Below are 130,746 nucleotides of genomic sequence, written 5' to 3'. Positions count from 1 at the left end.
GCCCTCCCTTCCAGAGCTGGAATAGCTGATTCATTCATTCTGGCTCAGGGAGGAGCAGGGATGGAGCGCGAATCAGTGCATTTGCAGTGCTCCTAAAGTGCTGGGAAACTGGGGGGCGGAGAAGTAGGAAGTGCGAAGGTCTGGTGACCCAGTGTTGAGAGGCACATGGTGTAGCGGGGAAGCCAGAAGTCCACAGGCTACAGGCAGAGCCCCAGTGGGCTGCAGGCTGTTGCAGTCCATTGAGGTGGAGGAGGACTATTCATGTGGCCTACTCCCATTGTGTGGTATGAACAGAGACTTCAATTACCTCATGCATTACAAGGACTGCTTCCCTTCCTTTGATGCTCATAATTATCTCAGGCAGGATGCTAAACACCCCCCATCCCTCTGTCACCTGCTTCAGTCCCATGTACTTGATTTGTCAGTTTTTATTGCAAAAATAATATATATATTTTTTTGGTCCTCTGTACTTATTGCAGTCTGTCCTGAAAATGAGATTGATCTGATGAAGTGGGTCTGTCCCACAAAAGCTCATCACTGAATAAATCATTTTAGCTGCGTCTACACGTGCACGCTACTTCGAAGTAGCGGCACCAACTTCGAAATAGCGCCCGTCGCGTCTACACGTGTCGGGCGCTATTTCGAAGTTAACTTCGACGTTAGGCGGCGAGACGTTGAAGTCGCTAACCTCATGAGGAGATAGGAATAGCGCCCTACTTCGACGTTCAACGTCGAAGTAGGGACCTTGTAGACGATCCGCATCCCGCAATGTCGAAATTGCTGGGTCCTCCATGGCGGCCATCAGCTGGGGGGTTGAGAGATGCTCTCTCTCCAGCCCCTGCGGGGCTCTATGGTCACCGTGGGCAGCAGCCCTTAGCCCAGGGCTTCTGGCTGCTTCTGCGGCAGCTGGGGATCTATGCTGCAGGCACAGGGTCTGCAACCAGTTGTCAGCTCTGTGTATCTTGTGTTGTTTAGTGCAACTGTGTCTGGGAGGGGCCCTTTAAGGGAGCGGCTGGCTGTTGAGTCTGCCCTGTGACCCTGTCTGCAGCTGTGCCTGGCATCCCTATTTCGATGTGTGCTACTTTGACGTGTAGACGTTCCCTCGCTGCGCCTATTTCGATGTTGGGCTGAGCAACGTCGAAGTTGAACATCGACGTTGCCGGCCCTGGAGGACGTGTAGACGTTATTCATCGAAATAGACTATTTCGATGTCGCAACATCGAAATAAGCTATTTCGATGTTGGCTGCATGTGTAGACGTAGCCTTTGTTAGTCTTTAAAGTGCTACATTTCTGCTGTTTTATTTTGCTGAGTACAGACTAACCAGGCTACCTCTCTGTTACTTTTGGAGGAAGTAGTTTATAACAGACAGGCTATCCAGTCATAAAGCATGAATACCACTGTGTGACCAGTCACACAACTTGAACATTAATTCACAAGTATGCAATACTCAGAGCAAAGCCTGCAAGTAACTGTTGGGTAAAAAAATTCCCATATAAAATTTTTGAACAATTTGAAACAAGTAAACAAATTCATAAAAAAGCTGTGTGCTCTCACAAACCAGGGCTAATTATCTGGAAAATTTTGTTTTATATTGTTCTGAAGTTATAATTGTGTTACTGAGCAACTGTGGCATGTCCCAAAATATAAATGCCATTCTTCCACTCAAAAAGGTAAATAAACTCCAAATTTAAAGTGTATTTTAATAAATTAAGACTGATACTAACTGAAAAATCAGACAGTTTTGTTTGGTTCTACAGAGATCTGTCCCATGTTCCTTTAATGACAAAAACAGAGTAGCACCACGGAAAACTAATGTACAGAAATTATGAGTTATCCCACCAATACAAAGTGACCATATTTCCCTACGCCAAATACAGGACACCAGGGAGTAGAGGGGGACAGTTTCCTGGCTGCAGCTGCAAAGCAAGTGCAGCTTCCTGCCTTCCCCATACCTCAGGACACCAGAACGGGGTTGCCATCCCACAGGGGAGCTCCCTGCTTGCAGGGGTGTTTGCCTGGTGGAAGTGGAGAGGGCTCACCAGCTGCCCCATGCTGCTGGGCTCTGGGAATGCTGTAGGACTGCTCCCTGGCTCAACTGGTGGCTGCTTTATGGGGGCTGCCACCCTGCAGGAGGAGTGTTCCCTGGCTGTGAAGAGGCAACTGTGGTTCCCGGCTGCCCCACACCACTGGGTGCTGGCAATGTGGCTGTGGCCTCTCAGGGGAGCTCCCTGGCTGCCCCACACCTCAGGGAACAGGCAGTGGGGCTGCCGCAGGAGAGCTCCGTGGCTGCCCCATGCCTTGGGGTGCTGGCAATAGTACTGCTGCCCCATGGGAGAGCTCCCGGCTGCAGGGGCTCCCTAGCTGTGGAAGCGGCTGCCTCCCAGGAAGGGAGGAGAGGCAGCTACACAGCAGGCTGCCCTGAAGCAGGGACTGGGCTACCTCCCTGTACAGGTCTCCCTGGCTTCATGGGCAGCTGCCACACAGAGGGGCTGCCCAGCACAGCTGGGGCACCAGGTCCCCCTTAAAATCTTAAAGAGGGGGACAAAACACACTACCCTACCCTACAACACACCCTGCCTTACCTCTAGGGCAGGGCCCCTGGCTCCCTCTGCTGCTGCCTGTACTGGCCAGTCAGTACTATGTGCTGTCCGGCCAGCTCCTGATTGATTTTACCTGCAGCTGCGCTGACTTGGGGAAAGGCCAGCTCAGCAGCGGGAGTGAATATAGGGGACAATTAGCTTTTCTGTTGAGAGAGTTGGGACGCCTGCCTAAAATATGGGAGGGATGGTCACCCTACACCAACTCCATTTCAGTGCTGTATTTTTAGATCATCTGTGCTGATGGACTCCCTGTATAAACCCATTGCACTCATCACCAAGGGTGGCCTAGGGTTTCTGTTATTCTTTTTCAACCTAAATTCTTCTCTTAATGATGTGGGCCATGCACAACTCTCATTGTGTCTGTAAGGGCTGTGTGCCTGGAGCTTCTGGCAGAAGTTGGCCCTGTATTTTTGTGAATATTAAGAAGCATGTTTTAGATTGGAAATAATTTGGGGCCACAGTGCACTTTTGGATCAGACTAGCAGCTAAAGTCATTTCTGCTCTGTGTGGCTATTGAAGATTTCAGAGGCATTTTTCAGGAGAGTGGCGGTTTTGCCCTGGTGTTCTTGACCAAGTTTTTCCCAGATCATTTACAATTGCACAATATATTTTCTACCAGTTAGTTGACACCCTTCACTCTTCCATGCAGCTACATTTTGATGATACTATATCAGATTTAAATCGTGATTTTCCTCCTCACAGAGTCCCACTGATGTCAGTGGAATTTAACTAAGTGAGGACCTCAGGATTTGGGTCAATGTGCACAGATGTAAAGTACTTCAGAACTCATCACAAAGACAGGTGCTAAAAAATATAATATATTATTTAAGTCTCTATACAACATGTTTAGCATAAAAAAAACTATCATGGAGTACATCACTCACCACCAGAGCGGTACCTTCCTCTGGATACTGTAGGGATTAACTAGAGGCTGATACCCTCCCTGCCTACTTTTGGCATATTGTCATTTCATCTTCCTGCAGGCTTCTCCCATAGCCTCAAGAAACACTACAGCCTCATTGTGGCTCAACTACCTGGCTGTATCACTGTCCATTCTCACTCCTCACCTTGACACAGACACCCCTTCTTCAAGGGTTGTTTAACTCCTCAAAAGTGCTGAGCAGTTCTCACTCACTGCCTCTGTACCACTCACTCAGTAGCAGGTGGGGAAAGTTGGAAAGCCTCCTCTCTGCTCCAGGCTCCTTTTTAGAGATTCTCACCTCAGCCTTGCCCTTCTATCTCTGGCCTTCTACCTACTACTGGTTCCCCTTTTCTTTCTGGCCCTACCAATTCACAAAGCCTCTTCACTTTCTCCTAGGAGTACCTGAATTTTCCCAGAAGTCCCTTTTCCTACCAGCTCTTGGGCTTTATAGGTCCCACATACTTCTGCCCAACTAAGCCTCCTTCATCAGCTGCCTAATGGGTTAATTGGCCCATCTGCCCTGTATTTCACTTTGCAGTGTGAGTGTGGGGTACTCACACCACCACAAGGGTAAATAAAAACAACCAGGAACTATTGGTATTTGCCATGTATTTTTATGAAATCTGCAGTTAAATAGAGAGTTATTCAGATGGATAATATTAAGGGAACATGGGGGTCAAGTCACAAGCCTGTTGTATCATTCTTACGACTAAACTACGTTTATTTCCAGTGTGCCTTCTTCATAACAGACTATAGCACTGGAAACCAGTATGCAATTTATGCTTATTGGAAAATTCAGTTTTGCATATCTATCTATCTATCTATCTATCTCTTGGTTCTTCTAACAGAAAACTCCAATATGTGCTCCCTTTGGTCCTGTTTATGCCCACCAGGTACCTAATTATACCTAATTAAGTTGCAAACAACTTTAAATTGAAACTCCATGGCTTTTAAGCTCCCTTAACACGTAAATTATTTGCTTGTCACACTTTCATTAACAACTATCATGCAATCAGGAGTTTTCCTAGAGTTATCCTTACTGCCAAAATTCTCTGACAAACCTTATAAGTCTGATATCTCGGCAGGTTCCTGGTTATCAAATACTGAATATACTGACCACAGAGAGATAGTCAATTATGTAAAACAAGGATAAATCCCCTTTCTGGTGACAAGACTACACGGCAAAGTGGCTTGCTCCAGAACCTGAAGACAGATTATGATTGTGTTGTACTATTGCTTACAGTATGTTATTTTTGTGCATCAGAAGCATAGAAAATTCTGTACATTGATATTTTCTATTTCCCTTAAACACCATACTCCATACAGTATTTAGTTATCCGTTGGATCCACACCAGTAGTATTACAGGGCTGGATCTACCATGACATTTTTAGACTTCCTGTCATCCAGTGGAATCAAGAGTCCTGAGTTAAGAGCCAAGTATCCCAGTACAGTGTGGGAGAAAGATTAGTGATGGGGACCACAAACATGTTTAGGCATCATTTTTAGTTTCCTGTGATCCACAAAACTCCCACTCCGCTGCTGCAGGCAGATATTTAGATTCACTTTCACCTAAATTTTTGCAATAAACATTCTCTGGAGTGGAGAATACTAATGAAGAGCTGCTATGTATGTGCAGCACCTCATTAGGTTAATTCGCTCTGTTGCAAACTTCAAAGTGCTGGCATGCCGTGTAGCTGTGGGCACTTCAAAATTTCTGGGAGTAAGGGCGCTTAGAAGTTGTGCGGCTACTTCAAAGTTGTGTGGGTACTTTGAAGTTGCACGGGTACTTTGAAGTGCCCGTAGCAGCAAGGCACGCCGGCGCTTTGAAGTTGGCAACTTTGAAGTTGCTGCGAGGAGAATTAGCCTAATGAGGTGCTGCATGTTCATCGCAGCACTTCATTCGTATTCTCTACTCAGGCTGATTACCATGCCCCCTTGGAAGAAGGGGGCTAGTGTAGACACAGATTGGGTGTCTATGTTCTGGCCCCTGAGCAAGTGCACTGCTGCCTCACCGGAGGTGTTCATGCCCCAGAGTCAGTGCCTTTTTTGTAAAAAAAAAAAAAAATGGAGCTGGTACTCTGCTGGCTCCCCATCCCCCAGCCAATCCCGTGGCTGGGTCTTCTGAGGTGCCAGTACTCAGCACCAGCAAGTACCAGCACAAAAAACCCATTGCCCAGAGTAATTCACAAACTGAGGAAGATAGGCTTTTGGCCACCTACATAACAAGCAGGGGCCACTTCCAGTAAGCTCAGAGTCTGCTTACATGATTGGGCCTCATTAGGGTGACCATCCATCCCTTACTGGGCAGGATGGTCCCCTGTTTGGGATGCCAAAAAGGCATCATGATTCTTTCTTTTAAAAGGGACCCATTGTCCCATATTTGCTCCACCCCCGACCCTCAGGGAAGCAGGGTCACCATGGGCAGCTGCTGCTTCCCCAGAGCTCCCAGGGAGGCTGGCAGGTGCAGCTTCCCTGGGGCTCCGTATTTGGGACAGGGAGATATGGTCACCCTAGGCCTCAGGCTTGTGTACAAAGCAGGAAAGGGAAATGGGCACCTCCTTTGATATCTTTAGGCTAGTGAACAGGGTACCCACCCATGCTCTGAGACAGCCTTAGTTCAAGGCCCCACTTCTTCTGAGAGGCAGAAGGGGCTTAAAAAGGATTCTGCTACCTCACCAATGAGTGTACTAGGCTATCATTCTCGTGTTTTTCACTAGCCTAATATTTAATTATCTGAGTATGTAATTAATGTGGACCAATGAGAGAGACTGAGAGAACTCCACATGAAAATATTTCACAATCTAGGAATTAGGGCACTCCCCTGTGGTGACTTAGGCCCGTACACATTCCTTCTCCCCTCAGCAGAGGGAGCTGAAGTCAGGGTCTCCTACAGCCAGGGTGAGCACCCTCTCTTCTAGGCTAAAAGTCCCCACCCTGGACTTAGGGTGGGGTTTAGTACACACACTTTTCTTTGGCATCTCCCAGTAGCCATGTTAGGCGGCTCAGTGCTTAGGTGGATTTTTTTATTGTATTGTAGGCTGTCTGTCTCTCTGTATTTATTGTGCAATTCTGGGACCCTCACTGAGGCCTTGTGAATAGTAGTGTGGTTTCTGTGCTTTCCAAGATGTTTATAAGTTGGATGCCACAATGCTCAGCATTGCAATGCCTAAGTCTCTTTGTGAACCTGGGCTCTCATGTCTTAGAATGGGATACACATAAATTAGCATAATGAGTGGGGAGGTTCCTACACTAGCCAGTAGGAAATGCCAAGGAGAGAGGTGTGACCTAAGGCCCATTTTTCCCAAGGAGTTAGGCATCTCTGTCTCGGCTGGATGGAGGTGTCTGTGACAGATATGGCAATTTCCAGCCACATCCTTGAACAACCCTGTTCAGTTAAGTTTAAGTAAATTGGGGTCCATGGTACTGAATGCAAAGTTTATTATTGTGTCCTGGGATTATATGTAACTTCTTTTGGGCTGAATGTGATATACAGCTGTGGATAATCAAAGAACAATATTGAAGTATGTACCATATATGAATGGACTTTGGGGACAATACATGTTAACTGTTTTTCCTGGGAAATATCTAGCGGGAAAATTTGCATTCCCATTCCCCAAGCTAGTCAACCCCACTCCCCAGCATTTTCAAACTATGCTCTGAGGAGCGGGCCTTTGTCTGCTGATCACCTCTTACATGAAGTCAAGATAAAAGACCCACGCTGTTCAAGGGAAAGACTGAACTCTTTGTGGTTCTCGCTCAGCATCTGAGACAGTCATGAACCTGGAAACAAAGGAAAAACCTAGAAAGAACAATGACACTGACCAGCACAATAACTTTCAGAAGTAACCTGTGGGGTACTTTCTTGAGAAGGTAGGTGTGTGATGGGGTTCCCCTGATTACCATTTACAGAAGGAAAAAGGCTAATTAGAGACATGCTCCATACCTGTCGGTGACCAGGTAAAGATAAAGGACAAGCCAGTGCAACGTAGAGGGAGCAATCAAAAGGCGTTTGATATGCAGATAAGTGCAACAACATGTCCTGACTTAAGCATATGCTGTCACCATGAGTAGGAACAGTCACATGCTGTTCAAGTAGTGCACGCATCACTATTTTAAAGGGTATAGTAAAGTATAGTAAGACACAGCTGAGATAGGAAAGGAGACAAGATACAGCATAGCGTGTGTGCGTCCTGTGAGAACATAATCTGAAGTGGCAGATGGTACAGCCTTTTAAAAAGTGTCAGCCTCTGGCCGCTAGAGGCTGCTACATCATGTCTTCTTGCTTAATGCCCCACCACTTATTTAGCCCCACAGTTATCTACCCTCCATGTTCATTTGGAGTCTCCTCCTTTTTATTGTTGAAAATTATTTGCATCAGAAACAAAGACGCATGGAACAGTTATAATAAAAGTCTTATTAAGACTAAAAGAATGAACTGGTGGCATTTTAAGTTTCCTGCAGGAATAATTTTTTGTGTCTGTCATTTAGGATCTTAGTATTGCCCACCCCAAGTGTTAAAAACATCCTGAGTCAGGCCCCAAATATCCTAAGACTGACTTAAAAGTCAAGAGAATGTTTTTTTTAAAACAACAATGTTTGGAAATTTTTTTAAATCTTTTTTCTGGTTCCTGCACCTTTAAGGTACATTCACTTTATGTTTTAAGGCTTTTCTCTAAAACTGTAAGGGCTAAAGTATATATTTTTAAAAAACCAAAGCAGAGGTTCTCACATAATCACTTGCTTCCAGGAGCAGAGGCTTTAAGAAAACTAACAAAATATCACAAGTCTCATTATATAATGGTGGTTTTGTTCCATATTTGGACTTTGCCAGGTTGAGAGGCACTTGATTCTGCAGGATGTGGAGTTAATAGTCTCAGCTCTTTTCCTGTTCTCATCTCACAAAAAACAAACGCCCCAGTCAGCAACTACTAGCACCCTTGTTAGTAGAAGTATTAAAGAGACCACAGACATCCAGTAATCCTTCAAATCGCACAGCTAGTCCTCCCAGATGAGGGTTGTGACACATTAGCGCCCTCTGGTGGAAAAGCCTGCACTGTTGCTGCCCTCGCGGTATCTGATTTATGGACTTCAGACTTCCGATTTGATAATTCAGTGCACTTTGCCAGAACTAAAAATGACTAAAGATGTAAGTATTTATTACAAGTAACAATATCTATACATTCCAGAGTCAGGATGTTCCATTTGGCATTCAATATATCATATGCGCTTTCAACAATTTATTCAATTCAGTTTGTCACACAGGATATGCTCATCAAAACAAAAAAGCAGTCCAGTAGCACTTTAAAGACTAACAAAATAATTTACTAGGTGATGAGCTTTCATGGGACAGACCCACTTCTTCAAACCATAGCCATACCAGAACAGACTCAATATTTAAGGCACAGAGAACGAAAAATTGTAATCAAGGTTGACAAATCAGAAGAATTATTATCAAGGTGAGCAAATCAGAGAGCAGAGGGGCAGAAGGGTGGGGGGAGTTAAGAATTAGATAAAGCAAAATATGTAAAAGAGCCCTATAATGAGCTAGAAAATTGCCATTCTAGTTCAAACCATGTGTTAATATGACAAATTTGAATATAAAAGAGAGCTCAGCAGCCTCTCTTTCCAAACAGTTGTGAAAATGCCTTTTCAGTAAAACACAGACTTTCAGGTCATTAACAGAATGGTCCACTCCATTAAAGTGCTGGCTGACAGGTTTGTGAATCAGGAGCATTTTTATGTCTGTTTTATGCCCATTAATTCTTTGTCTAAGAGAGTTTGAAGTCTGTCTAATATGCAAAGCATGTGGGCATTGTTGGCACATGATGGCATGCCTCTGATGTTAGCTGAGGAAAATGAGAATGTGCCCGTGATTCTGTGAATAAGCTGGTTAGGTCCAGTGATGGTATCTTCAGAATAGATATGCGGACAAAGTTGGCAATGGGTCTTGTTGCAAGGAAAAGGTCCAGGATTGGTATTCCTGCGGTATAGACTGTGCTTGTTGGTGAGAATCCTCATAAGATTGGGAGTTTGTCTGTAGGAGAGAACAGGCCTGTCACCTAGAGCCTTCTGGAGTGTGGCATCCTGATAGGTTGTAGGCCTTTAATAATGCGCTACAGTGGTTTAAGTTGGGGGCTGTAGGTAATGACCAGTGGTGTTCTGTTCTTGGCTTTTTGGGCCTATCTTGGAGTAGCTGGTCTCTGGGTATTCGTCTGGCCCTGTCGATTTGTTTTTTTTATTTCTCCTGGTGGGTAATTCAGGTTTCTGAATATTTGGTAGAGATCTTGTAGTTTTTGGTCTCTGTCAGAGCAAATGCATTTGTACCTAAGGGCTTGACTGTAAACAATGGGATCTAGTTGTGTGTGCAGGATGGAAGCTAGAAGCGTGTAGGTAAGGATAGCGATCAGTGGGTTTCCGGTAGAGTGTGGTACTGATCAGGCCATCCTTGATTTGTACTGTAGTGTCCAGGAAATGTATCTCTCACATGGCGCAGTTGAGGCATAAGTTGATGGTGGGTGCAGATAGTTAAAGTCTCTGTGGAAATTCTTCTAGAGACTCTATTCCATGGGTCCAAATATAAAGATGTCATCCATATATCATAAGCAGAGGAGGGATAATAGGGGACGAGAGCTGAGGAATCATTGTTCCAGGTCAGCTGTAAATATATTAGCATATTGTGGGACCATGCAGGTGCCCATAGCAGTTCCACTAATCTCCAGGTATAAATTGTCCCCAAATTGGAAATAATTGTGGGTGAGAACAAAGTTACAGAGGTCAGACACCAAACTGGCTGTGGTGAAATCAGGGATGGTATTCCTGATCACTTATAATCCGTCTTAGTGTGGAATATTAGTGTATAGAGCCTCTACATCCATGGTGGCAAGGATGGTGTTGTCAGGAACTTTTCCAATGTTTTTTGATTTCCTCAGGAAGTCAGTGGTATCTCGGAGATAGCTGGGAATGTTGGTGGCATAGGGTTTGAAGAGGGAATCCACATAACTGGATAGTCCAGTGGTAAGGGTGCCAATATTTGAAGTGATAGGGCGTCCAGGGTTTCCAGGTTTTTGGCTTTTGGGAAGTAAATAGAATAATCCAGGTTGGGGCTCAGATGGTGTGGGTGAGTGAATAAGGTCCCAAGTAGCAGCAGGGAGTTCCTTAAGTAGTTGTTGTAGTTTCTTTTGGAATTCCAAAGTGGGATCAGAGGAGAAAGTTCTGTAAAAATTGGTGTTGGAGAGTTGTCTGGTTGCCTCCTGTTCATAGTCTGACTTACTCATGATGACAACAGCACCCCCTTTGTCAGCTGGTTTGATTATAATATCTGGGTTATTTTTTGAGACTCTGGACAGCATAGCATTCAGATAGTTGAGATTGCGTCGCATTTGGTATTGTTTGCCTATAATGTCAATCTGAGCATGGTTGTGGAAGCATTGTATGTAGAAATCCAGACTTTCACTACGACTGCCAGGGGGAGTCCACATAGAGTTCTTCTTCTTTTGGTGTTGGTGGGGGGGTCGAGAGAGTCAGACTGTTGTTCATAGGTGTCTTGGAAGAATTCCTTTAGACAGAGGCTGTGAAAGAAGGCTTCAAGGTCACCACAGAATTGTATTAAGTTTGTAGAGGAAGTGGGCAGAAAGAAAGACTCTTCTGCTGGGCTGAGTTGATAGCTGGAAAGGTTAACAATATTGTTAGTTGAGCTGTCATTGTTGTAGTTGTAGTATCCTGAGGTAAAAAGTAATTTAGAAAATTAACTGTCTTTTCTTTTTTGTAGGAAGTGGAAATGTGGTTTATAGATTTCTTGTCTAGTATAAGTAAAGCCTCGTTCTGGGGGGTCTTGCATGGATGCCTGATTGTTGATGAGAATTTCAAGTTCAGAGAGTTCATTTTTAATCATGTTTTGTTTATTGTAAAGGATTTTGATATGCTTATCTTACTAAGGATATTCTGAACTAGAATCACAGGTGCTTTTTGATTTGTTTTCCCTAAACAGTATTTTTCTCCTTATGGTACACCAGCCAAAGTTTGATTTGATTAGACAAGAACAGTGAGGGCATTAGGACCAAGAGAAAGACATACATATTGCTCTGTGTTATGTCTGGCAAAAGGTTCCCCGACTGAGTGCTGTAGTTATGTGTGAAAGAAAGTCAGCGACTGCCTAGTTCTCATCTGTTGATCACAGTTAACTTGAAGCGTCAAAACAGGGGAAGCTCTCAGCTTTGCTTGCAAAGATAATATCACTGCAGCCCAGGCAGCAATTGGAAACTTAGGAGTGGCAGGAAATATTCTGAAAGGAAACTATCAAAAATGGAATTTATTTTTACTTTTTCTCAGAATTAGAAATGAAAGTCAAAACTTAAGCCACCTTTTAATAAGCTCTTTGCTCAGCTAAATACTTTCTTTCATAGATTCTTTCTGGAATATTGTATAATAAAGGATCTCCTTTACCTGACTGGATCTATGTTATCCCTTATAAGTAGGTATTTTTGATTTTATCTACAAATAAAGGGGAAAGCATGAAACATCAGTTTAATGAGGGGGAGGATCCTCTCAGCATATAGTAATAACCAGTTTTTTTTGCTGCAAAGAAACCGGAGAGCTGGGCTGTACGAAATCTCCAACTGATATTTAACATGACTGTCTCTATTGTTTTGTCACCAACAGTATGTTCTTAAGGAAGAGGTGCAGATATGGATCACGTAAGATTCAGTTTCTTTTGTTGCTGCTGATGCTGGGTTTTTTGCTGTTGATGGTCACAATCCTGAATCCTCCCTCCCAAGACCTGAACAAAGAGGGGGCACCTCAGCTGTTAAAGCTCAGCCCCAGAGAAGGGAATCAGCTGGACTTTCTGGAAACCCAAGAAATGTTGGAGACACAGGAGGCGAGCCGGCAGTACTACCCCATGGAGGGGTTATCCCATGTCATCTCCCTCCAGGAAGATGAGCTGCTTGTGGCCGTTGTGTCACCCACAGCCAGGAGAAACCACAGCAAGACTAGGAAAGGATACAGAATGGTGAAGCAGAAGAGCAAAAGGAAGAAGGAAAAGACTGATGTCAAGCTAGGAGGGAAGAAAGAGTCCCAGCCCACGTCCTTTCCCCTGCAGCAGGCAGAAGAGACTGATGGGCGTGAGCAATTCGCAATCTTTGGCCTGGAAACTCATGGCTTTAATGAAGCGCTCAGTGAGCGGATTTCTCTGCACAGGGAGCTGCCTGAGGTACGGCATCCTTTGTAAGTAAAACATCCTAATTAATTCCTGTGAGAAACCTGACCCTCCCAGTTGCCCCCTAAAAACATCTTTCCCTTGACTCCTGAGAAACCCGTCTCCTTTCTACCACACGATCCCCCTCAACTAGAGCACCAGCACTCCTCCCCTAAGGAAATGTATCCTTTACACCAAAACCACCTCTCTTTTCCAAATTCTGTGCCACAGGTTGGGAACCTGAAACACAAATCAGAAATTGGAGCACAAACTAACAAGATTCATTCGAATCAGACATATCACCCTCTTCTTCTCAGCTCCTGAAATAACAGGGCACAACAGCTTTCCCTACATTTTATATCATCCCCTGAGGATGTTGACAGCCAAGCAAATACTATTACAGGACCAGCGACAGACACTTGTCTCATTTTCTCCCTTTCTTGAATTCTCTAATTGTGGGGATTTCTGTTTTCTTATAACTATACTCTCAGACTCAAAGTGAGAATTCCAAGTGACTTTGGGGCTCTTAAGGATCGTATATCAGGTAAAAGAAGTGCAGATAATTATAGATATTATTGGGGGGGGGTGTGGAAGGAAGAATGATTGCAATGTACCAGAGAGATAAGGTGGATGAGGTAATATCTTTCATTGGACCAATGCACCAGTCACTTTGGGTTCTCCAGTCCCAGCAGAGAGGGAAGAACAAGTGCACAATGAATAGCGTGCAAGGCAATGTTTGTAAAACCATTTGCTCCTTGTTTTGTGCCTCTCCTGCCCTTTTTCTTCAACTGGCAGAGGCTGTCACCTCACTTCTCCCAGGTAGAACACAGGTTTGACTTTTCAACCTGCGAGCATGCTTATTTATTAGCCTGCTCATATCATGAGGAGTGTGGCGGCCTCTGCTGGCACATATGAGAATGGAAAAATGTTGCAGCTGGCTGGGTTATTTAACAGGTGTCTGGGCCCGTGGGTGCTAGTTAGCCATGTATTGGTATCTGAGAACTACAGGGCTGATTGGTCTGTTGTGTATGGGAACCACAAGGATGACCTTTGCTAGCTGTAAGATACCCTGATAAAAATCTGATTTATGCTTGTTTGCATGTCTTTTGTTAAATAGTTATGTATGCTTAGACTTATTTTACTGAATTATATTCAGCTGATGTCATCTTTTGTTCTCAGAGTGCGTCATATGTGAGCAATGACCCAGATTCTGCAACAAGCTTCACTAGTGTGAGACCACTGGCAGCTTGGGGACCGAATGGCCCAGCCCCCCGACTCGAGGGGGAGGGGTTCTCTGCATGTGGGAGAGGACCCCTGCCCCTTTGAGGAGCAGACACACATCCTACCCCCTGGGGGGAGCCGCTGGGAGGTGTCACTGGTGTCCTTTGTGCTCCACCCATCCCTCAGCTAACCACCCCATGCACCTGCTCACCACTTCCACTCCGCTGTGATTGTTTTCTATTCTGAATAAAAGTGATCTGTCCCCAGAAGGGGGTCAAAAAAAAAACTTGGGAGGAAGTCAGCACTGAGTTACACATGTATAGAGTATTGTGGGCTTGCACAGGTTTCACTCTGGACAGAATGTTGGTCCAAAAATGACTTAGTTTCTTAACTGCTGAATATTTTGCACTGTACTTGATGTGAAGACAATGCCGGGATGTTTGATACATGTCCAAAACACTAAAAAGTGTTGATTTGTTAGGTATTCATTGCCACTGAGTGAAATGATACAATTATTTTCTAGTATATTCTGTTTTCTCAAGAGGGCAGTTTTGTGTGTCCCCTGAGGGAGCTGATGTCATTAGCATTGGAAGGAGGACAGAGAATACTAGAAAATCTCTGGGTCTCCTATGCTTCATCTTGCTTGTTCAGATTGTAATCTCCTCTTTTTGTCAGGGTACTCAATATAACCCTTGTCACCTTAGTACTTGGATACCTTACGGTCATTCATTAATTTTATCTCACAACCCTGGGAAGTTAGAGAAGGACTATTCCCATGCTACATGATAAACTGAGGCACAGGATAGATTACAAGGCTATGGCCAGTTAAAAAAAATCTAATGAGAAATTCACCTGCATCAGTTGGTCTTGATTGGTGAGGTTCAACCTGGTACCTAGCCAGGTAAGCAGTGGAGCTGATAGCAAATTGCTGCATTGTCTATTGCATTAAAGCAGAGCACTGGAACTCCACTGTTTTAATTTAAAGATGACCTAGCTCAAACACAACAGAAATTGATGCCTGCTCTTCACTGCAGCCAGCCTCTCATGAAAGTGGAGTATGGCCCCTTTCACCCCTATGGCTATATTCCACCACTTAACTGTAACCCGGCTGAGGGTGGCACTTCACCCAGCATGGCTCAGAGAAAGCCTCTTCGCCCTCTGGGTCAGTGGATGGCCGCTCCACATGTCAACTCAGTCACAGGAGCCGAATTAGCTAAGGCAGATGTCATGGGGCCCAGACCTGTGGTCAGGCCGAGCACAAAGTCAAATAAGCCCAGACCCTCACTCGGGGAGACCAGCAACAGCTCCAAAGCTCAGGCCTGCAATCTGGCCGAGCGCACAGTCACATAAGCCCAGCCCATCACTCAGGGCAGGTGGCAGTGGCTGCAAAGCACAGACCTGCCATCAGGCCAAATTCACAGTCAAACAAGCCCAAGCCCAGGGTCTCACTCAGAGTGGGGTAACAGTCAGGTCTCCTAACTCTGGCAGAGAGCAGATAAGCACAGGCAATTGCTCAGAGAAGTGGGGTGGGGTGGGGAGGAGACTGCTACCCACAGACTGGGTGGTGGAGTGCGCCACTGCATACCAGTCCAGCGCCCCAACAGTGTCAGAGCCACCTGCCACTGGGTCAGTGAGGATCCAGACTGCAACACGCTGACAGAACCAAGCCAGCCATCTGTCAGCTATTTCCAAGCTCCCCTCGCTCGGGCATACTGACTGCAGAGGCTGTTGTAGCCCTCTGTGTGATATGCAGATGGGACCTCCGTGAGAGCTTTCATCTCCTTGGCATCAAAGTCTATATGTACACCCAGCGCTCTTGGCCAGTCTTCTATTTCTGTGAGGTCCACCACAGACTTCCAGCTCCACAGGTCAGGACAGGTGTCTGGCTCCTACCCCAGCTAGGCTCCAGCTGAGCTTCTGGGTCTATCTTTTACACTTCCTGTCTCACCTCCTGACTTTCCAGACAGATGATAGGCAGGTCTGGGGCTCTGCCCCCCAGAACTCAGAGGCTCTTTCCCCTCTTGGTCAGCGGACAGCCACTCCACCCCTCTACACCGACACATCAAAGGCTCCTCCACGGGACCACTGTGCTCTACTCATTCCTGGTGGATGTGTGTGGCACTTTTCAAAACATATATGAATAGAAGTTCTGGGTCTCTGCCAACACACCCTCCACCTTCTCACTAAAACTAACTAATAGAACAAAGTCATACCTCCTCTTATCCCATTTACTTCTCTGGCTAGGGCGGGAACATGGCCAGGGTGTCAAGATGACCTTTCATAGCTCCTGGGATTCTTCCAGCAGTGGAGCGAGTTATGCTTTAATTCTGTTCTCATTTGTCAGGACCCTGAAGATGCAAATGCTCAACACACACACCTCGCCCATCATCCCCCAGGGGTACATTTGCCACCTTTGAGAACTCCTGCTCTCAGCTTGCCCAGGTACAGTTTGCATCTCCCTGCACTGGGGAGGTGAGTTAAGTCTGTCATCTTGACTTTCTGACCAGGGCCTGTCCACGGACAGCTGTTTTTCTCCCTTGGGATTAAGTATCCAATATTATGTACCTGGACAAATGCAAACATATAACATTTCTAAGAGTTTTAAATTACCTCACAATCCTATAGCTATCACGCAACTGCTGCTGGAACTTGAATCTCAATTAGACATTTTTCTGGGGCAGAATGGGAGTCTCCTCTGGCAGTGCCTTTGCCTTGCTGAATTCATGTAGGGTTGACCTGAATTCAGTATTATTCAACGGTCAGATTCGACCCCTCTGCCCTTATCAGTCATGACCTTTGCTTGTTTGAAATGTTCAGCCAGTGATGGGCCTCTTCTTACCACTCTGTGCAGCTGGCCTAAAGTATAGAAAAGAGTTTCATGAGCCAACAGCCCCTCTCATTTAGCTGAAGTCTAGTTATCTATATTTGTACTACTTTCCAGTCACCATGACAACTGAATGCCTTGCCACCGAGGCTTCAGTCTAGCACAGTATTTTTCAATTCCTTTCCAGTAAAGATCCCAAAAATAGTATCAACTTTCTTGGCATGAGAACACTACTAGCAGTAAAGTATTGTGGGATTGTGGTAGTACTTGTTAGTCCTGGTTCAGAGGCTTCATCAGTTCCTTGTTTTCTCTTCCCTGTCTCTGGATATACCTGTTAAATCAGATTCTTTCCCTCTCCCCTAGACACTGGTGTTAGCCCTTTTCTCCTGGCTTGAATGACATTGGAAATTTTTTTTTAAAAAATGATAGACCATATGGATCCCATTGCCTTTAATGCATTTACAGCAGAGATTAATTTGGCCCAACAACTAACCTTGGGTAATTTGCAAAGCTATAGAACTATATAATTTCCATGTAATTCTTATGTAATGTCATGGTACTTCCAATGAGAATTTCTTTCGGTTAGCAATTAAATTGCCTAGACAAATTAAAGTGAGTCTATAAGGAAAACTCAATATTTTAGCTCAGAATTTCACATTTAGGTACACACACAACATTTGTGCACACACATTGTACCTATAAACTATGTATCTGTGAACCTATGTTGGACAACTGTGGACACTGCTACCGGTTAGAATGTGCAAACACCCACTTTCAATGAGCCCAAATCAGCCTACGTGTGCAATAGATGCAGGAGCACTTTTGTCCATTCAAGTGTTGCATCCATTTAAGAGTTCTTTAAAATGTGATCCCTAAATACTCTGAACTGGGTGAGGATGTAACCCCCTAATTTCCATTAATTATGTGGCTTCCAAGAGTGAAGTTCTGTCCTCACTGCAGTCAATGGAAAACCTCCCACTGACTTCAGTGCGTCCAGGAATACGCTCCAGGTCACTCCTGGGAATGCTGTACCAGATCAGAACACTGAGCCTTCTGGTCACACTTGCTGTCTCTGAAGTGGCCGGTACCAAAACCCTTAAAGGAAGGAGCAAAATATCTTGCAGCAGACAGTTATGAAATGATGTGCATACTCAGGAAGTTTCTGCCTAACCCGTGCCGAAGGCTGGCTTACACCCCCAAACCATAACCCTTTTTGAATATATATGATTTTTAGAAAAATATTTGTATTTGACCTATTTAATGTAACTGTAAGTGCTTTCACTGTCCATATAAATGTCTGATCTTTCTTTGATCATGCTAAGATACAATAATATCACGTGGCAATGAATTACACAGGCTGACTATGCATTGCATAAACAAGTACTTTCTTCCAGCCATTTAAATGTTGCTGCTTTTCAATTTCTTGGCTGTTCCTGTGTCCTTGTATCGTGAAAATAGAAAAACAGAAGCATCTGACTGACCTCCTCTATAACACTCATAAATTTCCATATTATTTCTTACTTGCCACATCTTTAATTTAAACAGTCCAATACTTTCACTCTCTCATCATATAGACATCTTCCCATGCTTGTTTTCTGTCTGGACCCTCTCTATTTCAGCTGCCTTTTTCAAAGTAGGAAAGCAGAATGCACAAAGTTCCCACTTAAAGAAAACCATTGGTTTCTACAATGCCATATCATATTTTCAGCATCCCATTCATTAGCATCCTAACATTTTGCTTGCTTTTTTAACCATTGCTTCACCCTCTGCAACAATTTCAAGCTGTCTGCAATGAAGTAAGGGTAGATCATGACTTTCAGCCTCAGAAAAATGGTGTGTTCATAATAAGCTTAAAAAAAGGCATTACAACTAATTTTCCCTCTAATTTTTCCATCCATGTGTAGATGGCTGTGGGTGCTTTGCTAACCAGCTGGGTGATACCTGAACCTCTCACGAGCAGCCACCGAACCACTCAGCTTTCAGGGAACACCGATTACAACCTTCCATATCAGGCCTCTCTCATTCTATCACATACAGATGTCTGCAGCAGGACTATGACCACAACCTACCTACCGCTAGTGTCATCATCTGTTTCCATGACGAAGCCTGGTCTACTCTCTTGAGAACTGTGCACAGTGTTATGGACACAGCCCCAAAGGCTTCTCTGAAGGAAATTATCCTTGTCGATGACCTCAGTCAGCAAGGTAGCTAGCTCCCTTTTTTCAGTCCCTAAACTCTATTGTCAAGCTCTAGGAAGGAGGTTATAATACTGCATGGCAGATTTGGGGAGAATGGAACAAAAGGGATCCTCCAAAAGTGAGCTAAATACAGAAAAAAAATTGGTTGCCAAATTTTACTTTTCCTCTCCTAAAGTTCAGCTTCACCCTACATTTAAAAGTGTTGATTTTTTTCCCTGTAATTTCCAGTAGCTGTAAAGCCTTTATTATGGCATCCAGATTTAGACCTTAGCTGAAGCCTGGAATGGAAAACTTAAAATTGCTGAAGTAATCCCAGGTGCTTGGAAGAGATGTGGCTTTAGTGAACATCTGCAGTTACTCTCTCCGACAATGACTCAGAGGCTGCGTCTACATGACTGCGATCTGTCGACGGACATTACTGTTACTTTTATCAGAATTTTCCAGATCTGAAGAAATGGGTCTGTCCCATGAAAGCTCATCACCTAATAAATTATTTTATTAGCCTTTCGAGTGCTGCAGCGCTGCTTTTGTGTTTTGTGTCGGAAGACATCTTCTGACAAAACTTCTGTCAACAGATTGTGGCCACACACGAAAGTGGATTGTTCTGTTGATAGAGAGTGGACAGACTGCCTGACCACTCTCTTTACAGAATGGTCAGCTGGAAGCACAGTAGACAGGGCTGCCTAATATCCCAGAAGCCCTGTCTGTTGACTGAGGGGCCCCCCAGAGCATCCACACTGGCTGTCTGTTGACAGATTCTGTCCAGAAAGGCATTCTGCCTTCTGGGAGAATGGCAGAATGCTGCCAACAGAAGTGCCATGTTCTGTCAATTTATGGTGATGTGTCTGTGTCATGTGTCATTTACTGTAATGTGGAGGCTCCGCGAGTCTTGTCCACAAAACACCAGTTTTGTGGACAAGACACTCTGGTGTAGACGTAGCCTGAGTGTTGTTGAGCATCCCCTTGCAAGGTGCTGAGTGTGAGAAGCTGTCACTGAAACCAAGGGGAAAGGAGCTTACTTTCTGCTTCTGACAGGAATAAGTCAGCATCTTACATGACTGGTCGCTATGATATCCACTCTACCTTGCACTATTATGGGAGTCACTGAGAATATTTTCCTTTTATTACTGAGTTTCGCAGACAGCTTTGTAAACATGGAGATATGAGGACATTCCAAAGGCTTCTGTTTCTTGTGGCATTTCAGTGACTAAACACTGAAATCAGAGGGCAGAAAGGTGCTTATCAAATGATTAACAACCATATTCTTTTTCACACACATTCACACACTCTGTCTTCTTTTATAACATACATTCTGGCTATCTGAAGGGAAGGATTGCAGCAATGAAACAGAATCAAGAAACCTCCAATAATCTAGATGGGATTTATTTATTTATGTTGTGCACATCATTAGCGCCTAGTTATTCCTTCCACCTAACAGGTATAAAAACTGAATAAGCAGGTTACTTTTTCTTCAGCATTTGACAACTGCCTGATTTTTATACTACAGATTGCATTCTACTTGGAAGGACTTGTGGGGCTCCTGGCTTCAGTGGGAGTCAATATACTGAGCATTTTAACTTTCTCACAGGAGGGCATTTTCTGCAGCCCTCAAACCATTTTTGTGACTCTTTGCTGCAGGCTCGTCCATTTTTTCAACTTCCTTTTTAAAAATGTAAACAGCCAGACCAGCACACAGTTTTCTCGTATCAGTCTCATCATAGTTATTTACTGGGGTAAAATCACCCCTCGGCTCCTACTCATTAGTCTGCTCTCCAAATAACCCTGGATTGCATTGGTCCTTTTTGCCACAGCATCACACTAACAGCTCATGTTCAATTGCTTTTCTGCTACAACCCCCTAAATGGAGGACCTTGCATTTGGCTGTTTCAAAACACATTTTGTTTGCATATGACCAAAGATTGCTGTGCACAACCATCCTGTCCCCGTCATTGTGTCCCATGCCACCAATCTTTGTGTCACTCTGTCACAAATTTTAATCACCAGCAGAAAGGGCAAAGGGGACGTTGCCTCAGGGCAAACCTATTTTAAGGGGTCTGGGGTTCTGGGCTGCCACCACTAGCACAGCAACAGCAATGGCTAGAGCCTCAGGGCTGTTAAATCAATGCCAGAGCCCCATAGGGTGCTGTCCAGGCAACACTGAGGGCTGGCTCCCCCTAGCCCTGCCCCTTCTACCCAAGGCCAGCTCCCTTTGCGGTGGCCTGGAGCTGAGCCCCACCTCCCAGCCCCCCACTGTCCAGGGCCCTGCAAAATCTGTCACTAGCCCTGATTGCCAGTGATTTTATATTTTTTTTTTCAGATCAGTGATAAAGTTGCTCAAACTAATCTCTTCAGTGGTGGAAACATCCCTGTTTTATGATGATTCCCCATTTACAAGTACTTTTTGAAATGTCTCAGTCCATTTAATGTGTACTTTTAAAATATTGGCTAGTGCTAATTTTTTTAAAAATGAGAATGGTGTGTGGTACTACAGGTCTCTTCAGTATATTACATCCATGCAGTTACTTTTATTAACCCAGTCTGTAGTCTCAAAGGATGAAATCAAGTTAATTTGACAGAACCTACTTTTCAAACAAAAATACTGATTGGTAAAAAATGGAAACATGACAAATGCTGATCAGCTTTTCCATTATTTCCCCTAGGACTGATATCAAGACTAACGGGCCTTTAGTTAGTTGTGACATTTTGTTTGCCATTTCTGAATAGTTGCACAATCTTAACATTTTTCCAGTCTCCTGGGATTTTCCCAATAACCCAAAAATTATTAGAAATTAGTACCATTTATCTCCTCAACCAGCTCTTTTAAGATTCAAGGTGTGCAAGTATTCCAGGCCTGCTGAGTTAAAGCATGTTTATCCCTGCAGATTCTGTATAAGGCCTCCTGAGTGACTAATGAACTGGAAAGGACCTCCTCATCCTCTGTGACACCAAGTACATCATTGAGCTTCTTTCCAAAGGCAGAACAATTTTTTTACAATGAAAGCTGAGATTCTTGCAGAATTCCAGGAGCTGCAACTTTAAGAAAAAGAGTAAAAGTCATGAGACTTTTGATAAATTTGTGGAAGCTGATAACACTCAGAGATGACCCATTCCTGCTGATGGCTGGGAGAGCAAGAGTTGTGGGTTTTAGCAGATGTTACTGAGCAAGCTCAGTCCATTTGAACATGCTCAGCACAAGCTAAGTAGCAAATGAGGGGGCGGGGAGGAGGATGTATCCCCACACACAAGTTCTCTCTGTTAACATGGGATAGCACCCTTCTTCATGCATGGACATTTTCCTCCATAGATGTATCCTGAGACAACTTGAATTCTTCTCTACCAGCAAACTATACTCTCTCCTCAGTGTTTGTTCAGCCCATCTGTAGTTGAAGGGCACAGAAGTAGGGAAATGTAAGGGAAAGTCACATTACTCCTGGCTTGTCCCTAATGCAAACAGAGGATTTCAGACTCAGTCTCCCCAGCTGTCTCAGAGTGGCAGCCATGATAGTTTGTAGTGTTGCAAAAAACAGGCAGTCCTGTAACACCTTAAAAACTAACAGATTTATTTATTGGGTGATGAGCTTTTGTGGGTAAGACCCACTTCTTCAGACATCATTAACTAATGAATAAATTTGTTAGCCTTTAAGGTGCTGCAGGATTGCTTGTTTTTGTGTCTCCACAGCTGTGTTAGTCCAGCATCTGTTACAAGTTCTAAATTCGCTTCACTTTGCTTCTGTTTTAAACCAGCACCATGTTAAAAAAAATGCTCAAGTGTGTCCTTGGGCTCAGCTCATTGTACAAATTGGTGGCAAGCTCCACCACCACCCAAGGAGTACCTCAAGAGTAACTGTGCGCCTGTCCCACGACAGCTCATCACCGAATAAATCATTTTGTTAGTCTTTAAAGTGCTATGTTTCTGCTGCTTTGTTTTGTTGGAGTACAGACTCACACAGCTACCTCTCTGTTACTCTGACTGAGAAAGTCACCTTTCTGTCCAAGCTCTCCCCTTTCACGATGATGTGATGGGAAGGGAGTGGTTTACTGCACTCCATTCCAGGGGCCAGCACACTCCTTCCAGTATGCCCACCCAGATCCACTGGCTGACTTGTGGAGAGGCAAAAACCATGGTTCTCTCATTCGCTACCCAATTTCCTCACAGCTGGGGGAGGAAATGGACACAACACAGTCCCCGTGTCCAGACGTGCAGCCTAGGAAGGTCTGACATAGCTGAATAGAAGTTGGAGGTGAGCCTTTGCTCTTCCTGACTCCCTGCGTCGCTGGGGAGGACAAATGCAAAGTGAACACAGAAACTATTTTACTATCTGGGGAGCACCATTTTTACCAGAAACTGTTGTGGGCTTGTTGTGATGGATTGAATCAGTGCTGAAATCTGAATGATTATTATGTTTATTGTAGGGCATCTGAAGTCAGCCCTGAGTGAGTACATCTCCAAGCTGGATGGTGTGAAATTGATCAGGAGCAACAAGAGGCTAGGGGTCATCCGGGGTCGCATGTTGGGAGCTGCAAGGGCAACAGGGGATGTGCTGGTCTTCATGGACTCCCACTGTGAGTGTCACACAGGCTGGTTAGAACCGCTGCTGAGCAGATTAGCCACTGACAGGTAAATATCCCTTTGGGCTTAGCATGCAAAACGTTTAGAGGTTTATTGGAAGGGAATGCGTCACCATGAAGAACTATGATCTTTGAACTATTTAGATAGTTCACAATGCACACCCTTATTCTAATACCGGACTAAAGGACGATACTCATAACCTTTTAAAACTCGGGTCTCTTCATCCCTACTGTTCTGTCACTCTCACTCCATGTGCATTAACCTGCAATTTAGATGACAAGGTAGATGAGGCAATTAAGAAAGCACAATAGCAAACCTTTTCCCTCTAGGACTGTCTAGAGAGGAATCCACTGAAGCCTGCCGCTGCAGTGTCTGAAATGCATTAGCATTCGTGCATATGATGGCCAACATGATCCTAGCCATTTGGTGATCCTAGACAGCAAGCATCAGATGACAAGCATCTGTGAGAGCAAACTCCAGATAACTAGCATCTGTCAGAGAAACTCCTTCAACAGTTGGCACTAAATGCAGCACTTGCTGGCTGACTTGGTGTATGTCTATACTTACCCATTCAGGATCAATCTCCTGGTGTTCGATTTCACACACCTGGTAAAGATGCATAAAATCAATCTCTCTGGGGTTGGCAGTCAACCCCCTGTACTCCTCCTCTCATGAGGAGTAAAGGAGGTTGACCTCCCTCAGTGAGGACAGACCTTACAGTCAACTGCAGATACGTCAATTCTAGGCATGCCATTGCCATAGCTCAAATTGTGTAACGGCAATCAACTGTAAGGTCTAGTGTAGCCCAACCCTTAGCGATGTGGCCAAGAGTTGAACTGGCACAGCAGCTGAGTTATCTTCTCCTGTGAGCTGCTCCTGTGTGAGGTCCCAGCTGATGCACACTGACAGGGCAGGATGGGAAGGGCTGCACTGCTTTACAGCTGCCTAACTCCTAGTTATTTCATAGAATCATGGAATTCTAGGGCTGGAAAGGCCCTCAGAAGTCGTCTAGTCCAGCCCCCTGCCTAAAGCAGGATCAACCCCAACTAAATTATCCCAGCCATGACTATGTCAACATGGGACTTAAAAACCTCCGGTGATAGAAATTCCACCACCTCTCTCAGTAACACATTCCAGTGCTTCACCACCCTCCTGGTGAAATAATTTCTCCAACACAAAGACCAAAGAGAGATAATGCATGACTGTGCTCAGCATTCAGCAATCACCAAGCACTACAAAGAGGTTAGGTTACTGAAGGGTTTCATGCAGTAAGTACGTACTCTTAAATAATAAGAATTCTGAAGCCACTGAAAATGAAATGTTTGAACATCAAATTCCATAACATTAACAGTAAAACAAGCCTGTTTGTAATACAGTGAATTGCTAAGAGGGTGAGCGTGTGTTTTGAAAAGAACCTCCTCTAAAACACTTACTGGCTCATTAAGTGACCATAGTAAGAAGCTGCAAACAAGGTTATTACCAGGCAATGAAATGGCATGTTTTTAACCACTGACAATGACTGCTTTTAAATTTGTCCATGTTAGCTTTTCGACATGATTGCATTGTTCAAATGCAGAATGAAAGATGCTGCAAATATGTGGAATATATGATACTCTCATATTCTCTGTCTGCCGATTTCTAAAAAGGTCTCCCCATGGAAGCAGATTACTTTGTCTTCCGCTGGGTTATTTGTGGCCCATGCTGCTGAAGCTTCATAATGTAGATCTACCCTAAAATCACAACAGAAAGCCTTAAAGGAAAGTCAGTGATGCAGGGATGCTTGTTACATGCCACTTCACCCAGGGATTACAAGCTTAGGAGAGGAGGCATGGCTGGTGACTCCAAAGACACAAATTCATGCCACATTGATTCACTGGCTGAAACTCTGCAAGGTGAGAGACAACGAGAAGTCTTGTGGCACCTTATAGACTAACATATTCTTGGAGCCTCTGACAAAGTGGGTCCGTGCCCATGAAAGCTTATGCTCCAATGAATCTGTTTAGTGTATACAGTGCTACAGGACTTCTCTTTGTTTTTGCACATACAGATTAACATGGCTACTCCTCTGATACACGGCAAGAAAGCAGGCCCACAGGTGGGAGGAGGTGGGGGAAAAGGGGAGAAGTTGCCTCAGGGCCTGGCATTTCAAAGGGGCCCAGAGCTTTAGCCACTGCTACTTTGACACCAGCGGCAGCTGGATCTTGGGGCCCCTTTGAAATACCACAGCAGCGCCGCTCTGCCGTGTTGTGTGGCTGTGGTGGGGGGGTGCAGCGCCACGGTCTGAACTGCACTGAAGGCTGGCTGCCTGGCTGCCTTTGGCTATGCCCCTTCCAGGGCACAGAGCCGACCCACCCAGTACCTTGCCCTGCGGTCTGTGGTGTCTGTCAGCACCACTGCAAGAGATCGAAGAAACCACCAATGCTGCTGTCACCATGAGGCTTCCACAGTGGTCAGGGAGGAGCTTCACTGGTGCCTTTTGACCCAGGGTAAAGGATTCTGATCCCAGCAGCGCACACCAACAACCCTCGTGCAGATCCCATGTGCTGAAAGTTTACCCCACGTTTGCACAGGGAGCCAAGATTTAGTCCGGAGTAAAAGCTTCAGGATTTCCAGCCCCTGAATAGAAGTGTGGCCTTATTTGGAAAACGGTGTAGCCTGACATCGTCCCTTTCTAAATACCATAGCAGAAGCATTCCTCAGGCAAGCAAGGGAGTGTGGTCTAGTAGTTAAGACACAGAGCTGTCACTCAAGAGAACTGGGTTATAGTTTTGCCATCTGTTAAATGGTGCTAACACTATGGGGGGTTACTTACTGTTTTTCATGAAGTGTTTTGAGATGCTTGGATGGAAGTGCAAGGCATTAGTATAATACACTTGAATTAATTAATAAGGAGAGAAGCTGTGAAATTGAATCCAGAGTCACCTCTTTGTACAAAAGCAGTGAAGTAGAAAACAAGGTTTCACTGACTCATGAATCACCCACCTCTCTACTCAACTGTGTGCTAATTACGTTGTCACTCAGTCACTCATTTTGGCTGTAGAAGAAAGCGTGTTAGCGTAGGAGAGCACTTCATTAGCTACGGAAGGTGACTCAGCAACTGCCTAGGTTATACAGTCTTTCTAATGCCTAAACCTTTGCAGTACTTCCAACCAGTAACAACCCAATGCTCTCCCAGATCTGATGATAAAAAAGGAAAGAAAGAACAAATCAAATTATGTAAATATAATATACATAATATATAAAAATCCAAGCTAAGTTACTAGAAGGAGACAAATATATTAGTGTGATGTACAACACGAAGGCAAAATGCAGTACTTTATCTACATAGCTAGCTAAATTCTAGTTAAATTATTCCTTTTTGAAGTACAAAATACAGGCTTATGGCAACAGCCATAAGCTTTTTGTCTTCCATTTCTGATAGCAATGAAATAGCCATAAGCAAACAATTTCAGATGTCTGTGAAAATCAGTAGAGTCCCCATTCAAAACACATTCGTAAATCAACCCAGGCTTTGCGAATCATAGTGTGGTTTCCGTGGTTTTTCCTAAGTGCGTATATGTTAGGTGTGCCAATGCTGAGATTTTGTGCACCTGAGCCCAAAGACTTAGAACTCATTACGTTAATCTGTCTTCTAATCCATCATGATGCCTTCACTTGGTTCTACAATACAGATCACCAATTATTTCAAAATTGTTGTGAAATCTAATTAAGAATTACTACAGTACCTGAAAGCTGCCGTGCTGGATGTTTTCTGTTGTTGCAATTCAATGTGAGTTTTACCAGTGGGTACAGGATAAGGTGAAAAAAGAGAGAGAGAGAGAGTTTTATGCTGATTTATTATGAAGGATGTAAATATTTTCTGCAAAAGTCAAACAATATCTTCACCTCTTCTTGAAAATTCCCTTCCATACGGCCTGCAAATTCCAGCTTTCCAGATTTCAAAATTCACAGAAAACTGCTGCCTGCCCTCTCGTGAGCACAAAGCATGAATTCCTCAATCCAGTACTCTCACAGTGCCACTAGCTCGGCATTCATTTCAGAATACTAGTCAACACTGACCTTGCTTTCAAAACCTTCCTCATACTTAGTCATCTGAAGCTATGTAGCTAACCTCACAGGTTTTTGTCGTTCTTCCGGGTCTTCTTCTTATGCCCTTCATGTGGCTAGAATAATACTCAACAATATGTGTTGCACTTACATAGTGTAATAAGGAACAGAGAGGTAGCCATGTTAGTCTGTAGTCTAACAAAACAAAACAGCAGGCATGTAGCACTTTGAAGACTAATGAAATGATTTATTGTCTTACGTAACATGTTAGTCTGAAGCTCTCACTGCCCTTTACAAAAGTGGAAAAGTATTTCTTCCATTTTACAGGTGGGAAAATTGTAGGTGAGATGTTAAGATCAAAAGTCAAGAGTTTCCGCTATCAGTGGCTAAAGTTAGGAATAATTCCTGAAAAAGATGACAGGTTCTTTAAGTACAGAGCACTCAAGCAGCTCCCATCAGGCCTCAGCACCTCTGAACATCAGTACCAGAGAGAAAGCCGCGCTAGTCTACATACTATCAAAACAAAAAAGCAGTAAAGTAGCACTTTAAAGGCTAACAAAATACTTTGTTAGGTAAGCTTTTGTGGGACAGACCCACTTCTTCAGACCATAGGCATACCAGAACAGACTCAATATCTAAGGCACAGAGAACCAAAAATAGTAATCAATGTTGACAAATCAGAAAAAAATTACCAAGGTGAGCAAATCAGAGAGTAGAGGGGCGGGGGGAGGGGAAGGGAGTCAAGAATTAGATTATGCCAAGTTTTCAAAAGAGCTCCTTTAATGACCCAGAAAATTGGCATCCCGGTTCAAACCACGTGTTAGTGTGTCGAATTTGAATATAAAAGAGAGTTCAGCAGCCTCTCTTTCCAAAGTAGTGTGAAAATTCCTCTTCAGTAACATGGAAACTCGTAAGTCATTAACAGAATGGTCCATTCCATTAAAATGTCAGCTGACCAGTTTTTGGATCAAGAGTGTTTTTATGTCTGTTTTGTGCCCATTAACTCTTTGTCTAAGAGAGTTTGAAGTCTGTCCAATATACAAAGCATGTGGGCATTGTTGGTACATGATGTCATATATGATGTTAGCTGAGGAACATGAGAATGTGCCCGTGATTCTGTGACTAACCTGGTTAGGTCCAGTGATGGTATCTCCAGAATAGATATGTAGACAAAGCTGGCAGCAGGCTTTGTTGCAAGGAAAAGTCTCAGGACTGGTGTTCCTGTGGTATAGACTGTGGCTGTTGGTGAGAATCCTCAAGTGATGATATTTAGTACCCGGATTTGAAAATGTTGATGTAAGAGGCTTGTAGTCCACAGTGGGAATAGATTTTCCCAAATGTTTAAAAACAAATATTGATTTAGGACTCAATCTAGCAAAGCACTTAAACACATTTAACATTAAGCATGAGAGTAGAACCATTGACTTCAAAGGCTTAGAAGCTAAACTCATGCTTAAGAGGAATTTTTACAACAGTCTGAAAAGAGAAGCTTCTGAACTCTCTTTTATATTCAAATTCAACACATTAATGCATGGTTTGAACCGAGATGTGAATTTTCCGGGTCATTATAGGGGCTCTTTTGCATACTTGGCTTAATCTAATTCTTGACTCCCCCCACCCCTTCTGCCCCTCTGCTCTCTGATTTGCTCACCTTGATAGTTTTTTTCTGATTTGTAACCTTGATTACTTTTTTGGTTTTCTGTGCCTTAAATATTGAGTCTGTTCTGGTATGGCTATGGTCTGAAGAAGTGGGTCTGTCCCACGAAAGCTCACCACCTAATAAATTATTTTGTTAGTCTTTAAAGTGCTACTTGACTGCTCTTTTGTTTTCATGATTAAGTGCTTGCTAAACCACAACCTTAGCTACTTCTGCTTGCTCAAGTTTCCTTTTAATCCCATTAGCTCCACTCCCTCCCTTAAACTTTTTTTTCTCTTTTTGGTAGTATTTTTCTTCTTTAGAGCTTATCCTGCAAGGTGATTTCAGTGGAAATGCAGGTGGTCAGACAGGGCCCAAAGACTGATGCTTGCCCCAAATTTGGGCCTGAGAAAGGGACCACATAGAGCCTGATTACTAAGCCGCCTCCTTTTTGTAGGCAAAGTTCCACTGGGAGAGTGAACTGAGGGGGAAAAGGGACATTTTTACAGTTGTTTTTATTACTTGTGTTCATTTAAACAATGCATTCCTTTCCCAGCAAAGCGTGGTACATACCATTACAAAGCCCTTCTGAAAGCATCCTGTATCCAACTTAAAAGCATATGGGTTTAATGAATTCTTTCTTCTCTCTTTTTATTCCTATTCTACAAGAAAAGAACACAGTGTCCATAACTTACATAAAGCATAATGGGGAAACATTTCATTTGCAACTCTATTTGGGTTAGAAATCCCCAGACAGGAAGTTATGTTTGTTTGGTTTTTTGGTAGGTTTCATGTGCTCCAGGCATTTGAAATATTCCCAAATTAATAATAGCCCACTCTCATTGGACAAAGGATCGCTGCCAGTTGGTGGGGATTTTTGCATTTCCTTCCTCTCCCTTCCTCCCCTTCTTCTTCAGATTCCAGGGAGTAAAATTAGCAGCAGTCTGCCAGCGTGAGCATTTCATCTCAAAGTTCCGAGGCAGTTCTGACTGTCTGCCAGCTACTGAATTAAGAACAAAACAAAATATTTCAATTGTTAATGGTCTTTGGCTGAAAATGTGATTTTTCTAACCATGCAAACACTAAATCCACCACTTAATATTCAGAAAACAGATGTTTTAAAAGGATACTCTTAATAGCACAAGAAAGAAAAGGCAACACTTGATTAAACTATGGATTTTATATTGATTAATTTTACTAAAATTAAAGCTGCTAGAATCTGTATTTATGATCAGAAAGACTTTCTAATAATTTGATGTTCAAAAGACCAGTCCTAAACTGGTGTAAATCACCACAGCGCCACTGATTTCAACAGAGCTACACTTATGCCATCTAAGGATATGATTCTTACATGGTGTACACTGTGTTATTGCTCACCACTGAAATCGTACTTTGTTAACTGGTATTAAAGTTATATGCTGATATTCTTAATGTTTTGAATTTTGGTCATGCAAAAGCTTCATCTGCCTATTTCTGAGGGTAGGTCTACATAAGGTCTTAAAGATGATTATAGATACGCAAACCCAGCTACGGCAATTGGGTACCTGGAAATGATTAATTTACAATCGACTTACCTGGCCGTTCTCACTAAGGGAGGTCAACAGGAGAAACTCACGAGATTGAGGAGCACAGGGGTTGGCTGTTAACCTCTGCTAGCTCGATTTCACATGTCCCGTCTAGGTGTGTGAAATAGAATCATGGAATGTACCTTTAGTAAAAAGAAAACAGACAGAAAAAAAAAAAAGAGGCATGACTGAACCAAGTAAGGTGAGTGGAACACAATCCTCCTGAATACAGGGAAATTTCTCAGGATATCAAGGGGTCCAGTGCAATTTGGATCATTATTATTTATATTGTGGTATAAAATCCTCACTAGGGGAATTACAGCTATAATAGAAAAATGGGTTGAATCCCTCTCTACTTTCACTGAAAACCATCAATACAATGATTGTAAATGCAGCAAAAATAGGCCAAGGTTATACAAACATCATGCAGAGTTGCCAGCTGCCAAAGCAGTTGACAATCTCTCTTTCAATTGTCATGACAAACAGTGAGCAGGTAACAGGATATCAAAAACTATGGAGTTGAAGCTCTTTTATCGGCTTGACTGTGTTTAAACTCAGCTTCTCAAGAATGGTTTCAGACCAACAGTCCAAAAACTTTTTAAAAGGATTCCTTTCGCATCTCTTTGGCAATACATCCTGTTTGCTGCAGAGAGGGGGTCAGATTCATCCCTCTCTTGGGGCTTGTCTAGATGCAGCATTATTTTGGATTATGTGGACACAGTGCAGAATGGAGTTCCCTTTCCTGGTTTACTTTCATCCACAATAGTCATTCCCACCATTTATACATACCCTACCTTATTCTGCAATAGCTTCCCTATGTACGCAAGCCCTTATACTGAAGTCAGTGAATAGCTCTTATATAATAGAGCGAACAAGGGTTATTCAGGACTTTCAAACAACTTTTTCTTGCAGCTTGCAGATCTGTAATGCTGTAGCAGTTGAATTGTTAAGGTGGTTTCCAAACATCATGCATCACTGATGAGGAAACAGAGGTATTGATGCTGCTGAATGTGTTTTCAGAATTACTGATAATTGCAGGAAGTCACAAGGTGCATTGTTAAGCATGAAGAGACATCTGACATGGAACAAAACAGAATATTCAAGATAAATTCCAACTTAATTCAAGACAAATTCCAACTTAATTAACGTACAAAACAAACTAAAGGATATATGTTCGTGCGGGGTCAGGCTCTATCCTGGCTGTTACAGACAGATAACATATGGGGACACTGCAATGACAAAAAAGTCACAAGTATACAGTAAGAAGGAGTTATAATGGAAATAACTATACAGGCTGTTACAAAGCAACCACTATAATACAGTACAGAAAAAGAATAAGTATCCTATATCGTGAACACTTGTGTTTTCGGTTTGACCTTATCAGATGAAATACAGATCTCTTCCAATGACCAATCTGTGTAAAATTTTAAGCAAAATTCACCCCCTAAATTCCATTATTCAGGAGTAGTTTGGCCCTTAGCCATGAAACCCTATTGAAGCCAGTCAGGCTGCGAGGGCAGAATTTGCCCCTTTGTCTATGCAGTTGAGATATTAGAAGCCAGAGCAGTGGGCAGAAGGTGCCAGATGTGTAGAAGATCCAGTCCAAAATCCAGGGCTTGTAAGCTTTTTGGCACAAGGGTCAGCTCTTACTTCTGTGTTTGCACAATGCCTAGCACAAGGGATTGCTGCTGGTCTACAACTGGGGCTCCTTCTTGCTCTTACCCCATTTGCTCTGTACAAGGCTGCTTCTACACTCTCACTCGCCTGTCAGAGGTGGCATGATAATGAGGCAATTTGAAGCAGGCTAATGTGCATATTCAGCACCTCATTAGCATACTGGTGGCCGCACAAATTTCAAAGTGCAGACTTTGAATTGCAGATTGACAGTGTGCATGGGGCAGCTTCGAAATAAGCGTCCCACTTCGACATTCCCTTACTACCACAAAACTAGAATGTCAAAGTGGGACGCTTATTTCAAAGCTGCCCCCATCTACACTGTCAATCTGCAATTCAAAGTCTGAAGTGCGAAATTCATGCAGCCGCCATTATGCTAATGAGGTGCTGAATATTAGTACCTCATTAACCTGCTTCCAATTGTCTTTTTACCATGCCACCTCTGATGGGAGAGTGAGAGTGCAGAAGCAGCCTAAGTGTACATTTTGATGGTACACCCAAAGTAAGACTCAAATTAACAGTGAAGTGGCTGTGGTTTGTACATTCTTAATAAATTACTGTTCCCTAGTTCACAGGCCCATTCTTCCAATAGGCCGAGCATACAGCTCCTATCAGCAGAGGAACTGAGGGCAATCAGTACCTCACAGGAGTGCTCAGCACCTTGCAGGGTCAAACCGTACAAGAGAGGGCTTAGTAACACTGTCAACTCGTTCCCCAACTTGCTCTTGACAAGAAAATAAATTCTTTTCAGAAATCGAATCGTCTCCCCCATCATTGATGAGATTGACTGGAAGACTCTTCAGTATTATCGCTCTGTGGAGCTGCAACGAGGAGGTTTTGATTGGAATTTAGATTTCCATTGGGAGGCACTGCCAGAGCATGAAGAGAAGGTACGCCAGTCTCCCATCAGCCCCATCAGGTAACAGTTTATCAGCCAATATGGTTACGCTCACTTCAGCAGCACCATCACAAAAATCTTACACACACTCTAGCTGACTGAGAAGAGACAGGACTACATTCACAAGGTTTTTCGGGCTTGTAATGTTGAAGAGGACAGGGTTATTGGTTTACATTAAGTTGACACGATCTGTAGGTTTTAGCTAATTAACAACATTAACAGACTGCAGTAAGGTCTATGTTATGGTACATGGTTTCCAAACACAGACATTGATGCAAGCAGTGTACAGTCTGATTGAGGTGCTGGAACAATTTGTATAGCAGAGGCAGCTGACAGCTATTGCACCAAATTGTAAACCTTTTATGTAATGGAAACCACTTCAAGTCAGAGCTGCAGCAGCACGTCCAGCACCTCTACTTCCAGAAATTATACAAAGTGAAAAGACGAGGAATGGAGAAAGAGGGGAGATACCACATGTAAAGTTGTTAGGATAATAACAGACAAATGGCTTAATAGCCATATGTTGATGTATAGTGTGTTTGTGTCTGTGAAGTTAAAAACAAGCTAAATCCCCCATCCTTTGACCCTCACTCAACAATGACGCTCTTTTCTTTCTCTTGTGACAATTTCTAGCTTCATTCCTTATTTCCTTCCCTCCATAGAGAAAAATAAGTCAGTCATGAAATAAAGGAAATAGATGTACCTCAAGGATATTTAGGCACTAAACTCCAAAATGAAAGTAAAAGGTTTACATATGAAGTGGAAGAAATCAAAATTGCTGTAAGAGAAGCAGGTGACTGAGACTGAGCAGGGGAGCAGGGATGACAAAAGACAAGCAGGGAAAAGTAGGTATGACAGAGTTATGCTGAGCTTTCAAAGCAGCCACAAGAAGTTTGAGCTTACTGCAGGTAGACAACGGGGAGCTGGAGGAAACGTCATCAGATCAAGAGGTGAGGGTCATCTTGTCTGCTTTATACTTCTGACCTGGAGGAGGTGACGAGGATGTCTGAAGTCACTGAGATGAGATTCTGAGGGAGATTTTAGCTGGATGCAAAGATCCAGCATCTTAAAATAGTGTGGAAAAAAAGTTGTCAGATTCAGAGATCACTTAGAAGTGACAGGAGAGATAGGAGCTGAAGCTGAGATGTAGTTTACTGAGTGACAAGGAAGATGATGGAGAATGGGGCGGGGAGGGTGCAGCGGGATGCAGTGAAGGTGGCGGTGTAGTGCTGAATTGGCAAGAAAAATGCCAAAGTGTATAGGGAGTGAGAACTAAGCTGCAACAATGAGAATTATTCCTGGGGCACTCAATGGCACACAGTAAACCAGATGAATTCGATGTTGAGATGAGTCAGGGTTGGGGGTTAATAGGGCAGAGTTTACAATGGGAAATAAGAGGAGAAAAGAGTCAGTGGTGGAGCAGAGAAATGAAGGGACTCAGCAAGAGTCAGTGGAGAAAGAAGGTGGCTGAGCTGAGGGAAAAGGGTGGTGGACTGAGTGTAGAAGGGAAGTCATGGACATGAATGGACCGGAGGTCACACAGGGCTGGGAATGTTGGAAAGATGAGGCAATAATCTGAGACCAAACTCAGCTACTGAAAGATCAAAGAAGCAGCAGCCTTTAGTAATGCCACAGTTTAGATGACCCAATGCCAGCCACATCTCTTGGCTGGTTCACTCTGACCGAAAATTTATGGCCAACATCAGGTCAGCTGAGGTTTTCATAGCCACGTTCAAACATGATAAAAACGTAGTTAAGCCCTAGAAACTAGGCTGCAGTGTACCCTTGGTTGAAAGACTTGGGGGCAGGACTCAAAAACAGAGAGGGTGCTGAAAGCAAGAGGATCAGAGGGAAGAAAGTAGCTTTTAATCAGCATAGCCTTGCACAATGGAATCTGACCTGTGGTCTCTGCATGTGGAGATAACTGTATGTAGTTTTGTCTGTCCCTGTTTAAAGTAAACAGCAGTTGTACACACTTGTAAAATAAACAAATTACAGTGGGAAATTCTCCAAGCCCCTTCTGTTTCCCAACAGAAAAGTCACTCAATGCAAAGTACAGAAATCTGCCACCACCACTCAGCAACAGGAAAGCAATGCAATGATACCCCCCTCCCAGATACCTTTTTAAACAAGAAACAGTTGTCCCTTTAAAATTCCCCTGCCAACTTCTCATCGATTGTAAGGCCCACCACGGGATCATGTATTACTTTATAGTAACCTCTCCATGACCAGATTAAATCTCAATCTCTGTCTAACTTTCCATCCTAAATTGCAGCAAGACTTACTATTAAACTGTACTCTGTTTAGAAGTCCTGTGGTGCCTGGTGGAGTAGTGGCAATGGACCGACATTACTTCCAAAATATTGGTGCTTATGATGCCGACATGACTCTGTGGGGGTCAGAAAACCTAGAATTATCTATAAGGGTAAGAAACTGAAGAGAAACATCAGGTAACTATTGTGTGTTGAATAGAGCATATTTAAGAGCTCAGAGGAAACTTAGAAAACAAAAACGGAGTACAAAACAGCATAAGGTGGAGAGAAATTTCTGTTTTCTTACAGAAATCTACCCACAGATTTCTCCAGCAAGACATTAGGGGTATGTCTGCACTACAGAGTTAGTGATTTCAAAATAACTTTGTGAGCGTCTATACTATGCACACTCTATTTGGAAATAAATAATATTAGAATAATAAATATTTGAAATAGTGGGTGTGCATCACAGTTGCAGCAGGAATCACACCTATTTTGAAATAGCTATATTGAAGTAGGCTCTGTTGAGACTTGGACTAGAGCTGTTTCACAAAAAGCCATAATGGCATCCAAGAGCACTATTGTGAGTTAGCATTATGTGTCCAGAAATGCTATTTTGAAATACATTTTGTGTAGCTATGTTATTTCAAAATAGCTCTTTAGAAATATTTTGAAATAACTCTGTAGTGTAGACATAGCCTAAGCAACAACACACAGAACTGCTATGTTAGAAGCAGTGTGTTATCAGAACAGTTTCATTCACTCATCCTGGCCTGATGAAAGGATGTTATTTTTGGCAGCTTCTGAAAGCTGCATTTTGATACTTTCACATATGTAGTATTTGGAAAGTGTTAGCTACGGTATCTTGATGACTGGAATGGACAAGGTGGTGTGCCTTTAAAGTGTCAAACTTCTTGAGTAAATCAACAAGTAAGTTAAACACAGGTTGAGGACACCCTGCCCGGTCTACAGAAGGCTGTTAAGGCATGTTAGCTAACACCTTCTAAAGCCTAGTCTAGATGTCGCCTCAGAACACAAACAGCCAAATGATGGCTGCCTTCTTGATGGGTTTACTGGGAAAACTCCTCCTTCTGATGTCCTTATTTGAGCACCCGTTTGGCCCCATCATTGTTGCTATCAGAAGGCTCAGAACAGACTCACATCAGTGACTGTTTCACCTTGACTTGCACACCAAAGGTACTTGCCATTTGCTGAATGGTTTTGCTAGTGATGTGTTGCCTACATTGTGGATACACCATGCTCTCTTCATCTACTTTACAGGCCTGGCTCTGTGGTGGTTCTGTTGAAATCCTGCCATGCTCACGGGTGGGGCACCTCTACCGAAATCGTATCGTGCACACATTTCCCAAGGAAGAGGCTGCAGTGAGGAACAAAATCCGAATAGCTGAGACCTGGCTGGATTCTTTCAAAGAGATTTTCTACAAGCATGACACAGTGGCATTCGTAATCAGTAAAGTAAAAACATAAGTGATGGTCCATCTCAGCAGGGAGCAACGTAAATCCTTATCAAGGGGAGGATGGGAGAAGAAAGTGAGGTGGAGGGGGGGTTTCCCCACAGGTTAATGCTTCCTGTAAACACCCCACCTAATGTCTAGCTCCACTTTGAGAGGAAAAAGTATACTAGGCTTAGAAAAGTATTTACTGAGGTATAACATTCACAAGAAAAGCTAAGATCCTATTTAGCTCATGTTTGCCCAGAAGAAATTGCCTGTATTCTCACAAAACCAGAGTCAAGCACACAAGAAGATAACAGGAAGGTCAGGTTCAAAGAGTAACAAATATCCCAACCACTATACACCAATTAGATTTTCCTTTGACAGTCACAAGGGTGCATTAAAAAGGAGGTTGGATACTCTCTGCCATTCTGTCTTGCAGTTCCGGTGTATTACCATAATGGCAAAGCATCACTATCCACAATCCCTATTGGACTGACTCAGAGTGCTCCAAAACCTCTGTTTAGATGGTGTCAGGATTCAGCACAGAGAGCAAAATATGTCATATACCCAAATGTTTCTTAATATCTAAACTGCAGAGCTGTTGACAATGTGGCTTCAAGCCCTGTTCCTTTTCTTTGGCTCTGTTATGTTTCATTATACCAGCAATCCTTTCCACCCACTGGCACAGCAGAAGTTTGAGCCGTTTTAGAAAGCAGGTGAAAAAGAAGCGGTTAAGGAGAGATGTCGTTAATTAAAAGTGCTGTGCTTACAAAACTGAAATACTGATGAGACTGCTACAGCTAGGCTGTGCGTGGGTTGGCACTTAGCACTGTATGAGTTTCCTCAAGCAATTTTGGCACTGCATTTCAATCCTGACCTGCCATATCCTATTGCCGCAGTCTTTAGTTGCCCAATCGTGCTAAATTGTATGACAAGTTTGAGACTATCAAACCAATATTTTTATCTTCTTTCCAACTGAATTTTCTCTTGTTATTTATATTGCAGGATGTGAACTTCATTGGGCCAATTGCCCTCTAATTTATACCCCTGCAATCTCTTTGATACAATAGGCTAGCAATGTAACTGAGAGGAGAATGTGATCTCAGATCTTCAGAGATCAATGGTTTCTCATTTCAATTAATAATTAACTTAAGATGCTTCTTGTTAACATGGTAATAACCTTATCCTGCACTAATAAACCCTTCCACCTTCAGTGTTGGATTTTATTTGCTATCAAAACCTTTGCTTTTAGCTTCTGAGTTGATTTTGTCCAGGTTTCTGTTATTACCTCACAAATGTGAAGTACTCTCAAAATGATGTTCAGCTGACATAATATTAATCCATTTCCTTCTTCCACATCCAGTATTTTTGAATCAGCTATGAATGAAATTGCAGTGCACTTATCTGCAGTCAACAAATCACTGAGGGACAAGATTTGTTGAATTAATAGCATAAATAGGGCCATCTACTGGCCACTGAAAAATCCAGGCAATATTAGCTGAGCCTTGATTTCTATTGAGTGACTTAAAAATGTAACTTCACTTTAGATTGCTTTATAAATTTTTCCCTTCAGAATTTATTATTTTCTGAGACTAAACTGTATCCTGCCCAGGAGAGCTAAGGTGTGAATATTAATATTGATGAATATACCTTTTCACTTTCAGTTTTTTAGCTTTTTTGTTTGTTTAAACCAGTTTAAACTTGTAACCACAATTACATATCAGCTTGTTTTGGCAATAAGTCGACCTGCTTCACAGCATATTCCAGAGTCCTGCATCCAGCACCAAATCTAAACTATAATTAATATGACAAAAATGACACTGGTTGACGCTGCTTCCTAGCCCCCAGTAATTCTGAATCTGTAGTGTCCCCTTGGAGGTGATCACCAAATCAATTCTACTCCCAGTTGATTTCTGTGAGCTAATGGAGATCTCCTGAGTGGTGGATCGGAATGATGCAGATACTTTTGAGTTAGTGATTTGAGTTGCTGGACTGGTATTAATGAGAAAAATCCCCTCTGGTTTACTGCTAGAGATGAGCTTAGCAGAGACACTCAGGCTGAAGTGCCCTCAATATAAATGACAGGGAGCTGCTCTCAGTACACTGTCCATAAGGGACCCTTGGTTTTGCCTCTTATTCCTTCACTCGGTCTGCCAAAGTCCAGTCTCAGAAGCTTTCTGGACTCACTGGAACACCTGCAATTTTCTCTCTTCTTGAAGGCTACTGAGGAATGGACAACCTGAGCAAGATACATTTATGGGCAGGCCTTTGTTTATATTGCATTTCTAATGTATGACCTAGGGCTGCAAAGCAACAGGTGGGTGCCTAGAGCAGCATTTTAAAAATATGAAGAAATAAGTAAATCACTCGTGAGAAGGGAGCAATAGACTGCTAAGAGCTGTGGGTGGGCGGGGAGAAGGGCACACTTGAAATTGTATTTAGGCACCTCAAGTGCCTAAATATGCAGAGAGGTGCCTCCTGGGGTTTTCAAACAGGTCTCTGCACCTATCTCTCAGTGCGTCAGATGCTTAGACACTTCTGAAAACCCGAGTCAGAGCCTATCTGCATATTTAGGCACTTAACTACCATTAAAAAGCTGGCACCCAGTCCTTAGAAGTAGTGAGTGCACTCAACTTCCATTGGCTTCAATGAGAGCTGAAACTGCCTCACTGCTCTCAGGATGTGCTTACTTCATGATAGGCTCAGAGCTGAAATAGTTAATGTGATAGAAGAAAATACCATATCGTATAGATATTAGACAAACATTAATTGCTACCTATTTATTGCCAGTATTACCATATTGACTAGAAGCCCCAGTCATGGACCAGGATATCATACATATAAATGTGCTTAATTTTGTGTGTGTGTGTGTGTGTGAAAGAGAGTGAGAGAGAGAGAAATCAAATTCTAAATACAGTTATCCAGATTGAAAAGAGGATGTAACTGACAGTAGAGTATATTTCAGTCTGTGAAAGCCAGGACATTAAATGGCAATCAATAAACCAAATTTTTACAGTCTTTGCAACCACCCTGATTTTAGTGCATTTAGTGCAGAATTTGTTTTTTGTTAAAAAGTGTTACCAATTTGGCAAGATAATTATACTTGTTAGGGATGATGAAAAGCCTTATTCCCACTTCCTGTCTTCTCTTTGAGTCACTCACTCTCCTTCCCCTGTCTGGTGCAGACTAAGCATTGTTATAGTATAAATTTACAGGAGGGTATAGAAATGGTCTTTCTCCATTGTGTAACATGTGGGAGACAGAATACTAATTGCAACTAGCTATACATTAGGGCTACATCTACACTACAGTGATCTGTCGACAGAAGTTACTGTCAGTAGATATTTTCCAACAAAACTTCTGTCAACAGATCGTGGCCACACATGAAAGTGGATTGCTCTGTTGATCCACTCTGTTGACAGAGAGTGGCTGGACTACCTGGCCAGTCTCTGGACAGAACAGCCAACCAGAAGCACAGCAGACAGGGCTTCTAGGTCACTGGGCAGCCTTATACAGAATGGCCAAACAGAAGCACAGCAGACAGGACTTCTAGGTCACCGGGCAGCCTTATCTGTTGACAGAGGGCCCCCCCAGAGAGTCCACACTGCTTTTTTTTCAACAGATCCTCTCAAGAAAGTGGTGTGCAGCATGGGGGAGAGGCAGAAGGCTGTCGACAAAAGCGCCAAGTTCTGTTGACATACAGTGTGCATTTTTAGTGTGGATGCTCTGAGAATTTTGTCAACAAAACTCTCTAGTACAGACATTGCTGAGGAGTGGCAGAACTGAGCCCTCCCAGGACGCTATTTTTTTTTACCAGCTTTTCACAAACAAGTATATTAGCACTTGTTTACTGTGCATTCAATTGCCCTATTCTTTCTCATACAAGGCTGAGAAGCCAGACTGCAATGACCGCCTTCAGCTGCAAAAGAGACTGGGCTGTAGAAAATTTCAGTGGTTTATATCAAACGTATATCCGGAACTCCACACACCAGAGTATAGACCAAGATTCTCTGGCAAGGTAAGAGGGACATTGTTATTATTATCACTTGTATTATAAGAGTACCTAGAGAATCCAGCTAAGATCAGAGCCCCATTGTGTTAGGTGCTATACAAACATATCGTAAGAGACTTTTCCTGGCCTAGACAGCTTACAATCTAAATAGACAAAGCAGATAAAGAATCAGAGGGAAAACAAAGGCACATAAAAGATAAGTGACTTACCCAATATCAGATAACAAGGACTAACTCATGAAGTGAATCAAATTCTCCTGACTCCCAGTCCAGTGCCCAGTTTGTTAGCATATGCTGCCTCCCCAAAAGGTATAGGATTTCATATGTAATAAGCTATAAGTATTAAAATCCTATAACTCTTATTGTAACAGTGATTTAATAAAACTGCTTTACTGGCCTAATGGTAAGGCCCTTACTCATGCTGTTTCCACACTAGCATTATTTCCACCCTTTTAATTCAAACTTGGTGTTACTCTGACTCACACGGTCAGTGTAAGAATGTCGACCTTAGTGCTCTCTAAAATCAACCGCATGGTATTTGCAGTGAGGACAGTGACATTGTAAAATTGATCTAATTGCCTTAAAATCAACTTTATGCTGTAGTGTAGACATAGCCTCAGTTTCTATTCAGTCCTTTCTCAGGAAAGTTCCTATTGATTTTAATGAGAGTTTGCCCAAGAAAAGACTAAGCACTGTGTAAGGATCACAGAATTTGGCACAAACTGAAAAGGTAAAGTAGGTTATAGTTACCCTACTGATGAGGGATATGATTCCCCTGCTTGTGCACACACAGTTGTGCTGGCTCCCATAAAACAAATGCAAGTGTAACTACTAGCCTACAGCTGCAGTGGCACAGGTAGCGACAACAGAGGTATGACTCTGCTGCAGCTTGGAGTGAGTGAAAGTGAGTATGTTTACGCAAGGAGATCACATCCTGCACTCACAGACATAGCCTTAACCGTGTGGAGTCCTGTGGCACCTTAAAAACTAACACATTCATCTGAGCATAAGCTTTTGTGGGTTAGAGCCCCAAAGCTAATAAATTTGTTAGTCTATAAGGTGCTACAGGACTTATTATTATTTATAGATAATGTTATTTAATTACACGTTTGCCATAACATACTAGTAGTGGTGACTATATTAAAACAGTCTTGGGACTATTATATTAAATTCAGTACCGTATATACAAACAGGGCAGTTAATGGTGCTCACCAGAAAATAGTATTTTTCTTGTGAAAAACTGACATTTTGTCAAAAACTGAAAACCCCAAAATGTTGCGATTCTTGGTCAAAAACATTTCGGTTTGGGGGTGTTCAATTTCACTGACAAAAACATATTCAGGGAGCACTGACAGTTTCTGCAAAAGAGTTATTGTTGTCAAAAACCCAATTGTCCATTAAAAATGTATTGGAAAAGGTTCAACCAGACCAAGTTAGTATAAATAGGATATATTATCTTTTACTCAACCAGATAGCAATAGGCCAAGCTGATCTCTCATGTCACTCCACTGACTCCACTCAGTTAGGCTCAATATGAGAGAATATTTGATCTTACCTATGAATGAAAGAACAGCTGAACAGTTAGCCAAAACGACTACAATAAAAGAGATTCGACCCAAGCTTCATTAAAACTTAATTAAAAGACATTTCTTTTTAACTGATTGTGCTTTATTTCAATATAAATATTTATTTATTTACAGCTGTACAATACTGGTGTTGGTTTCTGTGCAGATTACAGAGCTGCTTGGGTCGCTGTGGCTGGTCCTATTGAGCTATCTCCTTGTAGTGACAATATTAACCAGGTATTGTATATTTAAGGCTTATGTGTCATACCATTAAATTTAATGCCCAGATTTAGGAAAGTATTGAAGTTGATGACTAACTAACTTTGAGCATTCGCTTCAATGAGGACATGCTTATGTACATTCTTCAGATGGGGCAAATGCTGAACCATTGAATTACAGCAACCATATGTCTTGTTGATTTAGTGTCATCAAAAATATATATTTTCCCATTTGGGAATCAACATGTTTGGTTTGGACACCATAACAATGTTGAGCTTCAGCATACAATAGCCCCATGATATTTGCAGTATTCCCGATCCTAAAAATGAGAAATGGGTATGACTGGACTGAAATATAACACTAGTGCTGTGTATTGAATTAATGAAAATGCCAAATGTCAAGATTTAAATGGCATTGGTAGTTATTTTTCAATCAGTTTTCGGAAACTTGAAAAAGGGAAAATCATATGTTAGGTAAAACAACAGAATGGTTATTTGGCGCGCGGTTTCAAATTATTGTACTGTAAAGCAATGATTACAATACAATTAAAACAGTAATTCATTCAAATAAAATCCCAATATGCAATATGAAAATATAACCAGTATTATTACAGCCTTAGTGTCCTCTGACCTTTCTTTTTTCAAAAAAAAAATCCCCTTCAGCCAGCTATATGCAAAGTGTAATTTAACTAACAAAACACCTAAGATACATCTTGCAAATAACAAGCAGTCCTGTGGCACTGCAGTGAGTGGATGTGGCTGCTCATTGGCCAAGAGGGAGAAGAACCTAAGCCCTGGTGGGAAGGGCCTAGCCTCACCCCCTTACCTGACCAGAAACCAGGGATTGGGACTACCTGTTTAAAGCCCTGGCCAGAAACCCAGCTGGGACCCCATCCCTGAAGGAGGCAGGAGCTGATTATGAGCTATCAGGTCAGAAACCCCCACTCTACTCAGGCACAGAGGAACCTAACCTGCTGCCCCGTCAGATATGATCTAGAGGGGAAGTCTGGAAGTTATCCAGGGATACCTGAGTCAGCCTATTGCAGTTTCAATCCCTGCTGACCTCAATGGCAGACTGCTCTGGCAGTAGTGGGGCCCTGGGCTGGGGTGGAGTGTGTGATCATACATGCCCCCTGCCACCCGTAATCTGTGGCTGGCAGTCTCCCCTCCTCCTGCTGTTCTAGGCACACACCTGAGTTCATTGTCTCTCCACCTTGCAAGGAGGCCCATGCTGCTGGTGTTTGGTTCCCTGCCCTGATCCAGGGCCTGGGCCTACTGACACCTGTTGGAACTGCTACCCTGTGTCTACACGAGCCCCTTCCTTTCAGAAGGGGCATGTTAAGGAGCGGGTTTCAAAGATGCTAATGAGGTGCTGCCATGACTATGCAGTGCCTCATCAGCATAAGGGTGGCCGCGGCAATTCGGAAGTGCAGCTTTCAAATCGCACGCCACCCATGGAGACAGGGACCTTCTGAAAGGGCGCCCCAGTTTTTGAAAGCCCCTTCTTCCTAACACCAGATAGGAAGAAGGGGCTTTTGAAAACTGAGGGAATTCTCCACAGGCGGCACGCAATTCATGGCAGCACCTCATTAGCATCTTTTGAACCTGGTCCTTAACATGCCCCTTCCAAAAGGAAGGGGTTCGTGTGGATCCAGCCCTAGTGTTTGGTGCCCCACCCTGAACCACAAGATTATAGAGGGAGATATCTGAGTTGGAATTCATTTGCAAATTTGACACATTTAAATTAGATCTTAACGGGAGATCTCAACTATCTTATGCCTTACAAGGGCAATTTCCCCACCTTTGATGTTCTGAGAAATTGAACACATCCTACTTAACTTAATTTGCATCATCTGCTAGTGACAGGTAACCCCTGGCTATATAAACCATGGATTCTAAGTGTGTACTCCAATCATCTGAAAAAGTGAGTCTCACCAACAAAAACTCATGACCTAGTAAGTTCGTTAGTCTTCCAGGTGCTACAGTTTGTGAAGCTACAGACTAAAAATGGCTACCCTTCTGAGACTACGATATATCTGTTCATTTGCAAATCTGTTCATTTGTCTAAAGCTGGCTTCTGTTTTTTACCTGAAAATATTTGTTTATACATTATAGGTCATTTAGAAATGTTAAGTATCTTGTCTGTAGGAACATTCAGATACCTACACTAACTAAAGTGTTTCTGTCCAGAGATCTGTAGATGCCAAAATTAAAGCCTGGTTTACATCAAGCTAAAAATGAAGTCTTTACTTTTTGCCTCCATAGAGAGTGGTCAAAAGTTCCGAGTTCTAGAATAACGTTAAACAATTAGAACATGTATGCTCTGATCCATATAAATCCAAAACTCCCATTAAAGATAACAGAAGCTCAGGAAGCTCAAGAAATATAAGACCAGGACCCGAGACTGTATGTGCAAATATTTGCATCCAGATTGGTTTGCAGAAGTTCTGCTTTCTGATTGACTCAAAGAGAGATGTTTTCTCCTTAACTTTTGATTTCCTCTCTCTTTTTGAACACTGAGAATGATCTCAGTGGGAGTGGAAACTGTCCAGCACATGCAGGACTAGACCTTTTAGCACAAAGTGATTATTATTTTCAATAGCATCTGGGGAAATTGAAGACTAGGAAGTTTAGGGCACAAATATATCAACTCTAGAAAAACAGAGCTGGATTTCCCCCATATTCTGATGTCTGGGAATGTCACACCAGCCAAAGTACCCTTAAAAAAACCCCTAAAACACTGCCTACAAATGTTATGCTCTGCATCCTCTTTATACATATTAGCCAATCCTAAAAACATTTATTTTTTGAAATAGTCCCAGGAAAGTAGCTGTGAAAGGACTATTTGTCAGAGGTTAGCTATGCAGGAGCATGTCCAGGGCTTCTCCTTCCTTCATCTTGCAACTGTATGTTGCAAGACAGGAAATTACTTTGCGAACTAGCAAGTAAAAATGAATTGGAATGTTCTTCATCTTTATTAATGCAAACAAACATTTCCTTTTGTAGCATTTTGAATATAACAGTAAGAAGGAAATCCGGTTTGGTTCCACACTGCAATTTTGCTTTGATGTCAGACATGAGAAAGTTATCCTCCAAAACTGTACACAAGAGGCAGAAAATAGCCTACAGCAATGGGATGTCCAGGAGGTGTGTAACAATTTTGTCACAAAGAGCTGCTAACTAAAAACAGTCCAAAAGTTGGTGGGAGAGGGTTACCAGAAGTTTGACTGTAATTTCAGTGCATCAGAGATGGCTTCACAGTACCTTGGATGCAATCTGTCTACTCACACCGATTTCCTTCTACAAATTTGGTTAAGAATAAGCAGTGGGATTTTTTCCCCCTAGAAAAAAAGGTGGAAAAATTCAAGCTCCATCCCCCCACTAGAACTCAAGCCCCTACCCACCTTGTCAGAACTCAGTCCCCATACTGTCCCTGCCACCACAGCCAGGCATCCCCAGTCCCCCCTCTAACCCACCCCTCCCACAGAGCCAGGAACCCCCAGCCCTGTGCTCTAACCCCATCCTCCTCCCCTTTCCCCAGAGCCAGGCGCACCCAGCCCCCTCCACCCCAAACCCCAGGATCCTGCTCTAATCCCAGCTCCCTCCCACCCCCAGAGCCAGGCACCCCCAGCTCCTCTCTCTTACCCCATCCCCTTCCCATCCCCAAGAGCAAGGTGCCTCCAGCCCCCTACTCTTACCCCCTCCCCCAGAGGGAGGTACTCCCAGCCCCCTGCTCTTACCCCTTCCCCTCCCATCCCCCAGAGCCAAGCATCCCCAGCTCCCCCTTTAGCACCCCTAGCTCGCCCTGCAACCCAAAACCACCCTCCCCCCAACACTGTCTCACCTTTGCAGGAAGGAGCTCCACATGGCTCTCCGCCGGCTGCCTGCTTTTTATAGCTGCTGCACCAGCTTCCCCCACACAAAACAGCAGGGGCAGCTCACAGCGTCCTGATGTCCTGAAGCAAGGATTCAGCTGAATTGGTTTAACAGCTAGCCGTTAAACCAATTAAGGTGAGTCCTTACTTCAGCACACCAGGGCGCTGTGCGATGGATGCAGGCGGAGCCAGCGGCAGCAGCAGCCACAGGATCCCCAAGCCGCATATCAGCTCCTTAAAGAGCCACACGTGGCTTGGAGCACTTTAAAAATGGTGGTGCTGGAGCCCCCGGAAAAGGTGGTGAAACGCCGTTCCATGGTGTTCCGCCAGAAAAAAACCCCTGAGCATAAGTCTTAAAACAACTATGCTGTAAAACCACATGCTCTAGATTTTTGCTGTACTAAACTAGCCCACTTATTTTACAGGGGATCCTGGAATCATGAACCAGTATTTACAAAATTAACCTAAAGACAAAACACCCCCCATCCCTTCACACTTCTGTAGGCACAAAGGGCCCTTACACTAAAGAAACATAGAGGCCATGTCTACACTAGGGGAAAACTTCAAAATGGCCATGCTAATGGCCAAATTGAAGAATACTAATGAGGTGCTGAAATGAATGTTCGGTGACTCATTAGCATGCTGCTGGCAGTGGCACTTCGAAAGTCCCATGTTTCGCTCTTGCCTGGCTCATCTACACAGGGGTCCTTTTGGAAAGGACCCTGCAAACATTGAAATCTCCTGATTCCTATCAGGTGAATATTAGTATTTGGTAATGATTAGTATTCTTCAATTTGGCCATTAGCACTTCCATTTCAAAGTTTTTCCTAAGTGTAGACATAGCCATACTGTCCTGCTGTGCAGGCTGGGAGAGAATCCAGATTCTGGAAGCACATGATATAGACAGAACCCTTTGAATGATTTGAATTGTCTCTTTTGGAAGTAGGGTAGGGCCTTAACATTTCCCCTCTACTGCAGTATATGAGTATCTTCCTATACAAAGTCAGTTTTACTCAGTGGAATTCATCTAGCAAGACAGGAAATTATCAGCAGCATGGGAATTGTTAGGGCATCGTGACACTATGGAACATAGTGTTGAAAGAGAGCTGGACAGATTTAAGAGTGGGATTGTAGGAAGGGTTGCTTGTAATGGTAGAGGGCAGAGCTGCTTTATGTCTTACATTCCTAAAAGCTCATGCTTCAAGACTTCAGATAGCTACCCTCCAGGGTGAGGAGGGGATTCCTCTACTGTTACCAACATATTCTGTTTTCACCTCTTTGTCTCCTTCCTGTGAAGTATCAGAGATGCCTATGGCTGGAGACTGAACAGGGTGGGCAAGGTCTCTGATGGGGCATTAAGCACTCTCTCTATTGCTTGGCTGTCTGGTTCTCTCTCTCCTGTGCTCAGGGTCTAACTGATTGCCATGCGTGGAGTCAGGAAGCAATTTTCTCCCTGCTCAGATTAGTGGTGACCTTGGAGTTTTTTCACCTTCTTCAGCATGTGGGTGAGAGTCACCTGGGGACAACATTTACTCTCAAGAAAACAGAAGGCACTCTCGGGGTGGGAGGGGGTCACTGATTTTAAAAGGTGCTGAGTACATACAACTCCCAGGTTGTGTCTACACTAGACAGTTTTGTCAACAGAAGGGGCCTTGTGGCAACAAAACCCAGGGAACGTCTACGCACATAAAGCATGCTGTCGACAGTCTCAACAGAACTCTGCATTTGTCTCAACAGTGTTATCTCAAAAATTTGAGGAATAATGCTTCTGTTGACAGAAGTGCCATGTAGGCACTTCTGTTGACAGAGGGAGCTTCTGGTCACCTGTTCTATTGACAGAGGGCAGGGCAGTCTGGCTGCTGTCTGCTGGCAGAGCAGCTTGCTCTGTCGATCTGCTTTTGTGGGTAGATGCACTCCATCAACAGAGTTTCTGTCGACACAACTCTGGTTCTTCTGGTGTAGACATAGCCCCAGTGGCTCAATAGGAATTATGGATATTCACCACCTTTCAAGATCAATCCTGAAAGTCAGTGAATACCCATAGAGTGAGTAAATCATTACATTTCAGTAATCATTAAATTTAGAATTCTGTTCCAAACAGTCACTAAACCCTGCAGATTGCATTTCTTTGTTACAAGTTTAAAATACAATTCTTGATCTTCATTGAAAGTCCCTCACCTTTTCACCATTCCGTCTGTCCCATTATTGTCTTTTTGTAGAATGGAACGATTGTCCACATCCTTTCGGGCAAATGTCTAGAGGCAGTGAAGAGCGAAACTGAGAAGGGCTTGTCCTTATACATATGTAACAAGAACAAGAATCAGCTGTGGCAATTTGATCACTCACTTGTTCTAGATGAGAGATGACCAACAGGTCTATATGAAGACTGTCTTCAAACCTTATGATCACTCTCATTGTGGATTCAAGACACACAGATTCCTGCATGCAGAAGAAAAGTGTGTGTGCCTGCTGAAGTCTTCAGGAGAAGACAGAAAGATCTTGTTTGAAAGGTCTTTCTCAAGGAATTGCAACAGGCTCCTGCTTTAGCCCACTCAAGCTAAATATTACAATTTGTTCTCTTCATGGAGAACAGCAGTAGCGACTGCAGCTCTACTGCTGCAGGGATAAGAAGTTTGCCATTTTAAGGAAATTGGGAGACAAATAGACAAAGTAACTCTCTTTAGCACATTCTAAAACTTCTAAGAAGACAGGAAGATGAATTTTTGTGAAGCTTTAGAAACTCTCTTAAAGGAAGTCCATCTTGTTCAGATGAGAGTGTGACCAAGCTGTACTGTGCACTCAACCCAGAGAAAACAAAGTAGGTTTTGTATTCATCAAAGCAGAATATAAGTACTTGCTTAACAGTTAATATATTTCTTTCCAAATACACCGAGCCAAATACTTCACTCTTGCTGAGATTGCACAGTGTGGGTGAATTAGCACAGAACTGGGCTATATCATTCTTGTCAAAATTTCTCAGTGGGAGTACAATCTGTGTCTTGAGCCCTTTATTTCTTTCCACCTAATCCATATTCTAAATTGGATGGGGGAAAATGACACTAAAGAAATGGATAGAGGTACAATATTAACCCTTCAGTTTCCCATGAATTTTAAGAACTCTTTCTCAGCAAACTTCCCATTGGTAAGCTTCAGAGCACCCAATAAGAACAGAGTATGAAAGATATAGGAGACAAAAACTCCAAAACAATGTGCATTTTGACATGGAATTTATTGGAGGCATTCCATTTTGGCTCATCAAACATTGCAGGTGAATTAACATACTACTAAGGCAAAGTATCACTCAGGTTGTAAAACTTCCAGTTGAAGGCAGAAAATGGGAGGATTATGGCTACACAAGACTTTATAGCAACACAAGAGGAATATATTAGTGTCTGATTCTTTTCTCTGCATCTGCTGCCAGCTACTATATAGAATAAGAGCGTGGACATGGTTGACTTGAGACTGATTCTTAAAAGTACTTCATCAAAGTTCTTTTACTGGGAGCATACTCATGCAGCCATTTTAACTTCAAGTCTCTTACCTAAGTTAATGGCAATTATCATAATGTAACGAATACAGTGTCAAGTTTTCTGTGTGAGGAAGACTGACTTGTATGAACACTTTATCTGGAGTCTTTGAATGAGAAAGAAATCAAATTGGATTGACGGCATCAGGTGCTTCCAAAATAGGATGGGGAGAAGCTAGGCAAGACAGAGAAATGACTGCAGCTGGAGTCTTTTCCTAACCTGGCTTTCCTTTAGAGCTACACAACAATTCATTTCCATATCCATCAATCACAGCTTTCATACATACAGTCATTAAAGGTGATGTGCATCACTATTGAAACTTAATTTGTTGCTGACTTTTTTAAAGAGACAGAAAGATACTTTTACTGAGATTTAGAGCACATTGACTTTGTGGTAGGGTACAATAGAAATCAGTCACAACAGAAGAATTGCACATCATTGAGCATTGTGTCATCCACAAAAGGACCATGGTATGGATCCTGTTTGGTTTCAATGCCGCAGATACTACCTCTTGTGCAGGCTTTACTCCATCCGCCATAATCACCAAAGCTACCGCCTGTTCGTTCTATGATAGCACCACTGCTACAGCGGAATTTGACATTGTTAGCAGATGTATCATCTGCAATTCCTTGTGGCCTTTCAACTCTCAGCTGAAAAGAAATTAGGAACCCTGTTGGACACCATGTGATCCCTGACCACTGCCCAAACCTAAGGGGGAGAAAAGAGAATTTCAATAGCTTTTTCTCTACTTGTTGCATACTAACCAGTGAAATGTCATTTTAATCAGATCTGATCAATTTTTAAAATGGAAAGTATGCCTGATTTTTCTGAATGATTTTGCAAATATTATTCATTATGTGTTGAACACCCCCCAGGTACATGGAGTCTACAGAATACACATCAGATACCTTTCCTTTGATCCAGAACTCACATTCCCAAACTAAAGTGACCGCACGGTAACAGCAGGTTACAACAAGCTGAACTTTTCACAAAGCAGCAGGGAGCATTTTTCGTTTGAAAGCAGGAAAAAGTTGGAACAAAATGGAAGAAATGTGAATGTTCTGTTCAGAGTATATGGGTCAAACTCAAGGAAACCCAAGAAAATAAGACTCTTTGTAGATACAGACACACCAGAAAAAATCATTAAAGTAAATCCAGCCATATCAGCAGAAATAAGAGAAGAGTATGTTTCTCAATATCATTTTAAAATATCTTGGAGTTTACTCTTTATTGCCTGCAATAATAGTTTTGGCTGGAAAATAATTATATCCACAATTATACTTCAAAATCTGCAGTCCTCTGGCACTTTAGGGATTACAAATTTATTAGGTCGTGAGCCTTCACGAGTAAAATCCACTTCATCAGATGGATTAGAGTGGAAATTACAGAATCCAGGATATATACAGCAGAAAAAAAAAGACAAAGTAAGGAAAAAGAAGTTATCTGTCATTAGTAGGACCAGTTAATGAAGCAAATTAAGCTGGATGTGTCTCATTCATCGCATGTGATGTAAAAATGCAACTATCAAAGGCAGGGAAATTGTGCTTGTGTTGTGTTAGCCAGTTAAGATCTTTATTCAACTCTAAGTTAATAGTGTTAAATTTGCAAATGAATTCCAGTTCAGCTGTCTCCCTCCCTCAGATTGCTTGTTTTTTTTGAAGTTACAGGCTAATGTTGCTACCCCATGATACTTCAAAATCTGGAGTGCTATGAACTAACGGAGGGTGAGGCATTCAAAGTTGAAACTGATAACTTAGCCCTTAAGCGGCCATCATCAACTTAATAATAATAATCATCACATTTCTGTTTGAACATTTATTGTTACAATTACTGCCAAGGACTATTATAACTGAAAAAATTAAGGGGAAATATTTCTTTTTTTTTCCCCATTTTTTTTCCTTTGTGCATTAGTCACTTTCACTGTTTCCCCTCTGTAATTAACTAGGCCCCAGTTCTGAAATCAGACCTGTTAGCTGGACCTCTCCATTTAATCAGTGTCCCTTTGGGGTTGAAGGGCTTACGTTAGTAGTTCAGAAGAGTCAGGGCTTAGTTACTGTTTCCACTGTTTGGGCAGAACTTTTAAATAGCCAGAGGGAGGGGAGATAAAAAATATTTAAAAACAGGGAAATGTGATTGCCAAAAAATTGGCCTGAGGCACAGGTGTAGTACTTAAAATTACTTTTAAGTTGTTCTTTTTAAAGTGACTAGATTCCAGGTCGGCAGTGTCACTGTAACACAAATAGTTATAAGGAAATTGTAAAGGTCAAATATTTAAGTAAGGATGAGGAATCAATTTTAACTTTAAAAACTAAGAAAAAGCTAACAGGCAAAAGCTGAGAAATTCAAACACAATACAAGCAACAGCTTCTATTTAAATTATAATCTTTCTTCTGTGCATTTTGCAAATCATGCATAATTAACACAGTGAGCCAAGTTCATGGGGTTTTACTAGTGTAACATAGACCATAACGTGGTGGTCAAAAATTACATTCTCAGTATAAAAAATGAAAAAGAACAACCTGGAGTCAACAACAGGTTACCCTCTGATTGACAGTGCTACAAGTTCTTAGGTCCTGGTTTTCTCTAGATCAAACAAAATATAAGTGGTTGAAGGTCCATTAAACTTACTTTCCAGAATCAGATTCAACAGTGTAGACAGTACTACTTGAACTGTTGATTTTTATGCAAAATAAACGGATCCCATTTAGTGCAGTGTCATCACTAGCTCCTCCATACTCCTCCACCTAAAATATACAGAAATACAGTAAGATCGTTAACATAAGAACCAATGGATGTATGGGCAAAGAAATCAGGTGCCTTACCTTTATACTAAATCCCATAGCATAGTAATGTTCTGGGCACATATCAAGCCACGTCCAAGTGCCCCACGGTCCTCCATTAGAGACATTTATTGCATTGTAATAATATCTGTTTGCAAAAGTGCCATTAGCGCTGATTTCTTTTCCACCAGAGACTTGGGAGATACAGGCTAAGCCAATCAAAAAGAGTACAGAAAAGGGCTGCATTTTATAACAGCAGGATGAAGTAGGGACAACCACAGCACTAGTTTCTTCACTCTGCCCTTTATACCCTATTTTATCTCTGCCAATTTGATTAAAATGATAAATGGGTTCAAGATTGTCACATGGGAAAGGAGACAAACAGCATGTTTTGCAATAGTAATTTGCTGGCTTGTGCTCTTAAATCTGGCAAGTCTGCAGTCCTCAGGTTCTGCCCTGAATTTCACTGCACAGTGAAATTTTTTTTTCTTTGTAGGGATTATTTATTACATGATTTAGCTAGTTATTTAGTCTCAGGAGATAGCCATGTTAGTCTGCAGCTGTCTGTATAACAAGCTGTCCTGTGGTACCTTAGGGTAGGTCCACACAGCAAAGTTATTTTTACACAGCTGTTATTTCAACATAACTTTGCCAGCATTTACATGACACAACCACTATTTCTAAATAATTTTGAAAGAGCAGTTGGCTTTTCTTGAAATTGGTAAACCTCATTCTATGAGGAACAGCGCTTATTTCCAAATAGCTATTTTGAAATAGGTGCTGTTAAGACAGGGAATAGAGCCTATTTAGAAATAAGCCATGGTGCCTCCAATGGCTTTTTTTCAAAATAGACTGTATGGCTACGTCTACACTAGCATTCCTCTTTTGAAAGAGGCATGCAGATGAAAGAAACAAAATGCAAACAAGGCACAGATTTACATGTTTGGCACCTTATTTGCATATTCTCCTTTAGAAAGAATGAAAGCAATGTAGGTGGGGCTCTTTCAAAAGTAATCCCCATCTTCAAAAGAACCCTTCTTCCTAATTTTTTTTAGGAAGAAGCGTTCTTTCAAAGATGGGGATTACCTTTGAAAGAGCCGTGTCTACACTGCTTTTCTTCTTTCCAAAGACGAAGATGCAAATGAGGTGCCAGATATGTCAATCTGCACCTCATTTGCATTTTCAATTTCCCTCATTTGCATGCCCCTTTCAAAAGAAGAATGCCAGTGTAGACATAGCCTATGTGTGTAGATGCTGTATTTCAAAATAGCTACACGCTATTTCAAAATGCATTTTTGTGTGTAGCAGCGTTATTTCAAAATAAGCTATTCTGGAACAGCTCTTCCAGAATAGGTTATTTTGAAATAAGGCTGCTGTGTGTAGATATGCCCTTAGGCCACATCTGCACTACAGTGATCTTTTGAAAGAAGATATTGTGGAAGATCTTTCGAAAGAGCACATCCACACACAAAAACATGCATCAAAAGAGCAATCTGCTCTTTCGACAGAGATTGTCAATTTAGCCCCCACTCCTTTGAAAGAACAGGCCAGGGGTCAAAATATCTGGCATCATGAGGACTGCTCTTTCAAACAAAGGGCGCCTGGAGCATCTACATATGCTTTTTTCCGAAAGCATCTTTTGGAAAAAGGCAATCTTCCTCATTTGGAAGAGGAAGGTAATGAGCTTTTGTGGATAAAACCAGTAGGTTTTTACCCACGAAATCTAACACGATTTAATAAATGTGTTAGTCTCTAAGGTGCCACAGGACTGCTAGTTATTTAGGTTCAGATTCTGCCACGTTGACTCATATTGATTGTATATTGTTCTGTCAATACTCCCAATGGAAAGTTCCTAACAGAAAGCATCAACCTGCTCACTGATTAGCAGCTTCATGGGGACATACAGGAGATTTCTATTCCCTTTGGCTGTGGCCACATTTGGCCAAACCTTCGAAATGGCCGTGCTAATGGCCAAATTGAAGAATACAAACGAGGCACTGAATTGAATATTCAGCGCCTCATTAGCATTCGCACACTTCCAGCCGACATTCTTCGAAAGCGCCACTTTCAAATGCATGCGGCTCAGCGCGGCTGCACGGGGGTGCTTTTGAAAAGGACCGCCTCGTGTAGCCGTGCCGAGCTGCATGCGTTTGAAAGCGGCATTTTCGAAGTACGTGGCTGGAAGCGTGCGAATGCTAATGAGGCACTGAATATTCAATTCAGTGCCTCATTAGTATTCTTCGATTTGGCCATTAGCATGGCCATTTCGAAGGTTAGGCCTAGTGTGGCCACGGCCTTTATGTCACCTTAACATGACAGCAACTCCTGCGGTCCTTTAACATACCTTCCATTGAAGTCAATAGAAGGTTTGTCTGAGTAGGCACCTGTGAGGATTTAGCAATCTGTGTATAGCTTATGAATTCTATTTGATATTCTGTACTCGGTATATGGTTACCTTCATTGCCAGCCTCAGTGATTTAAACTTGAAAATCATGATTCAGACTCCAAAAAGTCTTGAGATTGGCTCAAACAATCATGAGATGTTTAATCAGATTATATTCGTCTTCTGACTATTGACTGTATTAGGTAAGATGATTTGGGGCTCTAGTCAGATGCTCTGTCCCCAGCCTCTGGCCATCTTCTCACCAGCAGTTACTCCTGTCCCCAGTCCTTCTATCAATTCTGCCTCCATACAGCCCCCACACAATGAAGCATTCATTAATTCAGCCTCCTTTCTCCTATTAGTGTTTAACGTGCTACATTTCTGCTGTTTTGTTTTGTTAGTCTCCCCCCACCAAGTATGCTCGACTCCTCCAAGGGTTCTTCATCCTCTCCCAGGCCTGGGTTGACTGCAAAGACTATGAGGGGTAAACTCCAGGCATTTTTCACCTCCTTCTGCCCCTTCTTGGACAGGGTACTGCAAGATAAGGAGCGGCTGAAATGGCCCCTGTCCATTTTTCTCATAGGAAGAGGTGTGGAGTGGAGGAGGGAGACCTAATCTGTTGAGCTCTTTGCTCCCTGCTTCCCCTGTGAGCATGGCAAGTGCAGAGGAGAGAAGTGGCTTCTGGCTTCTGGTGTGGCTGAGCTTTTTGAAGGAGCTGGATTTTCTCGCATTATTGTGAGACGAACTCCAGACACCTCTGAAATGCTGTCACTTGCACAAAAATCACAGGTGGAGGCAATACTGTGTTAGGCCCTTATTGTGGTCTTTACCTTATTCTTCCATCACATTTGTTGTGCTAATGACAGGGGGAGTGGGATCTGGTTATCTACCTCCAAACATGATAGTCACTAAAAAAACATCAGCAACAGAATCAACCTTACCTAAGCAGAGTAGTAATGGGGTCACAAGCTAACTAAAACCAGTACTGCCTGGATTATCTATGGAAGAAAAGAGAATGGAAAATTTGAAAAGGTGAACCAGTAGACCTGAGTTTTAGTGCAGGCCTTTGAAAACACAGAGGCTGAGGAGACCAAGGGTGGAGACAAAGGGGCCTGGCTTTCTGGGCATGAAGGAACCTTTTGATTGGCACACCAGTCAAAGCTGATGCAAGAGTCAGTGAGTGGACTCCATAATCTGAAGGAGAAACTTGGGTTTGAGGAGTGAAGCCCAGGAGTTGGATTTTGGAATTAGGAAATGACTGTGGCCAAATCCTAAGGAATACTCAAAAGTGATAAGGAAACAAAGGTTTGGACTGATTTACAGATCATTTACTATTCTGCCTACATCTGTATATCTTTTGTGCTGTCTATGAATACAGCGTGTTTTATTTTAGAAATCCATCTGCAAAGATTGTGTCTGTTTGCGTCAACCATTACATAAGCATGGAACTCAGCGGAGGGTAGGCTTAAGCTACTGCAGGGACGGATTCAAACCTGCCTTTGAGCTAGGACAGCTGAACCACTAGGTCCCATTTACAAGAAGAGGGAGCAGGCAGAGTCTATGCCCAGAAAGTGATCCCAGTGGACAAAGAAAGACTGGAGCCTACCTACACCCAAAAGAACTTAAAAGCAAACAGATCCAGTGCATGGATCCAGATACAGTAGCTTGGTGAGTACCCTGCAAGGGGAACTTGGACAGGTCTGTGACACCACTGGAGAACACAATCTGTAAATCAGCCCCAGTGGCCACCTCAGAGACTTTGACTTTAATGAATGACCCAATATCTTAGACACTTATAGTGCAGAACCCATTTCCTGACATACCATCTGTAGAGTAGAGGGATACAGATACTGCATATAGCAGTTGCCTCTCTGTAAAGCAGTAGATTTCAGGCCTTGCAGGTCAGCTTCCCTATGGAGGAGAAATCAGGGGTGTGGAGTATGAGTATACAAACATACATTGGCCCTGTGAGAGCAGTACCCTCTTCCAAGGCTCTCAGCCAACACATCAATGCCCAGTCTCAGCAAGCAACTCTGCCTCAAGAATGGCCTGTAGTTGGAGATTAAAGCTAAGAGAAAACACACTTGCTGCTTGCCACATCTGCACAAAAGAAACCCATGCCCCAAAACCAACACCGTGTCGTCTTTTAGCATTTCTTCATAAAGAATATTTGTAAGATTATGTGCAACAGCACCATCTAGTGACCCCTGCCATAACAATATGCAATTTCAAACATGTAATCTCTAATTATTTTTAAAAAGTGATCTCTAATTTATATTAGTCACCAGAAACCTGCTTTATGCTCATTTTCTGGAAGAGATAGAAAATTACCCAGTAACTTTGATAGCACAGGACAGATCTGAAGTTTCACCATTGCTGTTCAGTTCTATTCTGTAGCGTGAACCTCGTTAGCATGTGCTACAGGTAGGACCTCCCTGGTCTGGCACCCTTGGGACCAGACCAGTCCCAAATGAGGGAATTTGCCAGACCGGGGTGGTCCCCTGCTGCCAGCCGCTTAGAATGCCTGGCTCCCATTCCAGCTGGCCAGCACTGTACTGCTGGTTGCACCCAGCCAGGCTGCTGCTCCCTAGTCATGGGTCCCAAGCTCACCAGCTGCACTTCCCAGCTGCTGCCAGGTCACCATTCCTCAGCTCTAGCAGTGGGTCTCAGACCAATACAGGGCCACTGTTCTCCAGTCCCAGCAGTGGTTAGGTTGCTCCTTAGCCTTGCTGGCAGCTCCCCCACCACTAACTGGCTGCTGCTTCCCAGCCCCACTGGTGACTCTCTGACACCAGCTGTGGCTCTCTGACTGCAGCTGGACTCCACTGCCAGCTAGCCCCTTCTCCGGGACCACCAGACTCTCAGGTCCAGCAATGGCTATGGTTCTGCCGGACCACGGATGTAGCCAGACAATAAAGGACCAAATTGCAGGGGTGCAACCTGTACAACCTGAAAGCTGAATAACTCAATCTCTTTACGAAGAGCTGCAATATTTCTTTCTATGGGCTTTGATGTGTATTCTCATGGGCCACATCTACACTAGCCCCCTCCTTTCAGAAAGGGCATGGTAATGAGCGAGTTGGGAAGATGCTAATGAGGTGCTACCATGAATATGCAGTGTCTCATTAACATAATGGCAGCTGCGCAAGATTCGAAAGCGCTGCTTTCGAATTGCATGTTGTCCGTGTAGATGGGGGCTTCGAAAGGACCCCCAGACTTCCAAAGGCCCTTCTTCCTCAAACCAAATAGGAATAAGGGGATTTCAAAGTTGGCGGGGTCCTTTCGAAAAGGACCCCCGTCTGGATGAGCCACACGACAGCAAGCCGCAGCAATTTTGAAGTGCCGTGGCTGCTGGCATGCTAAAGAAGTGCTGAATATGTATTTCAGGGCCTCATTAGTAATCTTCATAATGGCCATTTGCATGGCTGTTTCGAAGATTTGGGCTTATGTAGACGTAGCCATAGTCTCATAAAAATAATTAATGGCTTTAATCTCTCCAGCTTACTTACTAGCTCTTGCTTCTTGAAAGTTCTGGGATTTCAATTTCTGTTTCTCAGCAGACTAAAAAGTAACATGGAAAGAAAAATACTAGCTGTATAGGATGATTTTTCTCTGTGTCTATGTGGTGGTGGATCTTGGCCAAGCATGGCAGAGGACTTAGTTAGCTTTTCCAGAGCTTATCCATCAACTTCAAACTGACTCTTGCTTTCACTATTCTAGTCACTATTTCCTTCTTACAGTCTAGATTATATGTTATGTTGCTTCCCAGATACATGAACTTCTCTACATTCTCTAGTTTGATCCCCACTACACTGATCTTCCTTCCTATTCCTTTATCTCCAAATACCACGGTTTTGTTTTATCAATGTTCATAATCAGTCCATACCACTTTCCTTCCTTGCTTAGCACCTGCACAGTTCTTGCTGGCTTCTCTTCATCTTCCTTAATGATAACTATATCATCTGTGAACCTCAAGTTGTTGATTCACATCCTGTGCACAGATACCCCTTCTACCTTTTCCTAGGTTTTCTCCATCGCTCTTTCTAGGTGCATGATGAAGATACTCAGTGATATCGGATCTCTACGTCTTGTACCTCTACTTGTTCTAAACCTACTTTCCATCTCTCCACACATTCTCACTGCTATCTCCGCATTGTCGTTGATATCCTTCAACAACTGTATCAGTCTGCAATTCATGCCATACGACTCCAACACTGCCCAAGTCACTTTCTGACCTATATTGTCAAATTCTTTCTGAAAATTGATGAAGCATTTGTAGATGTTCTTTCATTGAGCTTTCTCTGCTATAAATCTTAGTGCCAATATCAGCTGTGTGGTGCTTCTATCTTTCCTGAATCCCACTTGCTCATCTGCTACATGTTCTTCTATCTGTGATCTCAGGCTCAGTCAGTATCATCACCACCTTGCCTAGATGACTCATTAGGGCAATCGTTCAGTAGTTCTTGTACTCCAATGTACTTTCTTTCTTGTGTATTATCACTAGCACAGATCTTGTCCATTCCTTAGGTGCCTTCCCTTCTTTCCATGCTATATTACATAGTCGGTGTATTTCCTGAATCATATTTTCTCCACCATATTTGATCCTCTCTCCTGTGGTGTGATCATTTCCAGGGCTTTTGTTGATTTTGTTGATTTAAATGGTCTTGATTGAAATCAATCCACCCTGATTTTCATTCTGCGTCCTTCATGATGTGCGGATGGTGATTTGTTGCAGTGAGCTAGAGCAATGGTTTTCTCACTGGTGTGCTGAGAGATCTGTACAAGTGTGCAGTGAATTTTTGCCATTTCTCCCCCTGCAGTAGACCTTTTCAGATCCACTGGGAGGAGAAATGCAGACCCCACAGCACCCCATTTATGCTGGGAGGCACCTGAAATGCTGCTTCCAGGCCTGAACAATCTGGCAGGGAGCCCACCCCGCACTCCCTGCTGTGGCAAGGGGCAAAAAGGGAGGGCAGGAGCCTGTTGGAATGGGACATGGTTTAAATGCCATGTCCTGGCTCCAGCAGACTGGCAGGGAGGGGAGCCTGCTTTCAGTGGTTACTTGTTTATTCAACATCCCTCGCGTGGCGTTGAGCAGATTTTGAAAATGTGTCTGTGCTCACTGTCTAAGAAGGTGTATTCTGTGGTGGATTTGAAACATTAATGCATTTGATCTGTGTTTAGCTTGCTGTATGGGCTTCCAAGTTGCAAACCTCTCTAGTAAAACTGTAACCGTAGTAAAGTAAATGTGACATATGAGAGCAATTGATTCAGCAGAAAATCGTGGGTGTGCCATGGCATTGTTTGTTTCTTGAAGTGTGCCATGTTACCGAAAACCACTGAGCTAGAGCACCTCTCCTATTAGATCTCCTTTTTCTCTTCCACAAGGCTTAAGTGAAGAGGAGTCCAGAACACTGCACAAGTTGATATGCAGAAACACTACAGATCCCTGCCACAGCAGCCCACTCTCTTAGTTTTGGGCTGGCTTGCATTGGCCTGCTAGGTCATGAAAAAAATGATGGGCTTTCCAAGAGCAATATACAGGTGAATTGTGTGTGTGTGTGAGGATAGGAGGTGTGACTTTCATCTGAGGCATCAGGTACTGACCACTCCAATAGAGGCCAATAGTCTGATCCATTATGCTAAGTTGTTATAAATAATGGTGATCCTAGTCAAAAGAACTGGCACTTGGAGGTTATTGTCAGTCACAATTGAATGATAGCTAAACAAAATGGTGCGATGTACCACTCTGCAATGACTCATTGCACTATCAAGCCATCATACTGATGGCCTTCAGAGAGCCTTAAGGCATTCAGTGAGAACAATGTTGCTCTGTTATAAAGCACAGACTTCTCGCTGCAAATGTGACTTGAAATCTGAACCCTTCTTTCTCCACAGATGAATGTCACAGGGATCCCATATAGCCAACCTTTCAGCTGACACATGGGAAGCTATATTCAGATTCATTCTAGGAATAGTTATTATTGGCAAGGAGCTCAGAATATTCCTATTTGCTGCTGCTGCCCTTCATTCTCTGACCCTGGATAGCTACTGTAACTGGCTGTAAACATCTAAGAGCAATGCTGAGGAATCAGCTAATTGTGCAGTTTGGGGGATTAATATTTCTAGGTGGGAAACTGTGCCAGTTTCAAATACAGACGAAGAACATCACTCCACTCTTATTTTCCAGGGCATAAATCTGGAGTAATGTAATAAAAATAGCTTGTCTTACTCCAGGCTTAGTTAACAAGGATTTATGCAGATGTATCTGCTGAACTTGGCCCAAAGCATCACTTATTGTGTATTTTATATGTACTGTAACTCAGAAGGCTTTATATGCCTAGAGCACACAATAACCCTGGCTGTTTAATCTTAAACTGCCTTTGCAATGCAAGTTAGAAAGCTGTTTATAATTCTAACATAACTTATGGTTCTTTAGGATGACTAATCCATCAAACCTGAGCCTCTTTCTCCAGAATATTTTATTTTTGCAGGTGCTCCTGATACAACTGCCTAAGATGTACAAGCACGAATTAGACAAAATGCAGACACTGTAGTTGGCGTAGAAAGAAAGCAAGCCCTGCTACCGTTGCAAAAATCAACTTGGCCTTCTAAGTGGAAATTCTGTATTTGGGTGGCCTTGCTGCAATCTGTGTGGGACTGGCAGTCATTGTCGCTGAATGAAGAGCTTGACTTCGCCTGGCAGGCAGTCAAATTATCCCTTTGCAAGAGCTTGCACTTGGCAAATATACCACCAGAATTTCTTTGGCTGAGAAAGCACTATCAAAGCCTGTTATACATAATATCTTGAAAGTGGGCCTCTTAGTTTAAAACAGAGTCAGACGAGGGCGTTCATGTTTTCTTCAATTGCTGGTTTCTTTGAATTGTACTTTAGCTAGGAAACTCCCAGGCTTGAATAATTCACAGGAAAGCAAACAAAAAGGACTTAAAAGGATCAAGGAACATTTTGTAGGGGAACACATTACATTATTCTAATGCTCTCTCTTAACCAAAATGAAATGTCAGTGTGCACCCATACATATAGCATTTCTTATTTTCAACCCTGAAAAGATGGAATGGCAGCTTTCAAGATAAGGCTGAACATGAGGAAATCACCCACATATTATTTCTAATGAAGGAGAACGGTATCATGAAAAGACAATCAATGCATTGCACATCTATGCTCCTTCTGTTTCTGGGGTAGGTATACAACACAGTATATTAAACTGCCCACTAGGCTTTACTAATTAACGAGCAAATACTGGGCCCAATTCCCAGCATGAATAGCTAAGATGGAGTAGTCCCCAGGGAACAAAGGACCTTATATCAGCATACCTTCCTGATCTGCCTCTGCCACCAGTTGTTCTGCTACCACATCATGGAGATTCTACATTATGGAGCTGTGCACCAACTCCCATCATCAAGGCCCCTTCCATGCATGGCAGAACCACATAGATTCTACTGCTAAGCATCCTTCTGTGGTTGTGGAGATGGGGTTTCATTTGTCCCAGGAAGTCTTGTGGCACCTTATAGACTAACAGATATTTTGGAGCATAAGCTTTTGTGGTCAAAGACCCACTTCATCAGACGCATGAGTGTGGTGGGGGTGGTGGTTTCAGAGGGGTATTTAAAGAGTGGGGTCCCCGTAAGAGGGAGGGCCAGAGCTGACAAGGTCTATTCAGCAAGATGGAAATGGCCACATGTGAGCAAGTGAATAGTGCCCTCACCCCCAACAATATGGACCATTACTGGAGACCAGGACCAGCGTTAAGCTTCCCAAACTGCAAAACAAGGGCCATTTGTCCATGCCTTTTGGGGCACAAGAGAATACAGGAACACCCTCCCTCTCAACACTGCTGATAGTAGTCATCCTTGGCTTGTAGATTTTGAGTTCAGCGCTGATGCCTGCCATCCAAACCACCTGTATGCTAGGGAAACTACAGTTGAGGGACCCAGAAGTCACCACAAAGGTGGAGTAATTAAGCTGGTATAACGAGTTAGGGAGGCAGACAGGATATGCAATGACTCATACATTGTTAGGCTGATGTAAAGAAGCTTCCATCAACCTAAGTTTGTGGTATAGGCCAGGCTTAAGATAGCCTGGTCTCTGCCCTAGAGCATACTGTATCTATAGACTGAAAGGCCCCTAGCCTAAACGATTGTAGCAGCAAGAAATAATACGGTAAGGGAGAGTTTAAAGGAAGAGAGTATGAATGGCTTTTATTTTATATACCACTATTAAAACCTTAATTTGTGTTCTTTGCTAAACAGCAGCCAGGGAGTATTGCAGACCCTATAATAAAATCCTTATTTGCTCTAGCACCCAAGGAAAAAATAAACACTCAAGAATTCTGTGCCAGGGTCGGCTCTGAATTTCCTTATTTATGGGAGTTGTGTGTCTGTCTTACATTAAACTCAGACTTTTAAATAATGTTCAATCTGGTTATCAACACTATGGAAGTTGTGCTCCATAATCCAAGATGACATTTAAATTAAATAAAAAAAAATTCTAGACATTTAAGTGGGAGGATAAACTTCCTAACATAAGAGTACAAACCAGTGCTGCAAATGTCTGCTAGTCTATGAACAGCTGGAAATAAAACCTCAACTCCTTTCAAGCCACGTTAACTTTGAAATCTAATTGTGTAAATATCAGTGTCAGCTGTTTTAAGTATTGTTAACTATTTTACTTGTAATCATATTAACTAGAAGCTAATATGCTTACACACAAAACCCAGAATGCTTCCCCTATCTCCCACACTCACAAGGCCTCAGCTGTCCAACACTTTTCAAGCAGGTTCCCCAAACAATTTCTATACCACCATATCAATACAAAATTCTACAATGTATTAAAAAAGAAGGTGCAGAGTAACTAGATGTCAAGTTTGTATTATTTATTTTTGTATTTCAAAAAACACATACCTCCATTTTAAGCTTATCAGAATCTGCCCTATTAGCCTGAACAGTGTAGACTCCATATCCAACTGGCTCCGTGTTGGTAAAGGATTCCCCTATGCAGGACCAGGGCCTAAAACATGTCCAAAATATCCCAACTGCTTAGGTTTTTGGTGGACAGCGTAAGTTAGGTGTGGAATATGTCAAAAAACTGTTTGCAGGCTTGCCAAAAATACTAAGCGTGAATTGCAGGCTGTTCATGGCCTCAGCAGAAATTGCATCATTGGCTTTTAGTCCATTCACCAACGTAAATGGCTAGCTTTTTTTAAGCAACAGTTTAGACTATAAGAGGTAGATTCTACAACAGATTCCACAGACTGATAATTTAATTTCTGACCTTAATTTAAAACAGACATACACAATTTCTCATAAATAAGGGGATTCAGAGCCAAGGCTGGCAGATAACAGAGGGAATCTACCAAAATCCCTCATATATCAGACGGTCTACTGCTTCCAGCTCTGCATTTATCATCTCTTGGAAGATAAAGTATTTATAATTCCTTAGTTTGCTCCTAGTAAAAACACAAAATAAGTCACTCTCAAGGCAACTGTGATTATTGCACCTAAGCTCAATTGTGTGAAGTACATGAAATTTCACAAAATGTAAAAGCTACCTTAAGACATCTTGCCCGCCTAGGAATTAACCACAGAAAACAGGTGCAGTTGTCAATAAATAAATGTTACAGACAGGGGCACAATAACTAAACAGAAAAACTGAATTGAGTCCAAACAAAAATGGTCTACTGATAAGAGCTGAGCTCTTAGGTAGTAAATAAGAAAATGTGGAACATAGTTAATTATGCCATGTTTGGCTTTACAAAAATAAATTTAATTGGTGTACAAGACAATAGGATAAAATGCATCACCTGCTGTCCATCCCCCTCCCCCCCCCACCAGCTCATGTCCCAGCTTTCCAGTATCACAATTCATCTCCGTTTCCTCAATCTCAAGTCAGATAGGCTATGTCTATGCTAGAGTTATCTGCCAACAGAAGTCTGACAAAACTTCTGTCAACAGAATGCGGCCAGATCACAAAGTGGATGGAAAGAGCAATTTGCTCTGTCGACAGAGAGTGGCCAGACTGCTAAGCTGTTCTCTCCACAAATGGCCAACTGGAAGCACAGTAGACAGGGCTGCCTGGTGTCCCAAAAGCCCTGTCTGTTGATAGAAAACACCCCAGAACATCCAGACTGGCTTTCAGTGGACAGACCTCCGTCAACAGAGGCATTCTGCCTCATGAGGGAGTGGTAGAAGGCTGTCGACAAAAGTGTCACATTCTGTCGATTAACTTGACAGAATGTCTTGGGAATGTGAACGCTCTGGGTTTTGTCGACAAAATGCCAGTTTTGTTGACAAAACTTTCTAGTGTAGATGAGGCTAAGAGACTTTTTTCTTCAAGAGGAGACCAGCCGCCTTTGTTCTTGTTAAGCTGTGGCTGGTGAGTCTTTGCATCATCATGACATCCAGTCCTCACTCCCCAACCAGGGTAATATCTAATTGCCCTTTGAAAACATAAGAACACAACAACAGCCATACCGGGTCAGACCAAAGGTCCATCCATCCCAGTATCCTGTCTGCTGACACTGGGCAATACCAGATGCCCCAGATGTAGAGGACTGAACAGGTAACGAACAAACAATCTCTCTCCTGTCATCCACCTCAGTGTCTGACAAACAGAGGCTAGGGACACCATTCCTTACCCATTCTGGCCAATAGCCATTAATAGACCTAACCTCCATGAATTTATCTAGCTCTTTTTTAAACCCTGATATAGTCTTAGCCTTCACAGCCTCCTCTGGCAAGGAGTTCCACAGGTTGACAGCCTTGTGTGTAGAACTTCCTTTTATTTGTTTTAAACCTGCTGCACATTACTTTATTTTGGTGTCCCCTAGTTCTTATATTATGGGAACATGTAAATAATTTTCCTTGTTCATTTTCTCCACACCACTCAATTTGATATACCTCTATCATATCCCCCCATTAGTCTCCTCTTTTCCCTTGTTTTGTTTTTAATCACCCTTTTTTTTGCTTCTCTCTCATTCTTTGGGCTTTTCACTGAATCCTGAAATCAACTCTAATGCATTCGTCCTTCTTTGTCTTAGGAGAAAGGATCCCGTCAGATGATGTCCCTGACCAGAGCCTTGAACCATCTGTTGTAATGAACCAACCAGTCTTCCAACACATATCAACTAAATACATGTTTCACTCATTTTTTTTCTGTCCTGTTTCTCTGCTATCTTGTATCAGTCTGTTTGTTAAGCCATAAGTGAACGACCGTCACACATCAGAAGTGAATATAAAATTAACTTTTCCCTTGAAATCAACAATTAATTATGTCTTTACTCTGAAAGGAGAAAGTGATAAGGTCTTAATTTGTTTGGTATAATCACTCAACCAGAATTTCAATACAAATGCTTTTTTAAACTCCTTGTTCTCTTTTGTTTTAGCAATAAACTGTCAACCTGAAGGCATGCTTTTAGCGTCTGCCAAGTAACTAAGTAAATTCAAGGTTTCTGTAAAAAAAAAAAAGTAACTCTGAGCCTATCACCATTTAATATTGGACAGTGAAAGAGTTTACATAGACCTTTAATTGCCTAGGCCTTTAAAAATCAATCAATAGAAGAGGGGCCCCCTTGTTTTAGGGGCTATGAAATAAGAATAAATTATGGTTCCTTACAATTAGTGATCATTTTAAAAATTTATTTAAATAAAATAAATATTTGTTAAAATATATTTCAAATACATCAATATCAAAGCAATTTTTTAAATACAGGAATCCAGTAGTGTGAGCACCACCTTGTGGCCAACGAATGAAACAACTGTTGAAATTATCATACTGTATCATCCCGCTCAGATTCAGAACTTGTAGTTAGTGGATACCTTTTGGGACCAGCTATGTTTTGCAGTAACAAGATTTTACTAAGCTTCCAAACAATTTTTTTCCATGATTTTGTTTGGCTTTGGTTATTCCTTTCCATCACATACAACTCACTTATTGCAGGATTTGGTTAAAACTTGGAAGATAGAAATAGTGATAAAGACTTTTATATTCAATGGCCAAACTAAGTGGCACGAGTAGTAAATAAACCACAGAGGTGTTATGAAGTATAAATCTGTAAAGGAGCCCAAGAAGAGAAGTACCTTGGAGTGTATTCTTTCAAGGTTTTCTCTGTTTTAAGATCACCACCATTTAGTCTTGTGCACACTTGCACTCATGAAAATATTCCAGCTGGGAAAGTACTTATTGGAACAAAGTCTAAATTGGTAAAGGCTAATAGAAATATTGAGAAGTACAATGGAAACACAGCTATACTTTTCATACCCTGACAAACTGCACTGAGGCTTTCACATCCTATTTACTATTCGATGTTAGTAGGGTCAGATGAGTTTATCGAGAATGTTCAGAAAAAAATGGATCAAATGCTGCTCTCAGTTACATTATTCACCACTGGGAATGAAGCTGCATGAGAATTTACCAGGACTACATGAGTATTACTGAATGTGGCTCACCAGGTCTCACTTCACACAATCTAAACAAGAAAATCTGAAGTTATTTAGTTTAAGTAAGTTTAGCTTGGTAGCCACTCAGGGTGATTGCTTCAGACTCTAGAACTAAAAATATTTTCTTTGATGCAGCAAGCAACAGATCTGACGGCTGCAACATGCAAGTTGTATTTACTGAAGACTAAAACCCCAGCTGTGTTTGTTTCTAACCGTGACACTTTTTTATTGCCCAAACAAAAAAAAAAAAATCTTCTAACAGTCTAACAACAGTGACACTTTTTCCACATGGTAAATCATTTTGTAATGGATAGCATTAATAAAGCCAACATTTTCTTAAGCCTCCAGTGGCCAATGATTCAAATATTTCATTTTGTGCGGCACCAATGAGTCTTTGCTGGGCCAGATGCTGAAAAACAACTATTCCCTAGCTAAATTTAGCTTATACATTTCACAACCTTTCACTCAATGGACTGGAAAAAACGTTTGTTGATTTGCTTCCTAGCCTCAAGAACTTCTCAAAGTCTTAAAACATTGTACAATAATTTAAGAATTGTACGCTTTCAGGCACAAACCCATTTATATTTTGCATTATTTCATACTATCAAAGGGGGCTGATTGATAGTAGACAGTCACTGTAATGGCACCTGACAGCAAACACCTCAGGAAGTACAGAACTCTGCGAGTCTTTTTCACGTTGACATCTGCACATTTTGTTGTTCAAGCAGAGAAGAATCTGCATAGCATTCATCAGCATTTAACTAATTCCTTGCTTGCTGGTGCTGAGACTACTTCACCACACACAAACTGTTCCTAAAAAAAAAAAAAAAAAAAGGAAACAAATATTGTTATAACTAATTTCCACTACTGCCCCAAACAAGCCGTGCAAAGTAAGCTAGTTCTGTTTATTATAGGTATGGATGCAGTTGAAGCCTGAAATTAAAACTGATAACAAAAGTATGTTTAAACAGGCTTCTTACTTGGCCAACTAACAAACACCACTGCTAATACTTATTACAGACTTGCTGCAATTAAGGTTGTAACTAGCTTCTTATTACTGAAACAATTTTACTTACTCTTCGGCTGTGGCCGCACCAGTAAGTAATTTCAAAGGCGATTTTGAAATGAGGGACGATTTCGTAACGAGCAGCAGAGTGACTACACACAAATTGCTTGTTTCGAAATCAATATCAGGATAAAAAGCCAGTTATTTTGAAAGCGCTGTTCCACTCCCGTTGTGGGAGCAACACCCCATTTCGATGTCGATTTCAAGGAAAGGTGTGTAGCCACTCCCCAGCCACCATTTCAAAAATCACAAGTCCTCCACAGAGTCAGCCCCGCCCCAGAGCACAGAGACACTATGGCTGTCAGCTCCAGTTGCCTTAAAGCTGCAGGGACACAGAAATCCCATGCAAGAAGTTGAGTGTGTGCCAGCAGCCACAAGAACACGTGCTCACAGCAGCATACTCTCCAGCACCACCCCCCAGCACGGCAAAAAGGAATCCAGCTGGAGCCAAAGCCAGCAGGCAAGACCCCTGGGAACACCAGGGATCTCAAGGCATCGGGCAGCAGGGCTCCCAGGACCCTGGGCAGCCCCTGGAAAGGAGGGGATGCCCTGTGGCTGAGGTCTGGGACATGCTGGCCATCTAGGGGGGGATGAGGACGTCCTGCTGACGGAGGGTCGGAAGCAGAAGGCAGCTGCCTTAGCCCGGCTGTCTGAGACCCTGGCCCCAAGGGGCCATCCCCAGCCCAGACCCCGACCAGGTGCAGATGCTCCACAGCACCAATGACCCCAGGCCCAGAGCTGCCAGCCAGCAACATGGACAGTGACAGGAAGGGGACCCTATACATCGCTGTGCCACCGGAGGGCATGAGCCAGGCCACCTCTGCCTGGGCCACCCTGAACCCCCCCGTGGCACCTTCAGGGAGGACTGGGCGTGGGGCACCCATGGCATATGGAACCCTGGGCATGCGGGGGTGGGAGGGCAGTCCCCACTGCTGCTGGCATGGGCCCAGGCACACGGCCAGTGGTCATGGGGACAGCCATGGTCGCCATGGAGGGGCCTGTGCACACAGGGGGTCCCTGCACGGGGCCATAGACAGCCACGTGGGGCACATGCCTGAGGAGGGCAGATGAACCAGTCCTGCCAATGGCCCAGTGTGGATGGACCCCACAACAGCTGGGCCACTCCAGGACCTCCCACGGGCGGGGAGGGACAAAGACATGGCCCCTGGCCCATGGTAGTCAGCTGCATGACTGACAGTGTGCTTCCCTTTCCTGTCATGTCTTCACAGACTTGATGTCTGTGGGCCATCCCAACCCTCTTGACGTGCCAGGGAGCCCTGCAGCAGCCAGCAAGGGGGAAGGAGCGACATCCCCCAGAACTGGGAACCACGCTGGGCAGGCCTGCTGCCGCAGCCGGCCTGATGACTTAGTGGCAGCCCACACAGCTGCATGGCGGGAACACCACCACCTGCTGCAGGAATGGCTCGCAATGGAGCAGGTGGGCTGGGACCGGGTCTCAGGGTACCTCGACACCCTGACCCAGGCCATTGCCAACTGCCTGACCTAGCTGCTTGCTCCATGGATGGCCTTTCCCGCAATCCCTGCCCCTGCCCCTGCCCCGCCCCCCTGCTCCCACCCAGCATGACAGAGGCCGAGATGGAAAAGTGCGGGCAGGCAGGCGCGCCTGACCACGGGTCCATCGGCTCCCCCCACCCACCCTCATGAGTCTGAGGCCATCACACCCCCAGTGCATCCCTACCTACCTGTGCTCCCAGCCCCACAGGGGGCCCCGGACCCAAGGTGGTCACAGCTCTGGGGCTGCCATGGCTCCCATCCCCCTACCCCTAGGGATGAGTGAGGCCCCCCGCCCCCCCATAAATTGTTCACGCCCCCCCCCCCCCCGGTAATAGTTGGAGACTTGTTTAGTTTTGACCAATTAACGGTGAACTTTATTGGACAGTGTCTGTGTTGTGATCAGGTAGGGATGGTGAGGGATGTGCACATGGGCAGGGGTGCTGGTGGGGCAGAGGTGGGGGCTACACAGGGCAGGCCAGGGCCAGGTCACGGGGGCCTCCGAGCAAAGGCCTCCTGGAGGGCTTCCCACACACACCCCCCATCCTGGTGCCCCTGGTGGCATGGGACCACACGTGGCTGGTCATACCATGACACAGCCTCAGCCACCCAGTGCACCACAAAGAGCTCGTGCTTGCTCTTCACAAGGCTGTGGAGAACACAGCATACACCCATGACCGCAGACATGCTGGGGAGGCCCACCTCCAGGCACGTCAGCCAGCACCTAACGCATGCCTTCAGATGCCCGAACGCTCACTCCGCCATGTTCCTGGCTTGGTCAAACCGGGCGTTGTAGCATTCCTAGCTCTCGTTGGCGTGGCCTGTTTAGTGGCATATTAGCTAGTCCTAAAGGGGGTAGGCTGCATCGGTGACAATGCATGGGGGCATGGTCATGTCCCCCAGTGGGAGCTCCTGTGGGGGGATGTAGGTGCCCTTGGCCATTCTGTGCCTGAGTCATGAGTTCTGCCGAACACAGACATCATGGGCCCTGCCGAGCCAGCCATGCAAATGTGTAAACTGTCTTCAGGCATCCACAAGGGCCTGGAAAACAACAGAATGGTAACTCTTCCGATTTACGTATCGTCCGCAGCTGCGTGGGGCGGTGCTGTCTAATGTGCCAATACATTTGGGGAATCCAAGCTGCTGGAACCCAGCCATGGGGGCATCCACATTGCCCAGCCAGATAAGCAGGTGCAGGAGGATCTGGTTGATGGCATTGACAACCTGCACAGGGTGGAGAGCATGGGTGCCCGTCAGTGTGCAGTGGCATGCAGTGGGACCTCCACCCTGGGCCCACCATGGGTGCATGACCCTGGCTGCCTTACTTCTAGAAGGATGACCCCGATGGAGGCCTTCCCCACCCTGAACTGGTGGCCGACCGAGCAGTTGCTGTCCAGGGTGGCCAGCTTCCACATGGCGATGGCCACCATTTTCTCCAGGGAGAACACAGGCTGCATGGGGGTGTCCTGGAGGCAAATTGCTGGTGCCAGCCACTGGCACAGCTCCATGAAGGTGGCCCGGATCATCCTAAAATTGCGGAACCACCACTTGTTGTCCCAGTCCTCCAGGATGACGTTGTCTCACCATTCCCTGTTGGTGGGGTAATGCCAGAGGCCAATGCGGGCCTGGGGAAGGGGGTGCTCCAGATGTACTGTAGGGAGAGCCTGCAGGAGGCTGGCCACATGGGAGGCAGCAGGGAGCCTGAAGTGGCATGCTGTCAGGATGGCCATCAGGCTGCCCATGGTGTCCAGGACGTCCCTATCCGTGAAGTGCTGCAGGGCCACGTCAGGCTGCAGTGTCGGTGCCGAGCAAGGCTCCGCCGGTGCCGAGATGGAGGTTGTGTGCTGCAAGCAGCCCAAGTGAGCAGCATGTGCAAGGGGGAGGGTGTTTAGGAGGGGCCCCTTAAGGGGGTGGCTGGCCTACGCTCCAGGAAGTGCTTGCCACCCACTTGACCCTTCCCTTGCCGTTTCCTTCCCTGTTATTTAGAAAGGAGGCTCTGGGCTGTGTAACCACTCCCTTTCGAAAGGACGTGGGGGAGGTCTCTTTGATGTTGCGGATTGCAATGTTGATCTGCACTGTGTGTGTAGTCACTTCGTTTCAAAGTGACGAATTGGGATTACCCCTTTCAACGTCACTTGCTAGTTTGGGCACAGCCTTCACTGAAACTACCCTCATTTCCAAAGGAGATTTTTAAGGCAGGGATGGGTCCCCGAATAGTGGCTGGGCCACGAGCAGTCCTCCTTTACCTCAGTGGACTGCAGAAGCCCGTGGCCCACTCAGCACCACCCCAGATGTGCTCCTCCCCCATGTGCCTCTCTTGCACTGGAGCACCAGAGCCCTGTACTTACCTGCTCCTCCCCTTCCCACCCAGCATTTGTGGAGCGTGGTGATTTGCGCTCCATCCCCACTCTTCCAACTCTGTCCCTGAACTGGAATGTCACAGGTTACCCAGACTGTTTTAAGGTACCTACGGACTGTGGAGCTGAGGAAATTGGGGGGAAACCCCCCCCGTGAATTTTAGAAAAAAATTCACATTCCATATGTATTTTAAATGTTTGAAAAATAGTAAAACAAAATATCTCATTCCTGTACACGACATAGAAGCTTCATATTTGATTTATCTGAGATCCTGGACATGATCTAGTCAGCCTACAGGATTATTTCGGCTAAGTTAAAAACTTCCTTCGCTCTGGGTTTTTGAACATATGGATATACCATTAGATTTCAAATTATCTTTACAAACCTCAAAGCTCTGCTGATGGACTGCTCGGGCAGCAAAATGGGCAACACGTAACAGCATAAAACTCATTTACAATATGTGACTTTATCCTTTGACCCCCAGGCTTGGCCCCATTCTCACCTGGTCATAGATCACTCTTACAATCAAAGAGCAGCTGGGGCAGGTGGCCACATCTTCCCCATTCTCCAAATCCTCCTGCAACAGAGCCAGGGACACAGTGAGGTCTCTGCAGTGTGATGCACTGCTGGTGTAAGGTTACTTTCCACTCCCCCACCATTCCTCCACAGCCATTCACACATTTCACCTGCTGTTTTGATTACTTGAATTATACTGCCTTTTTCTACATTTACAGTGGATTATAAATTTCACTTCTCTAAATTATTTCCTTTTAAGAAAAGTTACTTTATTACTGTTAGTATATCATTTATCTTCATTAACATTGCATAGATGGATGCTACTGTGTTACTTATTTGTTATTTAAAATAAAAACTAAATGAAAATATTAATAGTTGCTGGTAGTTTCAGCAATCTGCTCATAGCATTTTTAGTACTGTGATATTAGTTTTTAATTCTAAATTTGCATTTTTCATATTTTCTTATTATACAATTTTATTCTTTGTGGTTGTATGACTGCAAGGCTGACTGATTTTCTGTGTTTGTCAAAACTTCAGTTTCTCTTGATCTGCCAGCAGGAACTGTCTTTGTCAACTGCTATTTAAAATCCTTCTTACAGGTAAATTTCTACTGTAATTTTTATACAAATATACAACTCCAAGACAGAATGAAAACCAAAAAATACACCCATCACTTGTTATACACCCAAAACTCATGAAGTAAAAAATACATATTTCTTGCAATTTGCCTTTTTGTTTCTAAGCTTTTGGGTGCACTAGCTTCATACACTTACTGTTACCACTCCCAAATAATCCATATACGTCTAAAATTATTGTACATACTTATATAACATTAAATAAGATTTTGGACCTCCAGTAAGGTAAGCCCTTCTCTCCCACCTTTGTAACAGAAAAATGTATTTAAAAGACATCTTAATTCATGTAAGTAATTCTCCATCCTCCAAACACCACACTGCACAATTTACTTTATTACTTCATTTCTTGCATACATGGATGTTGTCTTTTCTACTAGATTATTTACACTATGAATTGTGTATTTTAATTTTACAGCCTTTTACTTACGCTACATATTTTGTTATGATACATTTCAGTGATGTTCTGCATTTAGTGTTCTTTAATGCCAAAAATCAACATTTTTTTCTGTAATATAAAAGAATGGTCTTGTTACTCCTTTGTATTAGTTGGGTGTGGAATGATGGGAGCATAATGCCGATTTCGTCTAGTTTGCCTTTTTGTGAAACTACAGTAACTCGTCAGAATCTACCCTATATTTTTAGGGAAAGACAGAGCACGAATACATTTTAGTTACCCCACGAGAAAAAAAAACAAGTTTTCTTAGCACTGAGGACAGGGTTGCAATGCTGATGCAGGTGTTAATGAATGGGTATTATTCACAGTTGAGGACTAACACTGATTGTGTGGCTAACGTTGCTCCTAAGACATGAGAAGTATTTGCTCCTGAAAGTCAGCAGCCCACCTCCATTTGTACAAGTGTCAGAGTTAAAACTGAGGAGATAAAAATTGACCATGAAGAGGTATGAAAAACTCTCTTAAATACAAACAGAGGTTATGATCATACATTTGTGCTGAAGTACAGAAATGCAAGTTCAATGTTGTAGCCAGACATGAACCCCCCATTTCACCTTTTCTTTCTCCCTCTGTCTCTCCCAGTGGGGAGGGAGAAGAACAAGCAAGGGAGACAGGCAGCCTTTGATGTCCTGGGAACGCAGGTGTGCTGTCTCGCCCAGCCTCTCTACTATACACAAAAACCAGACAGTGAATGGGCTAGCTAATGGCCGCCCTTCTGGCTGATCTCGGTGATTGACACACCTGATCACTACCCCAGGAAGAACGGGGAATCTCCGCCCATCACCTCCAAAGGTGCCCAATTGTCCACAATTCACAGGTGCAAATTGAGCCTTGCACCTTCCCTGGGAAACCTGGGGTTCAAACACATTCCTCCCGATTGGCCACTTGAGACCAGGAAGAAGCCTACGTGACAAAAGGGGTATAAGAGGGGTTTGGCAGCCCACCTCCCCCTTTGAGTTTCAATCACCTACACCTGCTGGCCAGGTCTGGAATTAACTCCCGAGACCAAGGACGCCTGGTTCGTATCTACTTCTTCCCGAGGGATTGAGAGAAAGATTCTGGGTCACACCGGATCTAGGAGGCAGGGGTAAGAATTACACCTGTATTACACTTCTTTCCTATAGGAATTGAGGGAAAGACTCTGGTTCCACCAGGTCTAAGAGGCGGGGGTGAAAATCACATCTGCAACATGCCTTTCTTGTGTACATATTAATTGTATTAGTTTAAGCTAGCTAGTTTGTCTAAAACTTTTCTAAAAAGTTAAATTGTGTTGTTTCCCCTTTAAAAACCACGAGTACTAACTTGTACTTTAATCATTTGTCTTAGTTAAATTGTTTCTATCTTTGTATAAATAAAAAGTAACTGTTAAAGCTTCTCTAAGTGTAATTTTCCTCTTGCTGCTGTACCCGAACTAAACACAAACCAAAGAACCCAGCCTGCCCTGGCTGCTTAGCATAGCTGCTGGTGTGGCATCACCCCCTTTGCCCCACCAGACCCTTAGCCGGCACCTGGGCATCGGCTCACAAATGTGTGTAACAGTGACAACAGAGCTGCTAGGGGGAGGCTAGATAACTAACCACAACATGTTTTTGGCCTAGCAGCATGTGTTTAAAAGGCAGTCATAAGTATTTCCAGTACTGTCAACAATGCTTTAGGGTATTTTCAGTCTGTTTGGTATGTAAAGGCCGTGTTTACATGCATAGGAAGACTGGTGCTCCACAGGTCAAAAAGGGACATGTTAAATCGACCACTGAGGTGTCCCTGTTGATCCTGGTACTCTTTACAGTCATGAGAAATAGAGGTACATCTAGACAGAGTTTAATTTCACACACATGATACAGATGAGCAAAATTCAAATACCTGGGTTCAGCACTCAACCTCTGTACTCCTTGATATTGCAAGGAGTGAGAGAGGTTGACTAGAGAGTTTCTCCCGCTGACCTCTCTCTTTGAGGATGGCCAGGTAAGTCAATTGTAGATAAGTCAATTCTAGCTATGCAATCAACTTACCTGCCTAGTGTAGACAAAGCCTAAGAGAAGTCAATGGGAGACTTTCTCCAGTTAACCTCCTTCTGTGAGGTCAGTGGAGAAAGTTGACCTAAGGTATGTCAACTCCAGTTTTGCTATTCTTGTAGTTAAGAGTTGTGTATCTTAGACCAAGTCTACACTTGAGGGGAAGGTTAAATTAAAATACATAATTAATATAACCAGAGCTGTGCATATGAAATTGATGTACTTTTAATCAATCTTCCATGCCATTTCCACTGTGGGAGGTCAAGGGGAGCAAATGCGACTTCCCGTAATCCTGAAGAGGAGCAGGAGTACTAGCACTGACAGAGGTTGCTCAATGAGTTCAATTCAGCGTGTCACTACCAGATGCACTAAATCAAACTCTGGAAGACTGAGCATGGCAGCATTGATCTTCCCTGTAGCACAGGCACACCCTGAAGTCAATTTCTTTCCTAGTGTCAGTGCTTTTTCTGTTTAACAAAACCACAAAGAGAAGCCGGTACTCAGCCAGCCCCATGCTTCCCCTCAACCGCGGGGGGAACCCCAGCAGGGCTGCAGGCAGGGCTCTATACCCACCCCAGCCACCTCCCAGCCGACGGGCAGGGGGTCCCCCAGAACCTGGGCAGAGATCCTGCAGCTTGGGCTGCCAAGGTGACGTTACTCCAATATCAGCAAAAAAAAAAAAAAAAAACCTGCCTCGTGCAGACCTGCCCAGAGCGTTCTTTAGCCGCAGACCCAGTGCCCAGCCTGCGGCGGGAAGAGGCGGAGAGAGACAGACGCTAACTTCCTGCCGGGTGTCGCTACACCAGCCCGCGGGTAACGCCGCTGAACGCCCTCCCCAGTCACGAGAATACCCGGTTGTTCTGCTTGGCCGAGTGTAAGACCCATCACGTCACCCAGCCACCCAGGGGAGCAGGGCTGCCGCGGCGCAGTTGGGGACGTTTCCCCGGCAGCGCGGTGGCTGCGCATACCATCGGGAGAGAGGCCGGCCCGTGTGCACCGCGCTCGCGCTCCGTACCCGGGTGATGAGGAAGCGGTCCCCGCACGGACACGGGTAGCTGTAGGTCTCAGTCTCCTCATCGTACTCGAAGTCCTCGATCTCTACCTCATCGTGAAACACGGACATCCTTTCCCTTACGCCGCCGGCTCCTAACGGCGCATGCGCTCCCTCTTCCCCTTACCCAGGATACTTCCGGCCCGGCTCGTGTGCGCGCGCCAATAGTCTGTCGCGCTGGGAGGCCGACCGCGCACTGCGCGTGCGCCCGAATCCGTTTCCGGCGGACTCTCGCACGCGCGCCGTTCACGCTGGAGGAGGGGGAGACGTTTCTATGATGGGCTCTGCCAAATGCGTCACAGTCCGCGAGCAGCCAATGGGGGCAAAGTACTGCTTGCCTCAGACCCAGTGAGTGAGGAAATAGGGCGGACGGTTACTTAGCAGCGCAGTTCTGCCGGTGGTTACAGTTGTTTTTCCCAGTCCCTGCCATGGAGATGGGCTCGTGACAGAACAGGCGCTAGTGCGCTTGCGCCTCAAGCTGCGCTGCGTAGGTACCTGGGCAGGCGGCGACGGAAGGCTGTCAGCAAACGCGTGGTCTTTATCACGTGATTATGGCCCTGGCTTCGCGCTAGCCGGGCGCCCTGTCACATGATGCGGATGCGGCGCCGGTAGGCCGGCGAGGGAGCCGGGTGAGGTGCGGGTGGGACGGGAACTTGAGCGTGTTGCGCCTGTGTGTTGGCGCAACAGGCATGTAGCGGGCGCATGGAGAGGCAAGTTCCGCCCCCCCTTGTCTCCGTTCGGGGGCGGCGGCGGCGGCCTGGCTGGGTCCCTCTTCGCCTTCCCCGGCGGAGCAGCGGGGCTGGGCCCTGCCTGAGCATGGGAGAAGAGCGGCTGTGCCACATTCAGCGCCCCGAGCAGGTCGAGGGCCTGGCCCGGCACTTCCACACCGCCTCCCCTCCGCAGAACCCGGGCGCGTACCCGGCGCCGTACGGCGTTTCCGGGCCCGGGAGTCCGCCGGCGCGGGGAGGTGGGAAGGGGTGCGCGCCCGGGGTGGTGGCAGAGATCGTTGTATTTGACCTTGGGTTTGGGCTGATCTCTAACACCAGCATTTTCGGACCAGAAGTGATGTTCATAGGTGGACGTGAGTATCTGGAAACAAATATTTCCAGGTAGTGCTACAATCTAATCCAGAGGTGGTGATCCCATGCAATTTGTTGCACAGATTTACCTGAAACCTGTTGTCGCGTTAATAGTGGCAGCATCCGTTTTTACCGGCCATTCAAAATAAAGTGTGCAACTGTGAAACTTCTGTCGAAGTAAGAATATATATTTGAGGCCCTCTTGTTAGTTTTTTTCTTTGCATCCGAGTGTTTCTTGTAGTTACAGTAGAACCTCAATTATGAACATCTTGTCAATAGAGGTTTTATATATATCTGAAGGGTTCAAAATTTTCTTTTTAAAGTTTACATCTGAACACTGACTTAATAGTGTGTGGCAACTCTACAAAAGAAAAATGCTGCTTTTATCTTAATTTAAATTAAACACCTTTTCATCTTTTTTTTTGTAGTTTACATTTAACAGTATTATACTGTGCTTGTTTTGTCTCTGTTGTTGGTTTTTTGCCTTCTTGTGGTTCATTAGTCGATTAAAACATTAATGGATTGAAATTTATGGTAGTACACTGCAAACATGTTTTATTGTTGTTTTCTAAAATGGCTTTTTATTTTGGAGAAACATAGGTACCATTTGGAAAGATCATCCTTACCACAGTCAAATAGAATTTTACTCCCAAGTACAGGCTAGGAGCAGAGTATCTCCACAGTGTTACCTGTAAACTGAGTACTTGGCCTGCCACACAGGTGATGTTTAAATGCCATCTAGCTGATCAGCACAGCACCCACAGCCAGCAACATGTTTCTTCTGGGGGCGCACATCCACACATGCTTCAGTGCACATAACAGAATTTATTCCCCATATGGATGGAAAAAATTAGTGGGAGTGCTGCTCCTGAGTTATTTGAGTTCTTGGAGAGAGAGCGGAAAACCTGGCTCTACTGTAGTATTGTCTTGTGTGGAAGGAGAAGAACAAGGAATGGAGGAGGAAAGGGAAGAATAGAGTGTCTGGAACTGCTGCTGTTCTTGGAGGGAAGGCAGAGAAGAAATGGGAATAAATAATGGAGCACGTCACATGAAGAGGTGTGCTTGTGCATGTATAGGAGGGCAAAAAGTCTGAGTGGTATTAAGTCTCTAAGGTGCCACAGGAGGGGAGGACTGCTTGTTATGCAGGAGGGCAGTAGCACCCCAGATAATGTCTGTTTATATAGCGCTTAGTATCAGTGAGTTTCGTAATCTTTTTGTAAAAGAGGCTCTGCAGAGAGAGAGGGCCTAGCTTTTATTAATAGGTGAGTTTGTCACTAATGGGAACAGAAAATATCCAAAAGTCATTTTTAGGGCAAAGTGGGAGATAGTACAGAATTCATACATTTAGAGAGAGCGGCTCAGAATTCTTTTATATGAAAGCTTGGAATTTCTTAATTTAAAGTGCAGTGTGTTCGAATTGATTTTGTTGGCAGTCAAAAGTGATGACATGGCAAGGTAAATTGTACTGGGGTAGCTTTGAGGGAGCATGGAACAGATTTATTTCACTAACTGGTAGGCTTAGCCCTGGTCTGCACTACTAGCTTATATCCATATAACTGCAGTAAACTCTTTCATATCCAACATTTTAGGATCTGGAACTCTCAAATAACTGGCATTTTAACCATAAGTCAATTTGAGTTATGTTTTCCATAAGTACAGTGTAGTGAAATTAAATACATATAAAGACACTATAATTTTACAGTGTGCAATACTACTGCTGGTAAATAAAGTACTCTGCATCCATTTTTGTTAATATCCGATCTTGATTTTCTTTAGTGTTACGCAGTACCTCTCTGTTTTTCAGAACACTTGAATATCCACCAACCTCCCAGTCCCAAGGCTGCCAGATATGAAAGTTTACTGTATGTTGCTGAAAGGGGTGAAAAATCCTTATCCTGTGCCATGTTGGTATACTGACCTAACAGTGGGTTTAGATAGCACTATGTTGGTAGGAGAACTGCTTTTAGTTTTCAAGTAGTAGCTATGCTAATCGGGGGAGCTTCACTGTCAGTAGAGATAGCATAAACATGACTTTAGGGCTTGTCTACCTTACGGCACTGCTGAAGTATCTTCAAAAAGTGCTATCAGGAGTGTGAAATAAATTTTGCCAGCATAAGTGGTAGCATGCATAGTTTTCTCATTTGAAGTGATTTATTTTATTGACAGAAGAGCTTTCTCCCTTCAACATAGAGCAGCAGCTGCACAAGGGGTCTTACCAGGTGATGTAGCTGCATCAGTACAGCTGTACTGCTATAAACTTGCCAGTGTACACTTGGCCTTAGTCTTTAGATGGCTATTGTGTGTTAAGGGAAACTTTCCAGCTCTGACTTTGAGTACTGGAGCTATTACAATAAAACTCAGTCTTTTTCTTTGTGTCTAGTACAATGACTTTTATTATTGATCTCAGATTGTGGCCTTGTCCTCCCTCATTTTTAAAGAGAAAACACTCCCTTTCTGAAAGAAATTACCTTGACAAATAAAGGAGAAAAAGTAGGTTAGCTTCAACTTTATCAAATTGCCGAGGGGAAGCAAACACATTCAAAACAACGGTTTAAAAAAAAAACAAAAAAAAAAAACTGAATCCCTAAAAGTAAGTTGTACTGGGATTTTACTGGTGGGCTTTTTACCAGCAGATGTCACTATGGTTAGTAGAACTGGTTTTTGCGGATGAGAAAGATTAAACAAGAAGTGTCGCTGAAAAGAATAGTGATAATGGTTGTAAAGTTTTGTAATGTTTTTGATACAGGTGACTTTTTTTTGGAAAAGTACTTTATTATTGTAGTGCTATCACATGATGTTAATTATCTGCCGGGAGCAGAGTTTGAAGTTAAGGAAAAAAAGCTACCTGCTCTTGTTATAAGTATTTTTTAAAAATAACCATCTAATCCAGTCTTTTCCTATGCATTTTAAATCGTGTCCCACAACCAGCCGCAACACTGTGTGACAAAGCCTTCATAGAATTAGGAAGAAATCCCTTGAACTGTAAAATATACAGTAAACTTCATATCCAGTTGCTAGAGATTCAGATATTCTGGATAATAGAGAGTTATAGCTAGCAATGCATAACACTAAAGATAAACAGCAGACAGTAAGACACAAACAAATGTATGCAGAGTACTTAATTTACCAGCAACACTAGTAGCATGCACTATAATCTTACAATGTATTTGTTGTATTTAGTTGTATTTACTTTCACTATACTGTAATTTGTGGAAAACGTAACTCAAATTTACTTATGGTTAAAATGCCGGTTATTTGAAAGTTCTGGGTGATAGAATGCAGTTGAGAGAGTATAGGGTATAAATAAAATACTTGTTTTATGTTATTCTCACTGCTTTTTGTCAGTTCTAATTTTTGGGGAAAAATGTTTGTGTCTTTATTGTCTGGATTTTGTCAGTTCATTTGACATGGAACGTGACTGCTAATCAGCAGCTTCAAAAACTGTTTACTATAAAGTACTAGCAATTTCAAACAAGTTTTTTTAATTTTTTTTTTTTATAAATTTTTGTTTAGTCTTTGTGTCTTATGACAGGACACCACAGGCTCCTATGTTAAATTACAGCGTACTGTGGATAAACGCAACAAAGGAAGACTAAAGGAGACTTGTAAAAAGTATCAACATCATAAATTTCTTAATTCTGAAAGTGAGCATTATAAATAAAGAATGCATTTAATTTCTGAGGAGTCTACTTAGGAAAGCTCTGCCTTCCATTTTCACAACATTATAAACAGGAGACTATTTGGTAACCAGCCAATGCGGTTCTTAGTGAAAACTAGGAACACCTAATGTAATCAGGCAGGCATGCTGGATCATTGCCATTTTAAAGAATTCACAGTGGAAAAAAATCCCTTCTGAAATCAACACAGAAACCAAGTGTATGTCAATATAAGATCTTTAAGAATATACTTGAATCTCTTTAATCTGGCAGCTCTGGGAAACAGTATGCCGAATTAAGGAATTTTGTAGACTATGGATGATCAGAGGGTACCTGAGGGAGATTGGGGTGGAGTACTTATCTGGTGCCACACACTCAGGGCACATGTGGTTCCATGGCACACCCCTTCCCTCCCACAACTCCCAGACACTGCTCCCTGCTTCTATGGGAGCAGTGAGAAGAAGCCTCCAGAGTAGCGCATCAATGTGCTGCCATTCCTGGAGCTAGAGGGAGAGGGGAGCAGTAGTATTCAGTTCCTTCCTTCTTCCTCTGCCAGGGTCTGTACCAAGGTGTTGCTGGATTAGTGTACTTGTAGAAATGCTAAGAGTCTGACATGAGTAAACTACACTCTAAAAATGTGATCAAGAATTATGGTAATCCAATCTCAAGGAAATATCAGGCATTTGTATTAGGGATGTTCAAATTTAACTGGTTAATCAGTAAACCTTTTCCTAAACAGATGAGGCTTCCTGGTTACCGTTTACCAACATGGGCTGGAGCAGCCCTGCAGGATGAGTGGAGGCACTCCAGCTGGGTTGGAGTAGCTTTGTCCAGAACAGAGGGTGGCTGGGGAGGCTGCTCCCACTGGGCATGAGTGGTCTGCCTGCTGTAGACTGGGACTGCTCTAGCTTGACTGGAGTGCCCCCACTCTGTGGCACTCCCAGGCAGGGCTGCTATGGATGGGGGACTGTTCCAGCCTGACTGCAGTTGCTCCCTCCCCTACCCATGGTGATGCTGTGAACAGGGATGCTGCAGCTGCACCAGAGCAGCCCCGATTCCCAGCCATAACGGGGGGCACTCCAGCCTGGCCAGAGCATATCATACTGGGAATTGAGGCTGCTCCAACCACCTCCCCAGCCCTCTCCCCCACCTGTTTAGTTGGTTAACTGGTGAAATCTAGCATTTAACCAGTTCAATGGGATTTAACATCAGTGTTATGCTTATTGTATCATGCTATACATTTATTGTTGTTAAAGGTAGTTATTTGAATAGTGAGGAAAGCTCAGGGTATGCACAAGTGTCTAAGGAAGTTTTTATACAAGCTTTTCCATGCTGTCCAATTAGTATGTGTTGGTGAGGGCATGGAGGAATGTTTTATGGGGCTGAGAAGATAGTTGTCTCCATGACTTTTCGATTCCTGGCTATCTTGATGAGATTGCAATTGTGGTTTTAGTTTTTATGAGGGTATCATCCCTTTTATGAGTGAACTGTGACCAACCCATTTCACGTGGACCACTTAATTAAAAAAAGGTGTCTTGAGATAAAGTGACCAGTATTTGATAGAAATATGTGTAATCAAAATGAGCTGTTTTATAGCAGGGGTGGGAATTTCTGGCCTGTGGGCCACATGCAGTTCGTCAGGGTTTAGCCCCTGGAGGGCCACCAGATGCTAACCCCCAGGGGGAGATGTTCATTGGATATTGAAAGTTTTGAACTGTGTTCAAACCTGATGCCTTACAAGTTACAGATGAAGACAATCAAGTTTAACAGTAAGAAGTTGCTGAACAATTATTTTAAATTGAATTTTCAGGAGCTGGCGACTTTGATCAGGAAATACCATGGCCCACACTATATCTGCTGGTTTTGTTATTCCTCCGTTACTGAGAGGTATTGCTCGAATTTTCCACACTCATTCTGCATTGTTACAGTTGAAGTACTCTGCTTTGTGTTACTGCACAGTGAATGGGTAGGTTATCAGTCTACAAACTTGACTGAATATTTTGTTTTTTGAGAGATTGTGATGAGTATCATGTGTCAGAGGTTGAACACACTTTGAAGTAGAAATATTCTATCAATCACTTGGATATAATTTAGAGACAGTAGGGCTGAGTGGCACATAAGTATTTTGATTAACAAAAAATTTTTTTGTAATCTTTCAACAATTTTTGTATTAAAAATGTGAGAAGGAGACTAGAAAAACCCAGTGCTTAGTGCACTTACCTGAGTTGTGTAAACCCTGGTTCAAGTTCCTGCTCTGCCTGACTTGGATAAGTGCCCTAACCACTTGCTATATAGAGTTATTCTCTCTCATTCTCTCTCTACCATTAGAGTTGTTCCATTTTGTATAACTTTATAGGAAAGTGGTTTTACAGCCCAGTGTTTCTCTGCCAGATGTACACATATCACCTCAAGGGTCCTCCAAAGGGTACATCAACTGAGCAGATAGTTGCTTAGTTTTACAACAGTTGATTAAAAGCACTAGCAAAGTCAATACAAACTACAATTTCATATAGACCCCCACCCTTTTTTTTTTTTAACTGCTCTATTCTTTGTACTCTGAAAAGTGAGTATAATATTGTTTGTTTCTTTTATGTGGCCAAAATGAAGTAGTGTGCTGTGACACTTCTGTACTTTGAGTTTGTAAGCGAGTAGTTTTTAAAGTGACTTGATACTTGGGGTATGTTTATCAAATCAGACACCTGGAAGAGGCACAATAAGTTTGGAAATGTCGAGAGCCTCTGCTTTATCTTCGTGGTTAGGGCGCTCACCTGGGATGCAGGAGGTTCAAGTTTAAGTGTAATCAGCAGAGCGTGGATTTGATTTTGGGTCTCCTAATCATGTATGAGTGAGTTAATCACCATGTTTGTTGTACAGTGGGGTTATTTCTCTTTCTCTGGTTTCAACCAGAATTTCTACCCTGGACCAGAGAAACACGTGTGATGACAGTTTTTGGCCAACATGAGTGTGTTTTTGTGAACAGTTTTGGCAAATTTGTATTTCCTGTTTGGGGAAAAAACTGCCACCAGCTCTAGTATTAATCTCAGAATGCTAAGTATGAGGTGAAAGAGTTCTTCATTTAGTTTTCTTGTTTAATCGATTTGCCACTCTAGACCACTTTAAAGTGGTCAAATTGTCTTATCAGTAGACATTCCTATTATTAAGCAAAGCACTGATGCTTTGCAAATGTAGTAATTATATTAATCTTGATTTGCTTTTTTGTTGAAGCACAATGAAATCCGAAAGGAAAGCGGATCATCTGGAAAGAACGGCAAATAACTTTCGACAGGAGGTTAGTGTTCTGTTCTACAGAACTGAAATGTTTGTTTGTGTTGTGAGACTAGGGTATTTGATATTTGGGATTCTAAGAAGCCAAAGAAACCATATAAATATTATGGGATTTTTGTTTGTTTTTTTAATTGTCTGGGGATTTAAAGTTTACCTGGAAAAGATGAAGAATAGTCCTTGCCTTTTTATTTTAAGTATAAAGGAGGTCTGAAATGTTCAGAGATCTTTTAGTCAAGCAAATTGGTTTTTTAAAATAGGATTCTTCTTTGCTCATGTTAGGTTACAAATACACTCATCCCTCACTCTATGAGCAAACTTGGTTCCCCACTTTGTGCTCATAGCCAAAAACTCGTAAGAGGGACACTAAATTCTCATTAAAATACTGGTAAAAGTCTGATTGGTTCCTAGAGCTTGGCAAAGGAGCGGCAGCAGGCGGTGCTGCTTTTGGAAGGTAAGTGAACCTTGGATTTGGGGGTTGGAAAAGGATAAAGGCTGGGGGCAATTTAGGGCCATGAGTGGGAGGGAGGTTTAAAACCTGGTGGCCATTTGGGTCCGTGGGGTGGGGTTGGGGGGGGGGTTGCAGCAAGTTAGGTCTACTGGGCTGGTGGGGAGGGGAGCCGGGAGGGTGGGGAGTTAAGGCTGCCATGGGTTGGGGCCATGGGACTGGCACAGGGGTCAGCCTGCTACAGGGCCAGTCTGCGGGGCTGGCAGCTGGGGAGGAGGTCAGGCTGCTGCAGGTAGGAACTGCAGGGGGCATTAGGCTGTTGCAGGCCCGACAGAGGTGCGGGGCTCAGGCTGCTGCGGATAGGGGCTGTGGGGTCGGCAGGGGGAGGGGGGCCAAGTTGGAGCCGTGGGGAGGGCATTAGCCTCATATTAGCAGGAGAGAGTTCACTTGTAGTGTGAACTAAGGTAAGTAAATGTGTCCCTCTTTTAGGCGAGTACTCATAAGTGAAGTACTTGTTTAACGAGAGATGAGTGTATAAGGAATGTCAAATTTTGTCCATCAAAACCAGAGTACATTTACTAGAGGTATCCAATATGTACTGTGAATTTCCCTACTTTTTGATTTTAAGGGGTTAAATTGCGGCAAATTTAACATCGGATTTTTCTTCTGTTAAGCTGTGTCTACACATGCACAAAACATTGAAATATGTGGCCCTCTTTCGAAAGAATGGGAGGAGCAGCATCTACAAGTGCAACACCTTCTTTCGAAAGAAAATTGGAAGAATGGGGCACAGATGTCAAAATCTGAACCCCGATCCCGTATCAGGAAGATCATCCCTTTTCGAAAAACTGAATTGAAAGAGTACACATGTAGATGCTCCATAACCAACTTTTTCAAAATCGTGTGCTCTTGTGAGGGCATGGTGGGCTGCCCCCCTCCCCCACTGCTCCCGCCCCCCTCCCACAGGTGAGGGTTTCCCTTGCCCCGGCCCTCCCCATCCACATGTGGTGGGACATATGACCCAGGCCTGACTTACCTCCATGAGTACAGCCCCAATGGTGGCCTTGCCTACCCCGAACTGTTGTCCTATGGAGCGGTAGGAGTCCAGGGTTGCCAGTTACCAGATGGTGATCGTGACCTCCTTCTCCAGTGTGAGGGCAGGCTGCATGCAGGTGTCTTGGTGCTGGAGTGTGGGGACGAGCCAGTGGCAGATCTCGTTGAAGGTCTGGCTTGACATGCGGAAGTTCCGCAGCCACTGTTCGTCATCTGAGTCCCCCAGCACCAGGCTGTTGATTTTTGCCCTTTCAAAGGGGTGCTCATGTGTAGGCCCAGCTGTAATGAATTAATTTAAATAAATTAAAGTAGTTATAAATATTTTAAATATAAATAACTTCTTTACTCCACTAACAAGGTTGTAATGGTAAAGTGATTTTTACATCTTTTGAACGTCAGTACAGGTGGAAGTGAAAGTGTGTTAAGGGATGGGATAGCTTGAAGAGGGTATGGTTAGCTATTCAGGGCAAGTAAAAGGAGGAGGGTTCAGTTCAGCTACCTCAACTTTCTGTACCATCTGGTAACTTATATTCTATTTTTCCCCCATGCTACTTTATTTTTTGTGGTTACAAGTTACCACTTTATTTCTGACCAGTTATAAACTGAACAAAACAGAAGAAATGTAGCACTTTAAAGACTAAGAAATGATTTATTTGGTGATGAGCTTTCGTGGGACAGACACTTCATCAGATCAATCTCATTTCCAGTGCAAACTGGGTTTTATAAGTGCAGAGGTCCAAAAAAAAAATTGCAATAAAAACTAAAGTCAAGCACATAGGAAGGAGGGAGGTGAGAAGTGGGTGATGTGAAGTGTCCTGCCTGAGGTAATTATGAGCATCAAAGGAAGGGAAGCAGTCCTTGTAAAGCATGAGGTAATTGGTGTGTCTGTTCATACCAAGTGTTAGCCTGTCGAATTTTAACATGAATTCCAATTCAGAACTTTCTCTATGTAGTTTGTTTTTAAAGTTTCTTTGTTCTAAGACAAATTCTAGTCTGTGTCTTGTCAGTACAAGTCACTGATGGCCACATTGACACCACTCTGTACTGGAAACACTGACTGCTACACTTACTTACATGCCTCCAGCTTCCATCCAGCACATACCACACGATCAGTTGTTTATAGTCAAGCCCTTAGGCACAGTCACATCTGCTCTGATCCTACTGACAGACTGAAAACATCAGGACCTCCACCAAGCATTTATAAAACTGAATTACCCACCAGGAGCAGTAAAAAAACAAATTGACACGGCCAGACAAATACCCAGAAACCAGCTACTTCAAGATAGGCCCATGAAGTTCAAAAACAACACCACTTGTCATTACCTATAGCCCCCGACTCAAACCCCTGAAATGCGTAATTAAAAACCTACAACCTATTCTAGGTCATGATGCTACATTTTGGAAGGCCCTAGGTGACAGGCCTGTCTTCTCCTATAGACAACCTCCTAACCTAAGAGATTCTCACTAGCAATCACAAGCGAAATCATAGTAATACTAATCCTGGAACTTTTCCTTTCAACAAACCCTGCTGCCAACTTTGTCCACGTTTATTCTGGGAATACCACCACTGGACCTAACCATGTTAGTTACATGATCAAGGGCATATTCTCATGTACTTTGACCAATATTATATATGCCATTATGTCCCTACAACGTATGTTGGACAGACTGGGCAAGATTTTTGCCAAAGAATAAAGGGACACAAAGCAGACATAAGGAATCTCAATACACCTAAGCCGGTCAGTGAACACTTCAATGGAGTGGGCCATTCTGTTAAAGACCTGAGAATTTGTGTCTTAGGACAAAGAGACTGTAAAAACAGATTATATAAAGTTCTGAACTGGAATTCATGTTCAAATTTGACACATTAACACTTGGTAAGAACAGACACACCAATTACCTCATGCATTACAAGGACTGCTTCCCTTCTTTTGATGCTTGTGATTATCTCAGGCAAGATACTTAACATCCCCCACCCCTCATCCTCCTTCTGCAGTCCTGTGTATTTGATTTGTCAGGTTTTATTGCAATTTTTTTGGACCTCTGTACTTATAAATGTCAGTCTGTATTGAAAATGAGATTGAAGTGGGTCTGTCCGACAAAAGCTCATCACCCGAGTAAATCATTTTGTTAGTCTTTAAAGTGCGACATTTCTGCTGTTTTGTTGGAGCACAAACTAACACAGCTACCTCTGTTAGTTATGAACTGGTCAGTCTAAATCTGCTTAGCTGTAAATCCTGTATAATTAATTGGCTTCCCTCTTTGACATTATCTTGCTTTTTTGTAATTTTTTGAAAAGAATAGTGAAGAATATTTGTGTTGCAGTTATGTGGCTGGGTACGCTAACCCATATCACATGCTCAAGGATGTAGTATAAATAGGAAATGCAAGAAAGAGGAGCTGCAACTTTGTTATTCCACAATTAAATCTAGATTAAAAGGCTGAGGTGTGTTTTTTCTTTTAAATGTCAAATCTTCATCTGGGCCAACTGGTTACTCTTATGAGTGGTCAGAGCTAGTGTTCTCCTTTTTTTGCCATCCATGGGCAGAGTACATTTTGGCATGTGCACTGCCAACAGATCCTCATAATGCTACAGTAGGTGGCTCTGGGCACTGTGCTAATCAGCTGGGCAGCACTTGACTGTCTCCTTGACAGTTGCCCAAGCATTCAGCATACAGGGACCACTGCTCAGAACCTTCTTTGAAGGTCTTGGATCACCCTATATCAAATTCAGTGCAGACAACTAACTTTCAACTAAGTGACAAGCAGTCCTGTAGCATCTTAAAGACTAACAAATATTTTTATTAGGTAATGAGCTTTCATGGTTCAGACCCACTGTCTCAGATTGGATTTACTCACAAAAGCTTATTACCTATTAAATAAATTAGTTTTTTTTTTAAATTAAAAAATTTAAAATTTAATTTAATTTAGGTAGTCTAAGATGCAGCAGGACTGCTTTTTTTTGTGAAGCTACACAGTAACATGTCTGCCCCGAGAGCCTCTACTAAGTCATAATTAAAATTCCAGTGTTTTTTCAAAAATGTAGGACAAAGAGCCACTGGGGTGGGGAGGGCTGTTAAGGAGGGGAAGGGGAAAAAAGATGTCAAAACTACATACACATTTCTTGCAGATCAAGAGAAACATTTAAATAGCCTACTTTCACTTGTCTCGTTAAACAGTATAAATGCATTTCCTGTTCAATATTGTCTATTAAAGTGGAAAAGAAAAATGTGCTACTTTAACTTTGTTTTAAGTTGGCAAGTATTCTGTTTTACTGGATGGTAGACATGTTCAGATGTTGTTTTATGGAGAAATTTCCTGCCATGTGTGATAAATTAGAGCAGAGCTGGTTAAAGTTTCATTTGTTAAACTATTTGATCTTGTGCAGACGAGAAGTAGCACAATCCTGTTTTATAGGAAATACCAGTCTGGACAAATTAATGTAAGTAGATATTAAACATTTTAAATGCTTTAGCAAGGGGTGGGGATCCCTTTTCAGTTCAGGGGCCATTGACCCATGGACAGATCATTTAGGGACCCAAAAGTGAGAAGTGCAAAAAAACCCCACCCTTCCTGATGTTTTCCCCTCCTGCTCTCACATATCAGCCTCAGAGACTGGGGGGGACGGGGGCAGGGCTAGTATATTTTGTGGGCCCCTCTAGGCTCTGAGGCTGGTATGGGAGGGGGCTGCCAGGAAGTGGGCTTAGGGTATGGGATCTGGCTGGTAGAGGGTGCAGGAGAGTTTTCATCTGGAACGGTGGGGGCGGGGGGAGGGAGTCAGGGTGGAGTGAAGGGGCAGGAGCAGGGTTTGGGTGAGGATTCAGGGTGGCAGGGATGGTGAAGGAGAGGGGGATGGGTGTGAGGGTCTTGGCAGAAGGGGGGGTGCAGGAGTGGTCAAGGGGTACAGGGCCTGGGCACTGGGGTGCAGATTATCTTGCAGCATCGCCCCAGATGCGCACAGATCTGCGCTCCACCCACTGCTGGACAATTAGAGCAGTGGAATGAAGCTTCTGGGCTGTTGACAAAGGCTGCTGCTCCTCTGCCCTCACTGCAGAGCCTACATTCTGGATCTGGCCCTTGCTTGCCTGATGCCACTGTGGGCCCAGATGTTGGGGAGGGGAGACCTGAGCCTCCATGTCTGGATCTAGGCTGTGGGCCAGGGGCTGCCCACCTGTGGCTTGCAGCCTAGGACATAGCCTGTTTACAAAACTAGTTATAAGTAATTCTGTTTTGCTGATTCTCCCCCCTGCCACCCCAACAATAACTAGAGAGTCGACAGGGCAGGAGGAAGGAAGATGGACAAGTATCATACAAGTTAGCTGTTATAAAACATAAGGTCCTTGTTTTGGTACATATTGCTGATGGTTTATATCTCCATAATTTTGAGCATTCATTAATATGATTGTTCTGTAGACAAATTCTTTACAATATGTATATATCTGCTACCTAGTCAACCAAATGCTCCCCTGAATTGCATCCTTGCAGCCCTATTAAAGACCACGTTGTTGCATAAATGTAACTGAGGCAGAATTTGGCATAGTCTGTTTGTGGAGACAGTATTTATGATCCTTCATCAGGATACACTGGCATGGATCTCTGCCATTTAAAGTCAACTGATGGAGGGTTGAGCTTACTGCAGCCCCATGGGAAGATCTGACCCTTATTTAATGTGTTCTTTGTAGTTCTTGTTGTTAGCTGTAATATTTAGTAAGTGAAAACTATGGGTTTCAGGTACCCACTCAGAGCCAGCGTAATTGCTTCCTGTCAGCAAGAAAAATATGCATGTATAAAAGCCTCCCTCCATTTTCAGTGACGTGTTAGGCTGTGGGAGATATTGTGGCAGCTGAAATATAAACATATCCCAAGAATAATGTTAGTTTCTGCTAGAACCAGGTATGGATGATAATTTGGATACACTGAGGCAAGATATAGTACAGTAAACTCTTTCATATACGGCATTCTACTATCAAGAACACTCAAATACCTAGCATTTTAACTATAAGTAAATTTCGATTACATGTTCTACATGTACAGTATAATGAAAATAAATACAAAAATACAGCATATGTTTACAGTGTACAGTACTACTGTTGTTGGTAAATAAAGTACTCTGCATACATTTGTTTCTTAATATCCAATCTTGTTTTTCTTTAGGGTTATGCATTTCAAGGTATACCTCTCTATTTGCCAGATATTCAAATATTATGGGTATCTCCTGGTCGTGGGGCTGCCAGATGTGAAAGATTTTACCATAAATTAAACATTTGCAGCTGGCTGGCTTGTGTTCATTAAGAGGGAAAAAAAGGTGAAAAAATAAACTGAGGTGTAAAATAAGGAAGCACAGCATGAAAACAAGTTAGTGTTATTGGTCATTGAGCAACATTTTTAACTGCAGCTTTTCTCCCTCCAAGCCTCAGATACAGGGCTCAAGATTTCCAAAATATTTTACTACTGATCATATAATCATCTCTTAGCTTCTTAGGTAGTAGATCCACATTATATTTATATGTTCCATAATGTAAATGTGCAAATTTGTGGCTAAATGCAGGTTGAACTGGATCTTGTATAATAAGGGGCCCTGTAACATGAGCCAAGGAGAAAGGTATGCGACGAATATAGTGTTTAGTGGTCATTGTGTTTGTCTTAAATGGAAACAAATAAATATATTAATTTAGAAGTGAAAAGTGTGTGTTTCATTTAGAGCTACTGAAAACAGATTTAATTAAATGATGTGGCAAGTTTAAGTTTGGGTTTAATTTATTTTTAGTCATCTTATGTATGCTGATGAAGAGTAAATATTAACTCCAAATGTTTTCCAGTCAGTTACTGGACTTCTTTTGAAGACAGCCTTTATCAACAGTTTCTCTCTGAAGATTTTCTACCAACTTGTTTTGATGACTTTTTGCTTTCAAAACCAAAAATAAACTAGTCTTTGCTTAGTTTTGGTCAAAAGATGTTTACACAGCCATGCCAAGATTTTCAAAAATGATTAGTGATTCTGGGTGCCCATTTGACATGTTAAAGGGATCTGCTTTCCAGGATGCTCAGTGCCTTCTTCACGCAACTAATACCCCTTTAAGTATCTTGAATTGGACACCCAGAATTTCTAGTCACATTTCCCTTACCCTGGTGCTGACAAGGTCTGTGACTTAAATAAGGTTTTATACCTTTTTGGTAAGATCACTTGTACAGTTAGGAACTTAGTTTGTAACTTTATGAAGTAGTAAGACTTCATGGGTAAGGAATAGGGAACAAGCAATATGTCAAGATCACATTGTCAAGTGCACTCGACTGAGTGGAAAAAGTTTATCTGCGAACAACCTCATGACTCTTATTGGAAGATCCTTCCTTGAGAGATACCATTTTCAACAGATCTTAAGTATATTTCTGGTCACTTTTTGTACGTATGTGATGAAGTGAGTTTAAATGACAAAAGCTTACGCCCAAATAAATCTGTTAGTCTTTAAGGTGCCCCAAGGCTCCTTGTTGTCTTTGCAGATACAGACTAACATGGCTACCCCTCTGAAACTTCTTGTGTCTGTTAGTGAAATAATTTTACATAACTAGGGTAACCTAGCAGTTTTTGAACTGACCACAAGTGGGTCAAAGTAATACTGAGTGTGGGGAAAATGTCACTATCACTGTACAAAATAGCACAGTATGTCCTTGCAAGTGCCTTTTGTGCAAGTACACACTGTATGGAGGCGGCCATGTTATCATGCAAAATGGCATCTTGAATGTGGCATGACCTCAGACTATGTCCTCTGTCCTTTCTGGAGTCATGGGAAGCAATACACAGTCTGCATGACCCTATTTTCAGATGATGGTTTGTCGTTGTTGGAAGCATCATTTAGTAATTCTTAATCCAGATCCTTCTGCTCTACCAGGCTCAAGGACTTGTGAGGGTTCAGCACCAAGGAGACACCTTTACAAATGCTCTCCGAGGGACCTTTTCTGCCACCCATTCTGTTATCCAGTTTTTGCTCTCTGTTAGAAAAAGGTACTAGCTGCAGTTTGTCTGAGTCGAGCAGATTCCTCATCTCTGAAAGTTCTGTAGTACCCCTCTTCAGGAGCTGGTAGGGCAGACCTTTTCCTGCCTTGTAAAGCCCTTTCTGAGCTGTAAGTAGCAGAGAGGTAGCCTTGTTAGTCTGTATTGTAACAAAACAAAACAGCAGTCCTGTAGCATTTTAAAGACTAACAAAATGATTGATTAGCTGTTTGGCTTCCTTTTAAGCTCCCTTTCAAAGTGGAGCATGCTCTGCAGATGCAGCTGGACAGGGTCAGCAGAGTACAGAATTGCTCTTTAACCACATCATCAGTTCTAATGTGAGGTTTCCCAATGCACAGAAAAAAAATCGTGGGAACTGGTGATAGCCCCAAAGATTACCTAAGGTGCCGTGTAACTGACAGAACAAGTACCTCACTGAGTCAGAGTTGTAGTGCCTATAGTACTTCCATTTTTAGAGTTTTTTGGAAATTTGAAGAGAGTCTTTGTTTTGAAGAATCCTTTAGTTTAACAGTTCCAATATCATTCAGTTCAGATTGTTTTGGTGTGAATGTTACACATTGTGGAAGTTCAGTGCAACTAGCCACATAGGAATGACGACTCTTTCCTTTTTAAAAAGTGATAGGCAGAATGTCTGATTTAATCTGGATGAATAAAGTTTAAGTTTATACCCAGTTTTAGATTATCCATGACTAAAACTATCAAAGGTGTTGGAGTTGTAGTATACAGTTAATAAGTTTTGGTGTGATTCAGTTTTTTTATTTTCTCATTGCATTGGATACTTAATGTTTTAAGTTTATGCAGTTCTGTAGGCAGAGGTGGAAAGTAAGTAGAAATACTTACACTACTCAAGTATGTTTTTTCAGCATTTGTACTTTACTAAAGTCATTTATTTTTGACTAGTAACAGAGAGAAAGCCGTGCTAGTCTGTATACTATGAAAACAGAAAAACAGTCCAGTAGCACTTCAAAGACTAAAAATAATTTATTAGGTGATGAGCTTTCGTGGGACAGACCCTGTCTGTTCTGGTATGGCTATGATCTGAAGAAGTGGGTCTGTGCCACGAAAGCTCATCACCTAATAAATTATTGTTAGTCTTTAAAGTGCTACTGGACTGCTTTTTTGTTTTCATTTATTTTTGTGATGCTTTGACTTATAATCAAGTAGTTCTAAAAGAAAACATTGTATTTTTCACTCTACCACCATTTCCAGAAGTGCTCCATTACTTGCTACTGAACTTGCACAAACCAGCATTCTGATTGGTTATTTTCTTTAAAAAAAAAAAAAAATCAGTGCATTGGATGCTTTGTGCATGTGGCTGTGCTTCAACCAATCAGCAAGTACAGTGGCCCTGCCAATGATGTAGCTTTTAAAAGCCTTCAACACACTTTCATTCAAAACCAGTATCTACACGTGGGTGGGTCCAGCATGCAGGGGAGAAGAAGAGTGGCACTTAGTACTGCTGCCAACCCTCCCCCTGGCTGGGTGAATGCCGTTCTGGAAACTGCTCATGGGAGGGTTTCCCTACTACTCCTATAGGACAGATTTTGGCCAGTAGGAGTAGCGGAGTGTGGTACCTGGGAATGGCAGGAAGTATGGAGCCAGGCAAGCACCAGTCCCAGCACCCCCACCTAGTTCTGTCAGCCCAGGCCAGCTCCTGCCCTCTGCTCCCGCCCAGCTCTCCCACTCCAAGCCTGTTCCTGCACTCTCCCCTACTCTTGCAGCTTCCCCCCTGGACAGACACGCCACCCTCAGCTCACTCCTTCACCTTCACAGACACCTCACTCCAAGCCTGCTACAGCACCCTACCTCCCACCCAGGCTAGGGCTGGAAAATCACGTTTAATTGGTTAACCTGTTAAATTTTAACTAGTTTAACTGCTGAAATGAGTTGGGTGAGGCCAGGGTTGAGGTGCCCCTGCTTGTGTTGTGCTGGGTACTGATTCTGCTCATGTTTGTGTATATAATGTCTGTGGGTGCATAACTGGTTGGATAATTGTTCACAGAGAGCAGTTATTAATGGTTCATAGTCATGCCGGAAAGGCATAAGTTGAGGATCCACTAGGCTCAATTTTGGGGCTAGTTCTGTTCAATATTTTCGTCAGTGATTTAGATAATGGCATAGAGAATATGTTTATCCAGTTTGCAAATGGTACCAGGTTGGGAGGGGTTAAAAGTGCTTTTAAGGGTAGGGCCAGAATTCAGAATGATCTGGGCAAACTGGAGAAATGGTCTGATGAAAATAGTTCAATAAGGACAAACCCAGAATACCCCACCTAGGCTGCATCTATACTAGCAAGTTCTTTTGAAAGATGTTTTTTGAAAAAAGGGGGCTCTTTCGGAAGATCCCATGGAGCATCTACACACACAAAGCATCCTTTTGAAAGTAAGCTGAGAATGTGGTGCTCATTTTGAAAGTGCTCTGCCACTCCCATTTCAAGAACAGCACCTTCTTTCAGAAGTTTTTTTTCCAACAGAATGTATGTGGAGATGGTCCGCACGGCCCTTCTTTCGAAAGAGGAGTTCTTATGGCATTGGATTTTTTTATCCTTGGCCTATTCTTTTGAGAGAGCAGGGGCTGTGTGGATGTTCTATCGAAAGAGCAGTTTGATCCTCTTTTTTGTGTATGGATGCACTTTTGAAAAGCGTATTTTTGTGGGATGTTATCTTCCAGAAGAATTTCTTCTGAAGGATCTCTGTAGTGTAGATGTAGCTTTAGGGAGGAACAATCACTTTCATACACACAAAATGTGAAGGGACCGTACTGCATAAAAGGTTCTCTGCATCATAGTGGAGTCAACAGTGAGAGACTATTGCAAAAACAAAAAAAAACAACAAAAAAAACACACACAACCAAGCAAGATTCTGGGATCCATTAACAGGAGTGTTGTGATCAAGACATAAATAATCTTCTGCTCTGCACTGATTAAGCCTCAGTTGGAGGGTTCTGTCCAGTTCTGTGCACCACACTTTAGGAAAGATGTGGAGAAGTTGGAGAGAGCCCAGGGAAGAGCAGCTAAAATGATTACAGGTCTAGAAAATATGACCTGTGAGAGAAGATTAAAAGAATTGGGTTTATTTAGTTCAGAAAAGAGAAAGCTGCTATCATGTCTCTTCTCTCAGCCATCTAAAAGGGTCTTTAAAAGGAGGTAAACAATTCTCCTTTGCCTCTGAAGATAAGAAGCAATGGGTTTTAAATTGAAGTAAGGGAGGTTTAGGTTGGACATTAGGAAAAATTTCCTATCTGTCAAGGTGACTAAGTACTAAAATAAATAGTCTACAGTGGTTGTAGAATCTCCATCATTGTAGATGTTTAAGAACAGGTGGGATGAGATGATCTAGATGGTGCTTGGTTTTGTCATGCAGGCAGGAGACTAGATAACATCTTGAGGTCCTTTCCATTTCTAGTGTTCTGTGAGACACGTGTGTAAGTAAAAAATAAATATATAGTGACAAAGCCAGTCCAATTCCTGGGCCTCTGTCCTCTGGTCAGTCCATTAAGACCCCTTAAGGGCCCTGTTGCCCTCACTGGGGCAAGGGGTGGCCTGGGGGAACCCAGCCCCCACCCACTCATGCTAGGTTCAAGCCCAGGAACCCTGTGCAGCTGCCAGTGGGAGGAGCTGACTCCCTTGGCACAGCAACTCTCCTCCCTAGGCCACTTCCCCAGACAATTCCCCCAGTACCTTCTCCAGGCTGTAGCAGTTACAGGTCCTCACTCTTGATCTTGTAGAAGCTTCTGATCTCCAGTGTCCCTACTGTTCTCTCTCTGCTCCTGTCTCTTTGCATGTCTCTGTTCACCCCCTCACTCTTCCTCCTGACCTTCCCACTGTGGAGGGTTTTAAAGGCCTCTTATTGTCCCAGTGTTTGGAGCCACCTGGCTTTAATTAGGCTGAGCCATCTCCCACCCAGCTGCCTCTGATTGCCTTGCGGGCCCTTCTGCTTGTTTGGGCTTCCTTCACCCTGGTCCTACCACAATGTGAAAAGCAGTGGTTCCCTATAATTACTCAGATTATCATAGGACACCTGCTTTTTACATCTGGATACTAAAGTACAATTAATCAGCAACAGATTTGTACTTTTACTCAAGTAGTTTTAGAGAATGATACTTTCACTTTTACTTAGTTAAATTTTTTTTCAACGTAGGAGTCATTTTATTCAAGTGACTTTTTGGGGTACTTTTTTCCACAATCTGTAGGTAATGACAGTGTCAAGCTCATTTGCTGAAAAGAAAAGCAATCTAATATAATTAATTTTCCTTTCTCTAGGTTATTTCCCCAGCAAAAGTGTGTGGCATCACCAATGAATCTGAAACAGTTAAAAGACTTCGCTTGGCTATCACAAATAAGGATTTTGCTTTTAAAGCAGGACAGTGGTAAGACTTTTCTTTGAATTTGCACAGAAAAATTGCTAAAAGAAATTGGGGTATAGGTGCCATAGTGGGCCCACCTCTGGGCCCACGCAGCAGCTGAGAAGTAAGGATGGCAATACCATACCTTGCCATCCTTCCTTCTGCACAGCTGCTGCTGGCTTGTGGCTTTGCCTTCAAAGCTAGGCTCCTAGCCAGCAGCCAGGGCTTTTTAGCTGCCCAGCTCTGGAGGCAGTGCAGCTGCCAGCAGCAGACCAGAATTAAGAATAGCAATATCAGAACTCACCCTTCATGGTTACCTTGCAAACCCTATCCTCTCTCCTCCTTGAGCTTCTTTTTTGGTCAAGGCCCTTACATTTACAACACCAAGAAGCTTCAGATTTAAATATTTGAAATAATGAAATTAACAATTTTTAAAATCCTGTGACCATGAAATTGATCAAAATGGGCTGAGAATTTGATAGGACCCTATATATAGATACTAACTTATTCCTATATGAATACCTTAACATGCTATTGGATTCCTTTTCTCTGATAGTTACCTGCATAGTGGAGCAGAGATGGAGTGCTGCAAATTTGAAAATTAATTTTAATGTTATATTGGGTTTTTTTTCCTCCCTAAAAATTCCCTGTAAAAAATTAGACCGGCTGGGTAAATTTAGATATGTGTGTACTTGAAAACAGTCCCAAATCACTGCTTAACCACAAGATTAACTGCTTTGATGCTTAACAGGGATATGCAGCGGTTTAAGGTTCTTTGTTACCACCTGTTTTTAGAGCCAAGAAGCCTCATCTGTGCCTTTTGGGAGTCAGCTCCTCTATTCTTCTGGCTATGAGCAATGCAAGCACTACCTTCTAAGCTTTGCAAGTCTTGAGTCGTGTCTACACTTAGAGAAAACTTTGAAATAGCCATGTTCATGGCCATTTTGCAGAATGCTAATGAGGTGCTGAAATGCGCATTCAGCACCTCATTAGCATGCCTCTGGTCGTGGCACTTTGAAATTGCTGCTTTTCTCTCCCGTGCGGCTCATCCACACGGGGGTCCTTTTCGAAAGGACCCGCATGTGGACGAGCCGCTCAGGAGCGAAAAGCAGCAATGTTGAAATGTTGCGGCCAGCGACATGTTAATGAGAGGCTGAATGTGCATTTCAGTGCCTCATTAATATTCTTTGAAATGACCATTAGCATGGCTATTTTGAAGGTTTCTCTAAGTGTAGACACAGCCTTGCTGTTACTCCGTGGGAAGGAATTGGCCCAGCCCAGTCCTCTAGTCTTCCAGTCATCTTACTGGAGTGTGCAGCTCCAGGTGAGCTGGATGCTTGTCATGTTCACAGATTTGCTCCTTCAAATGAAATAGTACAGCTTGAACCTCTCTTATCTGACACCCCTGGAACCTGACAGGTCAGACGAGAGAATTTGCTGGACCATGAGAGGTCATATTGTCTAGCAGCATTATCAACGCTTTCACTGCTTACTGAGCTCTTAGAAAGCATTTAGGGGTAAATTACAGCTAAATAACAGCACATAACACTGAGAGCCAAGACTAGTGGGTGGAAACGAACATTATAGGGTTATGGGAAACATGGGCACACCCAAGATAAATGGTCATCCACCTAACTAAAATCATGCCAGATTATGGAGTTTGCCAGACAAGAGAGTTCCTTATTAGGGAGGTTCAACCTGTACATCCCAGTTTATCAATTCTACCTCAGCTTGCTGTTCTACTTGACATGGAGAGCTTAGATAATTTATGGTAAAATCAAGAAGCTGAGAAATGAATTTTCTTGAACAAAGAGTGTCAAAGTAATAGCAAATAGAAGTATTAGTAACAAACATGATTATGTATACAGTAAAATCAACACGAGTGCTAGACCCTAAACTTAATTAACATGGTAGTCTCATGTCTGATAAGTTCTGTTCACTCAAAAATCCTTGCAGTGGTTTGCAGCTAGGCTGGTTACAGTCCTCATATGCTGTCAGCTCAGCTTCTCAGTGAAGGACCAGGGAGTTTGCTTTCATCCCAAGGTATTCCAGAGCAATCCTCTCTATTTATTCATAAAATAGTGTGTGCACTTGTGCCCATACGCACATCTCATCCAGGTATTTGTTTCATCCAGGGTGTTTCCTTTCTCAAAGATTTTGCAGCTTCTTAGTTAGCCTGTGTCTAAATAAGCATCCATTGTGAGACCTATGCAGATGACAAGGTGGGGATATAGGGGTCTGTAGCCCTGCTTGAATGGGACATTTCTCTGGTATGTCACTTCTTAGTGACCTGTCTTAAATCAGACCTCAAGAACATAATTATTAGTATAAACACACACACACATTAAATATTATCTGTGTACATTTCATCGTGAGTATGATGACTAGTGGGCTATCGATTATTGATAGGGACCTCATGTGCCACCCTTAGGTGTACTATTATGCGTATGTCTGACAGATACCTGTTTAAAAAAAAAAAACTGTGTACCCTCTGGCAGTTGGTACCAAGAAGTCCCTAGAACACAACTGAACGCAGGAACAACCATGCTGCATCAGACCAAAGGTCTATCCAACCCAGTTTCCTGTTTGCCGACAGTGGGCAATGCCAGGTGCTCCAGAGGGAGCGAACCAGACAGGTAATGATCAAGCCATCTCTCCTGCCATCCATCTCCAGCCTCTGACAAAAAGAGGCTAAGGACACCATTCCTTGCCCATCTTCATTAGTAGCCATTAATGGACCTAACCTCCATGAATTTGTGTAGCTCTTTTTTAAAAAGCTGTTAACAATGGTAGTTTGAGGAGTGTTAGAATTTTCAGAATCAGGAGGAATTTCATGTTTCAATTCAAATAGTATTTTGTAGGATAATTTATAATCTGGACCTCGCTCCTGACATTGGGAGACCATATGGGTAGGTAATATCTTGAATTGGACTGACTTCTGTTGGTGACAAAGGCAAGGATTTTAACCTGTACAGAGTTTTTTTCTTCATTTCCCAGATCTGAAGAAGAGCTCTATGTAAGCTGGAAAGACGTTGGTCTAATAAAACATATTGCCTTGGGCACTTTATGTCTCATGTCCTGGGACCAGCACTGCAGACAACCCTTCACAGTGGTCCTTTAACTTCTTTTAATCTTTCTGTTGGCTTAGTCCGGCTGGAAACTACTTTTGCTGGAATTAAAGTTCAACTGCCTGGGGGCTAACAGAACGTGTTACCACTGTAGTCTTCATAGCCAAACTCTTAAATTTAGAACAAGAAAAACAAGACGTTGATTGCAATAATTTTTGTTTGTGGAGCAATTTGTTGCAGTTTTTGCATGTGTGGAGTGATGCATACTAAATTCTTGCTTGTCAGTTCTTTGAAAAACACATTTTTCTGTCAAATGTTTTAGCAATTATCGCTCTAAAAATGAAAGCTTTAATTATAATTACTCTTTTCATATTCTTTTTCCTTCAAAGTATTCTAAGGCTATTTTTCTGGCATGGCAGCTTCTCTGTAGTTGAAGATACCACTGGTCACGTTGTCTGAGGAACACTGCCAAGAATCAAGTAAAATTTCCTGAATAGAAAAGCCTAACATCAGTCAGATGCTATAGCACACTGTTTCCCAATTTTAATTGGCCATGGAACTCTTAAACTTGAAAGAATTTTGTGGAACCCCATTCCCAGGCTCTGTGCCCTTAAGCCTCCAAACCTGCCTCCCATCTCCAGTCTTTACCTGCTTCGGCCCCCAGATCTGTCCCCATATCCTTAAGCTTTATTCCACATCCTGCAAACTGTGCCCCCATCTTCAGGCTTAACTGCTCTCAGCCTCTAATCCACCCCCAGGATTAACCTGCCTCAGCCCCAAACCAGCCCCTATCTGTGGTGCTGGCTGGGGAGCCTACGCTGGGTGGCCACGTGAGCCCAGCAGAAGGAAGGCTGGCTTGGAGGTGTTCTGATAGCAGGGGTGAGCTGAGCCATGCCCACTGGAGGGCTGTGGCCACTTGAGTAACAGAGTGAGTGAGAGGGTCTCTGCAGCTCCCTGCTCTGCCGCTACTGAAATAATAGAACTAAATTCAGTTGGTTTAATGGCTGGATCCCTCCTGCCCCTCGGCCAGCCATTAAACCTATTAAATTTAGTTCTGCTTTTTCAGTGGTGGCAGGGCAGGAAGCCACACAGGAATTTTCTCGTGGACCCCTTATTTTCACTTTGCGGAACACCATTTGGGCAACACTGCTATAGTGAGATGCCAAAGCTAACATTTGTCTTCTGAGTATAAACACAAAAAACGCAGCTTTTGTAATCTTGGTTTACATTAGCAACAAATAGGTTTCTGTTATCTATTGTGTTGTTAGTAATAATTAAAACGGGTCAAGGAGAGATTTGTTGCTTTAATAAAGCATTTTAAATGTGACAGATTGTATATACCTATGCTTGATTGTAAGTACAGTGGAGCGTTCAAAGACAAAGGACCAATAACTAAGTTCTTCTTAATATTTAAGCTTTTATTCTAGCAAATGTCAGATAGATCTTTCTTAAATCTTTGTCTTTAAAAATTTTAACAAAGGAGGTATGTGACCAAGACATACCTATAAGTTTACAAATTCTCTTTGCACTTTTTAAATGCAGCATCTTCCCTTATCTTGGCCTCCTCTTGTTGAACATATATATTTTTTTCTAGGATCACTTCACTATAGTCTCCAATAGTATTACTTTGGAAATCCTTCCATGTCTTCTCAACCTAGTTAAAGTAAGGCAAGATTCCAGAAGCAGCTGTCTGTCCAAAATAGTGTACTACAGGATAGTAGATAGCCCATTAAAGCTTTTGCTGTCTGTACTGCTCGGAGTTTAAAACAGTGTGTGTGTGAGAGAGAGAGAGAGAGAGAGAGAGAGAGAGAAAAATAAAACACCCCGACGTAAGTAGTACTTCAGGAGACAAAATCTTTACTTAAAATTCATGTTTTTTAATAACTTTATGTGAATTTTGTTTGATTTCTTACAGGGTTCTAAGGAATGTATAATTTCCCTCGTCTACAATCAGAACATTTACTTTGGCATGATTGTGGAGCATGATTTGTGGTTTAAGTGCCCTGCAATCTAATCTGAGCATTTCAGTTTCTTTCCTTTCCTGCAGTGTGTGATCCAGAGCTTTATTAGCCTCACTTGAGGTATTCTATGGTACAGTGAGTACTGCAGTGCAGAACTAGATCATCTTTACTCAGCTGCCCAGTCTAACTACTGAATGTCTGTTTTACTAGAGGTGCTGAGTACTGGCAGGTTCGTTAGAAGGGAATGGGAGCTGCAGGTGCTGAAATATCAAGCTCTTAATTTCTCTGTATTAGGCAATCTCCTCAGGCTTTCTGTCCTGTCAAGCAGTGTTTCTCAGCCTTTTCAGATTGGCAACTCAAAAATGTCATGATCAATTTACTATAAATGAGTAAAAAATGTATTAATGATAAACCTATGTGATGTATGTGTGTGTGTTTTGAGAGACTTATGCAGAATACTTCTTTCTGAATGGTAAGGGTATGTTGAAAGTGGAACAATTTCTGTGCTTTAGATAATAAAGTTGCCTTGCCCCATAACCTCATCCCCATCTGCCTTTCATGACGTCTTTTGGGATCACAACCCACTAATAGAAAACACCTCTCAAAAGCATCCATGTTATAGAAGCAAAACCACGCTCTTCCTTCCATGCTCATTTAACTAGCCAATTTAGTGACTCACTGTGGGTTGTCTGAGGCTATTAGATTAGCAGACAGACACATTTTTCATCCGAACTGAATTTTTTACTTTACAGAATATTTTGCGGGGTGTCATCTCATGACTTAATTGTCTAATCAGTCGTTCTTCCATGTTTATCAGTCTTTAACATTGTGCTTGGTTCACAAAGGGGGTAGCCTAATTGGCTTTAACATAAAATTTATAATGAGAATTTTGGTGTTTGCAGTAGAGAAGTGTTCTGCAATATGATGACTAAGTCTTCAATTTTTTTTTTAGTATTCATCTCGTTGACTAAGTCTTCAATTTTTTTTTTAGTATTCATCTCGTATTTTATGATATTTTGCTTTTTTTATAGCTTTACAAGCACTAGCTTCATTTGGGAATGATCCACGTGCACAGAGAGAGTCCCTGATGACAAAGGCTTGTCTTGTAACTTGTCAGCCACTGTTGTACCTAGTTTTTACAGCATGTAAATTTCTGACCTTTAAATTCTTAAGCGTCTGTTCTAAATTTAGTTTGGATCAACACAAAGTATACAAATGCTGCTTGTATATTTTCAAAGTGTTGTATGTCACTAGAGGGTGCTGCAGTTTAGAATATAAAGCAGTGTCACTTATTTTAGTGGCTTTGATTTTCCAACCTATATAAATAAATAGGTATGTAAAGAATTTGTCATATTTCTTACCCCCAAAAGAGTGAATAGCTATGCAATTTAAAATCTGTTTTCCAATCCTTTTTCCAATAAGGTAAAGTAGTTCAAAAATCAAAGAAGTAGCGGGTGTTGAAAATGGTAAGAACTGAGTCCTCCAGCTGGACAATATTGACTTTTTAAGTACATAATTAGATTTAAGTACATGACAAATAATGGAAGAGCGTGGTGCTCCTTTTTTTAATACATTAAGCCTTAAGAAAAACCTAGAAATTGTGGCAGTATAGTAAAGATGCATTTTACTTCTTGGTGATCTGGAAATAAAAAAGAAATAGTCCTGTCCCTTTACAATCATAGGTAAAAAGAATTCTGGTTTGATGGCATTACTTAAGCTCTGTGTTCAGATACCAAATGCTTCTTATTGTTAAGCTTCTAAAAATATGGTTATACAGCTTTCTTTTTAAAAAAAAAAAAAAAAAAAAAAAAAAAAAGTGGTGGTGTTCAGGGGTTTCTTTTTTTTTTTTTTCCCTTATCAAGACATACAAATACAAAAACTGCTCATGTGTTATTTCTATTGGGTTCTGAACTATATAGAAATCAAAATACATGCTTTGATAAATTGATTAGCTGAGATCAAGCCAGCTACTTTGTGTTGAAGGAAATTTGAACATTCTTCGCCTTGTTCTTATGGTTTCTTTTGTTTAACTGTTTGTTAGGGTAGATTTTTTTATTCCCGAAGTTGCTGTAGTTGGTGGATTCTCGATATGTTCAAGCCCTGGTCTACTGGAAAAAGAGGGAGTCTTGGAACTGGCAGTAAAATATACTCCCCATCCTCCTGCTCACTGGATTCACACTCAGGTAAACAACATTTGCACATGATCACAAACTGAATACCTCATTTTTCACTTAGAACTTGAAGTCAGTCTTACATGCAGCGCTGTTATGTTACATAGCTAACATCTATCATCTTGTGTCTATGAAACATTCCAGCAATAAGGTTTACTTAAACAGACAGTACGTTTAAATGTTTACAAAATTGTAAAATGGTTGACGGACAAAAATCATGTTATGAATGGGAGCCTTATGTCAGTAATGCTTAAAAAACAAAATTCTCAAAAGATGGCAAAGGAATCCTTTAAATGACAAGATCCCAATACTCTGGATTACACTTTGAGACAATTTAAGGCCTTTTTTGTCATGCTACGAATAGCCTGATTTCCCCACTACTGTTTTGTGAAGGTAACTTCTTGAGGCTGTGGAACATTTTTATCAGACAGTCTCCTGATGATTTACCCCAGTTTACCCCAGTTTAATTGGGGTTACAAGATTTCCTTCCATGCTGCTGTTGTTTTGGTCAGATATTATGCTTCATACCTACTTTCCCTATGCCTGTTGTCCATTGGTCTCATAAGAATGGCCGCAAAGTCTAGGCCAGAGATTGGCAACGTTTCAAAGAGGAAAAAGCCTTTTTTTTTTTTTTAATTTTTTCTTTGACGAAAATATTTTGAGAGCGTATCACATGCAAAACTCTGGGCTGCTGCAGGAATGGATGGTTGGACCACGGGAGAGAGTATGGTTGCAGAAGGGAGCTCCTGGTTTGCGCAGTTTTGGGGTGCAGGAGAGGATGAGGTATGTGGGCTCTGGGAGGGAGTTTGGGTGAAGGAGGAGGTTCTGACTTAGAGCAGGGGGTTTGGGTGCAGGCAGAGGTACGAGGTACAAGTGGCAGCTGGGGGAGGAACTTACCACAGACAGTTTCTGGCCAGTGGAGCAGATAGACTCAGGCAGGCTGCCTGCATGTTATGGCTGCACACTGCTCCTGGAAGCATTTGACTGTTGGCATATCTGTGTCCGAATAAGAGTACAGCAAGTATCTATGTGTTGCCTGTGCCTAGAATCACTGTACCCACAGTTCCCATTGTCCAGGAACCAATAAGGATGGCACTGGGGGTGGGGACAGCATGCCAAGCCACTCTATCTCCAACCCTCACACACACTTTGTGTGGCTGAAAGGGACCTTGAGAGGTCATAAAGACCAGTAGCCTGTACACATAGCAGGACCTATCACCATCCCTGACTTTTTTTTTTTTTTTAAATCTAACCTGTCCCATGCTCTTGGAAGGCCCCTTCAAGGATTGAGCTCACAACCCTGGATTTACAGGGTCAGTGCTCTGCCCACTGAGCAATTCCAAACACATTAACAGACACTTACTTCCAGGAATGGCACGGGGCCACAGTGCGTAGGCAGCTTGCTTGAACTGGGCTTTTAGCTTGTTAAGAAATTCAGGTTTGTTTCCCCATCAAATGGCTGCCTGCAAGGGGGCAGCCAGAGAGCTGCATGCACCTCCAGAGCTGTAGGTTACCAATGTTTGATTTAGGTAGTGGTGTTTGTTGTTTTTTTTCTAAAAAAAAAAAAAAAAAAAAAAAAAAAAGAGGCAGTACTCAGCCTCCCGCGCACCCCACCCCCAAGTCAGTCCCGTTGCTGAGGTGCCGATACTCAGTTACCAGTGCAAAAAAAACATTGGGTCTAGAATAACAACAGATTCTTCCAAGGTTACAGCTACTGCTGCTCTGTTTATTGACTAGAAGATTCACAATAAAAATCAAGCAGTGAGAATTTCCAGGTTGATTGTAATTCAGCAGTTACCATGTGACCTGGCACTGCACTTCTGCTGCTAAGTTGGGTTTGTCTCATGCATCACTGGACTTCAAATGAAATTACTTGTTTTGAAAGGCTTTGTAGAAAACGTTGGGCCAATGTCACTGGGCTGTGCACTTAATGCGAGTACACATGGAGGTTTCTTATTTCTTTGTTGCTCAGTACATATTACTGAAAGCCTAACTTAATCTTCTATCTTTGAGGTGTCTCTGAGGATTTTTGATAGCTCCCTCGTTAATGCTGCTGTTGAATTTTCTAGATGAAAATACTCAGTTCACATGTAAACTATTTCAAAAGCTGAGTGTTCAGAGGAATCCTCAGGATATAAGCCAAGTGTTCTGTTAAGTGTTTTGTTTCTGTAATGAAGAAGAGGGAAGGAAAAAATGTAGTGACCTCTTTAAATCCTTATTTGGTAGGGAGGCTGAGAGACTTAATTGATGAAAGGTAATTTATAATCCATTTTGAGTATGCTGGATAACATACGCTTTAGAAATACTATTACTTATTTCCTTACTGCGCATGATTAATTTTTAAATAGATTTTTCATATTTAATTAATACATTATTTAAAATAACATTTTCATCCTGATCCCTAATTTTAACAATTTCAAGGAGATGTTCTTCTGTGGATATAGTTGTAGTGTACTTTTTATTTTGTTGAATCCCCCTTTTTCTCTCTGCCTAAGCCATTTCAGTACAATTCTTACAATTTAATTTTAGTGGGTGCTAATTCTGTGCTGCAGGGTGGTGATTCCCCGCCAAGTCACCCAAGAATTAATAGTCTTCACTGGCTTGGTGACTCTTGGAAATTACATTAGAGATTTTTATTTCATCAGCATGGGTGTGTCATCCTTATCTATCATTCTGATTAGTCCACTAGTCCCTGCCCAGGGGGCAGCAGGTGTCAGTCATGAGTGTCTAGCTCAAAGTGATCCACACCCAAGCATTCCGCAAGAGGCCAAGGCTGTGAGGAGTACAAAGTGGGCTGGGAGGGCACTTTTGTAACTTCCTGGTTTTTTTGTTTTGTACTTCAGTTTTCTTGGAGAAAGTTGTCTTCCCCGTTCCAGGTGCTTCTTGACCTGGTTCTGAAAGAAGGTGCCTCAGGGAGGAATGGAAAATGGAGAAGCTGCACATGTGCTGGAAAAACAGGGCTCAGAAGGCACTCACACAGTTTGCCTAATTTTACCCGACAAGCAGATGGGGCTGTTCATATTTGTCTGCATTACATATTTCAGTTAGCAAGGGAATAAACGTTTTGGGTTTTAAGGGACAATACTAGTCAGTTTGTGGGCTTGTGGTTTCCTTACAATCCCAGTTGTATGTTAACACTCTGCTTCAAAAGATATTTTTTCCTCGTCTTCCTACAGATCGTCTTTTGGGGCTTGGATCATTCCATAATAAATGCCTGAAGCTGGTGGAAATCTGTTCTTTGTGGTAGACCTGGTTGAGGCATTGTCACTTAATTTTGAGCTCAAGAGTTGCTTTACTTATTGTTTTGTAAAGCACTCAAGACAGTAATTTCTTGGTCTGCCAGACCTTGCCAAGTGGCAGCTTAGCCTTCAAGTTCATTTCATAAATGGTTTTGTGTAGTAGCATCCTACCAAAATGCCATGTGACATTGAAAGACCAAGAGTTCTGCCTCAACATTTTCTGTTTTGTTTTTTGTCAGTGTAAAGTGAAGTGATTTGACCAGGTCTGTTTCAACTGCTATCTTCTGATAATAGAAGAGATTTTGTAGGAGCAGCACTTTTTGTCTATGACTGATGGATTGTTCTTCTGGTGGATTTTTTTTTCCCTTACGGTTTTTACCCTTCCTCCTTTGTTTTGTTTATCTCTGTTTCCTGTTTGTTCTGCCCTCTCTCTGTGGTTGAGAGTGAGGACATACTGATCAGGAGTTCTGTCTTTTGTTCTTGGTTCTTCCACTAACATATGACCTCAGTTCTTTCTTTATGCAAGTGTGTCAGTCTGGAACTGAAAAAGTTTTCTCATAGTCCAAGAAGACATTACCCCAGTGTGATATATTCAGGTAGTTTCATTTTTCCATGTATTAAACTTTCGTTGCAGGATTGTTCTGTGAAACTAACTCTATTTACATATGACTGGCATTTTGATTTTGAGAGGATATAATAGGACAGGGTTTCAGGGCACAGGAGGAAAAAATCAATCCAGGTCAGGGTACCTTTGCTTAAAAAACGGGCTCCTTACGAATTCCAGACTGGGAATTCCTTCTCTCTAAGGCAAATCCAACCAACCAGCCAGAAGCCACACAAGCAAACCCACTGACTTCCCAACTGCTATACCAGCCCAGACCAACAATCCCCAGATTCAGCTGAGAGGCTGTTAAGCCTGTTTCCCCCAACACCAGCCAGATTCTTCTGGGCCCCAAAGGGTCCAGCCCCAGTTCCTGGTCAATTTATACTTGGATCTTACCCAAATCACCATTCTCACCGATCCTTTAGATCTAAGTATCTACAGATTTATTTAAAAAAAAAAGTGTTAAAGCAACATGTAACATGCATTAAGTGCAGTTATTAATGTAGGCCAGCGATGTTATTTGCCAATTCTTGAAAGTCTCTGAAAGCCCATTTTAGGTCACGCAGTTTCAGTTACGGGAGCGTAGTAGATCCAGCCCACTGGGGTCTGCATGCTGGGACATGGACACTTGAAGACAGGCACAGATACCAAAAGACAAAAGTTCCAAAATCAACACTGCTGAATTCACATCATCCTTTCTGTCCAGGGACAAAGCCTTTTCTTCTTCCCATAGTCCCTTGAAGGTCTGCCCCCACCTGACTCAGATGAGCTGTTGTGGCAAACTGCCATTGGGTGAATCTCAGGAGACAGTCTCAAATTTCTGAAAAGGGCCTGTTCCTTTGTCTCAGATCAGGTCACCTGACCAGTGGGTTGCATTTCATTTACAAGTCCCAAGCATCTGGGATGTGACTTCAGTGCCTGAGCACCAGATTTCCATCTTACTGTTTAGCTCAATGTCCTGGATGGGGCCGAGTTCATGCCTATTGTGAAGCTTAGCACTAAAACATGATATAGCTACATAACTGAAGTATGTAACATTACCTACATACATGATACAGACATATAAGTAGCATACATAGATTCAGGGTATCATCAGCTTTTATTAGACACCTCACACTGCCCCTCTAGCTCAATATTTGAAGCAATAGCCACACTGGCCATTAAAATGGCTTCCAGACCCAATAGAAAATCCAATTACTTGACAGAGGGAAAGAGTGACTTTTCCCCCCATGGCTTTGTAGTAGTTTTAGAAAGCAATATCATTGCTTCTATTAGTACAGGGATGAGCCAGCTTTTTACATCTGGAGCCCCCCAACCTGTCTCATGAAATCCAAACCAAAGGATATTTCTGTTCATATAGAAAAACAAAGCCCTTTTGGTATGCGCCAGTCTATGTGAGGTAGCAACATAAACTGCAATGGTGCAGTTGGAGAGAGGATATTCACTATACAAATGGAAGCAAAGCATGTTTGAGGATCTACCTTACCTAGGGTGACTATTGCTCCCTACCCCAAATTTGATACAGAGAGATATGCAGGGGGGCAGCTCCACCAAGCCTCAGGGAGCCGGGAAGCAGGTGGCAGTTGTTGGTGCTCCTTCCGGCTTCCCAGAGGCACGGGGAACCGGAAAGGAGACGGCAGTCACTCTCCCCACCCACCGGGTCCCAGCTTACCCTTAATTTTGCAGGGCCCCCTGCTGGCTCCTTCTGGTGTGGGCATAGAGCATGTGCGTGCATGCTCTCTGGCCAGCAGCTGCACCAGCGCGCCAGCAGGGTGCCAAATGTGGGTCAGTTAGCCCATTTTGAAAAATAAATTGGGTCGCCTTCTTGGAGCCCAGTATAACAGGGCTGTCCTGCCCAAAATGGGATGGCGGGTCATCCTAACCGTTCCCAGCCCTCTCAGCAAGAAATGACAAAAACAAAAAATTCACTCAGTTTAAAGAGCCCTCCCCATTTCAACTGTCCCACGTAGTTGTCAGCTGTAACAACAGCTTTCTGCTATTTAAAGAGCCCCCTACCCTCTTTTTCAACTCTCCTGGACAGCCTTTTTAAGTAAACAAAAGGTCAACATACTATATTTGCACTTTAAAAAACAAAGCCTGGACTCTCCTGGGGAAACTGAAACCAGGGGCTGTGCTGGTAAAAGCTTACGCCAGCTCAGCTGCCTCTGCAAAATGTGATGGGGGATGGGGGCAGAAACAACGGCAGAGTCAGAGAGGCTGCAGGGATGAAATGGAGGGCCCCCACCAGGGTGGGGCAGGGGGATGGGAGATAAAGTCAGCCCTCTGCCGGTAGGGAAGCGGGCAGCACATGAACACAGCACAGCTATGCACAGAAGCTATAGGGAGGCGGCGGCAGGCTCCCCACCAGGCTGGGGAGAAGCTGATTGTGCTGTGCCCCCCGTTTTGAAATTTCATGCACACACCTGGGGGAGCACACTCCCCCACTTTGCACATGCCTGTACTTTTGGGTTCTCTCGTTTTTGAAGTGGCGGGGAGAAGACAGTCCTCTGAGGTCCACATAATTGCGGTCTGACTTACTCCAGTGGCCTGACCTCTTTTCTCGTAGTGGAGCCTTTCTGAGAGTAAGGGCCCTGGACTTAGTCAGAATCTCAGACTTTAAACTTGAGTCTTCACAGCAACACACATTTTCATTGTGTAAAGATCCTAGCATGGATCACTCTTTAACTGAAATATCCTGACTCAGCCCACATGGGGAAATGTCATCAGTCCTCTTTTGTTACTGCTTGTCTTGCCCTGAAGGCAAAAAATGGGCCGCTTCAGGGCACACAACTCACTTCAATTAACTAGGTTAATTGTGTGTGTGCGTTCTGGAATACTTGAGTTTCCCCTCACTGGTAAAACATGTAAAGATTACCAATGGTTATCTTATTCTGAAGCCCAGCTTGGCTTATGACTTAGCAATATCAGATGACTTTTTTATTTTGTCTGTTCCTTTTAGTTAAAATTCTTTATTTTCTGTTCCTAGTGTAGTCTTGACTCAGAAGTGGCTCTGCGAGTTGGAGGCAATTTCTTCTTTGATCCTCAGCCTGCTGACTCCCCTGTAAACCTTGTGCTAATAGCAGGGGGAGTAGGAATCAACCCCTTGTTTTCCATACTGCTACATGCAGCAGATTTTCATAGGAATCAAGACAGTGAAGGAAATGGATATAAAATGGGAACAGTGAAGCTCTGCTATAGTGCAAAAAGCATTGATGAACTCTTATTTAAGGTAAGTTTAAAAAAACAAACAAACCTAGATTTTTCTTGAATTTTTCGTTCTTTGCCAAAGGCTTGTTGTTCAGTTTGCTTGTATTAATGTAGTGAGTAGGAGTGTTACTCAAAGACCAGGCCCCTCAGTGCTAAGTGATCTATAAACATAGAACAAAAAGACTGTCCCCACTTCACGAAGCTTACATATCTTTTTTCCTGCTCCCATTGATTTCTGCGGTGCAGAATCAGGCTCTATATGAAAATATTGCCAAAATTATCTGCTCCCCCCTCCCCATTACCATTCTACTGAATTTAACTACCCTAGATTTGCTTTCTGTTTGGGAACATCTGACCTACTGATCCAGTGTAATGTTGCCAAAGAGACAGGTCATCAAGTCAGTATGTAAAACTAGTTCTAGTGGAAGATGTCTCCTGACACGTTTTTGCTAAAATTGCAGGCCCATATTACATTGTTATGCACCATCAAGGTGCTCACATTTGCAAAGATTGCATAATCAGGAAGCAGCATCAGTACATGAGGCGGACTTCTAAATAGTACTGTGGCATTAACCACAGCTACCATTAAAGCACAAACATTTCCAAAATAAGCCTTCCACATTTCTACTCAAAAAGCTACGATTCTTGTACAAATCTAGACAAATTATCTTCTCAAAGATAAAGGGACAATTTTTCAAAACTTGCATCTAAATTGTGATGCATTTATTTCAGGATACTCCTCTTAAGACACTGCTTTTTCTGTTTCAGGCATACTCATTGATTTTTAATTGGAGTTGTGGGTGACAATCAACCCTGATAATCAGACCCTGGTTTATTTAAAACTGAGTCTAATACTAGAGACCATTCTTGAAAATGAGTCATGTAGTCACACTGATGAAATTTCAGAGAAGCTGGAATTCACCTTTTTCTGATCATGTGATTCACATTCTTGACTTGTACAAGAATTAAACTGAACAAAACTGTTGCTTTCATGTAATTTTTGCTTCATGTGAACTGTAACGTATATTGAGAGATTCCAACCTGTTGTGTGTGTGCACATCAGATGATTGAACATGTATATTGGTATTGTTTCAAAGCATTTGGCGAATGTAGTGCTGATGACTGTTAGATGATTAGCCCTGGAGATTGGCATCTTGTTCCCACAGAAACAGCATCCTGTGTTATGCACCATTATTTTTCAGCATGCTGAAGAGGCACATTTGTGTGCAGTGACCGTGCAAGCTTGCCAACAGTGTCCCCCAAATGTGTGCCAGAAGCCGAGCCCAGAGATGAAAGGGTTATTTGGTTTCTCTGTTCATTTAGTTCTTGGTTTCCCAACAGAGGTAGAAGCAAACCTGCTCTTGATGTTTTGTGATGTGCACACACGCACTGGGAACTGGAGTAAATTCAGTGCTTTGTTCCTAGAAAAAAAGGTGAAGGAACTCAGCCCCTGCCCTCCTGCCCCCAGGTGGCTTAACCCTTCTCAGCCCCAAACCATCCCCCCTCCCCCCAAAACCCTAAACTGCCCCGCATCTACCTCACACGGGAGGGGTCAGTGGCACCTCTCCTCTCCCAGCCAAAGCAGCTCCCAGCATGCCCTGGCAATGCACGAGCCACCCAGAGTAGCTCTTGCCATGGCATGGCCTGCCTCACGCAGGGAAAAAAAGGTGCCGTAATGCTGTTCTATGGCGCTCTGGGAGACAAAAAGCCCTGAGTAAATTGTTCGTAGGCCACTAAACAGCTGTCGTATAGCCATGAGCTTAGTCTCAGAGGGATAGCCAGGTTAGACTGTAGCTTTTCTCTCTCTCTCTCTCTCTCACACCCACACCCAAACCAAGAAGCAGTCCTGTAGCACTGTAAAGACTAAATTTTATTTATCACTTGCACATAGATGATCTGTGCTCCATGTGGAGTACAAGGGTTAAGTAGTAGTTGTAGTATTGAGCTTTTGTGGGTAAGACACACATCTTCATATTCTGCAGCAGAAAACAGAATCCAAAACCTGAAGAAGTAGGTCTTACCCATAAAAGCTCATTACCTAATACATAAAATTGTTTGTCTTTTAAGGCTATGGCTACACTATTGTTGCTATTTCCCGAAATAACAACGCTTTTTCGAGTGCGGCATTCTGTTTCCACTATCCCTTGTTGTGAGTGGGAGTAGTGGAAACCTCAGAATAGCTGCTTATTTCAAACTTTTGTGCCATTTGGCCAGCACCAAGTTCAAAATAAGTTAACATAACTTATGCAATTTGCATTGCACAAATTGCATAAGTGATTTCAAGTTACAGTGACAGTGTAGTTGTAGCCTGAGGTGCAACAAGACTGCTTAGGTGTTTTTGTGACCCATGACCTTGTTCAATAAAGAACTGGCCTGGGATTAGTGACCTAACAGCTAATGAGAACTTTCTCACCATCTGCTCATTGCTGTTAATATATCAAATACGACTTCATCCAGTGGCAAAAGACTTTTTTCTAGACGTATAGGGCTTGTCTACACTTGCCCCAAACTTCAAAGGGGGCATGGTAATCAGGGCTGCGGGAGATTACTAATGAAGTGCTTCGATGCATATGCAGCACTTCATTAGGCTAATCCTCCCCCGTGGCAACTTCGAAGCGTCAAACTTTGAAGTTCTGGCATGTGTGTAGCTGTGGTCTCTTTGAAGCGCCTGCACTACTTTGAAGTCCCTTTTAATTTTGCTGCTTCGAAGTTGCCGTGGGGAAAAATTAGCCTAACGAAGTGCTGCATACTCACTGCAGCACTTCATTAGTAATCTCCCGTGGCCCTGATTACCATGCCTCCTTCCAAGTTTGGGGCAAGTGTAGACCCAGCCATAGTGTGTTTTATCTCTGTGCTCTGCCTCACTGCTGTATCTTGACTTCTTTTACTTGTACCATTGTTGGCTTTGCTATGTCAGAGATTCCAACACTCCCTTATTTTCAGTAAGCTCTTGAGTTTTTTACATTCAGTTAAGAGATTACTATTTTAGGCTTAAATATATCAATTTGGTCGGTTCACACATAGACATATAAATGTAAAAGTGTGCATCTGTATTCACTTGGGTCCAACGAATATAGCAAATAACATTGTTAATGGAGGTGCAGGGGAAAGGGGGTGTTCACCACCACCACCATCTCTAGGGCACACATGCAGACTGCTCATGGAGGTCTGCTAGGAGGCGAGCCGTGATGGTTTTGAATGAGTTGGAGCACTCCTGAATTAACTGCCCAAACAACTGCATGTTGTTCTTTAGGTGCCCTGTGTATACCCTGCTGGATGATGTTAATGTCCTATAGGAGGTACTTTTTTTTTTTTTGTCAGTTCTGTTCTTGCCAAGGCCTAGATTTGATTAACTATATTGCTGCAGTGTCACCCTTCGTAATACTCTGTTGGTTATTTCTAGTTTATAGTAACACCTTGCCATCATCTCAATGTTTGTGACAGTTAAGGATTGAGTGTTACAGCACCTGGCGGCAGGGTCACTGATACCTCTGTTACTGTCAAATCAGCATAGCTTCCATAAGGGAAAATGGTGTCCCTTTAACGAGTTAGGTTTCTTTCGAAGAAATCAATGGCTTTTGGCCAGAAAGGAGTGAAGACGACAAATGCTGGGTAATGGGCAAAGATCTGTGTGGATATATAAAATAGCTGATCAGTATGGTCTGGTCTCTGAATGTGCCTAAGTAAATGAGTCAGATGCCTGAGGCTGGGATCACTACTGGCATTACTTTAATGTATTAATTACTTGGAGGAAGTGAGTGGGGGAAAACGTCAAGTGAAGCAAGTGATTTTTTGGTTTTCAAACCAAGTTTAGGAACCTCTCAGGTGTATTTAAACACAATAGGGGATTGAGTAGCAAGATGGCTGATGTACAGGTTATCCAAAATAATACATAAAGTGAAGCCTGTTAGTATAACATTATCCAGATTGCTCACATCTGCCAGTAGGCTCCAATTTGTATTAGCCTCCTGAGTGAGAGAGCCTGTGTTAGTCACTGAAAGTATTTACGCCCTGCTGAGCCAAACAAGAATAACATTTCTTGCATATAAAAATAGTACAATAATACAGAAGCTGTTGTGACATTTGGCAATGATTTGACCCATTTAATGGAATGTCTTAATGTTTGACCATAACTCTCTAATATTAGAGCTGCAAAGGCAAGGAAAATGGCTATAGGAATGTCAAGGCTGCTTTCATCCAATGTTTGCATAGTGGGGTTATTTAGTGTATTGGAGACAGGAGACAGGGTCTTGATACATTACAGCAAAGAATGGATAAGTTGTTCCTCTTAAGCCTTGTCTACACTACCCCTACCTTTCAGAAGGGTTATTTAAATGACATGGATTGGAGCTGGTTAATGAGGCACTGATATGAATATTCAGCATCTCATTAGCATAATGATAGGCGGTCATGCTTCAAAGGTGGTGCTTTCGTAATGTAAAGTGGCCATGTACACGTGGGCAATTTGAAATAAACCCCAGACTTCGAAATTCCCTTATTCTCAATTCACTTTGGGAATAAGGGAATTTCAAAGTGTGGGGTTTATTTCCAAGCGCCCACCTCTACCCAGCCAGTTTGTGTTTCGAAAGCAGCACTTTTGAAGTGCAACTGGCTATCATGCTAGTGAGGTGCTGAATACTCATATCAGCACCTCATTAACCAGTTCTGATCCATGTCATTTAAATATCCCTTCTGAAAGGGAGGGGTAGTGTAGATAGCCTTAGTTACTAAAACCCTGTTGCATAGCATTAGATGACATATAGGCTGTGTCTACACTATCCCAAAACTTCGAAATGGCCATGTAAATGGCTATTTCGAAGCTTACTAATGAAGTGCTGAAACAGATATTTAGCGCCTCATTAGCATGCGGCCGGCTGCGGCACTTCGAAATTGACGCGGCTCGCCGCCATGCAGCTCGTCCAGACGGGGCTCCTTTTCAAAAGGACCCTGGCAACTTCAAAATCTCCTTATTCCTAACAGCAGATAGGAATGAGGGGATTTCAAAGTTGCCGGGGTCTTTTCGAAAAGGAGCCCTGTCTGGATGAGCCACGTGGTGGTGAGCTGCATCAATTTCGAAGTGCCGCGGCCGCCCGCATGCTAATGAGGCACTGAATATGTATTTCAGCGCTTCATTAGTAAACTTTGAAATAGCCATTTACATGGGCATTTCGAAGTTTTGGGATAGTGTAGACAGCCACAATGAAATTAACAAGTAATGTTTCTCAGTGTCCGTATGAAAAATAATGTGTAAATGGTGTGATGCTTGCTGCCCAGCCCTCTGTTTGTCATGTCTATTTAGATTACAAGTTTTTTTGGGATGCAGATTGTCTTTCACAATGGATCTGTGTTGTGTTTGACACAACGTGGCCCCTTATTGGCGCCTATAGAATTTATTGTAATACAAACAAGCAATGTATTGGAAGAAAGCTAGTACGTATATAATGCTTATTTCTCAGTTGTGCTAGGCAAGGCAAAATTAATCACACTTTGTGCATTATAAAAGGTGGGTTGTCTGCAAGACTCAGTGAAGAATTATCCTTCTACATGCAGTATTGCATAATTCAGTCAGCTGCATCCTGCAGAGTAAAGAAGGTGTTTGCTTCCACTAACACATCCCATGTTTTTTGCTACTGGGCACACAGAAATACACTTGCACAATAATTTCATTGAGATGAGCCAAGGTTCCTTAGTGTTTTGATAAATAAATAAATACAATTTTTAATGAGAAGGGCAAGGATGTCAGTACTTTCCAGAAAAATCTATCTCAGCAATTTTTTGAGAGCAGTCTTTGTATTTCAGCATTTTGCAAGAGCACAGAGTGATGAGGTGTGACTACAGATTGCAGTGCCATATTTGAATGATTTATTCCACATGATGATCTTGATCTCCTGACATTTAGCATTCAGAATATAGATAAAAATTATTGATCAATTTGTATCCCGGGATGGGACAAGCATGATCATGACTTGGTGTTCCTTGTTATCATGAGACAACTTCATATTAAACTCCCCATGAAGCCTTTAGTGCTTCATCAAGGATACAGAGGACCCTTTAACCCCCCAAGAAAAATTACTTGCAAGCTAGGCCTTCCTTTTTATCACCTTGTCAAGCTAGAATTGTTCATTGCTCTGACATTTACTCTTTTGCAACAAAGAGATAGCTGTGTTCGTCTGTATTCTATCAAAACAAAAAAGCAGTCACATAGCACTTTAAAGACTAACAAAGTAATTTATTAGGTGATGAGCTTTCCTGGGACATACCCACTTCTTCTTCGAGTGTCCCCGTGGGTGCTCCACATTAGGTGTCGGGCTCGCCCGGCGCCGCAGATCGGATCTTCCAAGCAGTTTCTGCCGGACCGCGCATGCGCCGGTGCGCGCCACTCCCCCGCGCGCTCCCAGCCACGTGCGCGATCCGGTCCCCGCCAGTTCCTCTTAACCGCCGTCGGCTGCAGACGGAATCCGAACTAGGCTAAGGCCAGGTAGCGTATTCAATGACTTTAACTGTTTTTCTTTAAAGTTTTTCAAGTGCTTAGGCTACTGCAAGTTAGCCGGTTGTTATTTTTCAAAAAAAAAAAAACAAACTACAAGCGGGACAGCTTCAATCCAGTCCCAGTAACAAGCGCCGGAGGCCAGGAGCATCGGGCCGTCAGCCCTCCTGCTGAGGAAGGCCATCGGACGGGGAAAACAGCACAGGGAAGGTGCTAAGTACCCGCTTAACAACTGAAAGACTCACCAACAATGTCTTCTTCAGGATTTAAAAAAATGTGAGTCCTGCCCAGAGGCGATTAAGGATAGACAGGGAGATGCGGCTTAAAATGCTGCTTTTGATAAGGCCCTCCAGCCAGACGTGCCGGAGCGGCCGCAGCAGGAGGGACCCTCCGGGGCCCATAAAAGGAAAGCTGCCTCCCTCACTCCATCAGCGCAAAAATGGAGGAAAGTCTCCCCAACCCGATCCCTGCCGGCAGCAACAGCGAGCGGGACGGGAGGAGCGAGCAGCCCCCAGCCACAGCAACAGCTGATCGGCAGCGGCACGGAGAGCCACGTGGAAGCGGCTCAGCCTCCGATAATCAGCCAGCCGCCCTGCACCGCAGGCAGGGCGGCGGCTTAAAACTGCTTTTCATAAGGCCCTCCAGCCGAACGTGCCGGAGCGGCCGCAGCAGGAGGGACCCTCCGGGGCCCATAAAAGGAAAGCTGCCTCCCTCACCCCATCAGCGCGAAAACGGAGGAAAGTCTCCCCAGCCCGATCCCTGCCGGCAACAATAGCGAGCGGGACGGGAGGAGCGAGCAGCCCCCAGCCGCAGCAACAGCTGATCGGCGGCGGCACGGAGAGCCCACGTGGAAGCGGCTCAGCCTCCGATAATCAGCCAGCCGCCTCGCACCGCAGGCAGGGCGGCGGGTAAACAAGCGCCGGTACCGGCACCGACCCCCCGGGAACCGGCGGTGCAGAGCGCGCAGGCATGCAGCCTGCAGGCACCGGAGGACACCGCACCTGCGGCACCGCCCTCGAACGTGCCGAGCTTGGTGCGGACGGGGCCGGGATCCCCTGTACGTCAGGGGGCGGAGTTACCTCCTCAAGGGAGGGGGAAGGCTGCACACAAGAGGAGGCATTGCAGCCCCTCTCCGCACAGGGCTGTGGAGTTGCTTTCTCACAGCCCTCCGCTTATGTTGCAGACTCCAACCAGAAGGCAGGGGTCCCCCCTAGCCTACCCGGAGCCCCCTTCTCCATTTTTTGCAACCAGCCTCACCCTGGCTGGGACCACCTTCACCCTTCCTGGGGTTTGAACCGCTGGACTATTATGCAAAATCGCTCTCTCCAGCCCTCCCCCAGACGCAGAGGGTATGCACCTTCCCAAGAACAGTGCCTATACTGCCATGGTCGCCCCTACCACGCGGGGCATAGACACCATCGGCTATCTACTAGGGAAAAGTCCCCACAAACGATCTCGTACCCCCGAGGGCAATTGCGACCGGGGACAGAGACTCAAGCATCTCAGGGGGGACTGGTTATGGAACCCCGAGATTTTCCCTCGCAAACCTCTAGTGAGAGGGTGTACCATCACCAGCAGGAACCGGAAGGGTCCAGAGAGACGTACCCCAGCGGTTCCTCGCTCTCCTCCCCGGATGAGGCTACGGCCCCGGGGGACGTCCATCCTCCGGACGATCTCAAACAGTTCCAAGAGCTGTTTTACGAGGGTGGCCTTCACGCAAGGCATCCAGACAGCTAAGGTGCAAGAGAAACACCATAAGCTCCTCAAAAATCTGAGACCTCCGGCCTCCTCCAAAATAGCAATACCGCTTGATGACGCAATCTTGGAGTCTGCCACTATGATATGGCAGACTCCTGCGACTATTCCGCCTGTCCACAAGACAGCGGGGGAAAAAAAAAAAAAAAAAAAAAAAAAACTTCGTGCCGACAAAGGGCATGGAGTTCCTGTTCAGCCACCCACAACCAAATTCCTTGGTGGTGGAGTCGTCGCAATGTGGGGGAACAGACAAACATGCCAAAAAGCTAGAGCTGTTGGGCAGAAAGGTCTACTCCTCCTCCACTCTACTGTTGCGAATGGCAAATTACGCAGCGCATCTAGCGAACCATAATTTCGATAACCACATTAGGTTAACCTCCCTCATGGACTCGCTTCCAGAGGGCAAGAAACCAGTGCTCAAGGCCATCACGCAAGAAGGCTACGCGGCCTCGAGGACGGGAGTTCAGATTGCCCTGGATGTTGCGGACTCAGCAACAGCGTCCCCAGTACCACAGGGGTTACGAGCAAGGGCGACATCAACAGCACCAGCAGTACAGAACTCCCAGGCGTCATTCCCAACACAGCCGTGTGTCCTCGGGGCAGGGCCAAAGGCCACAAGTTTGACACACAGATCCAGGGCTGCGCTATCACTACCATCGCAAGGTCATCCAAAGCAGTTATTCCACCATCGCCTCCGACAATTCTATAACCAGTGGCAAAGGATCACCACAGACAAATGGGTGCTGGAGATCATAGCCACGGGGTACGCCATCCCCTTCCAGTCGCTCCCACCGCCATGACCTCCACCCAGGCCCCACCTCCAGGAGGCCTCCCACGTAGCGAGGCTCAAGCAGGAGGTAGACCATCTCATGCTCATAGGGGCAGTGGAAAGAGTGCCGGAGCAACTGCAAGGGAGAGGGTTCTACTCGAGGTACTTCCTCACGGGGAAAAAGACAGGAGGCGGGAGGTCCATCTTAGATTTTCGAGGCCTCAACCGGTACCTGCGCAAGCAACGCTTTCGGATGATCACAATCGCCTCCATCCTTACGGCACTAGACGATGGAGATTGGTTCGCAGCCCTCGACTTATAAGACGCGTATTTTCACATAACTATTCATCCGGCTCACCTACGATTCCTCTGGTTTTTCATGGTAGGCAAAGAACATTTTCAATACAAGGTCCTACCGTTTGGCCTCTCCTCGGCCCCCAGAGTCTTCACCAAGCCCTTGGCAGTGGTGTCAGCCTACCTGCACAGACAGAGGGTATTTATATTCCAGTATCCGGATGACTGCCTACTCAAAGGGGCCTCGAAGGAGGAGGTACTACGCATGATATGCGTCACAGCAGGCACGTTCTCTTCGCTCAGCCTGGTTATCAATCTGACAAAATCAAAGATAGACCCCACGCAGGACATAGAGTTCGTAGGGGCACGCATAAATTCTATTACAGCGAGGGCGTATCTACCAGAGACTCGCTTTCGGGCCGTCGGCTCCCTCGTGCAAGTCTTCACCTTCAGCCCTACGGTGCTGGTTCTGACGTGCTTACAGCTGCGGGGCCACATGGCAGCAGCGACGTTCGTAGAACAGAATGCCAGGTTCCACATGCGCAGCATGCAGCACTGGCTGGCGAGCGTATACAACCCGGCAGCACACACTGTTCACAGGGTGGCGTCGCCCACAACACAGGTGCGCAAATCCCTGCAATGGTGGGTAAACCCCGAGAACCTGCTAACAGGGGTACCCTTCCACCAACCACACATATTGGTTTTTCTTACTACAGATGCCTCCCTCATAGGGTGGGGAGCACACATGGACGAAGAGGTGACGCAAGGGCTGTGGTCCTCCACGGAGCAGTCACTGCACACAAATATACTGGAGCTCAGAGCAGTGTTCAACGCCTGCAGACGCTTTCGAGACCTTATAAAAGGCAAAGTAGTCGGGATCAGTATAGACAATACCTCCACCATGTTTTATATAAATCGGCAAGGAGGAGCTCGGTCCCGTGCCTTATGTGCAGAAGCAGTCCTGTCGTGAAACTGCTGCATCGCCAACAATATAACCTTGAAAGCCTCGTACTTCCCAGGCGCTCACAATGTGAAGGCAGACCAGCTGAGCACGCGTTTTGCACTCACGCACGAGTGGCAGATCCGTCCCGATCTGCTGCAACCGATTTTTCATGCATGGGGTTTTTCCCCAGATAGACCTGTTTGCTACTCAGCACAACAAGAAGTGCCCGCGATTCTGCTCCAGGGCAGGACTGGGACGGGGGTCCCTGAGGGACACCTTCGCGATCTCATGGAGGGGCCCCCTGCTTTACGTTTTCCCTCCCACAGTGCTCATCCACAAAGTGTTGCAGAAAGCCAGGAGGGAAGGAGCCTGAATGATCCCGATAGTCCCAACGTGGGATCGACAGCAATGGTTCCCCCTACTCCTGCGCATGTCGGACCGGCCACCGATGCCCCTTCCGGTGGCGCCGGATCTGCTCACGCAAGCCCAGGGGTCCATAGTGCATCCGCACCCCCAAGGCCTGCGACTACAAACGTGGTTAATCCATGGCTCAGCTCCCTAGAGAGCACATGTACGGAGGAAGTGCAGCAAGTCCTAGAAAGTAGCAGGAGGACTTCCACCAGGAAGACCTACAAGCAGAAATGGACTCGCTTTACGGCATGGTGTTCTACCAAACAGCTAGCCCCCCTTTTCGGTGCCTATGGCTGTGATATTAGAGTATTTACTGGACCTCAAGAGAGGAGGACTCTCGCTATCCTCGTTTAAGGTCCACCTTGCCGCCTTTTTGGCATTCAGACACGGAGAGACAGGGCACATGGTGTTCGCCCATCCCATGGTTACCAGGTTCCTTAAAGGGCTGGTAAACCTGTACCCCCCCTCGGAAACCGCTTCCACTTTCGTGGAACTTGGACCTGGTGCTTAATGCGAAAAGGGGACCACCGTTCGAGCCTTTGGCCACGGTTTCCCTCTGCCTCCTTATGATAAAGACGATCTTTCTTCTCGCAATCACGTCAGCTCACAGGGTGAGCGAGCTTGCGGCAGTTATGGCAACGCCACCCTGCGCTGTTTTTTCCAAGGAGGCGGTAACCATACGGCTGCATCCAGCCTTTGTTCCTAAAGTTTCTTTCTGAATTTCATACTAACGAACCTATTGTTTACCCTCGTTTTATCCAAAGCCTCATAACTCTAACAAAGAGGCGCGCCTACACCTCCTGGACGTGAGGAGGCGCTAGCTTTCTATATAGACAGGACCAAGTCCTTCCAGAGAACAGATAGACTCCTAGTCTCTATCGCTCCCAAATCAAAAGGAGAATGTCTCTCTTTGCAGAGAATCTCGAAGCACATTGTATCTTGCATAAAAATGTGCTACAAACTCAAAAAGACTCCTTTCCTGGCCATGCCCAGGGCTCATTCCACTAGGGCGGTGGCAGCATCAACAGCCCTTTTTCAAGGGCGTTGCGCTAAAAGACATTTGCAGAGTGGCGACCTGGTCATCCTGTGACACCTTCGCCAAACATTACGCCCTTCACAGGGTATTCCAAGAGGATACCCGTCTCTCGACAGCAGTCCTCTTGGGGACAAGCTGCACATAATCCGATTACCCACCTCCTATCTTGGGTTACTGCTGGGTAGTCACCTAATGTGGAGCACCCACGGGGACACTCAAAGAAGAAAGAGAGGTTACTCACCGTAGTAACGGTGGTTCTTCAAGATGTGTCCCCGTGGGTGCTCCACTACCCGCCCATCCTCCCCGCTCCGGATCTCTGTTTAGTGTTTTGCAGGAGCATCCGAGGCGGTTGGTCAAGGAACTGGCGAGGACCGGATCGCGCACGTGGCCGGGAGCGCGCGGGGGAGTAGCGCGCACCGGTGCATGTGCGGTCCGGCAGAAACTGCTTGGAAGATCCGATCTGCGGCGCTGGGCAAGCCCGACACCTAATGTGGAGCACCCACGGGGACACATCTCGAAGAACCACCGTTACTACGGTGAGTAACCTTTCTTTCTTCACATCTATAGCCTTACCAGAACAGACTCAATATTTAGAGCACAGAGGTCCAAAAAGTATTATCAAGGTTGACAAATCAGATAGAAGAGCAGAGAGTGGGGGATGAGGAGTGGGAGAAGTTGAGTTTGGTAAAACATCAAAGTATGTGAAAGAGTCCTTATAATGGGTCAGGTAATGGCTGTCTCTGTTCAGACCAAGCATTAATGTGCCAAATTTGAATATGAATGTTAGTTCGGAACATTCGCTCTCTAGATGGGTATTAAAGTCTCTTTTCTGCGGAACACAGACTCTCAGTCTTTAATAGAATGGCCCACTCCATTAAAGTGCTGGCTGACAGGTTTGTGTCTTTGGAAATTTTTGATGTCTGCTCTGTGTCCATTCATTCTTTGGCCTAGAGTGTTTGCAGTTTGCCCAATATACATAGTGTGTGGTCATTGCTGGCACATGATGGCATATATAACATTAGTGAAAAACAGGATAATGTACCCTGATTCTGTTAGGTTCAGTCATGATCTCCAGAACAGATATGTGGACAAAGTTGGCAACAGGACTTGGCTGCAAGGAAAAGTTCCAGGATTGGTAGTATTGTGGTGTAGCCTGTGGTTGCTTGTGAGGATCCTCATAAGGTTAGGAGGATGTCTATAAGAGAGAACAGGCCTGTCACCAAGGGCTTTCTGGAGTGTGGCATTATGAACTGGGAGAGGTTGTAGGTCTTTAATAATGCGCTGCAGTGGTTTGAGTTGGGGGCTGTAGGTAATGACCAGCGGTGTTCTGTTACTGGCTTTTTTGGGTCTATCTTGAAGTAGTTGGTTTCTGGGTATTCGTCTGACCCTGTCAATTTGTCTTTTTTACTTTTCCTGGTGGGTAATTAAGGTTTATGAATGTTTGCCAGGGATCTTGTAGTTTTCAGTCTCTGTCACTAGGATCAGAGCAGATGTGATTGTATCTCAGGGCTTGACTGTAAATGATGGATCATATGGCGTGTGCAGGATGGAAGCTACAAGCATGTAGGTAAGTGTATATTCACTTCAGCTTCTTCTTCGGCACTTACTATTTATTGCTCTACTCTTTTTGAAAATGTAGCTTGGTGGTATGTTCCCCACCATACAGGTTATACTACACGCTCATCCCTCGTTAAACGAGTACTGTATTTACAAGTATTCACTTACACGAGGGACACGTATACCTCCGCTAGCTCACTGGATGAATGAACACCTCCCCTCCACACGAATACGAGCCTTTCGGAAGGCACCGGCGCTAAGTGGGGGTGCTGAGTGCTATGTGTGGGTCACTCTGAGGCTGGCAGGCTGCGGCTGGCCAGATTGTGTCAGGAGAGGGTGAGCGGCCAGCCCACTGCCGGCAGTGCCGGGTGGCCCTGCCCTGGCCCCGGGTGTCTGAATCACCAGTTGCCTACTTGATTGTCCATCAAGGACTTTGGGGGTGGCCCGAGTGGAGGGGTCCCTGCTGAGGAGCCAGAGGGGATTTTGATAACCAGGGCCTCCTTCCCATCTGGTGACAAGTCCTGCTCCTGGCCACAGGCCTTGGCTGTGGGTCCCGCCTGCTCACCTGGCACGAGCTGGGAGTCCACCTGCTGTGCCAATGATGGTCACTGGCTTGCAGCCTCCCTCGACACCAGCAGCTGGTCCAGTGCTTTGTAATGGGGGCAGTTGGTGGGTGCCGCTCCTGAGCGGCCAGCTGTGTCCCAGGCCCAGGTGTATGCCTGGCACAGCTCCTTCACCTTCAATCTGGCCTGGTTGGCTGAGCAGGGGGTGGGGGTGGCCCTGGGTATTTAGGCCAGCCGACAGCTGGACAAAGGCTGCGGCGTTCCTGCACTGGCCAGTGGTGTGGAGGAGCGCCTTCCTCCCCACCCACCCCAACATGTCTTTCACCTCCCCTTTGCTCCAGGAGGGGGCCCATTTCTTTGGCCCCTGGCTGCCCTCCAGGGACCTGTTGGGTGGGTTGCAGGGCCACGTGGGTCTTGGGGGGTAGCCATGAGGCTGTTGGGGTGCCTCGCTGGCCTCTGTCTTCGCCAGGAGGGCATGCTGCTGCAGGTTCTTGCGGTGAGTACAGCTAGCACGCGCTCAGCTTCCTGCATAGGGCTTCTGTGTCTTTAAACGCAACCAGATGCACCGGCCATAGAGCCCCTCCCATGCTGGAAGTAGTGTCTCCACACGCCAGCTGGAAAGAGCGGCCTGTGGAGTTTCTACGCTGGCACTTCTTCAAAAGAGGGTTTCGAAAGGAGGGGCTGTTCCTGACACGGAAAGGGAAGAGCGATTTCGAAAGCGGCACTGCCATCTTTTGGAGACATATTTCGAAAGAGCACTTTTTGTGTGTGGATGCTTCGTGGATTCTTTCAAAAGGGCTTGCTAGTGTAGATTCGGCCTAAGAGATCTTTTTCTTCAGTGCAGTCTTTGTCTAGCTGCCGCATCCATTTTGTACATTAGTTGTCAATTGGCAGATTCAGATACATGAAAACCACTTCCCACCCATGCAGGGGAAGGTGCTGCCTTTTTAGCATTGAGGTGCATGCAGAACCAGGGCTTGTACTCCTTGAGAGTGAATATATAGGCTGTGTACCTACAGATAAAGGGACAGTCTGTGATTTGGCTTAGGAACCCGCTTAATCTGGTCCTGATGTCTTCTGTCTTTGGAAGAAACTTTGGCTCAAAAGTATCATAGAACTCTGGCTAATTCCATGTCATTGCCAACTGCTGTTCTGAGGATAATCAGGGAAGTAAAACTGTGTCACTCTGAGGGATATTAGCAGAGCTGTTTGCAGAATTGTCTGTCTGTAGCCTGTTCTATTTGAGGTTCTCTTATTTTCATAAGCCCCCAAGTTCACACAAAAATTGAAAAACAAGTCTTCGAAGTGAGTTCCAGAACTTCTCTCTATACCTTTGTGTATATACTAGAGCCACACATGTTCTCATTGGCTGGGAAACCCAGTACGTGTTACTAATACTTGTGGATAAACAAATGATAAAATAATCCAGGATACTACATCAGAGTGTAGTTCAGTTTTACTCCTTAATAATCTAGCAAATAACCTATAATTATACTTTCTTTAAAATGAATGTGTGGAGCACTGCCAGTGCCCTTTACAGTTATAGAAGCCCCAAGTAGCTTGCAATCAGATAGTAACTAATGAGGTTGTAGTTGTGAGACTTCATTACAGCACTTGTCTAGTAATTTTTCACTGAGAATTGGCATGAGGCTTCTGGGATTTATGTGAGAATGAGCAATCTTGTGGATTACAGAATTGAGAATTAGCGAGTTTCTACACCAAGCAAAAAATTATCCTGTGTGATGTTCTAATATTTTAAAGAGTAGGCCAGTAGTACTACCAAGAAGAGGTGGTTTCTTTGGACAACTGAAATGCACAACTTGTTCATTTTCAAGCAGAAACATCAGGGTTCTGGAAAGTGGTGGGAGGAAATGGAGACCAGTTTGCCTTTTTGACAGCTTCACAGCTGCAAGAGAAGCCACAAAACAGCGGAAATAGTTATAAGATGCGAGCGTGGTTTAATTACGAACAGTTGCAGAAATGGAGAAAAACATCAGCAGTATAATCGGTAGCATATTCAGATTCCAGATAAAGAATTCAAAAGTCCTTAAAAAGGTCTGTCTTGTTAAACTCAAACAATCAAAGTCTTAAATTGAGATAGTTTGGTGTACAGAATAGTAGCATAGAGTGTAGTCAGCTCGGGATTCTGTGCACACATCTGCTTTGATTTAATCGACTGTGGTATGACCAAGCATGTCTGTGTTCCAGAATAATATATTTGGTTTGATGAATGAATTTCCTGAAATGATCACATGCAGTTTCCATGTTACCCGACAGAGTTCACAAACCAGTGAAGAACTTCAGCCATATATCACTGGTACGTATTGTGGTGATGCCTAGGAACGTTAGAATAGTTGGTTTAATGGAAATTATGACTGTAGTCTCTCTTAGCCTGTACAGAAGTGAATTTTATGACTTTTAGAGAAGTTTGTGCATAACTTAATGTTTTATAATATCTAAAAAATTATTGTACAAATTGGGGTAGGAACCCAGTGGATAAGTGGGAAGATTTGTACATAAATTATCTAAGTTTGCCTTTTTGCTGGATCGGCTGCTGGGTACTTTTTTGATCTTCTGAGTCATCTTAAGTATGAACGCGCACGTTCTGTTACATTTACAGCTGAATTGCTTCTGCTTGTGGTTATTTATTTAAACTTCATAATCAGTCTTCTCCTCTGCTGTTAAATGCTTGTATTTATTTTGCTCAAAGCTGTAATGGCAAAGTAGGGTAAACCCACAGCCCCCTGTAAGGGATATTGGATCATTATTTCCGCTGTCCTTGGCAGAGAGAGGGAGTGATCTGTTCATAACCAAGTGGTTTTTGATACCTCTCTGTGTGTTTTTTCTAACTTGAGTAACCTTAAACGGGCCTGATTTTTAGAGGGCCAGTATTCAAGTGCCAGAATCACTAGACCATGTTTGAAACTTTGAGGCAACTGCCTTTTGACTGTATGAATACCTACCTTCTTATACATTTCTGTTCTTAACTATGTGTGCTCTCTTTGGTAGAGGGAAGAATATCTGAAAAGGAACTAGAGCAACATGTGTCTAAGGATACTTTATGGTACATCTGTGGTCCACCTCCAATGATAGAATCTATATCCAAACTACTAGAAAATTTTGGTGTTCCTACAGACTGCATTTACTTTGAAAAGTGGTGGTAGCAATAGCTACTCAGCAAGAAATTAAAAATGAAAACAACGTATTTTGATACATAAAAAGTGCCTGAACGACACAAGACAGAATCTATTGTGATTGCAAGGTTTCACTATGCGCACATGAAATCTTCCTGTGTTTAGTAATAATTCCTAAGTTACCTTGTAAATGCACTCTAGTTTGGGTCATTGTTTTATTGCTTTTGGGAAAAAAAGCATAATGTATTTTATATTAAAGACATGAGCTATTTGATTTTTGTATTTCTCAACTGCTGTTGATCTTTATGTAGTACTTTTTTGTTAATTTTTTAGACAATTGTTTAAACATTTCATTATGACCATAAGTTAACATGGGATTAACTAGATGTGTGTAAATGAACAGATGTTGTCTGTAATGTATTCATTCAAACCATAATTTTGTAAACTACGCACTGAGTCACTAGTTGGTGAGGGTTTCATCTCTCAGATGCGTCAGGTAAGTGATATTGACAAAATACCAATATTGCCACAATCCCAGAATCCTATTTAATGTTGTAGCCTATGAAAGGTGCTCTTCTGTGGAGACTGCTGCTCTTTGAATGAGATTTAAAACCGTTCTTGACCACATTTAGGTATTAAAGATCCCATAATATTTTTTTCAGAAGACTAGAGTGATCTTACCTTTTTTCTAATTCTAAACTACATTCTGCTTACCTAAACTTTCTTTTAATTAATTGGATAATTTACTCCTTCACTTCCTTTCATACAAGGGGGAAAAGGCCATTTAGAAGGGCTGTTGTGCACCACTGCCAACTGTTGCGGTAAGTGAAATGAGCAGTATACGCCAGTATGAACACAGGTCATACCTATGTGAAATGTATTGAGGCTAATACAGTGCTAAGTATACTGCATAAAATAATAGAACACCAAAATTTTAAATTAATCAGTCAACCATGCATCTCATTTGAACTAAAGTACATAATCAGACCAGAGCAGAGACAAAACAAAACTCCAACTCCCTCCCAGAGCCTACACCCCTTCCTGTACCCCAGTTCCTTACCCTGAGCTCCCTTCTGCATCGAACCTCCATCCTAGATGCTGTACCTCTTCCATTAATGGCATGGAAGCGTGTGGGCCTTGATCTCTTACCAAATTCTTGGAGCAGCCTCCACCCCAAAAAAAATTATTGCCCACTCC

General features: G+C 43.5%; 4 protein-coding genes across 18 annotated transcripts; 2 read left to right on the top strand and 2 right to left on the bottom strand.

Annotated features, from left to right (window-relative positions):
• Window positions 1–11,676: 11,676 nt before the first annotated feature.
• GALNT15 (polypeptide N-acetylgalactosaminyltransferase 15) lies at window positions 11,677–66,862 on the top strand. 7 transcript variants are annotated; one of them, XM_074984514.1, is made up of 13 exons: window positions 11,677–11,995; window positions 12,184–12,733; window positions 16,284–16,381; window positions 18,801–18,967; window positions 23,375–23,579; window positions 33,205–33,372; window positions 35,659–35,776; window positions 36,885–37,079; window positions 40,947–41,078; window positions 42,772–42,873; window positions 45,861–46,001; window positions 48,949–49,547; window positions 61,914–62,480. In XM_074984514.1, exons 2-12 carry the CDS (start codon window positions 12,185–12,187, stop codon window positions 49,093–49,095), a joined length of 2,022 nt encoding a protein of 673 aa, XP_074840615.1. In that variant the 5' UTR covers window positions 11,677–11,995; window position 12,184; the 3' UTR covers window positions 49,096–49,547; window positions 61,914–62,480. The 7 variants fall into 7 exon arrangements, with proteins under 7 accessions (XP_074840615.1, XP_074840619.1, XP_074840622.1 ...); XM_074984518.1 differs by lacking the exons at window positions 45,861–46,001; window positions 48,949–49,547; window positions 61,914–62,480 and adding exons at window positions 62,491–62,619; window positions 66,477–66,862; XM_074984521.1 differs by lacking the exons at window positions 45,861–46,001; window positions 48,949–49,547 and adding an exon at window positions 60,808–60,963 and having other exon boundaries at window positions 61,914–62,479.
• LOC142007908 (vitelline membrane outer layer protein 1 homolog) lies at window positions 50,660–53,873 on the bottom strand. The gene is made up of 3 exons (XM_074984522.1): window positions 53,079–53,873; window positions 52,885–53,000; window positions 50,660–50,964 (listed from the first exon to the last, which is right to left on the bottom strand). Exons 1-3 carry the CDS (start codon window positions 53,280–53,282, stop codon window positions 50,667–50,669), a joined length of 618 nt encoding a protein of 205 aa, XP_074840623.1. The 5' UTR covers window positions 53,283–53,873; the 3' UTR covers window positions 50,660–50,666.
• A 191-nt stretch (window positions 66,863–67,053) lies between the features above and the next one.
• Window positions 67,054–77,583, bottom strand: DPH3 (diphthamide biosynthesis 3). The gene is made up of 3 exons (XM_074984523.1): window positions 77,444–77,583; window positions 73,314–73,388; window positions 67,054–68,688 (listed from the first exon to the last, which is right to left on the bottom strand). Exons 1-3 carry the CDS (start codon window positions 77,549–77,551, stop codon window positions 68,626–68,628), a joined length of 246 nt encoding a protein of 81 aa, XP_074840624.1. The 5' UTR covers window positions 77,552–77,583; the 3' UTR covers window positions 67,054–68,625.
• A 125-nt stretch (window positions 77,584–77,708) lies between these two features.
• On the top strand, window positions 77,709–129,820 carry OXNAD1 (oxidoreductase NAD binding domain containing 1). 9 transcript variants are annotated; one of them, XM_074984505.1, is made up of 9 exons: window positions 78,080–78,113; window positions 84,025–84,180; window positions 85,440–85,503; window positions 90,386–90,439; window positions 98,268–98,374; window positions 105,421–105,562; window positions 112,380–112,622; window positions 128,624–128,732; window positions 129,425–129,820. In XM_074984505.1, exons 2-9 carry the CDS (start codon window positions 84,053–84,055, stop codon window positions 129,577–129,579), a joined length of 1,002 nt encoding a protein of 333 aa, XP_074840606.1. In that variant the 5' UTR covers window positions 78,080–78,113; window positions 84,025–84,052; the 3' UTR covers window positions 129,580–129,820. The 9 variants fall into 9 exon arrangements, with proteins under 9 accessions (XP_074840611.1, XP_074840606.1, XP_074840612.1 ...); XM_074984508.1 differs by having other exon boundaries at window positions 78,081–78,108; XM_074984512.1 differs by lacking the exon at window positions 78,080–78,113 and adding an exon at window positions 78,145–78,189 and having other exon boundaries at window positions 84,025–84,101.
• The last annotated feature ends 926 nt before the right edge of the window (window positions 129,821–130,746 follow it).

Source organism: Carettochelys insculpta, chromosome 2 (genome assembly GCF_033958435.1).
Source record: "Carettochelys insculpta isolate YL-2023 chromosome 2, ASM3395843v1, whole genome shotgun sequence".
Taxonomy (NCBI): Eukaryota; Metazoa; Chordata; order Testudines; family Carettochelyidae; genus Carettochelys; species Carettochelys insculpta.
The sequence above is the reverse complement of the archived record's forward strand: the minus strand, read 5'-3'. Positions and strand labels throughout refer to the sequence as shown.

Excerpts from the sequence above, each read along its gene's own strand:
- LOC142007908 (XM_074984522.1), bottom strand. The coding sequence starts at position 53,282 with ATGCAGCCCTTTTCTGTACTCTTTTTGATTGGCTTAGCCTGTATCTCC. Across the intron at positions 53,001-53,078 it reads CTATGGGATTTAGTATAAAG|GTGGAGGAGTATGGAGGAGC; the intron begins GTAAGGCACCTG and ends TGTATATTTTAG. Across the intron at positions 50,965-52,884 it reads GTTGAATCTGATTCTGGAAA|GTTTGGGCAGTGGTCAGGGA; the intron begins GTAAGTTTAATG and ends TCTCCCCCTTAG.
- GALNT15 (XM_074984514.1), top strand. The coding sequence starts at position 12,185 with ATGTTCTTAAGGAAGAGGTGCAGATATGGATCACGTAAGATTCAGTTT. Across the intron at positions 41,079-42,771 it reads GACCAAGATTCTCTGGCAAG|CTGTACAATACTGGTGTTGG; the intron begins GTAAGAGGGACA and ends ATTTATTTACAG. Across the intron at positions 46,002-48,948 it reads AGCAATGGGATGTCCAGGAG|AATGGAACGATTGTCCACAT; the intron begins GTGTGTAACAAT and ends GTCTTTTTGTAG.
- DPH3 (XM_074984523.1), bottom strand. The coding sequence starts at position 77,551 with ATGTCCGTGTTTCACGATGAGGTAGAGATCGAGGACTTCGAGTACGAT. Across the intron at positions 73,389-77,443 it reads ACCGCTTCCTCATCACCCGG|GAGGATTTGGAGAATGGGGA; the intron begins GTACGGAGCGCG and ends GCTCTGTTGCAG. Across the intron at positions 68,689-73,313 it reads TAAGAGTGATCTATGACCAG|GAACAGTTTGTGTGTGGTGA; the intron begins GTGAGAATGGGG and ends TTTTTTTTTTAG.
- OXNAD1 (XM_074984505.1), top strand. The coding sequence starts at position 84,053 with ATGGCCCACACTATATCTGCTGGTTTTGTTATTCCTCCGTTACTGAGA. Across the intron at positions 84,181-85,439 it reads TGTTACTGCACAGTGAATGG|CACAATGAAATCCGAAAGGA; the intron begins GTAGGTTATCAG and ends TTTTTGTTGAAG. Across the intron at positions 90,440-98,267 it reads ACCAGTCTGGACAAATTAAT|GTTATTTCCCCAGCAAAAGT; the intron begins GTAAGTAGATAT and ends TCCTTTCTCTAG.